Source organism: Hippopotamus amphibius, chromosome 15 (genome assembly GCF_030028045.1).
Source record: "Hippopotamus amphibius kiboko isolate mHipAmp2 chromosome 15, mHipAmp2.hap2, whole genome shotgun sequence".
NCBI lineage: Eukaryota > Metazoa > Chordata > Mammalia > Artiodactyla > Hippopotamidae > Hippopotamus > Hippopotamus amphibius.
The window spans coordinates 67,909,105-68,053,283 of record NC_080200.1 but is presented as its reverse complement, the minus strand read 5'-3'; positions in this window follow the sequence as shown (position 1 = coordinate 68,053,283).

Sequence of the window (144,179 nt, the reverse complement as noted above, 5' to 3'; positions counted from 1 at the left end):
AGCAACCACACTGGTTTTAAAGACTAATAAAATAATGCCGTTTCTTGTTTAATGTCATAAATTATGAATGATTCTATTAAATTCCCATATGGCCTTATTACTGTGTAAAAACAGATCATCAAAGAGACTCACACTTCGGGCAGCAGGAGAGCCTGGTGGCCCATCGTGAGGCCTTCTGGCCGGTCCTTCCAGGGTCCACACGAGAGGACACCCGTGTCTCAGGGCGTGTGCGGGCACCACAATGCAGGGTGAAGGATGGCTCAGGGCCAGGCATGTAGTACGTGTTCAATGAATGCTTCCCTGAATGACTGGGGGTGACTCCACCATGCATTTACTCCCTGTGTGGCCTCTGAATCTCTAAGAGGTCTTTGCTATCAAAAATATATAAGGAAAACCTTCCACTGTGTTCTTCAATCCTGTGAGGATTTTCTTTTTACAAGCCAAGTGTTTGGTCAGTGACCAACCCAACTGAACCACACTGGCACCATTTCCTGTCTTTGGATGCTCTACTGTGACCCGTCCAGTTGCCCACCGGGCAGGTCCCCTCCTCCCTCCCTAGCTCTCTGCTCTCTCTGGGCTCTGCCCCCCTCGCGCGTTCATACGCCTGTCTAAATGGCCATCCGAGATGACCGAGGCAGGATCCACGGTCCGCCAGAGGCTGACTGTGAGTCAGCGTGGGTGGCCAGTAACTCGCTGTCAGATGCCGGAGCAGCTGGGAACCTGGGCCGCCCCCCACCCGTCAACGAGACTGCGAGACGGCTCCAGCCCGCGCCCACCCTGGGTGGAGATGCGTCTGCCCCCGCGGTTGAGAGGCTCTGGGGACGCCTCCCCCCCGCCCGTGTCCATCAGATGTGCTGATGGGCATGAATGGGGTGGGGGGGGCGTCCCTTGCCTGCCTGCACCTGTCAACAGAGCTGATGGGCAGGGAAAGGTGGGGGAGGGCCCCTCCCATGCTGTCAACCAGCTGACAGACAAGTGTAAGGGGGCAAGGCCCTGGCCTCTCCTGGTCAGATGGGGGAGTCGTTGCTTGATGGGGGAGCAGATGGGGGTTCCGCTTGCCTGGCAGACTGAAGGGTCTACATAGACTAGAGTGAAAGGCAGGGCTGGGGTGTGTGTGTGTGTGTGTGTGTGTGTGTGTATGTGCGTGAACCTTTCTTTTTTAATATGAAGACGTGGCCATACACGCACATCACGGGGCATCCACTGAGCCATAACGTCTGTCTTATAGCGACGGGGGCAATGGCCACCTTTCATCCAAAGGATTTTGCTACAAATGGAGCTTTCACATAAATGTGCTTTCAGATACGAAGAAGGGAGACAAGGACAATATTTGTTAAGTTCCAGCTTCAAACTGATCAGATGTAAATTTGGATGTATTCTATATTTTCACGTGTATAACCAAAAATAGTAGCCTTCTTCCTTATCTCTTAGCAGGTAAAGAACGTGGTTGCTAAATCCTGCCCCCAGTGGTTTCAGTTCTTTTCCTTGTTAGGTTGGGATCACTTCACCCAAGAGACATTGAAAGCCAGGATCTGGATGCAGGTCTCAGGAAGGAAAGTTTGTCTTTGATGAGAAATGCTAAGTACTTTTCACTCACGAGGCATTTGTACCATGTTGATAGACTGAAGCCTCCATGTGACCCAAACTTCAGCCACATTCTCATGGGAGCTGAGGTCCTTCTGAAAGTGGGAGAGGACTGGCAGTGAAGCCAATCTCCTCGGAAAGGGCTCAGTGAGAAAACAGCTGGGGTGTTGTATGTCTTAGTATCTGGCTGGAGCTACACAGCCTGCAAACAGACATACAAAGTGTTTTTGTGATTCATTAAGTAGACAAAACACTTTTGTTTAACCAAAACTCAAAAAAATGCAATTCTAAGAAAGGCATTTGGACAATTATTCCAATCCCATTTTGTTTCCGTGAATAAAAAATGAAATGCCTGTTTTCACACATCCGGGGAGTTGGGTGTTCAGGCTGGAGTATTACTTTACGATGGACCCCTATGTGGTTCTAAAGATTAATTTAGATGAAGGATGCATTTTTAAAAGAGATATGATCACTCTCAAAACTTCCTAATTACGTAGTTCAGTACAAATGACCAACAGGATCATACAGTCTCAGAAATTTGTGTGGGTAGGTCTAACAGCGGCTCAACCCTTTGAAGCCAAAATCAACCCATTATTCAACACTATACCTTCTTGCCTCCAACGACGCCGGGAATTCCAGCAGACACAGCAGTTGGTCCCACGTGCCCAAGTCCCGATGCCATGATGTGGACGCCATAATCAACCTGCTGCCTAACCAGGCTTCCAGAAAGGAGCGAATGTGCTGTGTTTCGCAGCTTCTTTGTTTCCATCTTGAGGCATGTAGCGCTTTCTTGGACTCATTAGCAGAGAGTCTGTTTATATGTGCAGATGGGCTGTGATGGCATGGAACTTGGATATTAGTGGTTGAGTTAAAGATGTCTCAATTGGACCGAGAAAGAGAGGCCTTCATTTATCTTTACTTTCTCTTTATTTCTGGAAACCTTAACCCCCGGCCCAGACAGATGTCACAGGCACATAATACAAGCCTGCTGGTGTGTGTGTGTGTATTTGTTGTTTGTTTTTTTGGAGCTGTGGATTTATCCTTACTCCCCAGGTTGGTCTTTGCTTCAAGTATAGAGTCCAAAAAAAAAGTGAATTCCTTGGCTGTTTTCCTTTCATGCTCTATGCTGGTCATTTTACAGCTGGAATAGTATTTCCAGTTTGGGAAGCCGCATTAGGAAACAAAATTGAAAAGGAAAATCCCACGGGGACTGGCAAACGGCAAAGGTCTTTGACAACATCACATGAGTAACAGTTGAAGATACTAGAGCTATTTCAACCAGGAGGTAGAACACCTAGCTGGGGCATTAAAGTATTTGAAAGCTTTTCCTATGAATGAGACGTTAGAGAAAGGTCTTGGTCATTGTAGAGACTGAGCTTGGACCCTCCAATGGGTCAAGTTACAGCGAACAAGGCCCGAGCTAAATTCAACAATGGTTGCTCCGTAGATCTCTTCGCAGCACAACCGTCAGCAAGTGGTTGGAAGAACATCTCTTAGGAATGTTGGAAAGGAGAGTCCTTCCTTTCAGTAGGAGGTTGAAGTCGAAGGGTCTAAATGCGTCCTCTTACGATTCAATCATACAGCTATTTAGAATACTTTGGGTCAGGATGGAGTCAGATTTTCCTGTTCATTATAGATCACTTGGGCTTTTTCCAGATTTAACACGACGAGGGTGAGGGTTCGTTTTTAAACGTAATAGAATAGATTTATCAAGTTTTCTCGTATTAAGGCGCACGTTGATTGCATATTCAGTTTGGGTGGTTATATCTCACCTTGAAGACAACCCGCTCATAGGAAAGAAAAATGGAATGAGCTTTAAAATGGTCAATTTTGACTGCCTGATAAATAAATATACCCTAAAGACTCCATAATTCATCACTTTGAGTTATTTCTCTCTCTCAAAAGATTTCTGAGATCATCCTTTACTGTTTCGCTTGATTAATTCTTTGATCCCCACCGTGACGATCTCTTTACCCACGGACGCGGCACCGGCTGAGTTATTAAACGGACGGCGGGGGATGAGGGGGTTGGTGTTGATCAGTTAAACCTGTAAAGCGGCTGAGTGAGCAGGCTGCGGACCACAGGTTGCACACAGCTGTGACGTGGAGCGCTGAGGATGCTGTCTGCGTGTCCAGCTGTGATGTGTCAGTGACTCGTCCGCGGGCAAACTGGTCACCGGTGCAGTGGTACCTGTTTGCAAGGAGCACATCTGAGTTGCTTGCCTAAAGCCCCTACTTGAAGAGGGCAATCCTTTGCCAGTCTTTTTTTTTTTTTTTTTTATGTCACTCCACTTAAAAATCTATTTATTTTTATTGTAGCAAAATATACATAGCACAAAATCTACCCATTTTAACCATTTTTAAGTGTGTAATTAAGCACTTTCCCATTGCTGTGTAACCATCACCACCATCCATCTCTAGAACTTTTTCATCTTCATAAACTCTGTATCCATGAAACAAAAGCTCCCCATTCCTCCTGCACCTCCAAGCCTTGGCAACCACTATTTAATTTTTGTCTCTATGAATTTGCCTATTTTAGGTACCTCATATAAGTGGAATCATCCAGTATTTGTCCCTTCGTGTCTGCTTATTTCAGTTAATGTGTTACCAAATTTCAGCCATGTTGTAGCATGTGTCAGAATTCCATTCCCTTTTTAAAAAAAGTTTTATTGGTGTATAGTTGATTTACAATATCGTGTTGAGTTGGCAGCCTTTATTGGGAGATAAAAACAGTAGAGATGCTTAAAGTTTCACTTGGGTGCCTAAGTTATACTTTGAGAAGCACATAGACTTCCAAAAGTCACTGTCAAGAAAGCTAATCTTCCACTTCAGAGCAAGAGTTTGTGTATATTTTCAAGGACTCAATTAAATTCTGACTTTCTTTTTTACTGGTATTAACATATCATGGGAAACTTGGACGTGAGTTATTACACCTTGACAACCTTCAGACATTCTCAATCAGGATCCACAATGTCACCCAACATGCAGGTGGTGAAAGGTGACCAGCTTGACAAACGTGGGCTAACGGGATCTACAAAGACCAATCTGAACAAGCAAAGACCTGAATCACAAACCGGCCTCCTCAAAGCTGCCTTTTCTCTTAAATGGACACAGTAAGCTGATAAAACACCTCCAGGTAGAGGAAGTTTCCTTTAAAAGAAAGATCGGAATAGTGCAAGATTGATAATTAAATATATAAGCAAGTGGTTTATATTTGAGACTGCTGGGTGACCTATTTATTTTACATGTGTGGTTGCACACCTGGATCTGGAAGTGGGTGGGGGCCCCCAGGGCAGAGAAGCAGTGAAGGGTTGAAGGGTTCCACACTGGACTAGGAGGAAGGGTTCACACCCCCTTGAAAGATACGCCAAGTCCCTGACATAAGAGGCCAGGGGTGAGCAGCTGGATTTCTCACATCTCTCCCCTCCTCACTCCTTCCCTCCTCCCCCCCTTCCTTCCTCTCCTTTCCGTTTTGAGCCTGTGACAGCTCAACAGTTTTCTTACACTGGTTATAGAGACAACACTCAGCTTTATGTAGAACAGCACTTCCCAGGTTGTAGCAGATGCTTCTCTGGAAGAAGCAAAGGGGGGTTCAAGGGATGGCTCGATTGCTAACTGCTCATCCCAGAGGGTGGACAGCCAGGTGGGTTCCTGGGGTCCCTCCTGGGCCCTTGCTGAGCAGATACGCAGCACTGACCTCCCAGGATGGACGCACACAAGGCTTCCTGAACTTATTTGCCCATGAAATCCTTTTTCATGGAATACCTATTAATATCTCACAACATGGTATGGGAAACTCTAGTTCACTTCATTAATCTGCTTACCACACCCTTTCTCCATGGATAAGGCACCGACAAGCACAACCCTTGGCCAGCGCTGGACTTACAACGTTTTAAACCAGCAAAGTCAGATTGGTGACATTTTACCCTTGTGATGTTTCTCTTCCAAGATGGGAATTAAACAACAACTGCCGTGGTCCCCAAAGCACATCCAAGATTCTCCTGTTTTGTGAGATGCTTTAACAAAAAAGACTTTATTGATTCAGTAACTTCGGGAACTACTTCAAAATCAACTTGCCCTCCCTGACATGCAATTCACGTCTTGGAGATCCAAAAAAAAATAACAATTCTGAAAAAGCATTATGGGGCCGGGGGTGGGGGGGGGGAGAGAGAGAGAGAGGAAAGGAGAGAAGAGGGAGGAGGAAGGAAGGAAGGAAGGAAGAAAGAAAGAATAAAAAAGAAAAATACCTCAGTCCAACAAAAACCCTGCATTCCTGTCTTTAAACTAGAATTCCACAACATAATGGACATTAAATTGGTTTTTGGTTTTTGTTTTGCTTTGTTTTATGTTTTGGAAACTGCGGAATAACCTCCCGCAAGCTAGTATTCTGGAACACCCTTGGGGAAGTGCTGACCTGCCGACGTCAGTTCAAAATGTCTTTGGGAACCTTGGTTGTCTCAGCCTCCTGTCTTTCCAACGCTCAGGAGAGCCCGAAGCAGGATCAAGGGAGGATGTTAATCCCAGATGCCCCTGGAACTCTTTATGAAAGTAAAACAAAGTCCATGATAGGACTTCACTGCCTTCGCTTTAAACCGAGCTGCTGTTAAGCTCTGCTTTGTACCCTTTCTTTCATGCCTGTATCCCTTTCACAAACGCTGGGGAGCCACGGCTCAGACACGCCAGGTTCTAATCAAGCTCATTAACACTCGGGATGTGAGGAGACACTTGATAGGAGTGTGGATACTTCTGGGGTGTGGCTGTTCTCGTTTACAACACAAATAAATCTGATCTTGGCAGATTGACACCGTTGGTAAGTAACAGCATCACCGCAGATACATTTTGAATTTATTCACATATTTAGACCTTACAAATGATTAGTAAAGTAGGAAAATGATTTGTCATTCCATAGCAAGTTAAAATTTCCTAAAAATTGTCTCAAAAACTATTTCACAGATGCCAGTGCACAATGGCTCCTTGCTTTACTATGTGTGTGTTGGGTTTTAGAAAACAAAACAGACAAGTCTTTCTTCAACCTGAGATCTTTAAATCATTGCCTGCAAGGTCCATATCTTCATTTTTTCCCCCCTCAGAGTCAAATTTCTATCATCTCTGCATAGGACGTTGTAATAATTCCAGGTGTCAATATGCTCCATCCATTGTGTAATTAAGTTAACTATATAACAATAGTAGGCTATACGATGTGGTGGCTAGAGTACTTTTATCAAAATTAGTGTTGCTATTATCACCATTACCATCATTCATATTAAAACAAGCTGATACCGCAGCAGCTCAGTAATTTCCAAAGTATTCATGTAGATATTTTATAACTAATAACATGTGAAATAAGCAGATTTCTTTATTCTGAAAACTAAAGCAATATAAAATAATTTATAATTTCCATTCACTTAATTTGTGATCCCAGAAAAAAATTAATTACCAAGAAAACAACTGTTACAAAAAGAACACCAGCGTAAACTGAGCACTTACCATTTATTAGGAATTTTGTAACTGCCATTTCTGACACATACAAGGTCTGAAGGTTTTTACAGATGAGGAAACGGAGGCTTAGAGTGGTGAACAGCCAGTAAGGGTGGAGCCAGGCGGGTGAAGGATCAGGTGTCTCTGGTCCTTTCTGTGAGGTCGGACTGCCCCTCTACGAGTTTCTCAGGGGACCAAGTGTCATATGTGCCTAAAAGAACCACAGTAACCACACCGTAGTCAGAATGGCTAATCTTTTAGAGTTTTTTCTTATTTACATTAAGTATAAAGCTGCAGAGAGAGACCCTAATCTTGCCTCCATTCACCCATCCTCAGAATCCCAGCTGGAGCCAATCTGGAGATGGGCCCTCTGCACCTGGTAGAACATCGATACACACCAACACGTGCACATTTCGGTGGCATTGACCTTAAGTGTCTTCCTTCTGCTTCAACTTAGACACGTCTGTGTTTCCAGAGCACTGGTCTGTCCATATGGTCAAACCTGTCTTTCCGGTCTTCTTCCTGAGGTTTCTAAGGATGACAGGTAAGGGACTGTATCCTTTGTCCTTGAGTCCCCAGCCCTTCAAACCTGATGGGCTTTCTGTATCCTCAGTGCTTTTTCTTGTCAAATCCTATTTACGAGTCTAAAAAAAACAATATATACTTATTATTTGTAGTGGGAAAAAAAGTACAGAGAGCTAATTTTTATAGAATAAGTATCTTTCCTCTTCTACCCACAGATCTGTTTTGGAGGTTAACCTGTTAACACCACTGATAGCTGTCCTTAGCTCGATGTGGTCAAGAGGTTATATAAACTCAGCCGTACACACAGAAAGGCTTCTTGTGCTGCCACTCAGCTTTGCAGAAAAAGATCATGCCAAACTCATTACACTGTAATTGAGTTTTCTCACAATACAGCATCATGGACATTCTCCCAGTCAAGAGCTATACAACTCATTCTTGCTAATAATGCAATAATGTTCTTACTGGTCCTGATTTTTTTTTCTTGCCAATATACACAACACAAAGTTTTTATTCAGGTATTCTTACATACTACAGCTTTTTACATTTCTGTATTTTATGTTACCAAAAAAAAAAAAAAAAAAAAAACAAAGACTGCTAGAAAAAAGAGTATGCACATCTTTATTTAATAAACAACTCTCTAACAGGCTGTAGCAATTCAAATTCCTACCAGTAGTTTATGAAAATGATTATTCTCTAGCACCCCCATCCATGCCACTATGGCACTTTAAAAATTTTGCTATATTGGTGGGGTTTAAAAAAAAAAATCTTTCTCACAGCTGTGTTAATTTGTATTTCTCTGACATGGGGTTCAGCTTATTTTCATGTCTACTGGCCATTTGGTTTACCTTTGCAATGACTCAACTCTCCATAAAATATTTTTGTGTCTTTTTCTTCTCAATTTGTAAAATCCTGGTGATATACACCCTTTGTTATTTACATATGCTGCAAATATTTTTTTCCAGTATATTGTTTCTATTTGTCATCTTTTACCATTTAAAAAAATGTAGTCAGATAGGTCTCTCTTTAATTTATGGCTCTTTCTTTTTCAATAACACAAATATCTCCCAAATGACTGTCAAAATTTTCATGTCTTTTTAAAGATTTTGTTTGAATATGGTATAAATAGACATTTAGTTTTGTTTTCTTCTAAATGGACAGCTAATTCCATCAACACCATTCATTAAGTGTCCTGCATCACCATCCTGAATTGAAATAGCTCTTTTGTCATCTACCATTTCTGTACACACTTACTTTCTACATAGACCTCCCACTATGGACTTCTGTCAGGCCAGTGCAATACTGCTTTTCACATTAATGGCTTTATATACACTTTAAAATAGGTTAAGTCCAGTGCTTTCTCACTATTCTGATACTTAAAATTCTGCGGTCTATTCTAAAATATTTACTTTTCCATATTTTTTCAGTTAGACTCCGCTAGGCAAAGAAGAAACAATTAGCCTTGAAGTTTTGAGGCTTCAAGTTTTGAGACACTCTCAGCACAGGTGTGTCTCTTGCCAACTCCCACATGGGGCATGGGGGTGGACTAGTGCAGCTCCCCTCCAGGTGAGGACCGAGGATGCAGGTGGTCCTTGCAGCACTCGTGGCTCTGCCATTTCACAGTGCATCTTCTGAGTTTGTCTTTGCAAAAGGAAAGTGGAGAGAAAACCACGTTAATTCTCATGTATGGTCCATTGGTCAGGCCAGTCATATGGTCTCAGCTTAAGACTAGAGTGGATTGTGATGTGCATGTAGAGTGTGGAGAGAAGGACTGTCTTTGCCTTATTCCTGGCCTCTCAAGCCATTTTATTCAGTTCAAAACAAGGTTTTCTTCTGATTAAAAGTCCATCATATGTGTACATTATTTGGGAAGAATTAATATTTTTATGATTTTAAGTTTTCCTACCCAAGAAAATATTTGTTGCTAATGCCTTCTTGACCTGTTTCATGTTCTTTAATAGGATTTATAGTACAGATCTTTTTATCTTTCTTATTAAGCATATTCTTAGGTATTTTATAGTCCTTGTTAGCTTGGAAAAGTGGAATAATTGGTTCTTATTTTCATTTCTAACTATAGAAAGTATAGAAGAAAATGATGGTTTTGTATATTTAGCTTGTATCCAGCCACCTTACCAAATTTTATTATAAGTTCTAGTAATTTATTTTAATTTATTTTTTTTCTGGGCCAATTTGTTTTTATTAAGGTATAGTTGATGTATGATATTATATAAGTTATAGGTGTACAAAGTAATGATTCACAATTTTTAGGGGTTATACTCCAGTTATAGTTATTATAAATTTTGGCTATATTCTCTGTGTTGTACACTGTACCCTTGTGGGTTATATATTTTATACATAACAGTTCCTACCTTTTAATCCCTCACCCTTATCTTGTGCCTTCCCCCTTCCTTCTCCCCACTGGTATTAGATAGTTTGTTCTCTAGAATTGTGAGTCTGCTTCATTTTGTTCTAATCACTAGTTTTATTTTTTAGATTCCACATATAAGTGGTATCATAAAGTATTTGTCTTTCTCTGTCTGATTTATTTCACTTAGCATAATACCCTCCAAGTCCATCTCTGTTGTTGCAAATGGCAAAATTTCATTCTTTTTTAAGGCTGAGTAATATTCTACTGTATACATATAATACCACATCTTCTTTATTCATTCATATGTTGGTGGACATTTAGGTTGCTTCCATATCTTGGCAATTATAAATAATGCTGCTAAGAACTTGGTGTGCATGTACATTTTCAAATTAGTGTTTTTTGTTTTTTGTTTTTGTATTGTTTGTTTTGTTTTGTTTGGATATATACCCATGAGTAGAATTTCTGGGTCATATGGTAGCTCTATTTTTAGTTTTTTGAGAAACCTCCATACTGTTTTCCATAGTGACTGCACCAATTTACTGTACTGCCAATGGTGTGCAAGTGTTCCTTTTTCTTCATTCTAGCAATTTTTATTAGTTTTTGTTTTTTGTTTTCCTGTTCTGGATATAAAATGTCATTCACAAATAGAGTTAATGTGTTTCCTGTTTTCTGGTATATAAGCCAATTATGTGAGATTTCTTAGTACATTATCTAGATTCTCTTAAACAATTTTGTGTAATTGTGATGTTCCTTTTTTTTTTTAATGATATCCCCCAGACATCTCTATCTTGCACTCTCCTTGAAAGCCTATATGTGATCCATCACAAACCTTTCAACTCCATCTCCTAAATATTTCCCCAAACCTTGCTGTCTTCTTCTTCATCTTACACCGCCACATCCTCAGGTCATAGTTTCATCATGTTAAGCAGATTATTAGAATACCTTTCTCATTGCCCTCTTTGACTCTGAAAGCTAGTCAGCTTCCAGAGTTGTATTTCTACACCAAAATCTAAGAAGGATCCTCCTTTCATTAACACATTCAATGGCCCCTCATTGCCTGCAGCATAGAGATAAGGCTTTTTAGTGTTTGTTCTTCTCTCATTGCCCTTCACAGCCTGGTACTTGTCTACTTATTGGTCATTATACACCCTGATACATCCCTATGTGCATGGTCTCTGCTAAGCATAGAAGCACCTCCCACCTGCCGACTTTTCCTTTCAAAGTGGCTCTGTTTTAAGCTCTGTGGACAAGTTCTTCTGTGTTAGCACATTGACATCTTCCTTGCAGGCATTGTAACTTCTTAACTGACATCAGACTTTTAGACACTGGTGTGAAATCTTGTCTTCACATTGATCATTGGGATGATGGAGTGCATGGGATGCCAATATGTCTGACCAACCTCTGGATGATGTTTTCATGATGTTTTTAATCCTATGCACTGAATTACTTGATGCAATAGAATGAAGTTTCTACAAGTATGAGGAGATTGAAGTAGCTGACCAACTAAAAAGGGTATATTGCAGCATAAAATGATTGTGAACTTTGTGATAAAGTAGTAAATTAAATTGATCTTTTCAGACATTTTTTTAATTTCTAAAGGGGATAGAAATGGAACAACTCATGGGCCTAAAGTAGTTAAGATCATAGATACGAACACATAGACACAAGCTTAATTTTAGTCATTTAAAGATTATTCACCCAGAAACAGTGGAGCATATTACCAGGAAGAAGTTTCACAAATTCAGATTTCTCGTTCTCACTTATACAGATAAACCTCCGTTTACCAAGCTTCACTTTATTGCACTTGAAGGACATGGCAGTTTTTGTTTGTTTGTTTGTTTGTTTGTTTGTTTGACAAATTGAAGGTTTGTGGCAACCCTGAGTTGAACAAGTCTATCAGTGCCATTTTTCCAACAACATTTGGTCATTTTGTGTCTCTGTATCATATTTTGGTAATTTTTACAATATTTTAAACTTTTTATTTATCACCATTTGTGTTATTGTGATCTGTGATCAGTGATCTTTGATGTTACTACTACAACTCACTAAGGCTCAGATGATGGTTAGTGTTTTTTAGCATTTTTAAATGAAGATACATACTTTTGTTAGACTTTATATTGGTATTGCACTCTTAATAGACTACAGTATAGCATAAAGATAACTTTTACATGCACTGGGAAACAAAAAACATTGTTTGACTCACTTTGTTGTGGTATTTGCTTCCTTGCAGAGGTCTGGAACCAAACCCACTGTGTCTCCAAGGTACTCCTGTATGCTGTTGAAGTTCTCTTCCTGCCCCTGAATATTGCGGCACAAGTCCTCTTCCTCTTCAGCTCTTTCATTATAAGGAGGAGAAGGAAGAAAAGCCTAATCTCAGGCTAGTTTGCAAAACCGCTTCTGTCCATTTTGTGATGTTCAACTCTCCTTACATACCATCTTCCACTTCTTCCACTTTATACTCTGTCAGTTTTCTCCATAATTTCTGAGTAAGTATTTTAATATGGCTTTGACTGTATTTTGAAACAGTTATAAAATCTTGGCTACAGGTCCTTATCATCCAGTTTCTCATACACAAAGCCTCTTACAAGGATTCAAGTTCAGGGATGTCTTCCACGAATGGATTCCACAGGGACATGGAGAGTAAAGATACTACAAACATATGAAGTTATCCTTACTCTTATCTTGAGAAGGAACTACCAAGAATGGGCCTGGTGACCCCTCCTACAGTAAAGAAAACAATGGTGCGGGTTGTCAATTATCACCTACTATGTGTTTATAGAACTTCAAGGTCACAGAAAAGGCACGGATTCCCCAGAGAGCAGTGTTGCTTCTTCTTCAGTAGCTATAAATCTGGATCCTTTAGCAGCCACTGGCTTGAAAACAGTTTTCAAGGCCTTCTCCTGCCTGTTTTTCCTCCCTTTCCCTTCCTCTCCTGTTGTCTTTCTTGATGTTCCTGTATTTGGGTCCCAGAGAAAGCTCAACATCTTGGGCAGACTTGCAAGCACGATGGAGAATGGAAAGAGCTTGCGTCTGGAGGGCAGAAGAACCGACTAGGCCTGTGCACCCGTGTGCAGCCCCCACTCTGCGTGGAAGGCGGGTGTGAAACCTTCTCTGGCGAGACGTGGTCGTCTTGTCCCCGTGCTCACCAGAGGACCCACTATCTTAATATAATACTTTCTCTTTGTATTGCTTTCTGTTACGGCCTCAGTGTTCCCTGCACCTTCCTCTGAAGGGAAAGCCAACCCCAGCAGAGACATCCAACCTGGGCCACAGTGAGCCCCTCACCCCCACTCATCTTGTTTTTATGTAAAGCTGAGATCTGTTGCTTCCCTGGATTTTTTGATAATTTTACTTGTTTAACTGTTGCATGATGATATTATTTTTCGTACTCTGTTTGGTCTCTCTCTCAATTTTGCACCTGCAGTTAATGCCAAACTTATTATACCCAAGTCCCAGCCCGCACCTTAACAGAAAAATCCTAGGAAACATTAAAAATGTCCACCGAGTTGTCTGAGAGTTTCAAACATTTTTAAAGGAAGTTAATTTTTACTTTCTATGTTTTGTGTTTATCCACAAAGATAAAAAAAAATCTTTATTTTACATGAGAGAGGAGAGAAAAAGATTATTACTAGATTATTATTACTATTATTACTGGATTATTCCAAACGCAGGCCAAAACACCAAAATAGTTTTTAAAATGTACAATACATTTCCTGAATAAGTATTTTGTCAGGTGTGGTTGGAAAACAACACCCAAATTGTGACTTTTTAGGGATCTCATCAGACATCTGTCCACTCACAGAGGAGAAGGCACTCAGAAACTAGCTTCAGTGGTTCAGGATGGGGACGCCTCCTTCCGTTCTGGAAGACAAAAGATCCAAAGAGCATGGTTTGGAATCACAGGACCAGAGCACACGTGCACGTCTTTTTGAGCAGGGAAAGTGTTCCTGAAAATATAAATGCAGTTTAAGTTATATTCGACAAACATTATGAAAAAGTACTTTTTAAAGCTTTTTTATAGAAAAAAATGTTCTATCATCTTCTTTCTACTAAAAATATTAAATCATGGATTTTTTTTGTAGGAGTGGGGCCTTAGAAAGCATGTCATACAAATCTGTAATTTTATACAAATCACACAGATGAGGAAACTGAGGCTAAAAAGAAAAGGGTGATTTTCATTGATGGGATCTCCTTAAATCTCACTAAGCAAGCCTAATGTATTCACAGAGAGCTGAATGCCCAGGGTTTTGTTCCTTAAGTAGTGAAATCTACGCTTGGAGCAAACATGTTTCTTTCTCCGAGTACTGATTTGTTCTCTGACTTGAAAGTGCACGATGCTGGTCCTGCTCCATCATGTGTGGAAGGAGCGCCTGCGGAGCTGGTCTTTCACCGGCTCGCGTTGGCCCACGTTCTCCCCAGTCAGTAAATGGCTCCAAAACACTCTGAAAACAAACCACGGGTTCTGTTTGGCCACGTTTCTTTCTTGATTTCTTTAGCCCACCGAAGCACTGGGTAGTGCACTACAGTCATACGTTTATAGGCGAGAAACAAGCAAACGAAGCTCATCATCAGTCATTTCAGTTTGGTTTCTCTTTAGCAATATTATCACAGAGATGAAAAAAATTAATGGAGTAGACATAGAAAAAAAGATTCATAGGCCAGCCACCTTGAAATCCAACGTTCCTGTTACTTAACTTTTCCTTCCCTAATTTCCTTTCTTCTGCCTAGTTCATTGATGGAATTCTTTCAAAATTCTTTTTTTTCCTAAATTTTATTGAAATGTAGTTGATTTACAACGTTGTATTAGTTTCAGGTATACAGTAAAGCGATTCAGTTTTATATATATATGTAAATACATATATTCTTTTTTTACAAGAATTCTCAGAATTCTTATTTTGAATATTTCATAGTTCCTTCCGCACCAGTGTGTGTGTGTGTGTGTGTGTGTGTGTGTGTGTATAAAATATTTAATGCATATTTTGTAGCAGTAACTATTAATGTAAATACTCTTGCTATAAATTTTCTGAGTAAAAGTGTAGGAAATGCTGCTAAAAACATGTGCGGCTCCATCGTGTAGACCAGCATATGGCCACACAGAATGCAGTCCCCAGGAAGGGAGAGTTCACGTCTTTTTCATTTAGCACCTTCTCTACAGCACCTTGGCTGCCACTGGCGCACGGCAAGCGCTCACTAACCATTAAACGGTGAACGGATGGATGTACAAAGGGCTACACGAATGCTGCCAAGGTGTCTTATCTTTGTCTTTTCATGGGAGAGCATCAGTGTTTATAAGCTTACCCACAAGCTCGATGGAGAATACATTGTCATTTTGTGTATTGTCATCCGTGGACTTTAAAAGGCAGACAACGTTTAATTAGCATTGCTAGATTGATGTCAATAAAGAACAATAAAAACATAATTACTGTAAGAATTTTTTTGGAAACAATGGATGCAATCAAACACATTTCCATACACGGATCTTTGTCATTTCTCTGTGCTCTGTAATTGTAAAACTATCTAAATATCAATGCTGTGAATAATTCCCTTTTCACTTATCTTTTAGGATTCTGGAAGAATATTTTAAGGATGCTGGATGCAGAGTACAAACTGGAAAAAAAAATGATGCGAAGTGCTGTTTCCAGTGTCACTGGTCCAACTGGAACACGGCCGGGCCTGGTGGACCCGCCACACATAAGCCAGACTACAGCCAGTCACACCAAGTCCAGGTACCAGCCACCCCGGAGGTCCCTGAGCTCTGCAGACACACATTGTACGCTGCACTCAGATTCAAGGACGGGCCAACATCCTCAGCCATCAGGATAATTCACATTTCAGCACAACATCTCTAAAAATGAAATCACACCAAAAAGTCCATAAAGAATGAAACATCACGGCTTTAAATAAAGACAAGGCCAGCAGAAGCTCATTAGCGCCTCTGCATCTAGCCCGCAGTGAAGAACGATGTGAATTGATGAGAATCACCAGATGATGTGACCACAGTCAGAGTGGAGCGTGGCATGTGTCCCGAGGCAGACCTCTCCTCTGGACTGCACTTCCTAGCATCTCTAAACCTCTCCTGGGAGAAGAGATTCCTCTCTGATCAAAACTTCCCATCCAGTACTTCTCATCTCGGGCACACGTTTATTTAAAAATAACGTACATCACCCCAAAAAGAAACCTTATACCCCTTAGCAGTCACTCCCTATTTTTCCCAAACTCCCATCCCCAGGCAACCACTAATCTACTCTGACGAAAAGGTTCTAAAACTGACTGTGGTGGTGGTTGTGCAACTCTTTTACTATAGTAAAAACCACTGAACTGAACACTTTAAATGGATGAATTGCATGGTATGTGAATTATATGTCAATAATGCTGTTATCTTTAAAATAAAAAAAATAAAAATAAAAATAATGTACATAACATTTGCAAGTTTCATATAATACCATTTGAAACATGTCTACCATCTGTGGGAACAAACGTGATAAGTATTTAAATACTTCGGTTTTTAAAAAAAATGTGGTCTGCCTAATACTTATTTACACTGGAGAATGAAAATATTAATTTTGGTCCTACAGAATAACTCCGTCATTAACCCAACCTGTTATTATGTGACTTCTCATTAGCCAGGAGTCTAATCAGGCAACTTGAAGTATAAGAGCTACATGTAGTAAAATCCACAGAAAACCTAGCCTGTCACTCATCACGTCTTACTCTGAACACGAGTGTTAAAATAGCACACTGTTCCTTCCAATGGACAAGAAGTCCTTGTGACGTCACTTTGCTGCCTTGGAAGGTAATTTACTCTCCGGCCTCGTGAGGACATGAACCAAGTTACCTGGACACCGTGTGATGCGTGTGTGGCGCGGCAGCCCAGGGAACAGAGGACGACGGGGGAGGAGAATTTGTGTGTTTGTTGCTAAGATTCTGTGCACTTGTGTGCTTACGATTCTTGGTTTCTTACAAATATGTCTCATTAAATAAAGCCTCTTTAAAATGCTCATATGCGTGTGCACAGCTCATTTCCAGATTCTTCTGGAACTTTCTGCACAGCCCCTGTGGACCTTTGGCAGCTACCTGGCTGACAGCCAGGGCGGTGCGTCCTGGCTCCCTGATTTCAGGAAGTGGTTCCAGGCGTTTCTGTGTCCTTAGGGCTGCTGTCTGGGGTGGGGGGCCTCCCCTACAGGAGGTCCTGGGTGGGGGGAATCCCATGGCGACCCTGCAAGGTTTGCCCTGCCGCCCCCGGGAGCCAGCTCCTGACTCACGAACTTGGGGGCCGGGCCTGCTAGGCCGTTCCCTGCAGCGGTCTCAGGTCAGGACTAGAAGCATTAAGCAAATTACACCCCTAGGGAAGCTGCAAAGAGAAAGCGGCAGCTTCCATCCTCCCCACGACTTAGGTCTTAAAAAGAAAAAGAAACAAAACAAAACAAAACAAAACACTTGATCCAAACATCCACGTCTACAGAAACCCTTTTTTGTTAAGTCCCCAGCCTGGTCATTGAACTTGCAAATGAATGCAGTTCCAGGCATCACACCAGCCTGCAGCCTGTGAAGGCGGCCCAGCCTCGCAGCGCTGAGGGTCCTCTGAGTGATGGCAGCCGCCGCGCACTGCGCCTGCGCACACTCTCTCCCGGCCCTTGGGGGTCCCACCCCCCGACTCTCCCCAGCAGCGCGGTGCCGCGCGGGCAGCAGAGGCCAGTCCCGCACTCGCGGCCTCGCTTTCCTGCAGAGAGGAAGGCACGGCCCCAGGAGCACCCGGAGCCTGCTTGCGCTGTCCGGCTCTCCTGAGCACCCCCAAACTCCAGGTGAGCCTCCCCGGGTGCCTCTGAGTCCACACGTTCCATTACAAGGATGCGAAGGGAAAAGGGATGCCCCCTGAAGGCCCTGGTAGTCAGCTGCCCTCCTGGTAGCCAACCTGCTTACCGGGCCCAAAGGAGGGACCCTGCTTGCTCACGGGCCGATGGAGGGATGCTGCCTGTTCCTGATGGGCCTTGCTTACCCGAGCTGCCTGGTACCCACACTTCTCTGGGCAGGAGCGCCCTTGGCCTGGCCGGCCTGCGAGTTAGGGGGCCGGTCGGGCCAGTCTTCTGGGGCGGCTGTAGCAAATGACCACAGACTGGGAGGCTTGAAGCCACACTTAGTCTCTTGCAGCCTGGAGACCAGCAGTTGGGCATCAGGTGTAGCCATGGCGTGCTCCCTCCAAAGGCCCCAGGGAGAGGTCCTTTGCCTCCACCTGCTTCGGGTGGGCCTGGGGTTCCTAGTCTTGCCTCGGGGTCACTCAGGTTTCCGCCTACGTCTCCCCCCGGCTGTGCTCCCTCTGTGTCTCGGTGTTTCCACCTTCTTATGGGAACAACAGCCACTGGTTTGGGTCACGCTTTCTCCAGTAAATGACCTCAACTTAGTTTATTACATCTACAAAGACCCTACCTCCAAATAAGGCTAATTTGGAGGTTCCACATGGACATGAATTTTAGGGGATCGCTATTCACCCCATCCACTGCCTTGGAGATGAGGAATAAGTGTGCAGTGTGCTTTAAAACCAGACAGTGGTGAACAAGACAATGGATTATATTTTCACCACTTAGAAACTATGATGACAAAATTTATAGGGGTTGGCCGTTGTCTGGAGCTTTTAAATATTTGCTGGGGTTTTGAATTTTCTTTTCCTTACTGTTTTACTATTTACTCCTGTTACTTTTTTAAAAACAAAACATTCCTTTGAGCTTTGAGGTAAGCAGATTGGGAGAGAAAGAGAAAAGAGATAGGTATTCGGGGACCAACGCTTAAAGAACCTTGTGTTTCCAGCCCGTAAGCTTTCATCAACAATCCATTACTCTCCTCAGAATCTCAAAGACCCAAGTAGAATTCCATTACTTTGAAAAAGCAATGTGGGCTTTCTGGACACTTCTGTTCTCCTGCTCTGACACAAATCAGGAGGAAATCAGATGGAGGATGAGCCCTGATCCCACTTGTCTCCTCTGTCTCAACCCCTCCCTCAACACCCCACCCTGCCCTGAGCTCTGGGCTCCTTTCAAAGGACTTGCAGAATCAGTGCATTTCGTTAAATACTGAGCATTCCTCCACTTAAATTCTATTGCTTACCTACTCTGTGCACAGAACAGGCAGCTCAGGAGTCCCCGTTCCCAGGGAGCACCTCTGGAGCTGGTGTTGGGATGTGGACATATGAAGGGCTGGTCAGCTGAGTCAGCTCCGGGACCCACGGTCAGCCCTCCTCCCCAGAGGCAGGTCCAGGTCTGTGAGGCTTAAACTTCTGGGCAGTTTGGGGACCCCCACCCCTGAGTTATCCTTCCTAGTCCATCTGGACTGAACATTGCCATGGAAACATTCTCCCAAGGGATGCCCGGCAGCCTGACCCTTAAACTGACCCCGGGAGCCTCCAGCTTGCCCACCTCCTCTGTCCCATCCAAGCAGCCCCGCCCTGAAGGCTTTGGAATGAGCAGCCCAGTGGAGAGGCCCTGAAGGGACTCGCAAAGCCTGGTCTGGTTGGTCTCCTTGCCTCCCAGGAAATCAAGGGCACGGATGACAGCCAGTGTCCAGAGGAGGGCTGACAGGTGCAGGGAACCCTCCACAGAGTGACCAAGAGAGTCCGAGGAGGGCTCACGAATCCTGAGCAAAGCGTGGGGGAGGACCCAGGACAGTGGTCCCTGGAGCCACAGGACGTGAGAACCCGCGGGAGGCGTGGGGAGGGGACAGTGAGGGCACCGACCCCTGGCCCAGGGTCAGGGACCAGGTCCTGGAGCTGTTGTGACGGAGGTCAGAGGGCAGGTGAAGAATGCAGGGTCACATCCTGCTGAGGACAGCACGGAGGACAGATGCGGAGCCCCCTGGGGCCCAGGAACACCGCCACTCCGAGGGCACCTGTGGCCACTAGCTCGGTCCTCTGAGAAAAAGACTCGGTTGCACCCACAGACAGCGTGCTCCAGACAGGATAGACCCTCTTCGGGGTCCGCTGTGCACGCCAAGATGTCTCCCGTCCTCTTGCAGGCGCGCGTGTCAGACTCGTTGGATGGCTGAGTGGTTTTTCATTTTCTGACCCAGTCTTCAAGGGTACTCCTTTTGCCAGGGAACTAATCAGTAAGTTCACCTTACCTGGGGCCTGGCCGCCTGCCCTTCTCCTCCTCCCCCCAGGTCCCCCCAGCTCCCCCTCTTCCTTCCTCCCTTCCGTTTGCCTCCTCCCTGGCACCTGCCTATCGCGCATCGTTTGGGACGGGCCTTGTTCTGACAACCTGGGGTTGCCGTCATGTCGGGCACAGCTGCTCTCAATTATTCTGTGTCCCCCATGAAGTGAGCTCCACTGCACGTGATCAGACACCCCTAAACGTCAAGGTGTGTCTGTCGGTGGCTGGACACAGCACCCCCACGGATGTAGCTGTTAGGTTTAGAGCAACCTGCTGGTGTGGTCAGTCGCGTCCGCAGTGCGTTCTACACGCCTGCTGTTCTAGAATATGTGACTGCAGGAGCCGCCGTCTCCTAAAAGCGCTGTATGGACGCGCCCTGGGGTGTCTCTTCCCAGACGCCCGGAACTTCTAGTGACACCATTCGTTCTATGTGTCGAATTGAATGGGCCGGGGGCGCCCAGGTATTTGGTTAAACATTACTATGGGTGTGTCTGCGAGGCTGTTTCTGGATGATGTTAGCATTTGAGTCCACAGACTAAGGAAATCTATCGCCCTCTGCGATGAGGGTGGGCCTCACCCAACCTGCTGGGAGCCGGAGTGGAAGAAAAAGCTGAGCGAGGGAGGCGTCTCTGTCTGCCGGGCTGTCTTCACGCTGGGATGCTGGTCCTCCAATGATGGGCTTGCACTCAGGCTGCGAGTTACACACGGGCTCTCTTCCTTCTCAGGGCCTCGCGGTTGGACTGGAAACGTGCCCCTTGTGTCTGTCTTGCCAATGAAAAATTTGGGAATTTCTCAGGCCCCTCAATCACATAAGCCAAGGCAATTCCTTGTTCTCTCTCTCTCTCTCTTGTTTTTAATTTCATTGAAAATATTTGAGTTCAGAATATTTCAGGTTTTTCCCCAAAAATGATACAAAGAAAAGAGATGAAAGTGAAAGATGTTTCACTTTCATCTCTTGAAACATCATCTTGGCACGATGGACCCTTTTCCTTTTTGTTTGTTTACACTTTAGGTCATTCTGCAAACCATTTACAATCACAAGAATTTTAGCATTGCAAACCCGCATTTTGCTTCCATGTTTTCTAGCTCGAAGGTCTGTATGTGTGAAATGGATAAAGTTCTCTGAATACACTGTCAGCTCATCAAACTTCTTGTATAAACCTGGAACAAACTTTCCTGTAAACACTGATTCCAAATTCTCGTTATTTCTCTGCTGGTTTCTAGATTACCATGACTCCGAGTCCTTTCTATGCTTAGCGCCATCAAAACACAACGCGTAAGGAAGGATCTGAAATTCTGAATGCCTCATAATTTTCTTGAAGAGAGAAGGTAGCCATCTTCTTTACTCCATCATTTTAGTGTTCATTTTTAGTTTTATAATTTTTACTTTTATAATTAATTGAAAGAATAGATTCAAAGACTTTTTTTTCATTTTTACATCATCTATTTTCTTGCATGTTGAATACATACATACAACTACATACACATTTGAAGAACCATATTAAATACATTTTGGTGCAAAAACATCATAACAGTTGGAAGGACCCTGTCACGTGACCATTTAGCCAACAGGAAGCTGCAGGTTCTTGTCCCAGTCACCTGCACGATGAAACCCTTCCTGCTGGATAACTAACTGGGTGACAGTACCACATCTCCCCTTTGTCTGCAGACGTGTTGTTCATTCAGGAATTCTCGAGTTTGAGAAAATGCACCTGGGACATTTGAACTTGCTCGGGGGTTTCAGAGAGCTGACCTCTATGTATGAAGCTTCTGATTTGTCTGATGATGATGAAACTTCTTTCACTTTCATCTCTTTTCTTCCTGTCATTTTGGGCAAAACCTGAAAAATTCTGAACTCAAGTATTTTCAATGAAACTAAAAACGAAGTACAAAGAAAGTGCCAGGTCATTTTTATATCTTCTGGAAAGGTGATGTAATATTTTAGATAACACACACCAAAAAAAAAAAAAAAAAACCACAGGATGATGAAATAACAATTTATTTCATTAATTTTATCCTTCCAGGTGATTCCATCATTATTCTATACTTATTATTACAGCTTATTAAAAGCATAGTTTGAAAGAATATATAAAGATGAAATAATTCCTAGAGTGCTAAAATGGTGAAATGATTTGAGATATAGGAAAAAGAATGATGACTAAGATCCCCACTTCTATGTTAGATTTTATAAAAGGGTCCAAAGGACCCAAACGGTAAAGATAAAGAAAATTCTATTTTACTAAAATAACAGTAAATAATATTATTAGATAACGTCATATTCTAAATACATACATTTTCTCCCTATTCTTTGAAAAAATTTCTAGTAAGAAAAGTTATGAAATATCAATCCACAGAGGTGGTTGGACCTGCTCAAAACTACAGATGTCTCTCCTGCTCCTGAGAGCACACAGGGTTCACAACCGCACTTTCTGAGCTGCTTTCATTAGGACAAGTCGCGATGTTCCCCAGGTGCATTTTAACACGTGGAAATTTGATAATCACTTAAAGCAAGAAGACTGTTAAGAAGGAGATGATGACAGACAGGCACTGCCCTGTACCACAGGGAATCATAGTCGTAACAGGACACGCCTTTACCAGCTGTGCGCTGGGCGAGGGGTACTGTCCCTGCCCTCATCCTTCCCTGGCCAAACGTTGTCACGTGTCCAAGTGGTTTCCCGAGGGTTGTCCTCCGCTGTGTCTGAGCTCCAAGCCATCCTGCCCACCCCTTCCTCCTGGGGAGGCAGCAGCATCCCAGCAGAGAGCTGCACTGGAGACCAGAGATGTCTAAGGCCTTAGGACATATCTGTTTTCGTTTTCCATGTAATTTAAACCAAAACAGATTCTTGGCTCGAATCGCGCAGATTACTTGATTGACTAATTGTTGAATCAAACGTGAGAAATCTGACAAAAACTGAATTCTAAGACAAAAGCAAACAAAAAACCCTCCATTCAATTTCTAAATAAGTAAAGCAAGAAAAACAAAAGACATTTGGCTGATGAAACTCCTGGCTTCTGTGCAGCCCAGAAGGGACATATAAGTGAAGTTGAGCCTGGCAGGCAGGATGCTTGGGACACGGAGCCAGACAGCGCAGCACCTGCCCTTCCAGCCTGGAAGGTCCCCAGGCTGCGAGGAGGGCAAAGCCAAGAGGTGACATTCAGCCTTACGGGGCTGGTACCTACACGCCAGACTGTAGGTGCACGCACTTGCTGTGGTGTGACAAAGGTGTCATGGCTATTTTATACATAAGTGGTTTGGGGCAAGAAAATTTGACCTAGATGGGCCAGTGAGGCATTCTGGATGGTTCTCCATTTTCCTTCCATAGAGCTTTGGATTCTGCCTTGCTTTGTGGACGTGATGCCTCTGGGACAGCTACTCCGAGAGACAGTTAATTTTGCCTGAAATGTTTTTATGAAGCAAAGAGGGAAGACTAAATAAATGAGCTAACATGATGCTTTGTAAAATGAGTTTAAATGAGCTTCTTTCAAAGATTCGTGTTTACCCACATAATATGAGGCATTAAGACCATCTTGCCAAATGTACCACCTTTGGAAATTAGTATTCCTGGAACAGATGACTCTAGTATCAGTACATCAGCTTTTCTGGCAACGTGATGCTATTGAAGGGTAAGTATCATTATTCTTTAGGGCAAGATGCAAAGAAAAATGAGACCCGATCCAGGAGCATCCATGGCTAGGTTTCAAATACACTTGTACTAATCGTCCTTGAAGCAGCCCTCCTGTGCGTTATAGATACCCCAAAGATCCCTGGGTAATATTTACACTAGAATAAATATTGGCTTTATGTAGAATAAAATTGTGCTAACGTTTTTGGGCAATTAAAAGATAAAATATGCATGGCTTATTGAAACAAAGAGAAGGGCTTTTTTTTCTTTAGAATATTGAATACTTTTCTTTTTCTTTAGCGTTCCGAATATGAAAAACAGTCTGTTCAAAACACAGTGCAGCACCTGGTCGGAATGTTGTTGCAAAATGGAGTTATCACATCAGGAAGGGAAGCTCCGCTGGGGGTGCTTGTGTGTCCACACACCTTTCCATAAGCAGAAGCTACCCGCAGAAACGAGTAGATTGGTTCAATGAGCAATGATTTAATTTCAAAATGAAAAACAACGCACACATTCAGTTTTTATGTAACTTATCTCTTCTGATAAGCATAGAACAATTCATGTCACAGTTACATTAAAATAAAAGTGTGGTGTGTGTGGCCCTCCCGTTAATGTGTTTGCTATCAGAAACGTTAAATTAACAGTGGAGACGTTAATCTTCTATTAAAGCAAAGGAAACAGCCATTCATTCTCGGAGTTTTTGTTGTTTACAGTTTTTTTGTGCGCTAGACAGTGACAAACAATGCGTGAAACAGACCTGTATAATTAGGTAATTTATCATAGGTTAGAATAAAAACAGTAAATCCGTATCAAGTAGCTGTACTAATCTTTCATGTTTTCCTAAATGTCATCTTCCTATTTAATTTTAATAAAATAATATATGAAAAGTTGGAGATTCAAAATGGCCCTAGTATGTTTATAAACTTTGTTAATTTTGTGTCTGTCTTTCTCCCCCACATCTGTGTATGTATAATTATAGCCATATCTGTCTCTATATTAGTATCTATGTTTATATCTGCATCTATCTTTACATCTGTATCTGTGTATCAGCTACGTCTTTATCTATGCCTGCACCTACCACTAGACTCGATTTCCATCCCAGTGAGTAGTCTGTTAAAATGTGTGGCAGCTGCCCAGAATGACTGAGTGACCGGAAGCTCCTGTTTTTTTGCCCACAGCCATCATAAATCTCAAAACATATGTTGTGCGTGCCTTTTCCAAGGTTTCAGAAGAGTTTAACTAAGATCATGATGGAAACCACTGTTTGCTGAGATAAAACAAATAACTCTGGGGCCTCTCAGTGCCTGGACAGGGCACGGAGGGGACGTCCGAAGATAAAAGGGAAGTGGGACTGTTGGCCGAGTACCTCAAGCGTGATGCTATGCAAATAAGTTATCAGTTTTCTAACAGGTCTGACCCGAGCCGTGCATTCGGAACCACAGCCGGCCTCATGATTGCGTGCCCGGAGAGCTCTTTCTTTCTAAAGTCCAGCGGGGTTGCCAGACAACGAGCTGTGGTTCTGTAGTAGTTGCTGGGTTTTCAGGCATCATTGTTGAACGTTTATTTACCAAACACACACGCACTCAAAAAGCTCCTTCACTAAGTCAACAAAGCCCGGTTTATGTGCACAGGCTGTGCCTGGGCAGCTCCTCTTGGTCTCCATCCGTATGTGACTTAAAGAGTTGGGTTTCGAATTGTTTAATCTCAAGAGGGCCAGCGGAGTAAATGAGTACTCTTTCCAGGTTCGATTTCCTACCTGGGTCCTTGTCGCAGAGTCTACCAGAAAGGGCTTCCTTTATGCAGGTCATGATAAGGTGACTCAGGATAGGATGACTGCGTCTTCTCAGATGTTCCTGAAGTTTCCTGGAGGAGAGGAGGTGCTGCCTCCAGACAGTGGCATCAGATCCTGCCTGAGTTTCCAGCCTGGGGGCCTGCCCCGGGGATTTCAGGCTCGTGGCCTCACAACTGTGGGTTCTAATCCCTTAAAGAAAATTTATTTTTATTAAAAAAACTAGATAGATATAACATTATTGTATGTCTATATATAGCTATAAATGGAACATATATGTATAATATGTATATTAGATGGATAGATAGATAGATAGATAGATAGATAGATAGATAGGTCTTCTATTAAAACAAGGGGAGTAGCCATTCACTTCTGTTAGTTTTTGCTGTATTGGTATCTCAATCTCTATCTATCTATCTATCTATCTATCATCTATCTATCATCTATCTATCTATCTATCTATCTATGTATCTATCATCTATCTATCATCTATCTATCTATCATCTATCTATCTATCTATCATCTATCTATCTATCTGTCTATCCATCTATCCATCCATCCATCCATCCGTCTTCTATTGGCTCTGTTTCCCTGGAGAACCTTGACTGATACATCATCGGAGGCCAAGACCTCGGATGAGAGGTAAGAGCCCACAGTGAAGAGCTTCCCAGTGTCCTCAGACAGGTCCTCACCTGCTACCTTGGGAGGAACCACTTGAACCCCACCGACTTCATGGTGGGGGGACCAGGACGCAGCCAGATGCCTGGGGAGGAGAAGCTGATGGAAAAGATTGCCCATGCTTCCGGCCCCCAGGGATGCTGACCCTGTGCTTTGTACCAAAGGTCCTCGAGGACGTGAAGAAGTATAGGTGGAGCTCCGAATGGCCCTCCATCCTCACAGCCACGCGGATGCTCCCCAGGAGCTCCCAGAAGCCTCTGGGCATCCTCCCTCTCACCTGGGGTCCACTGGAGGTGCCCTTGCAGGAGGTGCACTAAGGGTTGACCGAAGGACCAGTACCTCCTTCCAGATGCCGTGATCGGGTGTGCTTGCCTGGCCGCTCTGACTCAGGGCTCTGGGCAGTGAGCGCTGTCTGAGCACCACCGGGCCAGCTTCACATCCACGGGGTTCCTCTCAGCCAGGTGAGTCTGCCTTTTCAAGCCTGACCTGCTTTTATCTCATAGAATTGAGAAGAACCATGGAAAGATAGTGGTGAGCCGTTGATTGGGACCAAAAAAAGACGTGGTGACTGTATTTCCTGTGGCTGCTGTCACAAGGTACCACAAACTGGGTGGCTTAAAATAACAGACGTGTATTCTCTCATGGTCCTAGAGCCTGGAAGTCTGAGTGCTGGCTGGGCCACGCTCCCTCTGAAGGCTCTGGAGAGGAATTCCCCCTGGCCTCTTCCGCTCCTGCTGGTTCCCAGAAATTTGTGACGCCCCTTAGCTTGTAGACGCATCCCTCCCATCACCACGCCATCGTCACACGGTCTTCTCTCTGTGTCTCTCTTTTCTGCTCGTGAGAATGCCAGTCACTGGACTAGGGCCCACCCTCATCCAGCATGACCTCCTCTTCCCTAGTTGTGTCAGCAAAGACTAGTTCTTTTTTCTTTTCCTTTTTTAAATTTTATTGGAGTTTAGTTGATTGACATCGTAGTAGTTTCAGGTGTACAGCAAAGTGATTCCATTGCACATATACATATATTCATCCATTTTCAGATTCTTTTCCCATGTAGGTCATCACAGAATAGTGAGTAGAGTTCCCTGTGCTGTGCGGCAGGTCCTTGTTGGTGATCTGTCTTACCTACCGTGGTGTGTGTATGTTCATCCCAATCTCCTAATGGTTCCCCTGGGTAACCATAAGTTTGTTTTCTAAGTCTGCGAGTCTGTCTCTGTTTTGTAAATCAGTTCATTGACATCATTGTTAATTTTGAGTTTTATCATATGGTATTTGCCTTTCTCTGTCTGGCTTACTTTTCTTAGTAGGATCATCTCTAGGTCCCTCCATGAGACTTAGCTGCAAGTGGCATTGTTTTGTTCTCTTTCATGGCTGAGTAGTATTCCACTGTTTACATGTACCACTGCTTCTTGATCAGCCAAGACTCTTTCTGTGTAAGGTCACATCCTGAGGTTCCAGGTAGAGATGAGTTTGGGGGACACTTCACCCCGACACAGTGAGCCTCATGCTGTTTCCTTAATCACTACCATGGATGTGCATGAAGGTAAGGAAACATGGGCCCCTGGGGTTCCCCGCTCCGTCAGGGTCCTTCTCCATGAGGGTGGGTGAGGGATCAGTCACCCTGGGCTGCCTGCAGCGAGGGCCCTAGAACATGGCCTTTTAGTGCTAAAGCTACAATGGTCCTGGGCAGAGGGGCCACCTGCAGGTCCCGCCTACACACAGTGGTCACAGGCGAAGTCTCGGTCCAGCCCAGTCCCGGCCTCTTTCTCTTTGGGACAACATATCCCTCCAGACCTGCTCAGCCTGGGTCTCAGCCTCAGGTCTTCTCCATCCACATCCTGTGTCTCTGCCCAGCTTTGCTTGTTGGTTTCGACATCCAGTTTCCCCACAGAATCATCTGCTACTGCTGGGTCTTCTTTGCCTTCCTGTCATCCTGTCAAGACCTCCTTTTCCTTTATTATCTCCTCATTTCCCCCGGGTGGCTGGACAGAAGGGTCATAAGCAGACAGAGCTAAGGGAGGATAATCTCTCAAAGTTTCCACCTTTTAAGTTTCCTCCTGCCCTTCTTCCATCTTTAGAGATTCTGAGGAAACAGTCCATGTTTTCCCAAAAGGGACATCGCATCTCTGCATCTAAAGCTAGTAACTCTAGTGTAGAGAATGACCAGGACCTCATCCCCCAGCTTCCAGTGCTGGACCACAGCACAGAAAACGTGCTGAGTCTTCGTTGTTTCTTAGAAGGAGCCCTCATTTCTGAGAGTAGACGCTTCTAGTGGAAGTGACTCCATTTGTCCCAGTTTCGGTTCCCTGGGGAGTCACTGCTCTGTTTCCTCGACCCGCCTTCCTGAATCACCAGATTCTGCAACGGCGCCGGGTGCTTTGTGGAGACCTCTTCCAAATTCCAGTGCCGGGACATGTACCTGTGTGTAAATAGAACCACAGCGTTTGGATCCTGAGATAACAAATTCTGAGCAACTTACGTTCCACAGCCTAGTTAGAGGAAGTCCTCGTTGATTCTTTGACGTCACAGGGTCCCTCCCAAGGATGCAGCACTGCCCTTGTGGCTCAGTGGGCGTCTATGTGGACATTCCTGCAGCAGGAGCCGGGGAAGGCTCCCATCAGGTTGAAATCTAGACTAATGTCCCGCGGAGGCGGTGGCGAGGTGAGAACCTTCTTGGAACGGCTATAGCTTGTTCAGATACGTCTTTTCAACTCTGGAGAAATTAAGTCCTTAGTAATCTACCTCATGTAAAGTCCAGGAGCAGGAATGTGGCTCTAGTGGCTTTGCTGGGGTTCCAGTGGGATCCTTAGTCCGAGATGTTCCTCCCAGGCAAGTCACCTGGCTGAGGGTTTCCCACCAGCGACTCCGCCCCAGAGTCCAGAGGGGTCGACTCCTCACTCTGTGGACAGCCTACCAAGATCCTTCCTCTCCTCTGGAGAGTGGTGGACCCCCTCCCGTGGGGCATGGGGGGCAGCTGGTCCAACAACTCCTGCTGGGCTGAGAGGGACTCACGTTCAGAAATGAGTTCCTTCAACTCGACTTCTAAGCCCCCAGCCAGGGCTGCTGAAGTTCAGGGCAAGTTTCCATGAGATCAAGTTCACTGTGTGGGCTGTTGCATCCCCAGCCCCAATATTTTCATTCTATGGCATCTTGGTTACTTACCATTTTCCTTTTGTGTTTTTATTAGTCTTACTAATAAGTAAGGTTTTCAAGAGGACCTAGCATTTGCAAACCCCTCTTACACCTGTTAATGTCCCTGATTCTCCAGACGGTCCAGCGATTAGCGAGTGATTCAGGAGTGAGGTGCACAGCTGTCGACTCAGACTGGTGACGCCGATGCAGGACAGACAGGGCAGAAGCCTCTCCCACGATGGGAAAACGACAGCCGGCCCACGAGAAGGCTCGCTGGCAACCACTGGGCAGGACTGGCTGGACATAGCAGCCACGTTCCCGGGGCTGGTCCCGGAAACACATCACAGCCAGAGAGCCTGGGCACTGCCCGGTCAGGAGAGGCCAGCCGCAGGCCCCTCTGGCCATGCTGGTGTGGACCTTGTCAGCTCTGCGGAGCCCTGGGCTTGGCACAGCTCCTGAGCAAGGCCCGGGGCCCTTCCTGCAGGCAGGCCCGGCCTGGGATGCACGCAGCTCTGTCTCGCTAAAACGCACCTCCCTTCAAACCTTCCCCGCCAGTGCTGACCCAGGCGTGGACGATGACGGGGCAGGGGTGTGGGGCGTGGGGGAGGGAGGCGCGCAAAGGGACTCGGAGCAAATATGCTCAGAAACCCGCATCCAGCCCAGCTTAACTGCGGCCGGGACCGCAGGACCCACCGGGCCTCTCGTCTGTTGGTGAGCACTCCCATTCTCCCAGAGGAAGACGGGCTGCGGGGGGCCTTCTGAACCCCTGCCGTGACACCCCTGTGCACGGAGGGCTCCCCGAGACCAGGGAAACCCGCCCCAGAATGGGCGGCTTGCCCGGCTCACGCGCACTTGGGGAAGCCAGCGTGCGGAGAGGATGCGGTTCTGGAGGGAGCCGGGAAGCCCGCGTGTGCGGAGAGGCTGGCGCGTGGCAGAGGCCGGCTCCGCTGGCCCCCTCTGTCCACACGTTTCCAAGGACTGCAGGGACAAGAGCAGGCGGGGCTGCGGCGCCCGGCAGCCCACTGCTGTCGGGGGGCCGCGCGTCTCCCCGCGTGGCTGCGTCCTCGGGCCTTCAGACCCGCAGCCCGCGTGACCTAGTCCTCCGCGGGGCCTCCCGCTCTGGAACACTGACCGCGCGAGAAGCGACTTCGGCCAGAAGACGTGCGCTTGGGTCCTGCCGTCTGTTGAACTCGTCACCATCTTTTCACACAGATCTCTTCTGGGTGTGAGGGTTTGTTTCCTGTCTGAGTATGTGTGTGTGTGTGTCTGTGTGTGTGTGTGCGCGCGCGCTTATAGAAACTGAAAGTTGACTCCGTACAAGACTGGCCCTTGCACCTGAAAGGAACAGTGATGCGAGGTAGAAAGGACAATGGAACTGTGAAGTCCTTGGTTCCCCCTCCCAAGCGCCCCCGTCCCACTGAAGTACTGCAGGTGGGTGGACAGTGGCCCGGCAGCCCCCTGTCCCAGGGGCGGCCGGCCGGCCCCAGGCACGTGCTCCCTGCAAACTCCCGCCCCCCCATCGGATCCTTCACGACCCCAGTACTGTCGAACGAGTTGACCAAGTATATGTCTTGTACCGACTTTCCTGCATGTAACTGCATTTTCTAAATTTAGAGCAGCCTTCTGAGATGTAAAGACAGCTTTGACGTCTTTATCTTAATTTCATCTCACTGCTCCTACGTTGTTTAATACATCACACTAAGGCACCGAGCGCAGCGGTTGAAGCATCCCGTCCCATGGACAGTCGTATAAATGAGTTTGTCCTTTCGGGGAAAGTCTAATTATCGAGGATTAAATACTCTGCTACTTTCTAAAAATACGAAGCTGGGATTCAGAGGGAAGATTCCCAGAACACCGTGACAGTAGCTGACAGCGAGGCAGAGCTCTCCGCGTTTTCTTCAAGGCGTGTTCTCATTATAATGGAGATCCACGCTGAACCAGGGTGAGAGGCCCGGACCAAGAATAGGTGCAACTCAGCAGATGGTAATGAAAACAGAATATTCGATGGAGTTAAAAATCAATAGATTTTTGCCAGTCTTATGCTAAGGAACTGCTCTGGCTTCTTTATCAGTCTCTTGGGGGTTTGAGCAAATGACACCACGCGCCAGCTCCGGAAGTCAGGTCAGCACTTTCCGGGGATCTTCCTAAGGTCCCTGTGCAAGCCCGCGCGGTGGCTGGACGCAGCTCGGACGCTCGGGCCCCCGGTATCGATTTAGAGACGTATTTGTTCTCATCCGTTCGGAAAGCACCACATCCGAACTGTAGGACGCTCGTAATTGGATTCCGCGTGTTTTGTATTCGCTAATGAGGAGCGTCGCCGTGCTTGCCCGCTTCTTTTTGTCCGCTCAGCTACTTTAATCCCCTTTATTCCCCGAAGCTAGACGGTACGATTCATTGCTTTCTTTTTAAATATTTGACGATGCACTTTCAGCCAGAACGGGGTGACTGGGGACACACTGAAAGAAATACTGATCTCATTTTTCTCGACCCTTTCTAATATTCCTTCTGTAAACTTTCCAGTAATCTTTTCCCCTTCTGCCCTGCCTCCAACACACACACAGACACACATACACACACAGACACACACACAGATACACACAGGCACACACACAGGCACACACACAGACACACACACAGACACACAGCTCCTGCCGACCTCAGGGCACACATTTGCGTTCCTAAAGCCTCTGATCAGGTCTCTAACAGATAATCTTGCACTTAATTAATATTATACCCTGGTGTGCAAAGACGTGACAGTGGGTGGGTGCAACTTGTTTCCCACTACATCCGTCTCGAATGTGCCACAATGACTGAATGGCTTTTTGGACTTAGCATTCCAGAGGCATTTGATCTGAGTGAAGCACACTTTCTGGAGCTGAGAAATCTCGAGGCTGAGCCTGCATTGCCTTTGTGTGGGCTGAGTTACACAGGCCCGGGGCTTCTTTTGAAATCAATGGGAGTCCTGAGCTGGGGCCAGCTCTGCGGAGACGGGCAGGGAGGGGAGAGGCAGACCTTTGTGGGGGCCGCGGACGGGAGAGGGGCTCCTGCAAGGGAGCTGCACAAGCCCAGGAGGCAGCACGGAGCTGAGCGCGTGGAAGAAATGACACTCCTGGGACCGCACAGTGGCCGGGAGAGGGACCACAGAGGGACGCGGCGGCCTCCTGTGCAGGGTGGAGGCAGATGGGGTCGATGGAAACAGGACAGTGGCGTAGGTCAGCTAGCTGTTACCGTCTACTGAATTTTACTGAGCATGTAGGAAAATGTCTTAAAATGCTAAAGTTATAAAAGCATTACTCTGTGTGGATCACATTCCTAGGTACTTTCTTGTAATTATGATATCATGTGTTCATTTAGTCTCATGAAATGCTGAATAAAATAAATATTGAGGTGCCCCAAGTCAGCCAGCGGCCGAGACGCAGCTTCCCCATGGTTCGTGGGCTGTTTTCCCTCCAGCACCGGGGAACTGCTTCTTCTCTGGTGGACTCTGAGTATGTAGAAAGTATGACCATGTGTTTATTTTAAAAGTTCAAAATAATGCACCTTTTAAAATTAAACTACTGTAATGTGTACACATGTGCAGAGCACTGAGGATGTGGGCCTGTGGCCGCCTTCCGTGGAAACTGAAGACCAGAAACAGGTTAAGGTTCAGGTCCGGGCCCTGGTGGGCAGTCACCCAACTGGGCACGTGAGCCACAGGAAGGAAGACGGTGATGTGGTGATGTCATCACGGCCGACAGGGAGAGTCGTCAAAGCCTCCATTGCCGCCAAGGCGTCAACTCACCAGCTTCCCTCCTGGGCTCCTCTGACGTTTGTGCTCGAAAGATCTGACGGCCGCAATAAACCCTCGACAATTCATCTTCTTCTTGTAGGAAGCGATGACGTCCCAGGTCGTCTGAGAAGGCGCCCAGAGGCCGAGAGCACCTGGTGCCCTGGGGCCTCGGCCATGACAAGCGTCTGCGTGTGTGTTGTCCTTCCTGGGCTTTGGCGTGATAGAGGCATTAGGCATTTCTATCACAATTCTGAAAATCCATGACCTGAAAATTCAAGTCACTCGAGTGCTGTTTATTTGCCAAATGCAACTAGAAATCTCATAGGTGAGAAACCTCTCTAGTCTGCTGGCTGGGCTCACCCGTGGGCCCGGGCAGGAGGCGTCTGTAGACGTTTCCTCCTGGCACAAGGTCAGAAATGCATCAGCCCCCATGCCCGGTTGTCAGCCGGCCTCCCCCATGGGATGGTGCTGCTGGAGTCTTGCGAGGAGGTTCTGTGCCACCCCAACCCTGTGGAGACGGCTCTCCTCGCACACCATCTGTGCAGTTCCTACACCCAGCACACGCCTGGCTTGTCTGGGACAGACTGGGGGTCACCCTGTCATGGGTTCTTTTGCCCTGTTTCCCTCTGAGTCTGAGCAAAATGGTGCTTCGTTCTCTAACACGTCCCCGAAGTTTTCGATTGTTTGGAATCCCAGCAGTTGGAGAAGCGATGTCAGCCGGGATGCTGACGGGCAGAAGGATGCCGGGAAGGAAGCGGGCGCAGGTCAGGACCGCCTTGCTTGCCTGCGGGAAGCAGCGCCCTCGTAGGGCCCCTGACCTCCGTGCAGGTGCGCGCGTGCCGTGTGTGCACACGCGCTGCGACAATCAGCGTGAGGCCCTGAAACAGGCCTCAGCTGCTTCCTCCCGAGAGTGCAGCAGGGAGTCAGGCCGCCCTGCCATCCTTCTCCCCGGATGCCCACCGTCAGAGGCGAGGCGCAGAGATTTAAAAAGGCAAATTTGAGAAATCGGCTGTCTGGGCCCCCGTGAGAGAGCAAACCCTGGACAAATTACTGAAACTCTCGGTTCTTCCTCTTTCTCAGTCCCTCAATGGGCATAATCATAGTCTATTTTAACTAGAATTGCTGTAAAGCGTAGGTAATATAATGCATGTGAAGTGAAGGGTTTTGCGAGGGATCCAGCTCAGGGTAGACAGGCGGGGAATCTTCTCTGTTATGATTGTATTGTTAGAAGCAACCCTGCTTACCTCTGTTTCCCTGGGGTTCTGGGGGGAGGGCAGTGGGAAGGAGGTGTTAGATTGGCCTCATGACGTTTTAAAATGATCTGTTTCCTTCTCTTCTCTGGATTTCCCTCTTTTTCCTTCTCTGGCCTTGAGATGCAGTGTAAACTGTACATAAAATGCTCCCAACACGCAGCCTGAAAGAAGAAGGAAATCCTGCCTGTGTGGCGACATGGATGAGCCTCGAGCACGTGACTCTCAGTGGGACCAGCCAGAGCGAGGAAGGCAAGTGCCACCTGGTCTCTCTTTCAGATGGATCCAGAAAGAAAGTAACTCACAGAAGCACAGAGGAGAACGGTGGTTCCCCGGTCAGAGGCTGGAGGAAACGGGGGCAGGTTGGTCAAAGGTCACAAACTCCTGGTTCTAAGGTGAACAGGCGCTGAGGCTCTCCTACAGTGTTCAGTCCGGAGAACTGAATGCCTGAGTAATAAGGCTGTGATGTACACTCGAAATTTGCTAAGAGAGTAAATCCCAAGTGTTCTAACCACACACACACACACACACACTCACACACACACACACACACGGAAACCATGAGAGGTGTTCGGTGTGTTTATTAACTTGACTGTGGACATCATTTACACACATAAATATCTCAAAACATCACATTGTACACCTCAGATATACACACACACTTTTATTAAAAAAATAAAAATAACACAGCTCATTCCCTACCAAAACTCAATGTTTTCACGTATGTAGCAAAGTCATAGCCGGCCAGGTAGGGTGGAAGGTCTGAGCCAGAGGGTGGAGGCCGTTACACCAGAGGTTCCTGCTGGAGCAAGGGCTCTTCGCCGCATCCACTCCTGCACGCACCGTGCACGCAGTCAGCTTCCCCGCGGAGCAGGACCTCTGAGGCTGGGTCCGAAAGGGTTGCCCACCTCCCGTCACTTTCCTCTCCCCCGGAGGTGAATGGCACAGGCAGAACCAACAGCAGAGAGAAACAGGGCAAATGCCAACAGTCCAACAACCCCCTTCCGCACCCTGCGTCCAGGGGAAGGAGTCTGATGAGACCCTGTGTCAGGCAGCGCATGCGGAGACGGGAACCCCTGGCCGTCCCTGCTAAGGGCACACGTGTATCAGACCCTGGAGTCAAGCTGGCAGAGCCCCGTGGAGCAAAGGTGCCTGCGTACCTGCCATAGGCCCATCTTAGATGCTCTAGCACAGGGGTCCACAGGGTCATGCAGTAAGATCCTGCACTAGATGAGGGGTGGTCCAGATCAGGGAAGGGTGTGTGCCAGATGCAGGGGAGGATGCAGGACTCGACGAGCTGCCTCGTATGGGAACAGCTGACAGCTTTCAGCTAAGGGAATGGCATGGCCCCATTTTATTTTAGGAAGATAACATGGGTAATGTTATGCTAAGTTCATCTGTGGTGAGAAACTTCTCCCCAAATCTCAGAGCAGGCAGGATGGCAGGGGTGTCAGAACGTGCAGAAGTTCTCCCAGAGGAGTGTCAGAACACTCTTTCAAAATCACTCTCCAAAAAAAAAAAAAAAAAGAAATCACTCTCCAAATACTGTGCAGCTTTTTCTTCTTCTTTAGTATTTACCCCTCATCCTCCGTCTGCTGGACATCCTGTAATGCCCTGTGGCAGAGCAATTCCTGGGGAATTAACAGAATCCCTGGGCGCGGGGATGGTGAGGAAGGAGAGTTATAAGGTGTCAAGGGCAGGGATGACTTCCACCGTCTTCATCCTCACCAGTGAGATCCAGCTTCCACGCCTGGTCTGGAGAAATGCACCCGCTTATTTTTAACTTATAACCAAAGGACTCATTTCACTGTGCTTTAAACCCAATACGCATTTAATAACGATGTCTTCTAAGAGTTAGTGCCGCCCTGGAGAGAATCTTTCAAAGTCGATTCTGATACGTGTGTGATAGAGACGCCATTGGCGGGACGGCCTCGGCGCTGGTCTCGGAGGCGTGTGCTCCGGTGCTGGGGAGTGACTCCAGTTTACTCATCTGGAGGGCAGGATGCTTTTAAAGTAAATCTGAGGGGGTCTTGCTTGTGTGAGAAGACAAACTAATGTCAGTGTACACTGGAATAACGTCAGACAGAAAAACTACAGTGTTTATGCAAAAACCAAACCAGCCTCTCCAAGGCTCAAGAAAGCGCGTACGTTTTACGGTAGATCAGAGTTTGACTTTTGTACTTGGATGTGGCCGGAGGAGGTGTTTCCAAGAGTCTGCTTTGCTGCCCTGCCCATCTCATTACCTGCCGTCCAGGAACTGATTTCCTCACACACCTGGTTCTTGCTCATTTATTTCAGGCCTCTTTGCGTTTCAAGATATCCTTCAGCATCCTCATGTGTGTCGCCAGCTGCCCCCCGCCCCGTGCTGCTTTGAGACAGGAGGAAAGGGGGCAGGGCACAACCTTTTAACAGAATCATGTAGCCATTGAGGATGAGACATAAACTGGTTAGAACTGGTTCGGACCAGGATGGCAGAGGGTTTGACTCCCAGTTGACTTCTCGAGCATCATTACAGGCTGATTGTAACACACCAGCTAAACGGCCCGCCCAGGGACCATGGCGACTCTGAGGCCAGCCATAAAAGGCCGGGAGGTGGGCAGTGACCCAATTCCTGGACATCGCTGCCCCTTCCCCAAATAGTTGCAGTTCTCCTCCCACTCATTAGCCTATGAAGTTCCCCAGCTCATAAAAACTAAACACCCCGTATTTCGGGCCACTCTCACTTCCCGAGGGAGACTGCGTTCTGTCTGTGGAGAGTGTATCTCCCTGAACAAGCCTGCTTTCTCTTTGCTGCGGCTGCTCTTGAATTCCTTCCTGCACAAAGCCAGGACTCGACACTCGTTGGCCGTCCCAGGCACACGCTCACGACCTGGACACGACCCTCCTTTCCAGCCCCATTTTTCCTGCAATAGTTTCACACAGTGGCTTTTTGGTTTTGGTTTTGGTTTTGTTTTATACAGAGGGAGGAGGTACCCTGGTGTGTCTCAGTGGCGGCTGGGAAGGGCCTCGTCTGGGAGGAGATGGAGCTGAGGATGCTGTCCGGGAGACAGTACCAGGCTCGGTGTTGGACAGGTGTGTCTGCTGGAGTAGAGCCAAGATATTTATGCAAATTATTAAAAGGTATGAGATGCTTATCATTCATAAGCCACCAGATGAATCATTTAAATAAGCTCTTCACCACATTGGAAAAAGAAATGGCTCCAATGACAGCCGAGATTGAATATACTCAACGAATTTCCTCAAAGTCAATCAACCAGAAGGAGAAAAATGCATTTACTCTACAGAGCGTCAGGACCGCGCTCAGGACGGTTACGGCTGCTTCCTGCTCAGAACTGTTCGCGTCACGTTTGCAGAGAGGGCTTGGGGTCCTAAGAGATCATTGCTCCTAAGAAATCGTCATTTCATGCATTTCCTCAAAAGTGATTGTGTCATAACACCAGATACAATGAATCCATGTGGATGAATTTAAAAGGGGCCACAGGTAAACCTATCAACTTCTGTGATTCTAAGCTGAAATGTACTTAAGCTTTATGTATCGATGTAAACCATAAAGCCCCACTATTTTAACCATAGTAAGGCCAGAAAATCTGCATTGTTGTGAAATCTGAATTAGAGGACATTTGGTGAAGTTTCTTGTTTGTTCATGAAAGTGCTGTGTGAGGAATTTGCTTTAATAAATATGTAAGAATGATTAAGAACGTATAAATGAAGGTGGATGAATTACTATCACCAAGTGAAGTTTCTCTAAATTGTTTATTTTACTGAATAATACATAAACTCCCTTTGATCTGACCTGTTTTATTCACTCCTTGAGAACATTCCCTTGTTGTGGCTATTGTTAGGTAATCCTTAAAACTCACCCCCAGGTGAACGCATCCCAGATTGCTCTGTGGGGGCTCCTGCTGAGAGGAGAGGGGCTCTCCTGGTGGGCAGATTCATGCTAGACCACACCATGTTATCGGCGCCTCCCCCCCAACAGCCAGCTTCCCAGTTCTTCTGGCTCCCTTGTGCCCCCGCCCCCAACCCTCCAATCCAGTGCTGGTTTCTGGTGGCAGGAGACGTCCTGGTTCATGGTGGCTTCAGCTCCCATAGCTGCAGCGGTTGCCCTGGGAAATCACTGTTTCCTGTTGACCAAGAAATCAGATGGCTTTCTACCCCAAGTTTCCATTTACCTTCATAAGAGCAATGCATGCCTATTCCAATCAGGGCAAACTCCTTCCATTTAGTTCTGAGTTCCCTTCCTCCTTCTCCCAACGTAGGATCAAAATTCCAAGGCCTTCGCACATTGCATCATCACAGACTTCTGGTCCACGGGGGAGCAAACTGGCTCACCCACCACGGTTTCCCCAGGTCTGCGGGTTAGGGCAGAGGTGACCCCACCCCACCCCTAGTTATGGAGGATTTCGGCTGATAAGCTCTCACAGCTCAAGCAGCCCAGAAAGCTTTGTTTCTCACAACTATTATCCCTGCCCTGAATCTCAAAAGCTGACTTGGAAGCTCAGGAGCCCTGAGTGGGGGCCTTTTGTGTTTCTGCGTTATCCCTCCTCTGAAGGCCTCCAGGGCTATTTCCACTGGAGGGCCGGCGGCGGGGGGGGGGGGGGAAGGTAAAAGAAATTAGAGGGTGTGAAACAGCTTTGTTAATACACTTACCTCACACTTAATTTGCTGACTTTATTCCTGAGAACTCTGCCCTTAAGTGAAGAGCCAAGAAGTGAAAAAGAAAAGTTTCCATTGATTTCAGTGAGATAATGGATGATGTGTTCCAGCTATACCCAGACACTCAAACAATTTTCCAAAAGGAAAAAGAAATCAGTTGCACAAGAGCAAGTTCATGTAAATAACAAGCCACAACTCCAAAGTGGGTGGGTACAAAGTTTGCACATAAAACGTAACGTAATAAAAAACAATTCTATGTATTCTTTTGGGGCTCAGGGTGATCTTGCATTCAAACTGTGGTGAAAGCAAAGTTATAACACAAGAAAACCACGTTTAGGGCAAAATAAAGCCTCAACCTAAGCGTCCTCAGACACCTGTGGAAGTAGGAGGGTGAGCCACGAGCCCAAAGGCCTTCGGGGGTGTCATTTTCATCCCCCCACCCGTCTGCAGAGCAGGAATCCCAGGCAAGAGGGGGGTACCCCATTTTGTAGCTATATTGGAAAGGATGTGGAGAAAAGGGAGCCCTCCTACCCTGTTGGTGGGAATGTAAATTGGCACAGCCACCATGAAGAACAGTATTGAAGTTCCTTAAAAAACTAAAAGTAGAGTTACCATATGATCCAGCAATTCCAATCCTGGGTACATATCTGGAAAAAACAAAAACACTAATTCGAAAAGATCCATGTGCCCCGATGTGCGTAGCAGCTCTGTTTACAACAGCTGAGACGTGGAAACAAACCAAGGTCCCATCAACAGAGAAATGGCTCAAGCAGATGTGGCACATGTATTCAGTGGGGGACCACTCCGCTATAGAAAGTAATGCAACACTGCCACTTGCAGCGACATGCATGGACCTGTGCTTAGTGAAATATGTTGGACAGAGGGAGACAAATACTATGTGATATCACTTACACGTGGAATCTGAAAATTAATACAAATGAATCCATATACAAACGAGAGACAGACTCACAGACATAGAAAACAAACTAGTGGTCATCATAAGGGAAAGGCAGGGTGCAAATTAGGGGCATGGGATTAACGGATTAAAAAGTAAATAAAAACCCAGACGCAGCTTCCGGTTGTACTGCGGGTAGGGTTACCTCACCAGAACCCTAATCCACGTCCTCCAAATAGGCTCTGCATTGCCCGACCCCCTCCTAAAGCATCTTCCCAACGCCGGGAGCTCAGCCACAACGGCGCAGCCATCAGCCTCCTCGTCCGGATGCGGACAGCGGCATCACTCTCCAACACAAACCTACACAGAGGCAGAGGCAGCAAGCCACACACTGCGAGAAGCCTCACGTTAGAAACTCTCCTTTCTAACATAAGAAGGGTTATAATATCCCCTCTTCACACACGAAGGGGCTGACACCTAACAAGCAACTTACCTCGAGAGTCAGAGCCCCGAGCCCTCTGGTCTCCGTCTCAGAAGGAGAACAGAGCATCTCAGCCCCGTGACGGTGTACCACCTACGCAGCGGCAATGAAGGGGATAAATGCACTTGCGGTTGAACTAGATAATCTCAGAATAAAGACCTGCCAACATAATGAAGAACTTGGGCATTTCCAAGAAATTGGATTAACTCATTATAATACAGAGCTCAGCGTTTAGGAGTGACTGTTCCAAAAACTTGAAAATGACCCAGACACAGACATGCTCATTCAGCACCGAGGGGAGGAGGCTGGCGTTGTCACCTTGTTTTACACGGGGGGAGGTTTTGCTTCCGGGGCAAAACTTCACTGGAAGCCTGACCACTGACTGAGTGAAAATGGGCTGGATACATACCCTTTCACCTCTTTGCATATCTGATCACATTATTGCAAGGGAACTCATAAACGGCAAACGCATCTTTTAAAAACCTAATTTTACATTACTCTGGAAATGTAATGGGGAACAATCCACTCGGTTTCAGAAGACACACTTGGTTGAGTGTGGCAAGCAGCAGGACCCTATGGGATTGCAAGTTTTGATCACCTTGATTCCAGCGGCCTCAAAGGATGAGATCTGAAAATAGATGATTGGTTTATAAATGCTGCCCATGAAAAGGTTCTGGAGGCTTGGAGCAAGCTGGGGTGTTGAGATCTATTCCAGGGAACAGGAGAAGTCGAGGAGAGGGAGACAACAGAATAAAATACTGTTTGCTTGTGATTCGTGGACGTGGAAATTTTAATGACACAAAATGACCTTCCAGACATTTCTCTTCAGAGACTTTGCATTTATGTTTCTGGATAGTAATAGAGCAATGGGCCCACAAACCTGGCTGCAGACAGGAAAATGACGGACAGGCTTTTGAGTAAGCTCATGTTGATCTTTCTACCCTCTGGGAGGTTCTGGGTAATGAACAGAACAGTTTCAGGGAGACAGAGAGACAGAGACAGAGATAGAGATAGAGACAGAGAGACCAGAGAGAGAACAGTGACTCCTCTGGGGCCGAGTCCTTCCTCCTTCATGAACAGACACAAAATTCTCCCTTCTCCCTGGCTTCTCTCTGGACCGAGCATGTACAGGGAGCCTGATTTCTGGGCACAGCTCACCGATGGCTTAGCTTTCATGTACATTCTTCCTAGGATATTTTGTGTATTGAGTTTCCTCGCTCTGTGCTAAGAACACAGGGACCAGACATAAGTCACTTCGCTCTTCGTTCTAGGAAATGCTTGCTCCCGGAAGATAGGACCATTATCCAATCAAAAGAGCCTGTTTATCCAGGCTTCCCAAGACCCTTGCTCGTCAAGGCCCTCCCTTCGCTGTCCCCATGAGTCCCAAAGCAGGATGTGACACCCTGTGCACACCTTCAGCACAGGACTTGCATCAAAGTCCCCCGGCTCAGCTGCCTCAATCCCGTCCCCCCGGGGACGAAGGCTAAGAAACACAGCTGTGCTTGGACGACGGTTCTCTGAGTGTCTTCAGGGAGGTCGAGTGCAGACACCTCACCTCACACCCACTTCCCAGGGCTGGACACGGAGGCAGAGAGAAGGCAGTTCTCACGAAGGCCGTGCCTGTGTCCCCCGGAACCTCAAACCTTGGATCTGTATCTGGGCTCTCAGCACCTTGAGTCCCCTAGGAGGCGAGTCTCAGCTTGGACCCCTGTGTCTAGGTCTCAGCCTCAGACTTCACCTGTCCTCCCCAGGCCTTGAGTCCATCTCCGAAGCCCAGCTAGACTTGGCCATGGCCTGCACCCACCCCCTGCCACCCGCCGCCGCGGAGCCTTCCTCCCCGTGATGGCCGGGCTCCCCGCCACGCCCGCTGGGACAGCCTTGTTCCTGCTGTTGGCCTGGGGGGGCTCAAGGTCACCGCCCTTCCCAGCCTGACCCAGTCCTGCCACAGCCCGAGCCTGGGTCCTGACAACATTCATCTTTAGTGCTTGATATTTAGACGCTTGAAAGTATTTACTTTCTGGATTTCTCACCCCTCGTCATCAATAATAATCAAGTTACTGTTTTCTCATATTCAAATTATTTCATGACAGTCCCTGGACTTAGGGAAGGGTTTTACTTTTCTGTTGCTGCCACACGAATCACCACACACTTAGGGGCTTTAGATAACGTGTTCCCTCGCTCAGTGTCTGGGACCCGGAGGCCGGCTGAGTGGGTGCTCTGCTCAGGGCCCCCCCATCAAGGTGTCCTGCGGGACCGGCTCTCATCAGGGCCTTGCCTGGGGAAAGGGCTGCTAACACACTCCCTCAGCTCGCTGGACGGCTCAGTTCTTTGGAATTGTCCTGGGTTTTCTTAAGGTTTTCTATCTGTCTGTTGGACATCCATTCATCACAGAGACAAAGTAACTGTATTTTCTGAGTTATTGTTGCCCTTGCATTTGGGAGCCTTCAGGCCAGGAGAGAGACGGCCCCTCCCAGGGCTGATTCTTAATAATATCAGCAACTAGCCCAGGGCAGGCCTTTCACCTGCAAACCGACCAGCCGCAAACCCGCAGCCGCGGCCAACTCCTTTATCCGACTCCCACACAAGCCAATGTATCATCTGCCCTAAATCAACCCAGGGCCAGGTACTGGGCACCTAGGACAGTGCCTGTCATAGCCTATGGCCCACCAGCATTAGCCAAACTAACCAACCCTACGCTGTTGAGACTGCCCTACCCTGCCGTTCCCTGGAAACCCCCCAAAGGGCTCCAGTCCCGGCCTATCCACGCCCCTGCTTCTTGACCACCTGACCTCCCTGTGTGCCGTGCAGGGCGGAGAAGGCCGGGCCTCCCTCTCTCGGAAAATGTGAGAAGCTACCCCTTCTTTCAACGGCACCAGCCTCTCCATGTCGCCAGCTGGACATGACCTCGTAAATCCTATCCCAACTACAATGAGAACAAGGATTCACGGGCAGCCTGCTTCTTCAAACCAGCATCAGGGAGAGACGGCCTATGGAGGGAGTCTGCCAGCAACGTGACGTCTCCGGAACCGTCACGCGGTCGGGGATGCCCCCCTCGCCTTCTCTGTGCTCTGTTGGTTAGGAGCGGTCCCAGGCCCCCCAGGTGACGGGAGGGGGTCTCCACCAGGACAAGGATCCTGGGACAGCCTTCAAGTCTGTCCACACCAGGAAGCGTTTTGTGAAAGGTCTGTGCACTGAGTGAAAGACACACGCGTCTTACTAGCTAGCTCGGTCACTCCGCGTGCCTGTGCCTGGGTGAAGGTGAGCGGGAACACACACTGGGGCGTCCCCGATTTGTTAGAAATTCGTATCAGCTGCGTGAACGCAGGCGGAGGCAGCGGTGTGTCCAGCTAGACCAGGGGCCCGGCTCAGCGGGAGCTCACGTTGATTTAGTAGATTAAGTGTCTGATTCAGCAGAAAATTCCCGTTGTGTCAACAGGTAATGCGCACGTCTGATTTCATCCTTGAACTATATGGCTCAACCGGTGATCTATTTCTTTTTAGTCGGTGTTTATTTTTCCTATGAATGATTTATCGGTTTCAGAATGAACTGTGTCAACTGCTGCACATGGTATATTAATTTCAGGGTGTTATGCAAACATTTCCTCCCTAATACACCTTATTCCATCTTTGTTTGCTCTCACTGGCAACATAATATCCTTTTTTTATTTGAATTAAATAGCTTTTTTCTCAGTAGGCTCTTCTCCTTGGGGATGGGGACACAGGGCGCGTGCAGGGCGCGTGGAAGAGGAGTTCCATTTAAAACCATTTTTATCAACTCTCACATGAGAGTGGTAACACGTTGAGTATTCTGTTCCAAATCTTCCAAAACATACTGTCATTTAATTACATAAAGGGGGGGTTACCTTTATCTGTAGTTACCGTCAGATTTGCATCCCTGGAACATTAAAGAAGCTTTATTTAAAAAATAACCTCACAACATAGCACATGGCTTCATGAGTCAAGGGAGGGCGGGTGAGACTCTTCACACGTCACGTAGGCAGTGAACACGGGGGGCTTGTGGGAGCTCAGGGCCGAGGGACAGTCACAGGCAGGCGGGCTCATCTGAGCACTGGTGCTCCCCCACTGCGGGGAAGCTCTCAGGCCTGCTTCCCAAGACCAGCCCATGTTTTCCCGATGCCTGTGCCAAACCCCAAATCACACTAGTGCTCCATCCAGAACCATCACTGTCCACCAGGCAGTGTCTGGTCTGGAACCATCACTATATACCAGGCAGTGCCTTGTTTGGAACCATCACTGTCCACCAGGCAGTGTCTGGTCTGGAACCATCACTGTCCTCCAGGCAGTGTCTGGTCTGGAACCATCACTATATACCAGGCAGTGCCTTGTTTGGAACCATCACTGTCCACCAGGCAGTGTCTGGTCTGGAAGCATCACTGTAAACAGGCTAGTGCCTGATCTGGTTGCATTTATGAAACATTCAAGAAGTTCTAAACTGTTTGAAAATAGCCTTGAGTGTAGACACTTCACTTCACCACTGACAGGCTGATATATGTAACGTAATATAACATAACACACATGACATGAAATAACAGTAAAACAGTGCCAGACCCAGAACCGCCACTCTGTGTGTGTGTGTGTGTGTGTGTGTGTGTGTGCGCATAATTTGGTAGTATAATGTGCATGCCGTGGAATGCTCAACTTTACATGTACCATTTAATCACTTTTTGTACATTTATTTAAAAACAGACTATATCCATCACCCCAGAAAGTATCTTCATGCCCCATTCCAGTCAACCTCCTTCACCCAGAAATAATCACCGATCTGCCTTCTGCCACCATTTGTTAATTTTGCTTATTCTAGAGAACTTCGTCTAGGTGGAGTCATGCAGTACGGACTTTCCTGGGTTCAGGGTCTTCCACCGGCCGCAGCAGCTGTGGCGCTCGTCTGTGCTCTCCCGTGTACCAATGTCACATCCTTTTGACTCTGAACCGTCTGCCTTTGCGGGAACATGGCGCAGGTAATGCATCCGTCCTCTGGTGGGAGTTCTCTCCAGCTTTGGCTGTTGGGAATATAGCAGCCGTGACCGTGCTTGTACAGGAGTTTTGTAAGTATAATTTCATTCATCTTGGAAAAGTACTTACAAGTGGAACGGTTCCTCCTAGGACAGATACATGCCTAAAATTTTAAGAAGCTGCCATAAAGTTTCCAAAAGTTGTTTCAGCATTCATACGCCTCCCACCTGCAAGAGTTCTGGCTGCTCTGCACACTCTTCAACACTTGGCACTGCCGAACGCTTAACATTTTAGCCTTTCTAGGGTGTGTAAAGTCGTATTTCATGATGGTTTCAGTTTGCATTTGCCTGAGAACCAATGACGTTAAGCCCGTCTTCATTTGTGATTTCTACATCTTCTTTGTGCCTTTGCCATTCTAGTCTCCTCTTTCATTGGGTTGTCTGTCTTTTCTTTTTATTGAGTTGCAGGAATTCTTTATATATTCTAGATACGAGTCTTTGTCAGTTGTCTCAGCGCTTATGCTTTCTCCCAGTTTGTGAGATGGTGTTGTGTTTTTTCTTTTCAGCAGACATTTTTAATTATGATCAATTTTAATTTATCAATATTTTAAGTCTCAAGCTTGTTTGATATTTCAAGGAAATCTTTGCTTCCTTCATGATTTAGAAGAAATTCTGTTTTTGTCTAAACAGAGGCTTTTTGTTGCACCTTATATTTAGGTCTATGAACTGTCTTAAATTGGTTTGCATACAGTGTAGCCTATCAGCAAAGGCTTTTTTGCTTATTTGAGTGTTGGCTCGACATGCGAGAATTTAGTTGATCCAGTACTATTTATTGAAGAAACTTTTCTACTTTTATTGTTTCTTTGGCATTTTTGTTGAAAACCATTTGCTCTTATAAATGTGGATCTGTTTCTGGGCTTCTTATATTGTTCCACTGATACCTTTTTAAATAACTTTAATATTACATGACTTTACTTACTGAACTTTCATAGTAAGTCTGGAATTTATGTAGATTACATCCTTTTTTTTTTTCTTCTTTTGAAGTGTGTATGTGTATGTGTGCACTATTTTTGGTCCTTTGTCTTTTTAAAAAAAATTAAATCATCTTGTCAATTTCTAGAAAAAAATCTATTGAAATGTTTACTGAAATTGCTTTAATATAGAAAAATTTAGGGAAAACTGACATCCTAACAATATGGAGAACTTCAACACATGAGCATGGTATATCTCTCCTTGATTTAAATATTCTTTATCTTATCAGTAATTTATAATTTCCAATGTAGAGTCTTCCACACCTTTTATTGCTACTATGGAGTTGATATATTTGATGCTATTGTAAATGGTTTTGGGTTTTCAGCCTAATTTTCTAAGTGTCCTTTTCAAGCATATACAAATATACTCCCTTCATGTAGAATACTGCAGTGCTGTTAAAGTCACCTATCCCAGTAATCATCTTAGAGAGTCTTTAGGCTTTTCTGTCTACACAAGCATGAGGTCTGTGATCCACTTTTACCTCTTCCAGTCTGAGTCCTTTGATTGTTTTACTGTATGAATTGGAGTCTCCATATTAATGTTGACGAGAAGTGATACGAGTACACCTCCTTGTCTTGTTTCTGATCTTAGGTGGAAAGCATGCAGTATTTCACCATGAAGTGTGGTATGAGCTGTAGTTCTTTCAGTAGACCCTTTATCATCTGGTAAAGTTTCCTTTTTTCCCTCTTGTGTAGATTTTGATATAAATGCTTTGTATTTTGGCACATACTTTCCTACATTTGCTGCCAGGATTATACAACCTTTTTCCTCCCTCAGTCTGCTAATGTGGTAGATTGTATAGGTTCAGGTTTGGATGAAGAACCAATCTTGCATCTTGAAGATAAACCCAGTCTGATCCTAATACATTGCTCTTTATGTATATTGCTGCATTCAATTTCTAATATTTTTTGAGAATTTTGTGTGTGTTTATGAGGGACATTGGAGTTCAATTTTTTGTCTTTGTTTTTCAGGGTACTAATGGTCTTGTAAAATGATTTAGAAAGTGTTTCCTCCTCCTTCTTGTTTTTATTTATTTATTTATTATTTTTGGGGGGTACACCAAGTTCAATCATCTGATTTTATACACATATCCCCGTATTCCCTCCCTCTCTCGACTCCCCCCCACCCTCCCTCGAGTCCCCCCCGCCCTCCCTGTCCCAGTCCTCTAAGGCATCTTCCATCCTCGAGTTGAACTCTCCTCCTTGTTTTGAAACAGTTTGTTTAGAATTGGAATTATTTCTCCCTGAAATGTTTCATAGAATTACAAGGGCTTGAAGTTTTCTGTGGTAAGATTTTTAATTAGGAATTTAGTTTATTAAATGGAATAAGCTATTTAGATTTTCAATTCCTTGTTGAGTCAGTTTTTTTGTTTTGTTTTCCTTTGTGTTGTTTTGTTTTGTTTTAAAATTAGGTCATTTGTCTTTTTATTATTCAGTTGTAAGATTTCTTTTTACACAAGTGCTTTATGAGATATATAATTTGCAAAAATTTTCTCCCATTTTGCAGGTTGTCATTCCGTTTTCTTGATATAATTTTTTAATATTTTAGTGTATTAGTTTTGAATATATATTTTTAATAATTTTTGTTGAAGTGTAGTTGATTTACAATGTTGTATTAGTTTCTGCTGTACAGCAAAGTGAATCAGTTTTACCTATATATACATCCACTCTTTTTCAGATTCTATTCCCATGTAGGTCATTAGAGATTTCCCTGTGCTGTTCAGGAGGTCCTTATTAGTTATCTCTTTTATATAAAGTAGTGTGTGTCAATCCCAATCTCCCAACTTATCCCTCCCATCCCCGAGTCCCCTTTGAAAACCATAAGTTTGTTTTCTACATTTGTGACTCTATTTCTGTTTTGTAAATAAGAGTTAATGTCTTTAAAAAAATCAATTTCATCAAAATTCTTTATTTGCACATTTCTGATAGATAAATTGGGGTGGCACAGAGGAGAAGGGACTAGAGGAAATGGTGACTCCATCGTGCCTCTTACTTTGGGCAGATTTGGGCCATTGAGGCGGCCTTATTTCTTGCTTGGTGCCTGTCTGCTCACCCCAGCATGTCAGCTTCTTGAGGGCAGCGATTGTTGTCTGATTTGGTCACTGTGGTACCCCTGGAACCCCGAAGAGTCCCCAACCCAGACAGGATCCTCAGTAAGTATGCGGTCAATAAACAAATGATGCGTGGTGACCTTCGAGAAACCCGGGATAGAATCTGGCACCACGTCCATCTGGGAGCAAAGTGATAACCACTTCCTCAGTGTACGGGCGTCCTGGGGCTGCCACACGCGTTCCCACAAGCTGGGTGGCTTAAAACAACAGAAATGTACCCTCTTTCAGGTCTGCAGCTCGGCAGTCCGTCGTCAAGGTATCGGCAGGTGTACGCCTCTGGGTGGGGGGTGGCTGTTCCTGCCTCCTCCAGCCTCCGCAGGCCGCAGGCGTCCTCGGTCCTCGGCTTGTGGCCTCATCCCTCCGGTCTCTGCTGCATCTTCACCTGGACTTCTCCCCTGCACGTGTCTGTCTCAGCTGCCTCTGCTTCTCTCGACACCTGTGGTGGCGTTTAGGGCCCACCTAGGATGCCCCCCTCGTCTCAAAATCCTTCACTTAATCACATCTTTTGCCCTAGATGGGAGCTTGCACATTTTGCAAGGATTTAGACCTGGAATCTTTGGGACCCTCATTCAGCTCCCTCTCCCCACTTCTATAGCAACATGGGCACGTGTATCTCAGTCTTTGCTTCTGATAAGAATCGACGTTGACATAAGACGTAGTCGGCTGGAAGGAAGTCTCCTTTGATGCTGCTTGTGGCTCTTCCGGGTGAGCAGACATTAAAGAAAGAGCATGCTTCTCAGTCATCCGCTCCAAAGTGTTTTACATTCTTTAGATGGCATATTCTATGCAGCAACATGGAAGTTCCTACCGAATACGTAACCATAATAAAGCTACTTCTGAATCATTTACATCCCTGGTATAAAATCCAGAGAAACGGATAGATCCTTGAAAACTGGAGGATACGAAGGCTGTGCCAGCCGTCTCCAAACTGTTATGTTTCAGTAGGTTCCTGTTGTCTCTATACCACTTGGGGTTTTAAGTGTTGCTGCAGGTTTTAAGGTAAACAGAGCCCAAATTCCAAACTGCGTCTGTACTCAGGATGACCTGACTTTATTAGTAATGAGATCTGATGACATCATCTTCTGACAGTCATGATCTTTAACCTGGTTTGATCGAAACCAGACTCCTCGGGAATGATATCATTAAGGTAAATCCCTGAAAAGAGACCCAGCCACCTCAGTGTAAGCCGTTTAGGGGTATTGGGTTACTGGGGATGACTTCACCCAACACTCCTTTCTTCCTTGGGCGATACGGACCGTATCAAAACTGCCGAGAAGGGCAGTGGATTATTGGAGATGTTTTTACTAATAACACTCAAATCATAGCGGAATTCTAATTATGCACACGGGCAGACGTATGTAAACGTGGCTTCTATCCTTCTCCTTTAGATGGATTTTAACTCTGGGAGTCTGCACGTCTCTCCATGCTTGAAAAGAATGTCTGGCATTTAGGCAAAGGTAACTTTAAATACACATCGTGTCTCCTGTACAGGATAAGATAGAGGCACCTAGCTTTAGTAATATGTTGTGAAAATAATCTAAAGATAGCATTTCTATGAGCCAAGAGCCGTGCGCGTGAATGAGACGTGGGTCCCCATCTCTTCCTGTCTCCGCCACCATCGCCCCATGTCCTAGCCCTGCCATCCATCTCCTCTTGTGATGGGCTTCCCCCTGGCTTTCTGGTTCCTGCTTGCACCCTCCTAAAAGCACTTCTCTGTGGGACCACAAAGAACTGACCTGAATGTATTTAGGCTGAAACGGATCTATGTCCACGCCCAAGTATGCCAGCCAGCCTTGCATGTTATCAATACCTACATAAACATTTATGTAACCACATGCTTATCAACGGCATTCATAACGACCTTGATAATCTAGTTCTAGAAAGAACTAACATGATTTTCTTATTCTGACCCAAGCAGCAGACTTTCTTTTCTTCCTGCTTTAAATCTCTCCCTAGTTCATACATGAGATTCTCCAAAAAAGTATCAGTAAACTCTTCAGAAGAGAAACACAATAGATCTAGATCACAAATCACTAGAAAAAGTACTTTGTACTCAAGGTATGTGTGGACTGACTCATACTATGAGAATAACTTTGAGCTCAGGCTGGATTCTCCGGTCTACCTTTGCGAAGCTACCGGGTGACTCCCATGCTAATGGGGAAAGATGACACCCTGGACCTTTTGACACGAAGGTATGCGCTCACGGGCGGGCCTGGCTTCCCGCACCCCCGGCTGTCCTCCCAGTAGCGTCCTCCCAGCAGCATCCTCCAGACGCGTTGTTCAGCTTTGCTCTCCCCTGTGTTCCCTGGTCTCTCCCGTCCTGGGCCCTGAGCGTCAGGAGCTAGGTGTCAGCACCGCCAATCCCTGGTTCAACGTCGGGGGCGTACAGCAGGAGGACCTCGCCCGCCCCCACCAGGAGCGTGGACGTACTGTCCTTCCTCACAATGGTTCCGATTTGGTCCCGACCCATTTCCAAGTAATAAGTCAACGCAGCTGGGAATGCCACGTGCCCCTTGCCTCCCGCCCCATGGACCAGGAGTGGGCGGGCCGGGTCCCCAGGGCAGGGGGTGCAGTCTGGTGTGCCCCGCCCCGACCCTGAGCTGGTGAGAGGAGTGGGCAGTGGTGACACACTGGCCGGCACCAGGGGCAGAAGGTTGGGGTCCAAGGCGCTGGGTCCCGGTTCCTGGTCAGGTGCGAAGGTGGCAAGAACCCAGCTCCCCATGGCTGGGTTTCCTCACCTGTGAGGTGGGAGCGAGGCCAGCACGCCTCCCCAGGAGCCACGCCCGTGGGTGACGGTCGTGGACGGTACGTTAACCCCCTGCGGCCCCCTGTGATGAGCAAGGCCAGTGGGGAGCCCAGGGAGGTGACCCGCGTCTCGCCTGAGCGCAGCGCCTCCTTTAAAGCCAGGGGTTTCTGACACTTTCACACAGTGTAACTTAATCGCGTGTGATTTATGGAGTCGACAGGAGGAATACCCACATCTCCATCCTGGAAACAAATCAAAGTTCAGACATGGGTGCAAACACTAATTACTTTTAACAAGTGCAGGAGAGAGGGGAGGGGAAGCCAGGGCTGCGTTTGGCCCTGCCAGACAGCCGGGCGATAACCCGAGTGTTTTCGACACCAGCCCAGGAGAGCCGCCTGGCTGGGGAAGTTTCAGGAAGCGCCCCGTCAGCCGCGATCAGCTCTTTGAAGTGTCCAAAGTGCGAAGCCGGCCACATCCATCTTTAAAGGCGCCGAGGCCGCGGGCTGCTTTGGGTTAGTGGAGGAATGTGCACTTATTTGAAACCTGACCCCAGGGCCCCTCAAACGTTGGGCTTAGGCGGGGCAAGGAGTGACCTTGGAAATTTAGACAGCTGCTAGGCCACTGCTAGCAGCAAATTATTACAGCAGCGGTGATTTTCCCGATGAGAAAAAAGCAGAGGGCACCTCTCTAAGCCCTGTCGGGTCAGCTTTCACCTTAAAGACCGGTGTGAGAACTGAAGCCTCAGGAGACTCGGGGCCAACCTGCGGGCGAGGCTGAGATCCCAGGCAGGGCTGCAGGGCAGGGGAAGGGATGTTGGAAACAGATACACCCAAACGGCCCCCTGCACACGCGTGGTCCCTGTCCTTCTAGAAGGCAGCTCCCAGAAAACCACGCTCCTAGTGTGTACCTCACCAAACAGTTAATTACGTGTGCTTCTTCACCAGATGACCAGGCTGTGCCCTTTAAAATGTTGCCTCCCAGGCCCCGCAGTACGTCAGCCGTTCTGCCGATGGGGCTCCGGGCTGCACAGATGCCGTCCCTAGGTGAGCAGCCTCCGTGGTTGTGAATACCAGGCTTGCCTTGATCTGGGGCTTGAGGATGAAGAACAAGGAGGATTTACAGAGATGCCTTCCAGATTTAACAGTTTAGAAACGGAGAAAAGCAGGTTTCCCAGGCGAGCCCCAAAGGAAGCAAACACACGCACGGAGGACCTGGACTTTACCACGGCGCGCGGGGACCGATGGAAGCCCTGCTGGGCCGCCCCAGCTCCTGGTCCAGGGTGACACGCCCTGCAGGAGGTCCTTACCGGGTGGCCCCATCTGCCCCGTCCCTCTCCCACCCAGGATGTCCTTTGTGCGTCTCGGGGCGGGAGCAGTAAGGGACTTGTCCTGTCAGGTTGGCACCACCAGAGGCCTCGGCATCTACCCCCCGCAGGCTTTAGTTTGAGTCCTGTGGTAGCAAGAAGCCCTTGAATAGTGTAGAAAAGTAGGCAAGAAGAAGAAACACAGGAACACAGAGCCGTACAGTCGTCCGACTGCTCCTCTGAGTCTCGTCTCCCAGCCTCGAGGGGACCCCGTGGCGTGACGGTGGGCCACGCCGGGTGGCACCCGCTCTGGGGGAGCTGGCTTTCACCAGAGCCTGCCATTCGCTATATCCACTGCCCGGATGGCTTGGAAACCCCTGGAGTGGAAACGTGGGGTTCAGAGAAGGCCAAGGAGGGGAAGCCAGCACAGGGTGAGGGACCCCTGCAGCCTCAACGGGCTTCACTGGCTTTAGAACAGGCTGTGTGCCAGGCTTCCCTAGAGAAACAGAGCCTGAAGATATAGATATACACCTAGATATAGATGTAGACATACAGAAACAGATTAGATATAGATATAGATTAGATACAAGTATTAATATAGATTAGATTTAGAAATAGATTAGAATAGAAATAGATTAGATTTAGAAATAGATTATAGATATACACTAGATATAGGTATAGATATAGATATCAATTAGATAAAGGTATATAGATATAGACAGATTAGATATACAGATATAGATTAGACATAGCTGTAGATACAGATACAGATACAGATGTAGATTAGATATGGGTATAGATATAGACATATAGAAATAGATTAGATATAGATATAGATACAGATAAAGGTACAGACATAGATGATATAGACAAAGACAGATATAGATTAGATATAGGTATAGGTATAGATTCACATATAGGTACAGACATAGATGATATAGACATAGACATGGATACAAATATAGATTAGCTATAGGTATAGGTATAGATTCACATATAGGTGCAGACATAGATGATATAGACATAGACACAGATATAGATTAGATATAGGTATAGGTATAGATATAGATTCATATATAGGTGCAGACATACATGATATACATATAGACACAGATATAGATTAGCTATAGGTATAGGTATAGATATAGATTCACATAGAGGTACAGACATAGATGATATAGACATAGACACAGATACAGATTAGATATAGGTATAAGTATAGAAATAGATTCACATACAGGAGCAGACATACATGATATAGACATAGACACAGATATAGATTAGATATAGGTATAGGTATAGATATAGATTCATATATAGGTGCAGACATACATGATATAGATATAGACACAGATACAGATTAGATATAGGTATAGGTATAGATATAGATTCACATAGAGGTACAGACATAGATGATATAGACATAGACACAGATACAGATTAGATATAGATATAGGTATAGATATAGATTCATATATAGGTGCAGACATACATGATATAGATATAGACACAGATACAGATTAGATATAGGTATAGGTATAGATTCACATATAGGTACAGACATAGATGATATAGACATAGATACAAATATAGATTAGCTATAGGTATAGGTATAGATTCACATATAGGTGCAGACATAGATGATATAGACATAGACACAGATACAGATTAGATATAGGTATAGGTATAGATATAGATTCACATAGAGGTACAGACATAGATGATATAGACATAGACACAGATACAGATTAGATATAGGTATAGGTATAGATATAGATTCACATAGAGGTACAGACATAGATGATATAGACATAGACACAGATACAGATTAGATATAGGTATAGGTATAGATATAGATTCATATATAGGTGCAGACATACATGATATAGATATAGACACAGATACAGATTAGATATAGGTATAGGTATAGATTCACATATAGGTACAGACATAGATGATATAGACATAGACATGGATACAAATATAGATTAGCTATAGGTATAGGTATAGATTCACATATAGGTGCAGACATAGATGATATAGACATAGACACAGATACAGATTAGATATAGGTATAGGTATAGATATAGATTCACATACAGGGGCAGACATACATGATATAGATATAGACATAGACACAAATACAGATATAGATTAGATATAGGTATAGGTATAGATAATAGATTCATATATAGATACAGACATAGAAAATATAAACATAGAAACTTACCATAAGGGATTGGATCATGATATATGGAGGCTAAAAAGTCCCACAGTCTGCCGTCTAAGGGCTGGAGGCCCAGGAGAGCAGGTGACATAGTTCGGTCCTAGATAAGAAGCCAGGAGTCCCAGCTGGGAGTCAGCCAGAGAGTGAATTCAGCCTTCCTCAACCTTCTCTTCTACTTGGTCCCCTCGGGATGGGAGGAGCCCACCCGTGCTGGGGAGGGTGGTCTGCCGCACTCAGCGCCCATTCAAACCCTCGTCGCATCCAGAACCTCCCAGTGCTAGCACTTCACCCAGCATCTCAGCACCGGGTCCGCGCAGTCACAGCTTCAAAAGATCTTTTCTCCAAGTCACATGCCCTTCCCCAGGAGGCAACACAGGGACTTTTTCTTCAAGAAAACTGATGGATATCGGGGTCTTTTTCCAGGGATTTTGCAGCTGTGTTTTGGTGTCAGACCTTCCTTCTGTAATTTCTGTTGTTTTGTGACAGAAGCTTCCCAGGGAAGATGTGAAAATGCCTGAAAACAGCGTGCTCATTGGTCCACAGGTGGGTCCCAGCGAGTGACCACAGCGCCCCACGCCGCGTGGCTGGAGGGCGGCGTCCCCGGGTTTCCAGCGACTGACGTCATCAGAGCGGCCAGCCCCGTGGGTGTCCCCTGCTGGCTTCACGACCTGCCCCATAGGACCCCATCTGGGAAGGGAGTGCAGACACTTTCTCGGCTCAGGGGCCGCATCCGCAGACAGAGCGAAGCTTCCAGCAACGGGAGATGTGGGAGGAACAGAGGTGCGGGAAGGAGCTGCCTGTGGAGAGAGGATGGGCACCATGGCCACGTCCACGTGGCGGGTGCACGGAGCGGTCGCTGGCGGGGGGCCCGGGAGGCCCGAGAACGACCGCGGGCTGAGCTGTTCTGGCTGGAACTCTGTGGGAATCCGCGTGAAACGATGGCCCTGTGATCCTGCCTACAGGCAGGAAATGCCACCAAAACTCACGGGCTCAGGACGCCGTGCTGCCTGCAGTGTCATTTGTGTCTTCCTTGAATCATTTCGGGTTGTTGCATCTTCCATGAAAAATAGAAATCTGGGGCGAAACAGGTTTACAAACTCCCTCTTCACCCAGGACTCGCGAGGGTCCACAGCACGGCTGGGCGTCACGAGCTTCTAAGACGGCGAGCAGAACGCCACGTTTCCCAGCTTCACGGGTCAGTGAACTATGTTCGTGGAGCACCTGGTGTCCGTGGGACCGGAGCTCTGGGAACAGACCTCGAGGAGTGCTGGCCCAGATGTGCTTCAAGGGATCTGAGTGTGAAGGAACCGCTTCCCTTTCTCCTTAAGAAAAACCCTCTTCGGAACTATATAGTTTCCGTCGTGAGATGCCAGACTCGTGTGTCTCAGTCTGCTGGTTGACTCTGCAGGAGATGCATTTACTCCTTCTTGAGGGAAACTCTAAAACACGTGGCAGATTTCTTCTGGGAGGTATGAGAGAGGCGTGACCCGTGAAGGGTCCCGTGAAGAAGGACAGCATCCATCCATGTCCCCTGCCCCCAAATCACTCAGCTCCTCCTATGGGGTCTCCTCCTGGCCAGAGCAGAGCACTCTGAGGACATGACCAGCATCATAGACAACAAAGACCTCACGTAATTGGCTGTGACATGGGTGTCAGTGAGCAGGGAACATTCCGAAAAGCACTTCTTTAACCCCAAAGGGGCTTGAGTTCAACAGCCCCTGATCCGTGCAAAGCTTAGAGCTGTTGCTCCAAAACCAGGGAGCCGTCAGGTGAAAAGTTCCGATGGTAACTGAACACAGCCCCCAATCCAGCCCCACCTACCCCTCCGCAGTCCTGGCCGCACAGTCGGGGAGCTGCTCTTAAAGGTCTGCAGTCTGGTGTCCGTGGACATCTCCGGGGTCGCGGTGACGCCCAGCCTGTTCCCTGCACCCGGAGTGGAGGAGAACCGCCAGAACGGCGTGTGTGCTGGAAGGAGGTGGCCACGGCCCGGGTTCCGCCAGCGGGTGGACCTGGGCCCCCGCCCCGCCCCCACAGCCCTACGCCTCCCTCAGGGATGTGTCACTGTGCGTGCGGGGGGGGGTGCTGAGTGGCGGGCCTTCCTCACCTCCTGCCCACCTGGCCCCTCACGGGGGGCCTGCACACTCTTCCCACAGTGGAGACGAGCGCTGGCCCTGGAGGACTGTCCCTGAAGTGGCAGTCAGGGAAGACATCAGACGCGAGTCCTTATCTGCCAGGGCTGGTGGGAGGCAGGGAATTGGAAAACAGTCTCCCAATGTCACCCACACCTCTTCCTGTGTAGCGCCAAGCACACGCGTGCTGGAGGGGACGCGGCACCCAGGCCAGGACGTGCGCCCTCCCGCGGGCACCCTGGAGGACGGCACCAGGGTTTCATTTCCGTGACCACTGAGCGTGTGCAGTTCTGGGGAAAGGAAGAGGATTGTGTGCTCCTCTGGTAGATGCACTTGTGTGCCCCTGTGCCAGAAGAGAGACGATGCGGTCCCGCTGACCGTGTCCCTGTGCCGCAAATGCACCAAGCGGAGTGTTTCTGGTGAGGCAGCGCCTTGCTAAGTCATCTCCAAGCAGCACGCATGGCAACCCCATCACGCCTGTTGGGTTCTGTGCAGTGCCGAGAAGAGGAGTTGCCTGTCCTTCATCCCGCCGGAACCTCATGACTCCTCCGTGCCCCACCGCTTTATGGTCCTAGTGCGTGTCTGGGAGAGGAGAGGCGGAGGGCACCTTGCAGGGGGAGGGCCCGAATCCCAGAGGAGGCAGCGGGTTCATGGGGCTCTGGCTATGGGCAGACCCAAGCCCGATGGCCGGCGTTCAGCTCCTAGCCCCTCCCTCACCTGGACACGTTCTCTTGGCCTCTCTCTGCCTGAGTTTCCTCACCTGTAAAATGGGACAAGAGTCGTAACTGCCCGGTCAGATTGCTGCAGTGACCATTAACAACAGTGCTGGTTACAGTCGGATACAGAGACAGAGAGATGGACAGACCAGGAAGAGACGGACAGCAAAGAGCTGTGTGGAGACGTAAAGGGGCTGTGATGGTCACGGGGAGGTTGGCTGCACCTGGGGATGGAGGGGGTTCTTTCTGGGAAGGTGACATTTGTGCCATGTGATCAGGGAACAACGTGTGATTACAGAGAAGGACTGTACTCAGGGCCTTGGATTCTGCTCCACATCCTGGGGTTTAATTTCTGGTGTGAGTTTTCAGAATTCATCACCTTCTATTTTCTGCTTCTCGTGACAAATAATAGCTGCCTCACCGAGATAAGGAAATGATAAAGTGCACAAGAAATCAAATGGAGAACTTCAAAACATCATATAAATTTCTGCTGTAAATGCCATCAATTTATAACCATAAATCACAATTGTAAACCAAAACGTGCGATCGTCCACGAGGTTAAGCCCGGGAGCCTGCCCACTCCTTCCCCGGCCCTGAGGCCTTCCGGGCAGTGAGGCGGGATCTGCCTTCTGCTGGTGGGGAATCTGCCTCGCTCGGCCCCCTCCTCTGGGCTCCCCACTCCCAACCCCCCCTCTCGGGGGTCGTGATGGGATTCGCTCTGCCTTGTTCCTAGAGCTCATGGATGTGGGACCGCATGGGCAGGGAGAGGACGTCCTCACCATCCGAGGACCCCTTGGGAAGCTCCTCCCCACCCTCAGGACCAAGGGTGCAGGCAGCTCTTTCTCTGGGGGGCGTTGGGCGTGTGAGTGATGTGGGGGGGAATGGGAGAGTCTCTGTGTAAGGTGGGATGGGGTTTCCAGGCACTGAAGCTCGGGAAGCCCAGAGGCCCAGGACCTGTGGCAGCTTCTCCAACTGAGGACCGCTCACCCACCGACAGTTGTGCCAGGATTCACATGGCGGGCAGCCAGGAGAGGAGGCGCGAGGCTGGCCTGGGTGGAGTTCGAGGAAGAGAACTCTGCAGGTGTCTCCTTTATGGAGCGGACAGAGGAGCAGAGGAGAGGTGGAAGGGAACCCAGGCGACAAGACTTCAGGAAGGATGCTGCTGGTTCCGTGAGCAAGTGCTTTCTGCCACACCCCTGCCTGCTGGTGGGAGCGCAGCATGGGGCAGCCACTTAGGAAGATGGTTTGATGTTTCTTACAAAACTGGACACGCTCTTGCCACCTGACGCAGCCGCCACACTCCTTGTGATTTACCCAGATGAGTTGAAAACTTGCATCCACACAAAAATCCGCACGTGGATGTTGACACTCACCTTTGCCAAGGCTTGGAAGCAACTTCCTCCAGTGAGTGGATACACTGTGGTCCCTCCTCGCAATGGAGCATTACTCAGCACTGAAAAGGAATGAGCTCGCAAGCCACGAGATGACATGGAGGACACGTAAACACACCTCACTTAGTGCAGGGCACCACTCTGAGAAGGCAACACGTGTGTGATGCCAACTCTCCTGGCTAATGTTACCTGTCAACTCCAGTGGGCCACGAGGTGCCCAGACTTTTGCCCGAACAGGATTCTGGGTGTGTCTGGGAGGGTGTTTCTGGATGGAGTTAGTATGGGAGCGGTGGACCGCGTTCTCCTGGGTCTACAACCCAGGTTGGGTGGGCCTCATGCCATCAGCTGAAGGCCTGGACAGAACAAAGGCTGGGGGGCAGCTCCTCCTGCCTGACTGCCTCAGGGAAGACACTCGTCTCTTCCCATCATCAGACCCAGACTGAAACATCTGCTCTACCCGGGTCTGGAGCCCGCTGTCTTTTGGGCAGGAGCTAACCATTGGCTCTCCTGGGTCTACAGCCAGCTGAGGATGACCTGGGGACTTTCAGCTTCCCTGATCACACGATCCCATTCCCTATACTAAATCTCTTGCGCTCTTTCTCTCTGTCTCTCGCGCACGCGCACGCATCCTACCGGTTCTGCTTCTCTGGAGACCCCTCACTCACCGGCTCCGTGACATTCCAGACACGGCAAAGTTGTGGGGTCAGTAAAAAGATCAGTGATCTCCAGGAGCCTGGTGGGAGGGAGGGAGGAATAAATGGGTGGGTCGCAGAGGATTTTCGGGGCAGTGAAATGACTCCGTGCGACGCTCTTGCACTGAATCGTATCATCACACACCTGTCCGAACCCACAGAAGGCACAACCCCAAGAGCGAGCCCCGATGTGCGTGATCCCGGCGCATCGCTGTGGCTTCCTGGATTTTAACAAAGATCCCCCCCGATGGGGGACACCGATCGTGGGGAGGCTGTAACCACTAAATTTTACTGTGAACCTAAAACTGCTCTAAAACAGTCTTTTTTCTTTTAAATGCTGCTGCCTCTAGGCTTTTTATCCGGGAGTTTCTGTGGATCCTGTGACGGGGATGGAAGGGTGGGGGAGGGGGCGTCCCTGATGTAGGTGACACGCCAGCCAAGGTTTCAAGGCTAACATCTCTGATGGTTTTGAGATAAACGTGGAGACTGTAGAACATCATACATTTTCTTGAGAAAAACTGGAAAACCTCAGACCTTCACTAGATCTTTGAAATTTGGAGGAAACCTGAAATTCACTTCTACGTCAGTCTGCGTGCTGTGAGTCCTGTCACCCTGGGAGTACATCCCTAGTTTTGGTTGAAATCTAAGTGTTGCTTATATGTCTGAGTCGTCATAGAGAAAGCGAAGCCAATACCTTGGAAACAAACAACTCTCTTAAGATGGATTTGGCTTATTTTCTTTGCAGAAAGTTGGGGCCTCAAGTTTTGCATTTGAATTTGCCTTGGCTTCCAAATGCCTATCGTCCCCTGTCCGTTTGGAGGAGCATCACTGTGCTGTGCGGTGTGACGGTGGCATTTGCACCCTTTCGGGCACGCAGTGGCGATCGCCACTGTCGCGGGGGGTGCTGCCAGCGGCATTTGCTATAATTTATGTGTAAACAACGGCGCTCTGGCTGAACCCGGCATGCGCCACATAGAGCGTCTCCTGGCCTCCACTCTCTCTGTCGGGCGCAAACAATGCTGGGAAAGCGTTTGTTTTGAGCTTCTCGGGCCGGGCACATTGAAAATGCACCTTGATCCATGAATGCTTCTCCTAAGAAGAGGGGAAATGGCTGGGTGTTGAGGCGGGACGCAGAAGGATGGGCTGGTGCGCCCCGCACCTGTCGGCCTGCCAGTTGCTGCTGTTCTCATCCCTGCTTTCAACAGCTTGGCTCAATCCGTGCATTGTGTGTTGAAGTAAAATTTTTTCACTGCCGTTTTCCAATGGATTTTGCATAGTAAATTCTAACAAAAGACATCGCAGCCCAGTCTTCACTCGGATGAGGCTGCAGTTTCGTGTTATGTCAGGAGATGGTTGAGGGCGTGTAACTGCTGTCGCCGGGGCTGGGGCTCGTGAGGGACAAAGGCTCCGGCTCGTCACGACACGCCCAGGCCTCGGCCGCTGGCCCCGAGCCTCTTCCGGCGTCCGAGGGGCTGGCTCAAAGCTGGCCCGATTGCAGAGCTGTGTGTGGGACCCGTTCGTCCACCGTCACGAAGTTCTGGCGTGGTGTTAAATACCTCTGCGGTTTAGAACACACGGGTGGTTGCCAAGACGGGGTGTTGCGGGAGGGGTGGAGGGAGAGGTCGGGGTCAGCAGATGTAAGCTTGGATATGTAGGATGGGTGAACATCAAGGTCCTACGGTAGAGCACAGGGAACTGTGTTCAATATCCTGGGATAAACCATGATGGAAAAGAACATGATAAAGGATGTACATGTATGTATAACTGAGTCACTTTGCCGTACAGCAGAGACTAACACAAAATTGCAAATCAACTATACGTCAATAAAAAATTGTTAAAAAAAAATCTTACAACTCAAAATAAAGATAATAAAAGGCAAAGAAACCAATTAAAACGTGGACAACAGGCACCTCTGTGGCTGACCGGTGGGCTGCCTGGGGTGATTAACCCCGCACATTGGAAGAAAGAACTCACCGAGCCCCCATTTCATGATGCAGGGAAACTTTAGCGATGGATGAAAATTCACCTCTCAAAGCCCGCACTCCGACAGGCTCCCAAGCCTCTCCCTCTGGCCAGGGCCTGGGGAGCTGGTGCCCAGGTGGGCGGGGAGGCCGCGGGCGGCAGGGACCTCCCCAGCTGCCCGCCCCCCCGCCCCCCGCTGGCCCTCTCTGAAGGCAGCACTCACCACCATGTACACACCCCGTCGGCCACAAGACAGAGGTTCATCATGGTGTCTGTGTGTCCTCTTGATCACAAACCACGTGCATTTACTAAAGGGAACAAAATCACTTTAGAGCAACATGCCTGCGTGTGTTCAGGCCCAGGCATTGGTGCTGACCACACAGCACCGCACTTCACAGTGTGTGCGTGCTTCCAGGGTCCAACGAGAGGGCGTTTCTGTCCCCTTTGAACACCAGGACAAAATTCTGAGACGGCTGTGCTGGGGCTGGGCTCACAGCACAGACAGGAAGGTGGGCTCAGAGTCCAAGTCCGTGGAGAGCGACCAGCTGGGCGGGGAGGCGATGGACAGGCCTGAGGCCGGGAACCAGGCAGCGCTTTAAAGTACTGACGTCACACGATGACAGATACAGGGACCCCCCTCAAGGCCGAGGGTCCTCTGTGTCCACTGCCTCTTCCTGTCTCTGCCTGTGGGGTTGCAGAGTGAGTGCCTGACTAGCAGCCTGTTAGAGAGCCACAGCCCTGCTCAGGGCTAAACCTGCCCAGCCGCATTCCAAGCTGGGATGCTTTCTGCACCTGGAATGTCGGTTTCAGGTCTCAACCGCACAGGGATCATGTGTATAAAAGTTCTGGATCATTTGATGTTTTTTAAATCAAATCATTTCAAAATGACTATGAAAAGGGCTCCCAATATCATTTCAGTGCTTAGGTCCCCTGAAGATCCTGGTGGGGGTGCTAAAGCCTTGCTGGGCCTGGGACCCACGCCTGTGCAGGTGGGGCCCTCCGTGCATGGGGTCAGGTCCTGTGCAGGTGGGGGTGGGGGCTGCCTCAAGTTTGAGACCCAGGACCTCCGTTCGCCTGATTCCAGCACTTATTGCCCGACTGCACGAGCCTGGCTGAGTTACTCCTCATGACCCTGTTTCCTTGTCCTGGCAATGAGGTGATGCTCTCCACCCTGGTGACCATAGTGTGAAGGTGATGTGGTGACCGAGTGGCCACACTTTGTTCCTCAGTGACTCACAGTCTGAGGCATTCAGGTGAGGGTTGGGGTGAGCACCGTCCTCTGTCCTCTGAATGTTTAAAATTTGGGTAGAGAATGGGCTTCCCTGGTGGCGCCGTGGTTAAGACGCCGCCTGCCCATGCAGGGGACACCGGTTCCATCCCTGGTCTGGGGAGATCCCACATGCCACGGAGCAGCGAAGCCCGTGCGCCACAACGACTGAAGCCCGCGCCCCTGGAGCCCGTGCTCCACGACAAGAGAAGCCACTGCAATAAGAAGCCCGCGCACCGCAACGGAGCGTAGCTCCCGCTCGTTGCAACTAGAGAAAGTCCACGTCTAGCAACGGAGACCCAACGCAGCAAAAATAAAATAAACAAATAATAAAATAAATCTTAAAAAAAAATTGTGTGCAGAAAATTTGACGATCCGAAAGGTGGATGGGTTCTTAAAGCCCAAGGATGCCTATGCAACCATCACCCCAGCCACCTGTGTGCCCCCGAGTCCCCTGTGTCCCTTTCAGCGGCGCACTTGTGTGGCCTGGTCCTTGTGCTGACATAAGGAGTGTATGAGGCTGGCAGTAGGTCCCCCCAGCCCCCCACAGCACAGACCCTTCCCGGTGGTTTGTTGCTGGACATCACATCTTTTCGGCGGCCGTGTTGCTGCCCTTGGGGGGACGTTTGGGGTCCTGCTGTGTAATTCTCGACTCTCTCCCTCCATCTTCCTGTTTGTCCCCATTGTCATCTGCTGTCCTCACCTTCTTCCCCACCCCTCCCCGCCCTGCATCCCATCTGCCCCGCCCTCCAGGGGATGCTCAGCCAGCTCTACCTGCAGCCGAAGAGTGAGGCCGCATCACGGAAGGAGTGCAACCCATCCAGTGCCCGGAGGCGCAGGTGAGCCGAAGGAGCCACCGCGTGGAGCCCCTCCTGTGCCCTCGGGGTGCGTCCTTCTCCAGCTCCTTCTGCCCCCACTGCTGCCCTGGGGGGGACGGAGGTGGGAGTACAGTGGCCATCCCACAAGTCACAGGTGGGACCTTCTAAAAAAGGGGAAGACGTGCCTGGGGTCCTTCGGCTCAGCGACCACTGCGATGGTCAGTCTGTGTGTCACCTGGGCCAGGCTTCTCCAGCCAGACACCACTCCCAGTGTGTAGCTGTGTTGGCACCTGCAGTCATGGGCTTGAGTGAGGGAGGAGCCGGGCCACGGTGCAGTGGGCTTCATCCAGTCAGCTGAAGGCCCTGAGACTCAAACTGAGGTTCCGCTGAGAAAGAGATTCCACCTCAAGACGGCAGCACCGGCTCCTGCCCGAGAGGTCCCAGCCTGCCCTTCCTGCTGGCCTGCCCCTCGGATTTCAGACTTGGCAGCCCCAAGAACTGCAGAAGCAACTCCTTGAAATAAATCTCTAAAAAATATTTCTGTGTGTGTGCATGTGTGGATATAGATATGTGTAGATAGATAGATAGATAGATAGATAGATAGATAGATAGATGATAGATACTAAGTAGATAGCTGATAGATAATAAATGGATAGATGATAGATAGGTTATCTATCCACCTACTCACCTACCTACCTATCTAAAGTTATCAACAGTCTCTCCCTATCAGCAAATGGATAATAAAGAGAGTTGCAGGAAAATCACCCCATGTGGGAGCACTTATTTTTGCTTCAGTGACTTCTTTGCAGCTGGAAAGCTACACAAGAGCTTAAAATATTTTCCTTGATCTCTTTATTAGAGCTGAGAAGTGTACAACCAGGGACTCCAGAATCTCCAGGCTGAAGCCCTGCTGTGGCCCAAATAACCACAAAACACAGGTGTATGAACCTGTGGGAGACACGTGGACTTACCTGGTGTCCATGGCTTACACTTTGTTCCTTCGTGTGGCTGGAGCAGAGCTTGGGTCAACCACGCCAGCCCTTTGCTGCTGTTTCCCTCATGGTGGGTGAAGCCAACACCTACCTGCCTGCCTCCCTGCCTCCCTGTGTGTGCATCTGTATCCCACTGGCCCTGGTTCCCTGGATGAGACAGGACTGACCAGCGCCGTCTCCCACCTGCACTGGCGGCCGTGCCCTTCCCATCGCAGGTCCACGAGCATCGTGTACACACCTGTACGCACCCCTCGCTCACTCCACTGCAGCAGGTCATAGCACATGTTATCTCAACATTTCTCTGTCCAGGAAGAGGTCCTGTCTCCCATTCCACTGGAGGAGAGTGAGGACACCGCCCTCAGCGGACCAGCACCTTTATTCACAGGGGTCCTGGGCTGTGAACGTATTTTCTGACAGCAGGACGGGCTGTGTCTCTGGCTTCATGGCTTTTCCTTGACAGGTTGGTGTTGATGTAAAAGTATGTGGCCATCCGTGGCATTTGAGACCTTTGTGTGTCCTGCAAAGATGTTTTGGGAGCTCTCTGTTTTGCTAACAGAGGACCATAAAATAAAATAAAAACTTTGGGAAATAAGGAAAGCTTCAGCAGAGTGCAGACAGTGCTATTAATTACTATGCATGTTGTTTGTGCAGTGGCCACTGGGAAGCTTGTTTGAACTGTTCTGATACCTTTTCCTGATGTGGGGAAATCTGTCTGAAGGATGTATTTTGAAATACAGAATAAAATATGATGAGGGTGCTGGTGGGGCACGTGGGTGGCCATTTTCTGACTGTTGTGTTATCCATCCTTTCATCCATGCTGTGGATCATTTCTGAATTTGTTGCACACATGTGTGTGAGCCCTTGGTTCTCAGCAGAAACAACAAAATTTAACGATAGGAGATGGGGAGGCCACTTCGGAGGTTCTAGGTCAAGGTCTATGTGGACACCAGTGGGCCTGTCTTAGAGTGAGGAAGTAAAGGCTAAAAATGCAGTTAAGAGTTACCGGAAGGGTTTCTCTGAGAAAAACCGTATTTGGCCAAGAGTTGGGCAGGTTTTCAGGGTCAGCTCTCAGGGCCACTGAGAGTATTCCTCACAATCTGGAGAAACACCAACTGTTACCGAGTCCAAGCTTGTTCTGCTCACTGTGTGACCAGCCAATATACTGGAGATGAGGTGTTGAGGCAAGGGAGGATGAATATCAGAAAGCTGGCAGACCAAGAAGATGTCAGACTAATATCTCAAACTAACCATCTTGTCGGGGTCTGGATGCCAGTTTCTTTTATAGCATGGAGAGGGGGAGGAGATGAGGAAGTAAAGTAAAATGGACACAAGATTAGCTAGTGTGCCCTGGAATGGCCAGCCTCAGGGAGGGGATGTATTCATGTCTTTTTTCTTGCCGCCATCCACAGGTGCACAGGGTCCAGAAGCTTCCCTGAACAAAGGCACATTCGTTTAACATTCAGGCAGAGAGGCAGGGTTCCCCGAGACAGGTCACTGTGTACAGACAGTATCCTTTCAGTGAACAAAAGCAACAGAAGCAAAGGTTAAAGTAAAAGAAACAGATCCCACATGCATGCAGTCAGATTGGTCTCCTCCCTGTTACACTACAAGTGCAGAGAAGTGCAATGTCTATGTTTTGACTTGTTGATTTAAAAAGATGAAAGTACATTGTACATAAATCAATAATTTGGGGAAAGCTAACAAAGAGTTACTGCTTCTGTTTTCTAATTTAGTTGTGTCAGTGGTGCCCATTTTTATTTCTTGTTCCTGCGTTGAGTTTGGGGGTACACATCTCTCACTTGTCCTCCAAGGTTCCTTTACTTGGATACCCACCAAGTGACTCTGATTTGAGGAACGCCCAGTTTGGGGCTCCCAGAAGCTGGAGCAAATTCCAAGGGGAGATTTGCCAATTCCAAGGATGCTGGAACTCAGGGCTGGTTTGCTTTTGCTTGCCTGGGAGGGACCACCCTTCCAAAGCTGCTGGGAAATAAGGCTATTAGGAAAAAGGGCCAAAATCCATCCACAGTTTTCCTGTTATATTTCAGTAATCTCACCTGTTTAGCAGAATCTTGTTGAGCAAAGATGGACACACAGGGCCAGGACAGATAAGAAAAGAGCAAGCTTCCAGGTAAGAATGCCCTAGGTGCTGTGGGGTGTGGAGGAAGGGACCTCGCTCCTTGGAAAAGTCCAGGAGTCGTAATCTGAGGCCACAGCCGGAGGACAAAGAGGCAGGTGGGGAACTCACTGGGCCAAGGGAAGGTAGTGTGTTAATTTGGTAGGTAACTCACTGAAGAACAACCTGAGTAACATTATTATTTACGTCCAAAAATGTATAGATAAGAGATACTGCAGAGCTGAAGTGGGGTTCTTGGGATGAAATGGGAAATAGGTGCTGGGAAGGTACGTTCCTTAGAGGACGATGTCTGTGGCCGGGTGCCACATGGATTGGGTTTGGAGAGATGGGGACAGTCCCCAGCATTCTTCACTGAGCAGCCACGTGGCTGGTGCTCAGGGGGCAAGATGCCATCGGGAGGTGCATTGGGTGCTGCAGATTTGGGGGTCACTGGTGCTCTGAGTTTATAGGGTGCTAGAGAGAGCCCAAGACTGTTCTGAGGGACATCAGGATGGGAGGGAAGCCATGCAGAAGATGTGTCACACCACACACCTTAAAGACCTTAAAAGTTTGGTTTATTCTTGAGAACAGGGAGTCCTAATAAGACATCTTAAGCTTAATATCGATGGTGTTTCATCCTTAAATAAAAGTCAAGCACTTCTCAGGACCTGCAGACTCTCACCATGGTACTGTCTCCAGGAAGAGCCCATTCATGGTGTGAGAAGCCCCTCTCCGAGGGGTTTGTATAAATGTGCTAGGATGACCCTGGCGCTTGCAGCATTTATTTTGGAAAAAGCACAGAAGATGTCTGCCCTGAGATTGACCCCTGGAACTTGGCAGAGGCGCTGATGCTGATGAGGTGAGACTCTGTGTTGTAGATTCAGTGACAGCCCTCCATGGGCCACGGGGCAGATTAGGAAGCGTCAGCCTGTGGCACCTCAGCAGACCCAGCATGCTGGATGGAGAGGGGACAGCTGGTCCCAGGAGAGAGGGCTGCATAAGCCCTGGGCAAGCCCTACCACCTGCTGAGTCCAGGACAGCCAGGGACTTCGGTTCTATGACTGCACATCTGCACTGGAGAGAGTCTTTCTCCAGGATGAGCAGTCTTTGTCTAATTTAATGCCTGCACTGGAGCTGTTCTTGTGTATTTCTGTTCATTGTTGAACATGCATTAAGTTGTTATTAACTGTATAAATCTAAAGGTTTTCTGTGGCCCTCAAATAAGTTTTCTGTTGGTTTTCAGGGCTTATGGGCTGAATGTTTGTGTTCCCCCCCACCCCCTGACCCCCCACCATTCCTATGTTGAAGCCCTAACCTCCAATGTGATGGTATTTGGAGGTGGGACTTTTGGAAAGTAATTAGGTTTAGATAAGTTCTTGAGGGTGGGGCCCCATGATGGGATTAGTGCCATTATAGGAAGAGCTCTGTCTCTCTCCTCCTTGTGAGGACACAACAAGAAGTTGGCTGTTATCAAACCAGGAAGAGTGTCCTCATCAGGAACCCAATATCAGCATCTTGACCTTGGACTTCCCAGCCTGTAAAACTGTAAGAGGTAAATGTTTGCTGTTCAAACCACTGAGTCTATGACACTTTGTATGGCAGCCTGAGCTGACTAAGACACCAGGTTTAAATAAAGCTGCTGCTGGAACTCAGGGACCAGGTGGCCTCAAATAGTGTTTGCAATTGAGATTCTAGGGATCAGAGTGGTCCTGGAGTGTGTGAGCATGTTTGTTTGCTCAGACACGTGTACACACCTATGTGTCTACAACCCCATTATTCAACCCTTGTGCAACCAAAGAAAGCATACACTACATCTGACGATTGTTGTTTTTTCATCCCCCTGACATAGGGACACGATAAAAAGTTATCTGTTTCCACATAGTAGGGCTAAACCTTTATCAACCTCAAAGTTCACCAAGGTGCTCACTGCTTCTTAGATGAACGCTGTCCAGGAGGAGCCCCCAAACAGTTCATGCTGAAGAGCATTTAGATGCCGGCAGTGGTCCTTCCCCACCTCTTACCTAGACCTGCCCACCTAGGCTCCACCTGGGTGCCAGTTGTTCTGCCTGGATATCCTGTTACTCAGTCTTCATCTGCAAACTGAGCAAGGCTGAGAGGGACTGGGCAATGCAGCTTCTCTTTGTGCTGGTCTCAAACCTGGGTACTTTCTGTCCTTTTAGAAACTTGGATAAGAAATCAAAACTATCCTGTTACAATGTAAAAAATAATGGTCTGAAATAATAGCATGAAGAAGAACATGGAAGATACGTGGATTTGAAAATACAATCACAGTGTACAAGTCAACATTTGCAAGCTATAAGTCCACAAGCAACACAAAGGAGATGTGGATTTAATATGAGATGTGATGTTTCATTAAAAGCTTACACCATTGAAGGAAAGTTTAAAAGGGCATTTCATGGTCAACCATACACTTGTCCCCCGTTAGTCATCAGTTTGGCCACATGTGATCCTAAATACTAATATTAATGGGGAGTGTATACTCAACATGAATTCCCATGTTCAAAGAGATTCTAATTCATTAGGTAAGCAGGGTAGGATGTAGCAAGAGCAATGAGGCTTTACAAAACAGTCATGAAAACAGAGCTGCCACATGATCCAGCGATCCCACTCCTGGGCATGTATCCAGAGAAAACCGTGGTTTAAAAGGATACATGCACCCCAATGTTCATTGCAGCACTGCTTACAATAGCCAGGACATGGAAGGAACCTGAATGTCCTTCAACAGAGGAGTGGATAAAGAAGATGTGGTACATACATACAATGGAATATTACTCAGCCATAAAAAGGAAGGAAATAATAACATTTGCAGCAACAGTGATGGACACAGAGACGATCACACTAAGTGGAGTAAGTCAGACAGAGAAAGACAAATATCACGTGATATCACTTATATGTGGAATCTAAAGAATGATACAAACGAACTTATTTACAAAAGAGAAACAGACTTACAGAGGTAGAAAACAAACTAATGGTTACCCAAGGGGAAAGGTGGGGGTGGGGAGGCATAAATTAGGAATTTGGAATGAACATACACACACTACTATATATAAAATAGATAATCAACAAGGACCTACTGTGTAGCACAGGGAACTCTACTCAATACTCTGTAATAATCTATATGGGAAGAGCGTTTGAAAAAGGATGGATACATGTGTACGTATAACCGAATCACTTTGCTGTACACCTGAAACTAACACAGCACTGTTAATCAGCTCTACTCCAACATGAAATAAAATGTTTAAAAAAGAAAAAGGAGGAGGCAGGATAGTCAGAGTCAGAGAAACACCCATGGTGGCGGAAGCATAGGACAGAGTGATGTGGGGCCAGGAACCAAGGAATGTGGACACCTGTGGAAGCTGGAAGAGGCAAAGAAACAGAATCTCCCCTGGAGCCTCCAAAGGAACAGGATCCTGTTGACCTACTTGAGATGTCTAACCCCCAAGACTGTAAGAGAATAAATTTAGATGTTTAAGCCACTAAAAAACAAATCATGAAAATGTTAAGAGTAGGGGGTTACTCAAAGGCTGTGTTGGTTGATTGGCAATAAATGGGCCACGGCTCCAAAGACATGGAACAGTGATGGGGACCGCTGGTCGTTTAAGCAAAGTGTGTGTGTGTGTGTGTGTGTGTGTGTGTGTGAGCTTGCGTGCACAGAGTGATGGTGATGGTCGTCTGGCTGGGTGGCAAGATGCTCCTGGAGCCTGGAGCCCAGGAGGGGCAGGAAAGGATGCCACAGGAAGGGAGAGAGGGACAGGGAGCCCCTGGGAGGGTAGGGAGAAACGCTGGGTCTGACCGGAGCCCACTGTGGCCCACAAGGGAGCTTGAACAAAGGAGACCCTCAGCCAATCCTCCTCTCCCCCTAAAGAGCCTTCCTGGGAGGAGAGCAGGTCCCACTGCAGTGTGAGTTTCCTCAGCTCCTCCAGAGAGGAAGACTCAGTGGATGGTGGAGAGAGAGTCGTGGGTGTAGACGCCCAAACGTGGAAGAGCTTGTTCACTGGGGCCAGAGGCTGGGGGTCAGGTTTCTTTTCATTTTCTTTTCTTTTCCTTCTTCCTCCCCATCTTACTCTTTTTTTCTTTCTCATTTGTGTTATCGAAATTTCCCACCACAGATCTGTAGTGCTTTTCTAATAAACATAATGTCATGTAATTGCTCACAATTTTGAAAAGAGTATTTATACTCTGATGAGCTCTTCATAAGGATTGGAACTTGAACAGATTTGGAAAGAAGTTTTCTTCTTCAGAGGCTGAGCTCACCAGGAAGGATGACCAGCTGGTAAGGTGACAGGACTTTGTAAGTTCTTAGGATGAATTTTGGGGTCCACTAATGGTTCTGCTCATGGCTCTGGGCACAGACACTGCCCTGTCCATTGTGTGACTTCTTTGGGCAGCAATGGTTCATCACTTCTCCAGGATAAGAAGCTCAGAGTGACCAGAGCCCAAGTCACAGAGCAGATTGGGGCTAAGAATCAGACACAGCATTTTTTGTGCCTGAGAAAAATCCGATTTAGGATTATAAAAGGAAAAAAAAGACAGGAAGAAAATGAATGATGCTACATCCTAAGGTTAGTTTAGTTTTCTTTTTCTTTATAAATTTATTTCTTTATTGACTGCTTGTGGTGGCTTCTTTTGTTTCAGAGCGTGGGCTCTAGGCACATGGGCTTCAGTAGTTGTGGCTCACGGGCTCAAAAGCGCAGGCTCAGTGGTTGTGGTGCACGGGCTTAGAGGCTCTGTGTCATGTGGGATCTTCCCAGACCAGGGATGGAACCCGCATCCCCTGCATTGGCAGGCGGGTGCTTTGCCACTGCGCCACCAGGGAAGCCCCAGGTTTAGTTTTCTTTTGATGACCCATTGCTTGAGTGTCTGTTTCACGCAGTGTCATATCAGTGACGGATATATCTTAGCATCTTATGAAAAGCTGAGACAGCAAGGCTCTCCAGGCCGGGTTGGCAGGAATATCGCCTCTGCCCGTGGCTCACATGTGTCCGGTACTGTTAATTAAAGATGGAGCCATTTGGAAGAAGTCACTGAAGCAAAAATATGTGTTCCCACGTGGGGTAATTTCCCCATAACTCTCTTTATTATTTATCTGCTGATAGGGAGAGACGGTTGATGAATGCTTATGGGGCACTTCAGGCCTGAGTGGGGTTAATCTCTTTAGTTCAGGTGAGTTCATTTTAGCCGTGATTCCCTTCATTGGCTCTCTGTAATGATTCTTAACAAGCTTAAAGACCTCTGGGAGATGGTGGATAAAACTGCAGCGCCAGGGAAGCAGGCTATCATCATGCTAATAGGGTTAGAATAATAATTACCAGGCGTGCGCCGTTTCCACAGGAATCCTGGGAACTGGATGGGTCACCAGGTTAGCCGAGCTCTCCCCAGCTGTCCATCCCGGTGGGTGCACACACACGCACTCACGCACATCTACTCTTCTGCGGAGGGTATTGAGTGTGTATCATACACGTTGCTTTGCCGTTGCACTTAAGTGAACTCGGAGTGAGATGATGGGGGTGTAAAGAAACGGCGTTTCTGTTTTCAGGCGTCGGTGACACATTTTAACGGCCTTAAGTGAGGATTCTGTTAAAATATTTTGAAACATCTCCTTCACGTCTATGGAATGGATTCCAGTTGCTTATTTCACAGGAGTATTTTAACAGCATCCTTATAACAACAGGAATGGAATGTACTTGCCACCTTTGTTTTCCCCCGGGGTGATCCTCATTCGTGTTTCTTTCCTCTGTCCTGTCTCTCTCTTCCACAGTACAGACGCCACTGTGCTTCCCTCGACATCACGCCCTTAACTCGGGGCACGTCTCAGTCTGCTGGTCGTTTTCCTGTTTGCCGTCCCTCTCTGCACTTAGCCCTGGGGTCCCAGGGGCAGAAATCATGTCTTGTTCATCATGGGGTCTTCTTCCCCTTGCACGATGCCTGCACACAGGCAGTTAATATAAAGACACATTTTTAAATGCGTGAATCAGTGGTCACATACGTTCAGTGAGTTAATGTGTAAGTTTCCCACACCAAATCCTTAGTCCTTTTCGGAGTGCAGAGATCCCTGTGCAGACCCCGGGGCGGACAGTGGAATCCTTGCAAACGTTGTCTCAGCTAGCCTGGCATCTGTCCTCAGCGTGGAGAGGCGTCCCCTGTCCTGCAGGGCAGCTGAGGTGGGCAAAGTGAGGCTCTTGTGAGCTCGAGGGGAGATGTGCCAGGTGCTGGGGAAGGAGGGCCGTGCACAGTCTTCTCTTGCACGCCCCTGGGGTGGGGTGTGGGGGGATGCTGCTCCCTTTCAGGAAGGAGGCGGCAGGCACCTCTAACCCCGACGGCCCCTTGGGTGGATGAGCAGATTGCTCAGCAGAAAAAAGGCGATGTAGAGGATTGTCCCCACCTGGGAGGGGTTCCCTGAGCAGCCAGTGCAGGGGGAGGGGGGTGTGGCACAGGGAACCAGTGTCCCTGGAGGTGGGGTCTCAGCTCTGGGACTTCACCAGTCGGTTCACAGCTGCCTCCCCAAGGCCCATGGAATGCAACCCTCGCAGAGTATCAGCGGCTATGTGTTCGATCACGATACAACGCTCCCACACACCACTCGCTCCCCGGATCAGTGAGTCACGGAGCCCCGTTCACAGCAACCTTTCGAGCCTCATTGATGCAAGTGTTTAAACGTGAAGTCTTGACTCACAGCTGCTACTTACAAAGGGGATTTGTTCCATATTCGCAGTGCTGAGATTTTCTTTTAATCAATCTAAGGATAGGGAAGTGGAAGTAGCTCCTTGCCTAGTTCTGATGTAGACAGTCCAGATGAGCTCAGTGAGTTCCTCTTCTGATTCCAAGCTGGAGGACGTACTGATTGCTGACTTGGGAGTCCCAGGCCGCTGTTGGATGGGAACAAGGTGGCCGCCAGGCTGGGTCGGGTGGGACATCCCTGGAAAGCGTGGTCCGGAGTGTCTGCCCAGCATGTGTGCGTCTGCGCCAGTCGCCTGGGCTCTGTTTTTAGCATGTCCTAAAGTGCAGCATTTTCACTATACCCAAAGCATGGGCATCAATCCCACAGGAACACTTGGCCGGACCGGGAAATGCGCGCATCAGGACTGTGCATCGTGCCAGAAAAACACACACAACTGGCGAATCGCTGGTGTTTTTTCAGGGTGACAGGGACGTGTAAACGAGAATTTGTCATTGCAGCAGGCTCATCAAATTCCATTGTTTTGGACCCATAGTTTGCCCCACAAAAGTGAATTTTAAATGTTTTGCTTGTTTTTGTTGGAGTAAATTCTTGATGAGAGGTGTTTCAGTACATACGTAGAAGTTTGATGTAAAAGCTCTCACTGAAAAGGTAATATATTTGATCTAAAGGTCATGAAGTTTCTTTTTAAGTAGGTTTATGTATTACCAGTGAGGGCAAGTATAAACATGTACTGTTTTAATTCCGTCTCCATTGTAGACATGCACCTGTACCTTCATCTCTATCCATAAAAATCCCAGTGGGGGCAGAAGTTTTAAAAATCTGTCATTTTAAATGTATTCTTCTCATCGTCATGTGCATCTCAGAAACTCCATCTAGACTCAGGCTGCAGATGAAGAGAAGAAAGGTCTGTGTATGGGGCCGGGAGGGGCAAAGCTGAAAAAATGTGGGGAAAGATTTTCAAAACCCTTTTCTCCCCTTTCTCCATATCTGAGTAATAAACAGATCAATCGTGAATATTTTCCATAAATGTGTTCCTTATGTGTTTTATTCTTCCCTGGTATAAATGAGTCCTTTTGACTGAGTGACACTAGTCTTAAATTGCTCTCCTGCCGCCTCTGACATCTCCCAAGTTTCCCTCCTTCCTTTAAAAGCTTTTCCCCCAAATCACAGCTATGATAAATTTCTCCTCTAATATAGAGTTGCAGGGAAAAGTTGAACAAGATGAAGATGATTTTAAGTGTATATTCCTAGTATTTGAATGGTTCTCCGTCTCCCCATCTGGCAACCATCTTTCAGGAAGATCAAAAGGCTTTTAAACCCAGGCTCTGCCTCCTCGCGGTTCATTCCTGTGAGATGGGCGAGCTGGAGCCGCATTGCTGCAGTAACAGGAGCGCCTGGTGAGGACCTGCCACGTCCTCTCTCTGTCCATCCGTCCCTTGCCCACCACCCTGGGGGAGACCGGGAACAGGGTCCTGCCCACCGCAGCCCTACAGCTTCTTCCATCGTGCTTTCTGAGCCAGGTGAAGTTGTGCGACAGGACTGCACCTCACGGGGACACTGGGGACCTCTGTCACCCCCCCCCCACGGCGGGTGTGAAATGGAATAATCACAGGTCCACGAGCCATGAGAACCCATCCCAGGCTGGTTTCACACGGAACATTTTCACAATGTTATGCTCAAAACAAAAATTGTATGAGTGGCTTTGGTTGTCTGGAACAATGTCCACTTGCAGGAAGTGCTGTCCTGTTTTCCGAGTGCTTTCACCTGTATCAGGTGATTTCACTTTAAGAGATATGCCTGTATGATGTCTGAAGCATCAGACGCACACTTAGCCCCGCGTGCCGGTTTTGAATGCGCGACAGGCTGGTGTGAAGTGTGTTTAAAGAAGCTACCTCCTCCCACATCCCTGCAGCGGGGCTGGAAACCCATCAGGGTGAGGCCCTGGGAGGCTGAGCTCAATGAGACCAGGCCTCCTCCAGGGTCCCGAGGTTTGGAGGCAAAGGTGTCCATCCCCAGAGCCTTCGGCCCCACCCACACCCCCCCAGAAGGCAGGACCGAGCATACCCACATCGGTGTGACCAGCACCGGTGACCAACTGTGACAAAAGCACAGAGAAGATGGAGTAAGAGCCCTGGGTGTGTGACTTCTGCGAGGTGGGCTACTGTATGTACGTGATATATACACACGTCAGGAGCGTCTGCTTGTAAATGTCCCCTTTGCCTGTTGCTAGTCTGCATGTTTGTTTTACTTCCTCCATTCGCAAATCATTCACGAGGAAATATTGTGCGATTATTGATGAATGATCATTTTTTATTGATGAGTAGGTACCCAGCGTTCATATCATGAATGCAGAGAGCTTCTTTGTCAATTAATTCAATTTAAAAATGAAATACAAAATTAGATTTTATTCTGTGTCTGGCCACGTTTACGAGCGAGGGCTCTTCATCCGTTGTAGGAGATACTTGGATGGCTGGGGGAATCGGTGGGTCTTAGTGATCAATTACGGGCAACCCCGCAGCACGTGTTCCCAGGGTGACCTCGCTCTGTCCACGACTGCATTCACAATACCTGTCCCAGAGGCTCCAACCACACAACAAATTTGTGAACCGCAGCTGGGAAGCTTGCAAGTCCTCGATGCCAGGATAAAAGCCCCCAAATTATGAAACCACATTCAATTATTCCAGGGCTTTTCTCAGCAGATGGTGTGCGTGTGTCAGACGTAGAAAGTGGGCTTTGCTCTGGCCATGCGGCTGGATGAAGGGCTTGTGTGGGGCTCACGCCCCGAGGGGGGATGGGGACACAGGCGCTGGGCCTGTCCACAGGCCACCTCACTGCCACCCAACAAGCGTGGGCTTCTGTGTGGCCCCGGGGTGACGGCTGTGAGCCCAGGGTCCCAGCGCTCCAGGTGGGGGCCGGGGCTGGGGTGCTGGCGGCGCGCCCTGGAGGACACGCGCGTTCGCCCCGGGACTCAGCTTTTGCTGGGCAGGAGGGACGTTCTTTTCCAAACCCCTGCAGGACCCTCCTGGCCTCCCCCCCTCCCCTCACGTATCTTCCGGGAACGCAGTTACCAGGAGCTCCCCGGAGCCCCTTCCTGAGCGGCCAACACAGCGACCCTACAGGCAGCCTCCTTGGCTCATGATGCTCAGCTGTTCCAACGGCCTGCCCTTTGTCCCAAGGTCACCATCGCTGGGCACCAAGTGTGTAGGGGCACCGTCCGTAGTGCCGCTGGGACTCAGGAAGCGGGTCAGGACAGGGCCAGGCCGAGGCAGCCCAGGGGAGACTCAGAGCTACATCAGGGCCTCTGGTCCATGAGGCCCGGGTGCCAGCATGGCCCTCAGACCCTGCGGCCTCACCGGTCAGTGGGAACAGCAGTGGCCAGTGCATCACAAAGCCAATGGCCGATGCAGGCGGAGTCCTGCGTGCACAGGACACTCCCAACCCGGCAGATGCTCTGCAGAGGCACCCTCATCCGGGGTCCCCGCCACTCTCCGCATATAGGTGAGGACAACCCCCTCCTTGGTCTCTAGGGTCACCTCTGGTTAGAACACTAGACTCTTATCAAGCAGCCAAATTAACAATATCATTAATGATAACCATAAAATAAAAGATTCTCTTTATAAAAAGAGGGAAGAAGGGACATTGTGAGAATAGGGAAAAACCTTGCCTTTTACAGGCTTTTTGTAAAAGCGGAGTGAAATGGATGGGACTTGATGAAGAGCCTTGGGAGTATAAAAATGGAAATAAACTGAGACGTTTTCAAACCCACAATTGCTGACAGTTTCTAGAAGACAGATGGTGCTCATGGGATTGAAAAAGAAAATAATAAGACAATGGGTTTATAGTTATTTAAAGCCTTGATTTCAGATACATTGTAAAGGTGGTGATTTGGGGGTGGGTGTCTCCAGGGTAACCCCTGGCCACTGCTGTGCTAACGGTGTCCCGACGTGCTGTCTATGCAACACACCCTGGGAGAAAGCCAGCCCACGTGCCCAGGTACAGGTGCTGGCCATCCACCCAGGGCAACGACCCGGCCGGACCTGTGTCTCCCCGAGGCCTGGCCCACCGAGCTCGCTGAGGCTCCCCAGAGAGCCAGGGAGATGGAGGCAAAGGGCAAAGGGCAGTGAGACCTGCTCAGCACCCCGTCCTCACACCAGCGGTCCCTCAGGAGTAAGGCCCCAATGTTCCTCATCGCACGTCTCCCAAATCACTTTCTCACAACCGCGGGTTCCCTCATGTCTTTCTGGTGACATTTAAAAATTTTCATCCAATGCAAGTAGCTGCAAAATATGTATTTTTTGTGTTAACATCTTTAAATTGTCACATCACTCTTTGGACTGATTGGATATCCATCAGCATCTATCTAAAAACCAAGAAGCATCTTGAGATTTAAAAGTGATACAGAATCAACGTTCATCCTCATCTATTGAATAATACGTGGTCTCTTTTTTAACGTTTGGAAAACTTTATCTTCTTTTTCTTTAAGCTCTATTTCCATTATATTTAAAATCCTAATTTTACTTAGTATTATGTTATTGTATCTAAACCTTAATTTTATCTATCATTGCTCTTAAGTCTTGTATTGATAACTCATTCTTCTTTGCAACAAAAATATGTGTATGTATATAATTGAAATCCTATTTTCTTACAGAAGTTTTGTGTAAGCTTTTATTTTGGATTGAGTTATTATTAGAAATACTATTTGTAAAAAATGGAGCAAAACAAGAAGAATATATTATGCATTTAAAAGTTATTAAAAAATACAATGTTATTAGAAAGGAATCTGTAAAAAGTTGATGAGGTTGATTACCACTAGAATTACATAGGATTCAGATTTACTCATGTCACTTTGTTGTGCACTGAAAGTACATAAACAGATGAGAATAGAAGAAACTTGGGTGTAAAAATAGCACTTGGTTCTCTAAAACCCTGAGTTATAGACCAAACATCACGTAACAATCTATCACCGCACACGGCTCTGCGTGACCATCTGACAAGACTCTTCCTTCTTCCTTTACAGGGATGTTGATAAACAGGTGGGTGCCGCCAGACTAGCACCGTTCACCCGCTCAACCTCGAGCTCCTGTTTGGTCCCCTGGCATCTCCTGGGGATGGGGGCACTGCCAAGGTGCCACAGTCAGGTTCCGAATGCTAGGACAGCACCTTCCTAGTGAGGAGTGAGGAAAGTGTGATCAGAAAGAGGGGGAAAGGCCAGCAGCGGGCAGGTCACAGCCAGAGCAGTTTTAAGAAAGAAGCGCATGGAGACTGAAAGGTTGCAAACTGACTTCTTTCCACCCACCTGAGCTGGGATCCCCTGGAAGCCCTCTTCCCTCGGTGGGCATAGTCTGGGCTGGACACTGGCTCTTAATTACCTGCCATGACTTCAAGACTATTCACGTCTCCGTGTTAATTTTGGGGAGGGACAGAGGTAAGCTCCAAGGAGGGTCTGGCCATGTTAGCATGTTGGGATAGAAACTCTCAACACCCCGCCAGCTTCTGGACAGCCCTGGGGAACGTCAGTGACCACACACAGCGGGGCCACTTCCCCGACCGGCAGCATCCCTGTGTAACTGCAGTGATGATTAGGGTGAAGCCGCCGGGTTTGCGACCATGAAGGAAACAGCATCAAAGGGCTGACGTGCTTGACCCAAGCCCTCCCCGTCCACACAAAGAAACAAAGTGTAAGCCATTTACACCAGGCAACTCCACATGTTTCCCACAGGTTCATACACACGTGTTTTGTGCTTATTTGGGCCACAGCAGGGCTTCTGCCTAGAGATTCTGTAGTCCCTGGTTATATACTGCTTAGACATAATAAAGAAATTAAAGAAGATATGTTAAGCTTTTGCGTAACTTTCCAACAAGGAAAGTAGACGCAATAAGGTTTTCTGCTGCCTGTCTTGTTTTCACGGCAGCTTCTGCACTTTCCAATGTGGGCTTACATCCCCCCAGGTTATTATCAGCAGCAAATGACCTGGAATCCAGAATATTCTCCAGAAGGGAAAGGAACCACGGAAACGTGAAAACATTTCAGTGAGCTGAAACGTCACGTATTTCAGTCCGGGAGGACGTCTGCATTCCGGGGGCCGGGTGGTCACACCGTCACGACCGTGTCCGCGGCGGGCAGAGGGACAAGGAGGCGCCCTCCGTGCACTTCGGCTGCGGTGACTCGGTGTTTCACAAGACTTGTTTGCATCCGAGATTGTAAACGTTTTTTTTTTTTTTTTTTTGGAGGGGGGTCATTTTAGAATTTACAAAAAATTTGCGAAGATAATTCAGAGAGTTCCCATATAATCTTTACCCGGCTTCCCCTGAAGTCAGCATCTTCAACAACTAGGGTGCTTTTTCCAAAACTAAGTAATTCATGCCGGGATAACCCTGTCAGCTAAACCCAGACTTTATTGGATTCTGCCCGCTTTTCCACCAATGTCCTTTTTCTGATCTAGGATCCAGGCCAGGAGCCCCCGTTGCATTGAGTTGGAGGTCCCCGTGGGCTCCTCCAGTGTGGGACAGTTTCTCAGACTGTTTTTCATGACTGTGACAGTTTGCAGGGTGTTGCGCAGCTATTTTGTAGAACGTTGAGCTGTTTGAGGTTGTGTCATGATTAGCCCGGGGTTGTAGGTTCTGGGGACGAAGAGCCTGCCCGTCACACATCGGGGACTGTGGCATGCATGTGGCACCAGAGGTGCCGCCAGCCTGGACCACGGGGCTCAGGGGGTGATGCCAGGTGTCTCCTGCATAGAGGTGCTGGGTTTTCCCTTCCAGGCTCCACTGTCTGGAAAGGAGTCATGAAGTCCTGCGCAGTCTCCTGGGGGAACCCTGGGGAGGGAAGAATTAGGTCCACTTCCTGGAGGGGGGACAGTTACCTACATTATTTGGAGTCCCTCTGCCTCTCCTTTTTCTTTAATTATAAAATGTATTCTAGCTAAGACGCTCTCTCTCTATTTGATAGGTCAGTAAAATAAACCTCTTTTACGTATGCTCATAGGAAAAGTTAGAAAAACCTAGCGCATTAGTGGAAAGGAGCAGCACCTTTGCACACAGGTGGGCTCCCGTCCGCGTATCCCCTCCTCTGTGCTCCCTGCCGAGCACACAAACATGCCGAGCCTTCAGATGCCGCGTTTCTGACAAAAGGCATGGCTCACCGTAGGTGTGACTGATGGTGGTATTTTCAGTAGGGAACTTGTTTTAAGCACGAGAAAGCCCTTTGGTCCTGAAATGCTTGCTTTCGTTTGCCATCCCCGCCCTGAAAGGCAGCAACCTGCTCTTGCTCCTGGCTCACCTTGACCAGAGTCGTCCTGCTGCCGGAATGTCGACTTGAAATGAAAGTCGTGTCACTGGGATTTTATTTCACAGCTCGAGGCTTTTGCCGAATGTTCCCATCGGCCGCTCATGTTTGTTCGGAGGTCAGCACAGCTGCACAGCCTCCTGGCCGAGCGGTGTATTCTGGGGTGTTCTCTGGGAGGCGTAAATGAAGCATAAGTGTTAGAAGCGTGGATCCTGGTACGGGTGATACTTTAAACAATTACAGATGGTGCGGGGCTGGCTGTGGTTGACAGCAGCATCAGCCCAGAAAGGGCCTTGACAGGCTCCGTCCTACGATGATTAATTACGGCGCGCTGTCTCTGGGCACTCCAATTTCCTCCCGCACAGCTCGCGGCTCCAGCGAAACCTGTAGCTCGTATTACACCACACAGCACAGGAAATGTCTTTTCATTGCCTCATCCAAGGACCACTCACGGCTGGGGAAGTTGCTAGGCAAGCCTCCCTCCGACGGCTTGGATCTGGAGAAGATCCGGCACGGGGAACCCTGAAGGAACAAACAATAGGGACAGCCCCTCTTTTACTGACTTCTCCTAAGTCGACAATGACTAACAAACTGGGGCAGGCCGATGGCCGTCAAACAGACTCGCTCTGCCGCTCAGGAGAAGAGATGCCTGAAACGGCGATGGCCTCGAGGAGGAAAATATGGGCATCCTGCCTCTCCCTCCCTGCTTTCGTCTCGCGAGGCTGGGTGATGGCTCTCACTGCGACGCGCGTGAGGCCGTGGAGACGCTGCCTTCCTCACACTCACCATTTCCTCCCTCGGCCACGGGGAGCTCAGCGCCTCCCCCAGCCTGTCTCCATGGGGGACCTTCAACCAAGGGCTCCAGGGGCTTCTCCGGGAGTCTGGTTGGTGGTCTGCTGCAGTGGTGAGTGGTGGCTGGCAGGCTTCTCTGTGAAAATGAGTATGGTGACTTCGGACCTTGGCCTTCGGGTACCACTTCGTGAACATTTTAATAAGTGCAGCTCCTAAGGCAAGTTGCCTTATTATTATTTTCTACAGCTTTACAAACAGTTATAAAGTATCCAGATCCCCAATACCTGAACTCTGAAAGGGATGTCCCCCTGTTCCCATGAGGACTGCTGGTGCCATCACAGAGCAGACAAAGCCAGATGCTACCAGAGAGATGGTGAAGACCAAGGGGGAGAAGGTGAGGACCACAGGGTGAGATGGTCAAGACCACGAGGGAGATGTGAGGACCATGGGGCAGATGTGAGGACCATGGGGGAGATGTGAGGACCATGGGGAGATGTGAGGACCATGCGAGAGATGTGAGGACCATGGGGAGATGTGAGGACCATGGGGGAGATGTGAGGACCACGGGGGAGATGTGAGGACCATGGGGGAGCTGTGAGGACCATGGGGGAGATGTGAGGACCATGGGGGAGATGTGAGGACTGTGGAGAGATGTGAGGACCGTGGGGAGATGTGAGGACCATGGGAAGATGTGAGGACCATGGGGAGATGTGAGGACCATGGGGGAGATGTGAGGACCATGGGGAGATGTGAGGACCATGCGAGAGATGTGAGGACCATGGGGGAGATGTGAGGACCGTGGGGAGATGTGAGGACCGTGGAGAGATGTGAGGACCACCTGGGAGCCAGCCAAGATATCAGCTGGGGGAGCACAGAGAAGTGCAGGAAATGCAGCCCTTGAAGTGCATTGTTCACCTAAAGAACATTAGAACCAGGAAAAGCTAACAAACCGACTTAGCTGTAGATGTTAAAAACAGATGACCACTTGGAGGAGCAGCGTTGCCTCCAGGGTCAATGGAAGCAAAGCAGGAAGGAGGCCCAGCTCCCCTCTCAGCCCCACTCAGGATGCAGGCGTTGGCCCTTGGGGTGGTCCTTCTGCCCCTTCCCTTCTGCCAGGCAGCATCCCAGGCTCCTCTCGCCCACACGTACCTGCAGTGCTCCCTGTGTTGTTTTGGTCTGCTTTGGGGCTGCCCAGGTGAGCAGGGATGGGAGATCCTCAGGTGCGTGGTCCCTAAGCAGATAATGGCTCTGCTTCACTTGCTCCTTTTGGGTGATGGAGCCCATGTGACTGCAAGATTCTGGGTGGTCAGGCACCAGTGTGACCACAGCCTGGGGCAGCTATCTGGTCCCTGCAGCCCTGTCTATACCCAGACCCTCCTGGTGCAGCTGGCATGTCCCCAAAGTGCAGCCACACATACCACGGTGAAGACTCGACGGGAAGGGCCACAGATCCAAGACCATCTTCGGAGGGATGGTGGGTAGGAAAGCTGATCAGATGTCAGCAGGGCAAGGCAGCACGCCCAGACTCGAGGCAGAAGGACACACAATCCCATCAGATCAATGCCCTTACGTATCAGTAAGAACAACCAACCAGAGAAAAGCAGCGAAGGGTAGAATCAAATAGCCAAAATACGATAATAAAAGATATTTGACCTCACATCCCAGGGAGATGCAAATTACAGTCTCGCAGATTTACAAATATTTGAACGCCCTGACCCAGCTGCATGCTGGGGAAATGTGTGAGAAGGATGCTGGGTCAAGGCCAGCTGTTCAAGGGTGGGGGATCCTCCTGGGGGAGGAGAGGGAGGAGTTCGGATGCCCCAGGAGGCTGCAGGCCCAGGGCCCCCTCACTTGGGCTCCGTCTCTGGCCTGGACCTGGGCTCCTCGACATGGTTTGGAGAGTAAAGCAAAGTGACACGTGCACCCAGGGCCACGTTGATACCTCCGTCTAGACAGCTTGAGACGCTGGGGAGTCTACACTTTTATTATTTTGAGGAAACGCATTCTTTGAGAGGAAAGTCGTTTTTGATCAAATTCTAACGTCAAATTCTCCATGGCTCTTTGGTTTTGAACAGCAAGAGTCCTGTTTCCTTTCTCTGACAATTAGCATGCAGACTTTCACATCAGAGTCCCCTGCGTCCCCTGGGCAGCTCAGGAAACGTGCAGCTGCCGGCTTGTCTGAGCCGGGGCCCAGCCCTGAAGCCACGAGGGCCCCGCGCCTCCTCCTGGGCATCCCCCGCATCAGAGACCCACCTCTGTCCCGAGAATCTCTCTGGGATGCAGGTCGTCTCAGGCCAGGCTGGGCCACCTCGTCAGGAAGCTGCCGGGAAGGCCGGCCCCCTGGGTCTCCGGTGAGAAGCATTCCAGGGCATCACAAAGAAAACAGGCATTTTCCTGGCCTCCCTCCTGCTGCTGTGCGGGAGGACCGGATTTGACCGAACGGTGTGATTCTTCATCTGGTTTCCGCAGCTTAGTTTTATTGTCCTGAGCAAGGTGGGGAAAGGAATGCATGTCATAGGTTGCAGACCACAGACCCCAGTCCTTCCAGGAGCCCCACACGCCGGAGGTGAGTGTTCCGGCCACGCTGGGCAGGGGGGCTGAGTTACACGTCGGGGGATGCCGTTTGCACCCCTAATCATGAGAGGTGAGAGTTCTGAGCCAGCTCGGATACTTGGGTCTTCAGCCTCCAGACTGTGGCTCTTCTACCACAAGCCCCTGGCTGTACCGGCCCCAGACCTTATGATTCCTCCACAGTGTTGGGGCAACTGCTCAGCTGAACAAATATTTTCAGTATGTGTTACTGGAACTAAAGACAACTGATACTTCTATGAGTCAGAAACCTTCAGCTGAGTCAGCTCATCTGATAACCCAGGAAAAAAATCAATTTGCAAATGATAGGGCATTCGAAGAGTAATGTGAGGGTCCTCACCATCTCCCCTGAGGGTCCTCACCATCTCCCAGGTGGTCCTCACCCTCTGCCAGGTGGTCCTCACCATCTCTCCCGTGACCCTCACTCCCCCACCCATGGTCCAATATGTAAAAGACTCAAGAATAAATAGTGAAAGCAAACAGCCTAATAGGAAAACAGACCAAGGACACATGCAGACAGTCTACAAAGAAATATGAAATTCAGTGAAATGTAAAGAAATTGCTATGTGCTAGTGACCAAATTTAAAGTTTTGTACATTTAAACAGAGACAAGCATTTTTCACCCATCAGTTTAGCAAAGGCTTAGAAATGATCTTATCTATTTCAGTGAAAGGGATGGGAAATAAATCATTTTCATACACTTGGTGAGAACACAAATTTGTACAAGCTTTTGGAGAGGAGTTTCGCAATCGTTCTTTCCAAAGTCTTAAAGATTTGCATACCCGGCAATAACCGCATTTCTAGGAATTCACCCAAAAGAGACAATCATCGGACAAATGTGCAAAAGTTTTTACTTAAGGATGCTTATTTTAGCAACGTTAGTAATAGTGAGAAATTAGCTTTGACACCCAAAAATCAGGGTTTGGTTAAAGAAGGTATTGTGTAGCATTATAATGGAATTCAGTATAGTCTTCAAAATGAAAGATGAGGGTCTCTGTTTATTGACAGGGAGATAGGTTCATAATATACTATTATATTAAAAGCTACAAAATAGTATGATCTCATCTAAACAACATGGATAAGGATAAACAGAAACAAAACAAAAAGTCTGAAGGAAACATGACGTAATTTAGGGCTTTGCAGAGATGATCTGTGGGTTATTGAATTGGGGATGTTTCTTTTTTTATGTTTCTGTGTTTGCTAACTTTGTTTACAGTGGACATTAATTACTTTCAGAATCAGGAAAAACAGTTATTTCAATCTTCCAAAATGTGGGCTGCCCATTTTTAGCTCATGAGAACTTGACAATGCCCAGGAGTTATGTCTCTTGGCCAACGTGGCAGCTCCTTTCTGCTTTTCTGGAGAGCTGTTTGCAATAAAGTGCTGGCACCTCCTCTTCTGTTTTTCAAGCACTCTTGAATTCAGCCCACTTTCGTTCCCATCACCTTACGTAACATCTAACTTTGGGTCGCTCTTTATGGATACAAACTATTTTTCTCTGGTTCACTTCATTTTCCTCTCTTCTTCTACAGGGTGGAATGTGGAATGCATTTTATCTTTCTTTTAACTAGCAGTAATATATTCTATCTTAGGGTAGTAAATCCCTTTTAAGTGATCCATTCTTAAAAAGCCACCAAATGTTTCTATAAGTATCTGCAATATTTTATTTCCCTTCTGAAAACTTTTCTCCGTAAATGTTTTTAATCACCAGTCCTTTTAAGCTTTGTAAGATTGGCATGCACAAAATCCTATCTGACTCTGATACATTAGGCTCTGTCTTCTTTGTAAGTTTTTTTTTTTTTTTTTTTAAGGGACATGCAATGGACAATGTCAGAGTGTTCTTGACTTCAGCGACGGAGAATGTGCATTTCACCAGCACTTCAACCCGTGTCCTCTCTCTGTTCCAGGACTCAGTCCCGGAAGCCCGGCTGCACTCAGCTCTCACGCCCTGTCGTGGGGTGGATTGCGTCCCCGAAGCCCCACACCCTATGTTGACGTTGCCCAGTGAGTGCTAATCTGCCGTGGTGACCTGAGCAGACTAACACACCTGCCTTCCGTGTTCCTGATGTACCCCGAGGGTCCTGGTCCATTATTTGTAGAATGCCCCTCAACTGGGGTTTATCCAACATTTTCTCATGGTTATAAAGATGCCGTGAATTTGGGGCAAGAACACCGCAGAAACGAGCTTGGGCTTCTCAGCAGGGCATCCCGAGCGTCTCCTGGTGGTGATATACCCACCACTGTGACGTCTGCGAGGTCACCACTGTACCTTAGAGAACGGCATGGCACTGTCACAACCCTGGCTGTGATGACCGTGGCTGTGTAAGAGGCTCACCTCCAGAGAAGCCGGGTGAGAGGTACACAGCATTCTGCACTATTTTTGTAACTTCTCTGGACGTCCAATATTAGTTCAAAGCAGCAAGTGAAAAAACAGATGTCTCTTTGTCATAAAACTTTTGGAAAGAATCCATGCTTCTCTCAAAAACAGGTCTTCAAATGCGGGAACTAAGGTGGATGGATGGGCGAGGCTGAGAAAGGCACCTGGGGACGTGGTGCAGCACGCAGGGCGTTTGAAGGAGGTGATGCGTGTACGGAGGGGCCAGGAGACACCTGGAAGGATTGGTCTCTTCTGAGAGGAGGAACCTGAGCCCGAAAGGCGATGAATGGAATGAAGTTGCCGCTGTAGATTTTTTTTAGATTTTATTGAAGTATAGTTGATTTACAGTGTTGTGTTCATTTCTGCTGTACAGCAAAGTGACTCAGTTATACATGTGTATATCCTTTTTCATATTTTTTTCCACTACGGTTTATCACAGGACATTGAATATAGTTCCCTGTGCTACACAGTAGGATCTTGTTGTTTACCCATCCCGCGTATACTGGTTTGTGGTGCTGCAGAATTAGAAACACGTAGTCCTTTTCTTAGTTGTATCTATCTGGGTGTCAGGGCCAGGGTGGCGGAGCTGCAGAGGAAGGTACTCGGGAGCGTCCTGGTTACCTTTGTGTACAGCTGCCCTGTCAACCCAGTGAGGGAGGGTGTGAGCTGGATTTTTATTTTCCTTTTGCTATTTGTTTAACTATCACAAACCGGTTAAAGACAGAGGGCATGGTGCTCCTGGTGCTGTGTGGCATGATTTTGTGACTTTTATGAGAAGATCATTGTATTATAAAAGTGATTTTATCATTTATCATTGGCTCCTGAAATTAAATAGTATGTGTGGGTATGTGTGTGTGTGTGTGAGAGAGAGAGAGAGAGAGAGAGAGAGAGCTCAGAGACTCTGACTGTTGGATGGATATTTGGACCTGACCTTGTTAAACAGGACCAGAGTCAAACCGTAGTGAAAGCCATAAAACTGGACTTTCTTCAGGAATTGCTGCGATGGGGAAAGGGGCCTCAGGGCAGAGCTGGGCTCCACTCTGAACGCAGGAAGGCCAGGTGGGGATCAGACAGGAGCAGGTGGGGAGACCCCTGCGAGGAAACATCAAGGGCGAGGAATGGTCCTGAGGGCAGTCAGGTTGTCAAGTATCCAAGGTGGGGGTTCTGGCTCACCTGACTTAGCAGGATGCCTGCTGGACGGGGCTGTGCAGGCCTGAGATGGGGCCCCAGGAGCTGATGCAGGAGGGGATCTCTACGCCATCAGATGGGGCTGAACTCAGAGGAGGAACATGGGGGTTCTCAGGGCTCCGAAATCGCCCTCCCTCAGCGGTGGCTGCCACGCCCGGGGTGAGGCCGGGGAGGGGAGCGCCGCTGCCTGAGGGGGGAAGACTCCCCGAATGACCGGAGGGGCAGAGCTGGCCCTGCAGGCGCCACGGCCTCAACCCTGCTGTGCGGCGGGGCTGACCCCCTGGTCCTCATCCCCGCCTGCCCCCTGCCTTCCGCATTTGCCGAGAAGTCTGCCCCGGGGAGCCAGGGAGGCTCCGGCTGGAAAGGGCGTCCCACTATGTCTGCATCTGTGTCTAGGGATTGAGCTTTTAAAAAAAATAGGGGAGCAAATTATTCCTGCAAGTTTAATTTTTGTTTAACTACTTTGGTATCCAATTTTTTTTTCTTTTCTAATGAAGAAGTAGAGAAGCTCATACTGCTCTAGTGATTTTGGCCCCAGACGGGCATTAAATACATATGAAATATCATGGACTCGGAAAAGCTACGCAGAGACAGCAACCATCCAGGTCTGTGGAGGGCGCGCCGGCGGCCTCTGTGGGACCAGGAGGAGGGCGAGCCTGCAGCCTGCTCTCGCCCTCTCTGAGCTCTCCACAAGCTCGCTCTCCTCATAAGTTCTTACACCTAATTATCCGTAATAACACCCACGACTCATCCCCTGCCAATGTCATTCCTCTATACGTCAGGGACTCGAGAATGTACATCAGGCTGATGTCACAAGCCTTGTCCATTTCGAAAAGGGTTCTATTCAGCTCTGGATGAAATGCCCTTGACTTTCCCCACCCTGGGAACCGCTTTCTTTGATCCCAAAAGATGAGTCTTGATGGGACAATGTTTATACTCATGCCGCAGTTAAGGATGAGACCGGTCCTATCTTTCTCATTTATAAGAAACAGGATGATAAAATTGCTAAAAACTAAATTGAAAATATCCGGTAATAACAATTCTGGAGCGGAGCATGTTATGGAAAGGTATTATTTGATTCTAAGTTTGGGAACAGCACTCAGTCCACAGCATTTCTGGCTGTTAACTGCTCCGCTGGGTAAATTTGATTTCCTGGATGTGCACAGAGTGAGACCACGTTCTGAACATTTACCCCCCAAATGACGTCATATGTTGTCTTAAATGTTCAACTCTCTTTCAAGTTACTTTTTAAAATGTTACAATGTAATATCCATTTAACTGCCACAAATTCCAACCCTAGTAATGACAGGAAAACAGACAATACGGTTGCTATTTAGAATTATTAATAACATGTAGAAACCAAAGGAACAGGAAAAGCACAATGAAATGGGAATCTTCTACATGAAACAGTGACCGAACGGGAAGCTAATGTTTTGAGCACTCCCTGTGTGCCGGCAACTTTGCTAGGGGAGTTTTATATACTAGGTCATCTCTTTAAATCTTTACAATGACACTGAACTTATCATTTCCATCTGCCAAGTTCATCCTTCAAAAGGCAGATAAAGTGAGAACTCCGTCTCCCTGTAATTGTTCCCAAAGGAGTGAGCCCCCTGGTCCTCCTTGCAGCTCTGCATGTCTCATCCTCAAGGCAAGAATTAACCAACTGATGCATTCGGGAGGAGAGACGGTCAGGTCCTGCTAAGCTCCTTCCTTCCCCTTCCTCTCCAAGCTGCAGTGCGCTTGGTTGTTTTCTCTCTTTACCACGTGGTCTTGAGTCCACACCCACATGTGACACGTGGCCAGTCTGGCTGTTTTTAGGGAGAAGCCTTGGAAACCCTTTGGTGCTGATCCAGTTCCCCTTGTCTAATCACCGTCATCAGAAATAGACATTTAGCTTCCATACGTCATCTTATCTACCGATTGGTGTTGAGATCGGGAGAGAAAGGGATGGACAGTCCTGCACTGGCCCTTTCAAACTCAACAGCTGCCCTACCATCAGATGCGGGTGTTTGGCTGGATGGCCTGGTGCGGGGAGCAGCTGGTAAGGGAAGTACTCTCAGCTGCCAACCAGATCAGAGTGTTGAGGATTCTAAGGTGAAGGCTCCACTGATGGTTCCTCGATGACAACCCTCAAGAAGCCTCGTAGAACCCAGCTCATGGTCCCAACTTCCTTAATGATTTATGCATATCTCATTCTTCTCCGTAAACGCAAAGGTCCTGGGAAGGATAGGACCGCCCAGCAGATCGTTTTCCTTCAGTCAAGACTGCTATTAAATCAGCCCGGCAGACACGGCTGTGTAGCCCTCAGACGAAGCGGTGCCTTAGTTTTCCCGGGTAACTGATTGCCCGGACTCACCCTGAGAGTTCACAGGATGAACAGGAAACTACCTCTCCTGCAGTTTACCCAGGTGTCACTTGGTTGATTAGGGGGAAGACAGATGGGGTTACCAGGCCAGCCAGGAGCAGAATTCCGAGGAAGGCCTCTTACGGATGCCGAGCTTGAGGAGTGCAAGTTCTCTGTTCCAAGTGCTACACGTCACAGATGTGGAGACAGAAGCCAGTGGGGCTAAGGGCATTTCCCAGACCTCGAGATGAGCTTGCCGTGGCTGGGAGCCTAGAACCCACCCGCTGCTCATCGACGGCCCCTGCGCTGTTCATTAAAGCACATCTCTCATCCTGCAACCTTCTTTGCTTGCCTGAGTCATCAGTTCGTTGCCCTGCCCGGTTAGCCAATCCTGAGAAACACCTGACCCTGGGGGGAGGGAGGGAGAGCAGCCCGACAGGTGGGCGGACAATTTGCCTTAATCGTGTGAAGCCCACACTGTAGGCATGGAGTGATTTCACATTCACCCGTCCTTGTTTTAACAGAGGCTCACCAATCTTGGCATTGTATCTGCAACAACACCCTAAAAATTAGGTTATTCCGAGAAAACAGTAGTTTTTTCAAGACTTAGCATTTTCAGTGTTCCTCCACATTGTTTTTGAGGTGGAGTGCTCAGTCCTACCAGAATCCTCTGCTCAGCCTCCCCTGCAGGTAAACACCAGCATCTCCTCCTGGTTCTCTCCGGGCCGCTCCTCGCCCATGCGGTGGTTAATCTCTGCCAGGGAAGGAGGTCTTTGTCAGGCATGCTGGCCCTGCAGCCCCATCCACACCTGCCTGCAGCCCCCAAAAGACCTGTCCCCCTGACCTGCATTTCTCTATTTTGTTTGCTTTGCATGAAGCACACTCATTACATAAGCACATGTTTTTAAAGCCTGGGTTAGTGTTGGGGCTTTTTTGTATTTTTAAATCCTTTACCCCATCACCCTAGGAGACTGCCCTCCTTCAAGGCTTGCCCCCTCAAGTCTACATCTTTTTGTTTTTTTAAGGATCTTTATTGGAATATAATTGCTTTACCCTGTTGTGCCAGTTTTTGAGGTACACCAAAGTGAATCAGCTGTATTTATACATACATCCCCATGTCCCCTCCCTCCCGCGACTCCCTCCCACCCTCCCTATCCTGGTCCTCTAAGGCATCAACCATCATCGAGTTTATCTCCCTATGTAATGCAACAACTTCCCACTAGCTATCTATTTTATAGTTGGCAGTGTGTATATGTCAATGCTACTCTCTCACTTCATCCCAGCTTCCCTCCCCCCCCACCCCGTGTCCTCAAGTCGATTCTCTACATCTGAGTCTTTATTCTTGCCCTGTCACTGGGTTCATCAGTTCCATTTTTTTAGATTCCATATATATGAGTTAGTATACAGTATTTGTTTTTCTCTTTCTGGCTTACTTCACTCTGTATGACAGACTCTAAGTCCACCCACCTCATTGCAAATAACTCAATTTCATTCTTTTTTATGGCTGAGTAATATTCCATTGTATATATGTACCACATCTTTATCCATTCATATGTTGATGGGCATTTAAGTCCACATCTTGATAGTAGAGCTTCACTATTTTCCAGTTTCCAATCTGTGTTCAGTGCTCTTGCCAAGGAGAGGCATCTGGTCTACCACACATTTCCTGGTGGTGTAGCCAAATTTCCATCATAGTCACTGAACATCTAAAGTACTTAATACATAGACTGTACATGATATCGTTTTCTATGAAGACAGTTTTTCTCATCCAATCCTTGCCATTAAAACATTTTCATAGTTCTCTGTTAATGAAACTTTTCCGGGGAATGTTGGTCATTTTCTATTTCTTGTCACCCACCAATCAAACCTCTTTCCCCTTGGTGTGGAATTCCCCTTTGGGTGTAGTGTTGAGGGCACAAAAGCCCACACCTCCTATAATGGAGACACACTGGGGACATCTTTCTTCCCTGCTCCCTGGAAGCCAGAGGCTCGGCATGTGACCCTCCCACCAGGGACCTTGCATTTTAAGGAGGGTCTTAATACCTGCTGACCCTTTGGGGTTTGCCTACAGAGACCGAGGAAAGGCCTACAGCAGGGGTCCCGAGTGCATCCTCATGCCCTTGCCCTGCTCAGGTTCCTCACTGGTCCCCCAGTTCAACCACCAAGTCTCCAAGCTACGTTCCTCATTCGCCAAGCTAGCAAGAGTTGATTCCCACCAGTGAGACCACAAACCCAGGGAGTCACACCAATAGGCTGAAGAAAGTGGAGTCTCAGTCCAGCTCTCTATTTCCCAATGATCCTAAACCTCACTACCCAGTATGAGAAAGTGCATTACTCAAAATAGACCATAACTCTGCATATCTTACAGCAGATCATACAGAAAAATCAACACGGTGGACTTCGTAGAAGCTGCGAGTCACATTTCTCATGTTTTATATCACTTATTAAAGTGTATGTTAGCAAATGGAAAGTTCTGTTGGAAATCATCACAGCACGTTTCACAAATGTCTGATTGAGTATTGTGTCTTGTATCATAATGTAGGGCAGACGCTTTCATTTTTAAACTCAAAGGCGTCTTGTTGAACTGCACTGTCATTGTTTTCCGACGACAATTTATTTAGAAGCTTTTTTGCCTTCCTCTCTGCCCTTAAGATCAGCATATTTGCTCCATGCACCTAAATGTTTTGACTTGGAAAACTTAGAATTTTTCACCTATGTTTGCATATAAATGTATAAAGACAAAAACTGTCTTTTTGCCTTAACATTTTCTTAAAACCTGCCTAATTCACAGTGAATACTGGACACTGGCCAATGTTACTTGGTGAGCTTTTAACCACCTGCCATTTCACTTACATCTCCAATAAGACACTGACATCCAATGCCTGCTGCCTGGAGGCGGATAACTTCCTCTCTCTGCAGGTCGGGACCAGTAGCAACTTGTCTGCAGGAGACAAGCCTTTCAAATCCTGGGGTCTGAGCCTGACTTTGGAAAAAGGATGACTACTGAATTCCTCAGAGCCTGACCGCAGGCCTGCTGGGGAGCTTCAGCTGCCACGACGGGGCTCAATTTCAACAGTCTGCCCACAGGAACATGGAATAGGTTTCCCCATTGTGTCTTTCTGCAGAGGGCCCTATCGGAGTGTGCTGTAAAGGATTCCATCAAGCTAACAGGTACTGGGATTTTAAAATCGAAGGCTCCCCAATTGCAAGGTAAATATGTATGGTTGACCCCAAGCACGTCTCCTGTTGAGTCAATGCTCCCGATGAAGGCAAGACACAGCCAAGGGTGTCTCTGGTACACAGCAGATTTCATTTCATGACGACGTGTCACATTCACAGAAGGCTGGTTTGATTTTTAACTCAAAGAAATGTGCACGCTCATAGGGCTTGTAGTTTTAACTTCCTGGGCAGAACATTAAGAGGTTCACAGTATGGCCGGAATTTAAGTTGATTTATATTCTCTCGTAGGAATGATATTGTTGAAAGTGTACACTTTTTCCCCATTCTTTGTTGACCAGGAAAGGCTTACCAACGTGATGAAGGCTTCTGAGATTGTGTTGTGAATTAACTAGCATCTGTGTCCATCCCCACATCCACATGTTGAAACCCTAACCCCCAGTGTGGGTAAATTTAGGGTAAGGAAGTGATTAGGGTTAAGTGAGGTCATAGGGTGGGGTACTTATCCCATAGGTTGGTGTCCTCATAAGAAGAGACACCAGAGCTCTCTCTGTCCCTGTGTCTGTCGATCTGTCTATCGATCTGTCTCCCTGTCTTTATCTCTCCTCTCTCACCAGACACGGACCTTTCAGATCCTGATCTTGGATGGCCAGCCTCCAGAGCCATGAGAAAATACATTTCTATTAATTCAGCCACCCAACCTGTGGTATTTCCTCCCTGCAGCTTGAGCCGACCATCACGGCTGGAGGTTGGTCTGTCCACACATGTCCTCAGCTTCCTGGATTTGCACACAGAATGAGAGGTTTCTCCCATGTTATCTGTAAAGAAAGACAGTGTGCTTTGTTTATGCTTGCTATTGTGTTCAATATTTCTATCAATCAGCATGAAACCGTAAGTAAACTGGCACTTTGAATAAACATCCTTATGGCAGTAAGAATAGGACGGACCCAGGAAGCCCTGGTGTGGGGTCCCCTGTGCCCCCAGTCCCTTATGGGGGCAGATTCCCCGCTGCTCCTTGTCACTGAGAGTGACTTGCTCAGGACGGTAGTACATTCTGCAAATGATGTCACTTCAAGACTGAAAGTTTTGTTCCAGAAGTTTCCCTGAACTCCCTAGAGTACACGTCCCAGGGCCCAAGGCCATGCCCCTGGATTGTAAGCAAATGGAGTTTCAGGTGTTGGGTGTCGTTCCATCGCTAGCTATTTCTTCACATTCAAATTCCTATGTTTTGTGTTTTTATTTTTCTGTTTATCAAGGAAAAAATTAAAACCTCGTTGGTGGCAAAGGTATACTTGAAAGTAGTTGTCAAATCCTGTGGTTGCTGCAGGACCACGGGTCTCTCGTGACCCTTTGGGTCCTGTTTGAGTTCCTTGAGCACATGGCTGTGATCTCTGTCAGGGTCTCTTCCCATCAGGCACCCTACACATCCAGTGTAATGAATGTGCAATAATTACAGCAAACAGAACGATAGCCACTTCGCCCGTAGTTGACGTGTTTAACACCATTTTGTGGGGTCAGTGCTATTCCCCACATTTCACAGCTGAGGACACAGAGTCACAGAGAGGTCGTTGCTCACCCACAGCCAGGAGTGGGACATGGGAACCGCAGGATTAGCTCCTGAAAGAGGCTTTAAAGCCCAGATGCTATCACACCAATTTAAAATGGTAATGCTTTTAAGCTTTATTTATTCTACTTACCCTGGTTATAACTGAAATCACCTAGGAGGGAGAAAATATCTTTCCTGTGTATACTATCTCTCTAACAAGAACTTATCTATTTGTGTGGAAAAATAAAATAATTGTTTTATTTCCTTAGAAATGAAATCTTTGGTGGTGAGAAGAATATAGGAGACAATTTCTTCATCTGTCTGTCCTTGAGTCCTAGGTCAGAGGTTACAGCACAGCCTCTCACCTTTGTCCCACCAGGAGGGTGCCCCAGCCAAGAATCCCAAGGAGGGAAAACACTTGCAGTGTCAAGAACTCCAAATCCCAAGATGCTGACAACTGCCCATGCACACCCTCCCAATTGGGAATCTCTGAATTATAATTACCTTCCCTTTATTTCAGGTCTTCTGACTTCTCAGAGTCATCACCTCAAACCCCAAAATGTCTGTCCCAGACCCCAAATATACTCATGCCTGAACAGTTCACAAAGGCCAATGGAGCTAGGTCATTTACTATTTATTACCCCCACTTTCAGGAAGCGCTATTCTAGGCTTACGAAAGTAAGAGTTTGCTCTCACCAGTGGATTGCTGACCAGACGACACAGATGAACCTGCTCCAGCCACAAGGACCTCCTCTGTCTCCTGCAGCTTGAACACCCTCCAAGCACCTGCAATGGTCCAGAAAGGTGCCTATCCAAGCGGGCACAAGAAAATGGAATTCTGAAATTGTGTGGAAACTTACAGACCCTTCACACTAATGGTCTACATCAAATTCCTTTGGAAAGATCAGGTGAAAACCTGCTTTTAAACAGACCTGCACTGAGCTAATATAATACAAGAAGGATGAGGACAAACTTGGGGACCCAGTTTTGCGTAAGAGCCACACGAGCTGACCATGAGGTCTCCAACCCCTGCTGATTCGGAGACAATGACTCCCTTCTTCAAGTTCAGAAATAAATGTCCCCTACCTGACCTTTGTGTCTGGGTCCTGTTTATACACCCTCATGTAACAAGATCAGTAAAAGATTTCGCCAAATTAAGCATTCTGTAAGGGGCGTTGGCCTCCAGAAACCTCTGCAGCCCTTTCTTCACGAGGGCCACCGGCTTGTGACCTTGGACCCTGGGGTGAACCCTGCTGGCTCATTCTCATCAGCTGGACCCTCAGGGTCTTCTCTTCCTTTTGTTCTTTTTTGTCAATAAAGCACAACATCGACTGCTCCCAAATTGGGACACGTTATTTTAACAGAAACGACTGACGCACATCACGGTAATTCATCTTAAGTGTGTCTAAAGTGGCACTGAAAACTTGAGGTCTTTGGGAAATGTTTCCAAAATAAGCAGGAAGCTTTGAGTCACGAGTTGTACTACTCTTTAAAAACAGTTCAAGAGATCTTTTAATCACCACATAAGACTTTACGGTTATTAAGCTTTCTGGGGTCTCTGACTCTGGGATAAAACCCTTTGGAAGCTAAATGTCGTGAGCTGATAGACCACCCTCCATGCCCCTCCCACTGCTGCCGCCCCCATGGAACTTGGCAGGTGATGCCTCCTCCAGTGTCAAGGTGGGAAGGTACTGAGTCTACAGTTTCCAGAGGTTAAGCAAGGGCATGTTGTATCACCCACAACACTCCCCACGGATGCATGTGTGTACGTCATTTCATGACGGCAAAGCGAAAGCACTGCAAAGTCAAAAAATGCAAATCACAGCAAAGAGGTAAGCTTTCCTGCATGACACAGAACCCAGTTGGAAAATGATGAAGAGCTGTCTGAATGTCTTTCACCCTCTGTCCCTCAATTATGACACACAGGGCCCGTGACAACCAAACCTTTGGATGCTTCACCCTGATGGTTCAAATCCAGCTGCTTGAGGCAACAAGGGCCTCTGTATCTGGTGAGAAACTGCACACCCCCCAAACCCCAGGGCAGTAAGTAAGGGCTGCCAGTGCACAGGCATCCTCAGAGAATCCATGCCCTCCACCAGGAAATCACTCTAGACCCTAGATTGGGAAGAGGCTGAAGGCCCCCCAACAGCAGTGCGTGCTGGGTACCACAGTCTTCGCAGATGCGGACAAGCAACAAAGTCTCCACCTGGAGACCTTAAATGGGGCTTTGACCTTTGCCCAACTCCTTATTGGGCAGAACTTTGGTTATTAAGAGGATGGGCTCTGGAAACAACCATTTGCTTTTTTGTAATTTTTATTGGAGTATAGTTGATTTACAATATTGAGTTAGTTACTGCTGTACAGCAAAGTGAATTAGCTATACATCCACATACATCCACTCTTTTTTAGATTATTTTCACACATAGGTCATTACAGAGTATTGAGTAAAGTCCCCTGTGCTCTACAGTAGGTCTTTACTAGTTATCTATTTTATATACAGCAGTGTGTATATGTCAATCCCAATATTCCATTCATCCCATCCCCCACTCAACCACTTACATTCTGAGCCTCAATTTTTTCATCTGAGACATGAAGACAGTAATGATTCCTATTTGTAAAGACAGAATTGTTAATATTTATAAACTCCAGTGTTTGGTTCACAGCGATCTCTATAAAGATGTCTATTATTTTTTTTATTCTTAATTTCAGCATGTTTTTCCTTCCGACTTTCTGTTTTTCCTCCATAGAAGTGATATCTTCTCAGATGTTACTAAAGGCATGCATTGACTTTTCTGACTTTTGCTTCTAGTTTCTGTAATAAATTATTTTCAGAGATTTATTGCATTCATTTTCATAAACTCCTTTTAAAAGGTTGATTAAGGCTTGAGTGATAAGAGCTCACTGTCAGCAGAAAGGTGTCTACATGGCCCTTGGTCTATTTTCCATCCACGTGGAGGCTGATAAAATCACCTACTGATTGAGAAAGTGAAGCTTTTACATTGGGATCGAAACTTGGGCACCACTTTTTAAAATATTAATTAATTAATTTATTGGCTGTGTTGGGTCTTCATTGCTGTACCTAGGCTTTCTCTAGTTGTGGAGCGCAGGGGCTACTCCCTGTTGTGGTGCGTGGGCTTCTCATTGCGGTGGCTTCTTTTGTTGTGGAGCAGGGGCTCTAGGAGCACGGGCTTCAGTAGTTGTGGCACTCGGCTCAGTAGTTGTGGCTCGAGGGCTCTAGAGCGCAGGCTCAGTCGTTGTGGTGCATGGGCTTAGTTTCTCTGTGGCATGTGGGATCTTCCTGGACCAGGGATCGAACCCGTGTCCCCTGCATTGGCAGGCCGATTCTCAACCACTGCACCACCAGGGAAGTCCAGGCACCACTTTAAATCAGAAGTTTTCCTCTGTTATAAACATTTATCTTCACACATTACGAGACGCAATCTGAATAAAAGCAGAGGAGAATTACAGACTCCCTAGCTAGTAACCATGAGATTTAAGATCACCCAATACCCCGTATCTAGCACAGACTACCAGTAGCCTTGACCCCTGTCATCCATCTCTAGGTGGTTTGACCCCACCCCACCCCCAGTGAATGGCAACCAAACTGTCCTGGGAAGACCACACCCCCTCGCGAGCAGTTAGGTTAACTGAAAAATCTCCATCTCCTCAAACTGCACCCCCTTGAGCCCCACGACACCTCCAAGAGGGGTCGCACACATGCTGTGCTCTGTTACTCTCTGTCACTACGTGCAATGCCGTGAATTCTGCCTCTGCCAGCTCCCTGGCCTGCTGTCCTCTGCCTCCCACCAGCCCCCTGCTTGTCAGGCAGGCAGACCTCTTTCTTTCTCCTGCATCCTCGTGGATAAGAATTGGAGAGCATCCAGTAGTCACCTCCTCAGAGGGGGTTCCTTCCGCAGAGGGGCTGGAGGGGTGTGAGGGCTGAATGAGAAAATGCAGGTAGTGAGCTTAGCCGGGCCCATCTCAGTGTACTCGAGATAGAGTCATTAACGCCTTCTTGCAAAATGCGACGTGAAACTGAAGACTTCCAAGTGTCCAGAAGTGTCCACCTGGAGTTTCCATGTTTCCTCTATTTTAGTCATTTATTAAAAGAATGTAAGATATATATTAAAGCATTATTCAGTTTTCCATTGCAAACCTTTGCTTTTTCATTACAGCTTGAAAAAGGGACCTTGGGGACCCAGGAGAGAACTTGAAATCATCACCTCAGGATATGAGTCGCACCCCAGCGTGCATGTCCCTGCGTTTGGTCCATCACACTGCAATGATGAGACGTAGTTCTGCTCTCAAACGCGGCTCCAAAAACAAAGGCAGGAGGTTAGCAAACGTTCACGGTGATTTTGAAGGTTACTCTTGACCCTTCCAAGGGCCCCGAGACTCTGGCGTGGGTCTAGTGGGCCCAGGAACAAACTGGAGGCTTTAAGCAGGCGATGTATCCCATAGGTATCATATCAGGTATATGTGCTTTGACACATAGATCCTGCACTTTGTAATAACAGCTGAGGGCCTCTATCCCAAGCTCCTCATCTTTAGACACCTCATCTGGTCTCCCCTCAACACTCCTCTGATGGGTGCCCGTATCCCAATTTTAGACATGGTGTGATTCAGGCTAAGACATGTAGCAGAGATAATAAGTGATACCACCGGAATACACAGAGTTCTGCGCAATCACTGAGTTCAGGCAGCAAGTACAGCAAATACCGAGTGCCGGCAATGCACCTGCCAGGCCCCACAACAGACAGCGGGTGTGGAGGAGGTGGTACAACTGCCAAGATCACCGCCTTTCAAGCTTGTTTTCTGACATCAAAGCCTCCCCCCCTCCACTCCACTCTCACCCCAGACCCTGAGCCTAAATTTTCCCCCTAAAGTTTCCAGGTCACCTAAATTTACACGAAGTGAATCTGGACGCCTTTCCCCTGTGAATCTATCTTGGTGGGTGTGGCTTCCAGGCCCAGCAGGGAACCCTAAGAGGCCGGAGGAAAACATTCCTCCCAGTCAGGTGTCCTAACAGCAACTTGCCACGACTTGGGGCAACCGTGTCCGTCTCTGATGCAATTTCTTACAAAAAAAACTTCACACATAAAAGTTTTGTTAATTAACAGCATTTTATCCCCCACAGTCTATTGTGATAGTTGGGCAAAAAGCCACCTTCCCAGAAGTCCATACGCGGAAGCACGTGCTTGCTCCAAACGTCTCACCAAGGCTGCCCCTTGGCCCCCGCGGGGCCCCCACGCCTACTCCCCTCTGCTTGGGCTCCTCCTGGGAGCGGCATTTGAGGGGTGGGGTGGAGGGTGAGGAGAGGAGGAACACAGAGGGGCCGGGCGCAGGGGCCAGGTGGCCCCGTGGAGGAGAGCGGGGCCCCGAGGCAGGGTGGGGACGGAGGCCAAGTGCAGGGAAAAGCGTGGCAGAAACAAACCCGGGTCTCCACCGGCAGCCCCTGCTCCCAGGTGACTCTCACTCTTCTCCAGGAAGCCTGGAAACCATGGTGGTTTTTAAATTCTCATTAAAAAAAAAAATAGTAGCAAGTCGATTTTCAAAAACACTGCGCAGGCTCCCTGGCTCACCCCTCAAAGCCTCAGTCAGATTCAGCCCCACGCTGCCAGCCTGAGACTGGTGCTTTCAATCGTGTACGTGAGCTGGGGTCCCCTAAGGTGGGCCATCCTTTTGAGGACTTTGAGGTCCTACACTGGAAATCCTGGGAGAGTCACACACTCTTAAAAGGGAGTTCCTCACCAAATGCTGGAGAGGGTGTGGAGAAAAGGGAGCTCTCCTGCACTGTTGGTGGGAATGTAAGCTGGTACAGCCACTATGGAGAACAGTTTGGAGGCTCCTTAAAAATCTAAAAATAGAACTACCATATGACCCAGCAATCCCACTCCTGGGCATATACCCAGAGAAAAGCATAATCCAAAAAGAAACATGTACCGTAATGTTCATTGCAGCACTATTTACAATAGCCAGGACATGGAAGCAACCTAAACGCCCATCAACAGATGAAGGGATAAAGAAGATGTGGCACATATATGCAATGGAATATTACTCAGCCATAAAAAGGAATGAAATGGAGCTATATGTAATGAGGTGGGTGGACCTAGAGTCTGTCATACAGAGTGAAGTAAGCCAGAAAGAGAAAAACAAATACCGTATGCTAACTCATATATATGGAATCTAAAAAAAAAAAAAAATGGTACTGATGAATCCAGTGACAAGGCAAGAATAAGGATGCAGATGCAGAGAATGGACTGGAGGACATGAGGTTGGGGGGGCAGGGGGCGAATGGGAAGCTGGGATGAAGTGAGAGAGTAGCATAGACATATATACACTACCAACTGTAAAATAGATAGCTAGTGGGAAGTTGCTGTATAACAAAGGGAGATCAACTCAATGATGGGAGATGCCTTAGAGATCCAGGACAGGGAGAGCGGGAGGGAGTCGCGGGAGGGAGGGGATATGGGGATATGTGTATAAATACAGCTGACTCACTTTGGTGTACCTCAAAAGCTGGTACAAGAGTGTAAAGCAATTATATTCCAATAAAGAGCTTAAAAAAAAAGGGAATTCCTCCCAGTGTTTGAGGGGAGCTGAGGAGCTGAGGTCCCCTGGCCTCCTTGTTTGCAGATTAAGGAGAGGCTGCACCTGTCCACAGTCTGGTGACCGTCCCTGGCCAGGGTCCGTCCTCGGAACCCCAGAATCCTTTGTCAAACTTCTTTGTCAAACTTGAGCTGCAGTGGAGATCGGAGGCCAGTCCTGCCAGAAAGGACAGAGAAGAAGTCTGTGCTTTGGGATGAGGGGGTTTGAAGAAACTTGGTGAGAAAGGTTTAATGAGAAAAATGCACGTTGTCTTACGAGTGTGGAGTCTCTTGGATAACTGTGTTTTCAGAGGACTCTTGTCTGAAGGCCTCGTCCTTCAGGAAAACTTGTCCTGCTTCTCGTCTCTCCCTACTTCCCTACCAACGTCCCCCTGCCCTTGGGAAGCCTGGCCCTTCCTTACAGCCAAGGATTGTCCTGAAGCAGAGGCCCTAGCAGAGAAATGCAACCAAGGGAAAACTAGGTGGGGCCCTTTCTTCCACAAAAGACACAGTTACTCTGTCACTTAATTCACACCCCCGGCCTCCTGCTCACAACAGTTATGGAAAAGCTGTGAACGTTCCAGAGCACACGGTGGGGACAGAGGGGATCTGGTGGAGCCGGCACATGTGCTCAGCTTGGACAGGAGGCACGAGGCTGCAGGACACGGATCCGGACGAAGGCCCCAACCTGTGTCCCGGGGGCGCCTGGGCCCGCCGTGCCGGAGCTGCATGGAGATGGGGGTCTGACCCCGAGTCACTTTGTTCGCTGACCCGCCTCCCACTTGCAGTTCAGGGACCATATGCTCAGCGTCCCTTCGGCTACAGGTCAGCACCGACTTGAGGACACGTTCATGAAAATACGTGGCTGCCACCAGAAAGTTTTAAAAGCATAATTTCAGCTTGGTCGTGGGCTGTGTGAGGTCCTGCGATGGGCCTCGGGGAGCATTGTGGGCTCGTGCTTGTCTGAGTGTCCACAGCAGCTGTTTTCTCTGCCCAGACGCCCAGGCAGGCGGCTGCTGAGGCTACGCTGTAGGCGGGCAGTGTGGGAAGTGTGGGCAGAGGGCGATGCACAGGAAGGAAGCAGAGAGGTCGGGAAGGAGGGATGCTGGCTCCATGTAGCGCGTCTGAGCTGGTACCAGCGTCACGAGAAAAAGCCCATTGCTCCGTCCTGAGGAGCATCACTGGGCAGGTGGGTTGAAATCACCTCACCTGTGCCCAGGAGGGAGCAGAGGAACCCACCCGCCAGCATCCCTGACTCTGGTTCCCATTGGGTGGTGCTTGCGGGCCTCCATCCTCTCCACGTGCCAGCACGTCACCTGCCCCTTGGGTGGCTGGCCCAGGACCCCTGAGCCAGGGAGAGGCAGGGCCAGCTCTCCTCTGCTTCACAGGGCGTCGATGAGCTGTCTCCACCCATAACCATCTATCCAGCATCTATCTATCAACTATCTATCTATCTCTCTATCTATCTATCATCTATTATCTATCTATCATCTATCTATCTATATCTATCTATCTATTTATCATCTATCTATCTCTCTGTTATCTCTCTATCATCTATTATCTATCTGTCTATTTATCTATCATCTATTATCTATAATCTATTATCTATCTGTCTGTCTGTCTATCAGCTCTCTATTATCTCTCTAGGTATCATCTATTCATCTCTCTCTCTCTCTGTCATCTATCTAGCTATCTGTCTATCTACCTGCTTAATTAACCATGTTTTGCATGTAAGGAAACTGCTGCTTTGGAAGGTTAGTGGAGCTTGGCAGGGGCAGAGCTGGGCTTGCAGGAACTGTGCCTGTTTCCAGTGAGCCCTGTTTACTTCACCCCCTGCAGCTACATCAAGGAGGGGACTTGCCTAAATTTCTCATGAAACAGAGAGTTTAGGTGAAACAGATCAACGGCTTTTGCCACCTGGTCCTTCAGTGGTTCTTCTGAGGCTCCGAGATAGGCACACTGGGGGAGGAAGTAACTTCCAGATGTCAGCATCCCCCCCTCAAAGAGCAGGGGCTTCTTCTCAGGCCAGGGGTTTGGCAGGTGTCTGACCTTTCCTCAGGCCCTGAAACGATGGGTGTGCACCTCTGGGGCCCCCGTCATGAATCATCCCTTTCCACGTCTGCAACAGTGGGGAGGATGGTTTACTACACAGAATGAAATAATAACTCAGTTCCATATTGACAAGCCGGGCAGTATATACTTCCTGCCTGTGAAGGGGTGTGAGCATTGCTCTGCAGTATTTAAATAAGCGGGATCTCAATAGACATACAAATCTAGGTGCACTTAATCCATGTCTATGTGACTGACAAGCACGCGACCCAGGCTGTGTGGCCTCATCTGACCATAGAACAATTGATTCAGTGTTTTTGACCGTGGATCAATGACCCCCATGGATGGAGTCAGCTGAGCAGCGGTTGACGCTGTCACCGGAGCCTGGGCCAGCGTAGCTCGGTGTAAAACGACCTAAGTGTCCACCTCATGTCCACTCCGTGAAGCCCACCCTGAAAAATACACCCTAAACCCTGAAGCCCTGTCTGCCCTCCACTTTTAGTGATAATACAAAACAGTGCAATTGTACCAGCAATGAATCAATCGGATGTGAAATTCTGGAAATGTTAGGAAAAGAGGAGCACATGATGAGCATTTGGAAAGAGGAGAAACGTAAGGACCTGTGAGATGGAACAGTGGAGGCCGTCAGTGTTCCTTGGTTTTGTATTTTGAGTTTCACCTCAGGAATCATGCAGCAAATTTTTCACAGAACATAATTCTGAGGGAAGGACCAGCTGAAGGGCCTTTCATCTGAGAAAGCAGATCTCAGGGGAGTTTTACGCGGGCGTTGCCAGCTTGTTGGCCAATACATAAGGCTCTTCTGTTGAGCACCACTCCAGTCACTCCCTCCAACCTCACAGACAGCCTAAGGGGGCAGCCCGGAGCCTCAGGAGCCCAGGACAGGACGCCCGTGGGCTGCAGCTTGATGAAGCCTCTTCCTAGAACAGCTGTGTCCAGAGTTAGGGCTCTGCTTCCAAACTCCAGAGGTGACAAAGGGGCTGGAGTAGCACAGACCCAAAATGTTAAGGATTCAATTATTTTTTTTTTTATTTTACTTATGTATTTATTTTATAAATTTATCTGTTTATTTATTTATTTATTGGCTGTGTTGTGTCTTCGTTGCTGCACACGGGCTTTCTTTAGTTGCGGGGAGCGGGGCCTCCTCTTCATTGTGGTGCGCAGGCTCCTCACTGTAGTGGCTTCTCTTCATTGCGGAGCACGGGCTCTAGGTGCGCAGGCTTCAGTAGTTGTGGCATGTGGGCTCTAGAGCGCAGGCTCCGTAGCTGTGGCGCACGGGGTTAGCTGCTCCGGGGCATGTGGGATCTTCCCGGCCCAGGGCTCGAACCCGTGTCCCCGGCATAGGCAGCAGATTCTTAACCACTCTGCCACCTAGGAAGTCCAAGGAGTAAGTTATTTTTAACTTAATGAACATGTATATAATTTGCAAAAGCAAGAATACACAAATGTCATCATGACTTAATGTTGATTTTTGTTCCTTTTCTTCTGTGTCTGTCACTGCTACACGCCCTGTGCCCTCCTCCTCTTCCTGCGAAATCTGCCCAAGCTGTGCATCACAGGGAGTCCACTGTAACCACCTAGTATTCAGCCACACACACACACACACACACACACACACATATGCACGCACCCCTGGGATCACATATTACAGACATTTGCCTCCATTCTGCTTTCCTGCTTCATCATATCTGCTATTTGTCACAGTCTCTCCCCTCTGCCAGGGAGACACCAACACTGCAGACAGTGATGCCTCCGGGAGCCTCAGTGCCTGGGTGGCACTTACGTGGAAGAGAGGGCCATCCACCCCACCACCACCAATGACCTGAGATGGCATGTCGCTTTAGTGCATCATCCTAGTTCTGACAGATGCAGAAATTGTCGTGTAGAACTGAACTGCTAGAGAGGAAGGAAGGAAGAAGGGAGGCAGGAAGGAGGGATGGGAAGGAAGGGAAGGAAGGGAAGGGTGGGAGGAAGGAGGGAAGGGAGGAGACAGGAGACAGAAAGGAGACGGGTACAGACACAGACACCGCATTGACTTGGCTGATTAGCGTCTCATGACAATGCAGCTCTTAATCAGCGTCTGGAAAGAGGGTGATCATCTTATGGTGGCAAAACGTTTGGAAACTGCCGCCTGTGGGCACTTGTGAGATGCTCACTATTGGGTAGCTTCAAGGGGAACAAGACCGAAAAGTGGAGTATTTTCATGTACGCTGGTTGCCTTCATCTGCACTTGGAGGTTATTGAAAGAGAGATATGATCAGAGAAGAACGGGTCCATTTGCAGGCAGGGATGAAAGGAAACATTCACAAAGATTAGAGCAGAGATAAACAAATAGACTAGAAAAACAGTAGATAAAAAATCACCAAAAGCAAGAGTCAATGCTTCCAAAAACTCACAAAACTGGCCAACTCTAGCTAGACTGACTAAGGAAAAAACAGAGAAGATTCAAATAACTGAAATCAGGAACTAAAGAGCGGACATGACAACTGATGTTACAGAAACAAAAAAGATTATAAAATAATACTATGGACAACTGTACCCAGACAAATTAGATAACCGAGATGAAATGGGTCAATTTCAGAAACACACAACCAATGTGAATCAAGCAACCAAAATGGAATTATGAAGAAACAAAATCTGAACAGACCTATCATTCACAAGGAGATGAAACGAATGTAAAACCTCTCCAAAGAACAGCCCAGGACCACTGGCTTCACTGTGAATTCTACATTTAAAGAACTAAGACCAATTCTCCACAAAGTCTTCCCAAAAACTGAAGAGGAAACACTTACAAGTGCATAGTGTGAGGCCAGCATTTCATCAATAACAGAACCAGACACAGACACTTCAAGAAAAGAGAACAGTAGAACAGTATCCCAATACATGTCGATGCAAAAACCCCCAGTAATATCCTAGGAAACAATTCAACAGCACATTAAGGAGATTATAAAATATACAGATGTAATTAAGAAAGTCTTGGAGATACAATCAAGAAATTTCCTTAAAAAACTAAAAATAGAGCTACCATATGATCCTGCAATCCCACTCCTGGGCACATATCCAGGGAAACACATAATTCAAAAAGATGCATGCACCCCAGTGGTTACTGAAGCACTATTTACAATAGCCAAGACGTGGAAGCAACCTAAATGCCCATCAACACATGAATGCATAAAGAAGATGTGGGCAAGATGTGTGTGTGTGTGTGTGTGTGTGTGTGTGTGTGTGTGTGTGTGTGTAATGGAATATTACTCAGCAATAAAAAAGAATGAAATCATGCCATTTGCAGCAACATGGATGGACATAGAGATGATCACCCTAAGTGAAGTAAATCAGACAAATGTGACATGATATCACTTATATGTGGAATCTAAAAAAAGGATACAAATGAACTTATTTACAAAACAGAAATAGACTTACAAACTTTGTGTTACCAAAGGAGAAAGTGGGGAGGGATAGATTAGGAGTCTGGGATTAACAGATACACGCCCTGCCATATTGTTTGGCCGATGCGGTTTGAGTGGGCGTGAACGCCGTCACTCTGGCACAGCCTTTAAGAAGCCTTAAAGAAAGAATAATGGTTTTCCTGCTTACTCTCCTTGCCAGACGATGTCCTAGGTGGTTACACCGCCTGCAACTTCAGAAGGGCTGGTACCACGAGTGAGAAATCCGTCTTTGTTTCTTAGAGCCCCTGAGATGTGGGCGGTGTAGGTTACCACAGCAACGTCTGACTCACCCTGACCCAAACCACCACTGAGCGTGTTTAGGGTGACATTTGCTTTACAAAAGCTCTTAATTACTTTCTTGCAGGTAATTGTGCCTTTCTTTTCATTTGTCACTTCTGGGTCTCCAGGCTTATCTGGGAAGATCTCCCACGTGCCAAATTAGAGATGTTTACAGCCTTCGCCCAGATCTAACCCAGATTCGCCTCCTATGCCAGTGTTCTGGGACCTCTCCATGCCATGTGTCTATTCTACCCCACCCCCACTCCCCCAACGCTGTCCTGCGCAGGAAATCAATTAGATTGGTCTTTTTTAGTGGAAGACAGAGCCGATTATACGTAGCGAGCTTTTTGCTTAGTAAAAAGGTCTAAAAAATGTGTCCAGGGAGGAGGCTCTGTCCCCAGTGACCACCGTGACCACCCACCTCATTTCTGTTTCCCTCACTCAGAAAGCTCTATGTCTATAAATTGGATTTTCTTTTCTTCACCTCCCGAAACTCACCGTTTACTGTTTATTCCTCAGAAAGAGCTTTCTCACCACACGGCTTTATTCGCAAAGGTCATTCTTAGCAGGAAGGAACCACTTTAGGAAATATTAGTTACACTCTCTGCTGTCAGGGGTGATGATATGACATCAGGCTGCTCACGTCTGCCCTCCCCCCTCCCGACTCAATCAGAAAAGACTGAGGACATGTTTTTAAAAATTATTACAATTATGTAGCTCATCTCTCAACACCATAAAAATAGCTGTAAGTCAGGAGGTTAACTCTTCCAATTTACTCTGTTATAAATGGATGTGAGAGCTCGATCTCAAAGTTACGGAGGATGAAAGGAAAAAAAAAAAAAACATGACATAGGCTGAGAGAGTGAAAAGGAATAGTCTATTTTGTGTGTGTGAGTCAAAAACAACATTCCGTTCATAGAACGTGCGGGGGTAAAGATGTGCTGAAGTGAGCTCGAAGGCGACCGAAGTGGCTGCTCCTGTGAGAACTGTCACCGCTCTTATTCACACCCCAGTTTATAAAGGAGACTCTTGAGCGGGATGAAAGCTCAGCCTGCCTGGATTCTGTTTGGAAGTTTGGAAAGAAAGAAACTGGGTGAAGGGGGTTCCTTGATGGCTTTTAGAAACACCATTGGATAATAAAGGGAAATTTGCATTTAATTCTCACCAAAATGCTTCCGATACTTCGTTCTCTCGCCAGAAACAAGGACACACAGTGGAACCTCCACTGAGAAGGTGACCCTTGAGTGACGTTGGCTTATTGAGTCTGTAAGGCTATGGAGGCCCTTGTGAAAATCGCTTAGTTCTGCTCTACAGACAAGAGCTGCAGCCCCCAGCTTCCGGTCCTCAGAATCTGCAGATGCTCTGAGGCAGGAAACGCCTCTCAAAAGGCAGCAGCCGTCAGATGCGCTGCGGTGACTTTGGTCTCTGGGAAGCCACCCAGGGCCTTGCTAGCAGGTCAGTGTGGACGTGAGGTGACAACCTCAAAGCAAACCCACCCTGTCCTGGTTCCCCCCTCAGGGCAGAGCAGAGCTGACGGCTGACTTCCCAAACCAAACACCAACCAGGTTCCCAGGCTTGCCTGGTGGGGCTCAACCTCTGGAGTCCTTGGCTTTCTGGCTACAAGCAAAACCTCTTTCTCCCTGGACATCTTGAGCTGAGAAGGACACCTGGAGCCTGTGGCCTCAGCTTCCCAACAGGCCTTGACGGGGTAGGTGGCGGGAGAGGTCACCCACCCTCGTGCTGGCTTTTGCCTGAAGTGATGCTCTGGGTGGGGCTGGGAGTCCGTCCTATTTTCGGAAGGCCTGGCTTCCTCGGCTGTCAGTGCCCCCTCGTCACACTCCCGTTATCTCAGCGCAGCCGGCCCGGGCAACGTGTGAAGTGAGGAAGCGCTGTTCCCGCCTAGACAGGGGCGGGTGGCCGTGAGTCCCCTCCGGGCTGGGCTTCCTGTCGGAGCTGGAAGGGGGCTGTGTGCACCGGGGGTGAGGGGCAAGGCTTCCATCCGCACAGCGGGCGGCCACGCAGATCCTGGAATTCACAGCACCTTCCGGGGCCGCCTTGCCCCCAGGGATGATGTGTTTGGGAGACGTTGGAGTCTCAAAAATTGAATAACTCCATTGCCATAAAATACTCTCTTTCCAAATATGTACTGTGAAGGAGAACTTTTGTCCCAATTTGTAAAATTATAGTTTATTGCTAAAACAGCCTGAGGGTACGAGTACAAATGAAATGACATTAATTAAAATACATGAAAACAGCAGAAGGGATCATTTTATCATGCAAGTTCAAAAGAACAGGAGAGAAAAATGGAAAGCTCTGTCCTTCCACCACTGGGGAGAACGGGTTTGAAAAGGTGAGAGCCCTGCCCCCAGCTCGGGAGACCGAACCCAGCCGTGTCCTCCCATGGAAAACACCCTGCCTGGCTTTTCCAAAATGTTAGTCTGGAACTGTAAGCGGGCTTTGCTCACGGGTCTCAAAGGAAGCAGAGGAAAGCAGTCTCCCTGTTGCTTTTGTGGCATCTTTTGCAGGGAGGTTTGTGTCCCTTCAACCAGCTCCTGGAGTGTTAGAGACATGCCAGCTGTGTAGACGCGTGGATGGGCGGGCCTTGGAGATGCGGGCTGCCTCCCGCCCGAGGGGAGGATGCCAGCGAGGGGTCCCCACCCCTGGTTCCAGCGCATTTCCTGACTGGGGGAGGTGCAGCAGGTGACCGACCGGCCATGAAGACGCTCCCCAGAAGCACCCCTGGCCCTTCACACTCGGGGGGCCTCACGGGGAGGCCCGCAGGGAGGAGGAAGGTGTCCACAGCCTGCCCTGGGAGAGCGTCTATCAAGATTACATCCGTCATCTATAAATCAGCTATATCCACACTTATCTTTATAGCTATAGCTATATCATCTACACCTGTATCCGTATCTCTATATTTCTACACCTATACTCACATACACACCTATCTCTCTTTCTATCATTTTAAATGTAATTTGGAAAAAATGGAGAAGTGTAAGGTAAAAACACCTTCTATTCTCACACGCAGAGATCAGCATTAATAGTTTAATTATTTCCTTTTATATTTGTCCCATATTTTACCCAATTGGAATAATATTGCATTTTTGTTTGCAAACGGTTTTTGCATGTAGGTTTATGTCATATAAGCATTTTATAAGATCATTTCACATCCTTATTGCTTGAAAAATGTTCACCATATAACTTTACCAAAGTGTATAAAAGCCTTCCCTGGTGGTTAGACATTTAGAGCTTGGCAATATGTGTAGAACTTCAGTCATCTTTGCGCTTGAAGCTGCTCGGGGTGTAGAGTTACGGTCTAGTGTTTAAACCTCACACTTGAGGGTGAGGCTGAGATGTAAATATGCCCTGGGTGCCCTGAAACCTCGCCCTGAATTGCTTCCAGAAAGTTCCACCTGTTTGCATCCCCAGGCCTTCCTGGCTTCGTGCCCTGGGATGAGAAGGGCGCCCCGCGTCAGTGCCGGTGCTCAGAGGCGCCCGGACCCCGTTCTCAGACCTCAGCCCGCCTGGAGCAGGCAGGATGCTGTCCCCACGCTGGACGTGCTGGATTATTTCATTCAAACTTGATGCCCCCGGGGAATTCACACAAGTCATAAACATTTTCACAGAAACTGCTGACTTCAGGTGTGTCCAACATCCCGTGAACAACAGAGAATCCTGGCCATAATGTCCCTGGATACCGGCTTCTCTCAGGCTCAACTGGGAGCTATTGCATTTCTCCAAAGCGGTTGATACTTTAATTTAAACAATTTTGCTGCTGCATAAAATTACCCTTGGATTATCTGGAAATGCACAATCCCCCGTTATCAGCCACTTTTCTTCTGTGAAACCCTTAAGTGGAGGCATCCACATTTTGAGAGCTGCTGGGTACATGAACGTGGCAGAGCCCAGGTGTGAAGAGCCCCGGGTTAGAGACGCAGCATCCAGCTGGAAGCCACCGACGGGCGGCTCCGAGGCCGCCGGACCCTGCACAGACGTACAGGTGAGTCCTGCCCCTCGGGGCCCTGGCCGACTCAGGACCACGACGGAGCCCAGGCCGCTCACACTTGCATTGAGGGCAGTGACGATACGGCATCCTTCCAGCGGAATCGGGTTGGGTGACGGTCTGCGGGGGAGGCTGCCCTTGGGTGGGGTCAGTCCCGCTGGTGCCCGCTTCTGCCACCATGGGAGGCTCTAGAAGGGATGGGCTGACCTGACGCAGGGGAGAGGGGCTCAGTGGCCCTGAGCGAGGTCACGGTGGGGGTCTTCTCGGGGAGCTCCACCCGCCCCAGCTCCCACCTGACAGCATGTCCACCAGGGGACGGGCCTCTCTGCAAGTTCTCTGTCACAGTCAGCTCTTGACGACACCACTTCTCCCTTGGCCCTAACAGGTTGTGTTTGTATAGTCACATTGCATTTTTTTCACCCTGGACTAACACTCAAGTATCTTCATTAGGGGACTGCATAAAAATAAAGCATCATGTTTCTGAAAGCTCAAAACGAAGACACACTTAGCAGCTGACACAAGGAAAACGTCTGTCAGGAGCCTGAGAGAGCTGAGTGCTGTGTCCGCTGGCAGGGAGCTGGCTCAGTTTTATTGGTTTTGCTTGTGGTAACAGACGCAGGGACCACTGTGCTTGTGTCTCGGTGCGCTCAGTGGGCTTCATAGGTGCAAGGACAGCCTCTCTCAACACCTTTGTGTGTACCGGGAGCCATTCCGTCCCATCTCCTGGGGCCAGCATGGCTCTTCCACTGCTGGGGCCGCCTTCCAGATGCCCCTCTGATGCTCCGTGCCTGTGGCCTGCACGATTTCACTTCTGCCCTGCTTCCACCCTCTCCTTGGTCCTAGGCTGACCACCTTCACTGGGGTTCCTGTCTTCTGCCTGTGTCTGCCCACTGCCCAGACGGGCAGCCTACAAAGTCATGGGCCGTGGTGCCATGGCAACCCTGGACCACAGACCCCGCCTCCCCTGGCCCAAGACAAATGTGATGAACTGTGAGAACAACGTAACCTGCGTCTGTCGAATCAGACCCTTATCCTCAGCCATCTTAATTTGTTTTCTCTGGAATGACTCAGTTTATTACTTTTGGTATTTATGTGTGTTTCCTTCAGATATATTCACCTGTCCTGATGCAACTTGCCTAGAATTTCTTTCAAATTAATAGAAATATATCTGAAGCATCAAAACTAACATATCACACACTGTCAAGGTGTATATTCCTGCTACATGTCACAGGTGATAGTCTCCAGGGCTGTTTTATTTTTTTGGTGAAGCCAACTAAGGAGATTTGCTGGGCGAAGCTCCTGTTCTGCGGGTCTCATGTAGAACTCACGTTCTTCTGACAAGTCAGCCATGATAGCAGGTTAAGAGGCGTGTGTTCACATATTTGTTTCTAAAAGTTCAGAATAAACATATTCCGTAAACTAAAAAACATCCGAAAATGCACACAAGCAAATGCTGGTTAATGGCTACGTGCATAGATTGTCATTAATCTTTAACTCATGTCAACCATTAATCAAAAGCCCTGTAGGACACTGTCATCTATCTCACGGTAAATCCAACAGAAACGATTAGCTAAAGCACACAGAGTTGAGACGCACCCTTTCCGTCCTGACCCATCCTGGTTAGAAGCGCACGTGCGGAATCCTCAGGTGTCAGCTGGTGCCCCGCTGCAGCTGGGTACAGACGGCGAGGCCCGCTTTGGGTTTGGGTTTCAAAGGTGCAATGTCTTCCCTGATGGAGCTTGAGGGCAGCTCTGTCTCTAGCGCTGTCATCGCGAAGGCCTAATTCCAGGTTCCTGTTGTTTGATGGCCGCTCAGCAAACAGCTGCTTGTTTGGAGGGTCTAGCGGTGCGTGCCAGGCCTGGAGAAGGCACTCATGGGTGGCACCTCCACGGACGGGGCCCAGCGGCCCCCCTGACTGTGAGCACCTCTGTGGGAGGTTGGGGGTGAGGTGTCATGACGATTCCACTGCGGGCCACCCAAAAGGAGGAATCAAAAATAGGTTTAAAGCGGAGCTTTGAAATGTGAAACGGGTAATTTTCTGGTGCTGAAGATGACGTCTGTGTGAGAAAGGGGGTCTGGGTGACGCGGAGTGACGGGGGAGGAGCAGGCAGTCACCCTGGTGCCTCTCCCTCCCGTCCTCCTTCCTTCCCGCCTCCTTTCTCTCTCCATGTCTCTCTGGGTGGACAGACAGACAGGCGGCTGCCTGGCCGGTTGCCATGGAGAGCGGGTGCCCTGTCTGGGCTTTGAGGATGGGCACTGGCCCTACCTTGCCTGCATCCAATTGTGGCTTCAGAATTCTGGAACACAAAAGGATAACATGCTACAAAATGCATCACACCTGTAATAATCTGAGGCTAATTCATAACAAAGTGTCTGAATTCAAGCTGGCTGATTTCCTTTCTGTTTTCTGTGACTTTCCTGCAGGGTCCTCGTGGCCTGGGACGCTGGACCCCCTTGGTGTGGATGCTCTGATGTCACTGCACCGGCCCACGTGGCCCGCCACGGACTGTCCTCTTTGTGGGTGTGGCCTGTTGCAGAGGGTGTGGCGTGGCCTCTGCCCAGCAGCTGGCAAGTGGGGACCGGTGGATGCTGGATGCCAGCCGGCCGTCCCCTCGTGGAGCATCGAGACACACGTGGTCACCAAAGGAGCCTCCACAGATCCTGAAACGCCTTCCGTTCAGCCCCTCTTACTCACCGTCCACACTCCTGGAAGTTACTCTGAGCTCTGGGCTCATATCCAGAAGGGAAAAGTCCTGAATTCACCCATGAACAACCCGGCAGGCTCCACCCTGGGCGGGGCGAGTGCAGCTGTGCACACTCGTGCACGTGCACACAGACACACACACACTCAGGTCCCCGCACTCAGGGAGGGCACAGAACCCCAAAAAGGAAGCTTTTCCAACCCAGGAACAAGATGCTAAAATGGGGGTTCCACGGTCTACATTGAGGCTTAATGCGGTTGAATTTCCTCTAAATCATTTGAGAACAAATTCTGAAAAGCATGGCCCTGAGAGCAGGTAGTCCTGAGTGAGAACATTCAGAAGGACACGGGAAGGTGACAGAGGGAAGCCATGAGGAGCACGCGTGACAGGTGGGGTGCAGCACCCGTGCAGGGGCCCCACCGGCTCTGTCTTCCCCACTCGGACCCCAGTCAGGACCCAGTGGTGTCATCTTGCACCTCCCTTTGGACTGTTTTTTGGGGGGAACATCACCAACGTTTATGAACGTCTGACCTCGAGACAGAATACAAGCCATGAAGCAGTGTGGACAGCTGGGGGCCAGAGCTTCTAGAAGCCAAGTGTCCGCACAGCAAGGGCACCGCCCTTGAGTCCCCCAGCTCTGCAGGCCTCCCTCCGTGGCACTCGATAACACGTGTCGGATGGGGGATGTGTGGCCATCGCCAGGCCCCCCACCCTGGACCTCTGCTTCTGCGCGGTCACCCGACATCACCCAGGGATCGTTTCTCCACATGGAGCTAATAAGCCCACAAGCACCCCCATTTTTTCACAGCTCAGAGGGAGACACCCCAGCAGTACCTTGGGACAAGGATTGTTTTGTCCCAGTTATCCTTATTAAGATTATATTGAAAGACTATACTAGCCTCAAAAAATGAGCTGGGCAGCTTTGGCTTTTGTCCTATTTTCTGGAACAATTTGTATATGTGGGAATTATCAGTTCCTTGAAAGTTTGATAAACTACATCTGCCAAACAAAACAAAAAAGATTGTTAATTGTTGCGACTGTGGACGTGGCCTTTAAATGTCCCAAAAGAGGATTCTGAGCGCACGCGGCCTGGATGCAGAGATGCCGGCCTTTCCCCTCTTCTCTGAGTCCTTCCCCAGACGCGAGCTGACAGCAGGTCCTGTGCTGACCCCTTTCCCTCCGGGAAGGACCCCGGTCTCCCCACCACCTGAGCAGTCCACCCTGGCCTTGTTGCCAGGTCAACAAACACTTTCCTATTCTCCTGAAGATTCAGGAGGTCAGCCCGGGGCTCGCAGGGACACTCCAGGGTCTCCTTGAAACGCTGGCCGCGGAGCCTGGGGAATCCAGACGGGGCTGAGGAACTCTGGGCCCAGGGCCCAGCCGTGTGGGGCTGTTTCCGACTGAAGCAGGTCTGGGTGTGAGGGGATGAGACGTGATTCTGTGAAGGGCACCTGGACTCTGTGACCGCGTCACCTGTAATCTGGGGCCTAAACGGATGTATCTGGTCACAGAGCACCATGTAGAAGGCCTCTCCATACATGAATGAGCTTCTCGTCCTAAGCATCGAATTTTGAAACGGCACGTTTTCTGTTTGCAGAAAGGAAAGTTTTGCACTCACTTGCTGGACGAGGCTCTGGACACCAGCTCTGCACGGAAGGTAGAGTTTGGGAAAGATGCGGCAAGCTGTGTGGTGAGAACACGGGCAGCGCCCCCAGGGCCGCAGGACGCGTCCACACTGTGCAGGACCTGCCAGCTTCCCCTTCCTAGGATGGCCTGAGCCTTTCCAGGTGAGGCCGTGGGGGCACGGGGACCCAGGATTGGGAACAGGCCTTCCGGGGTTCCCAGGATCCCCCATGGCTTTGATTTACACTGTCTGCTCCTTTTCCCTGAGAAAGCATTTCATGTCCATCACCCCCACTGTCCCCACTGTCCTCAGGGCCAACCCCCCACACCTCCCAGACCCCAGATGCCAGGCCTCTGCAGGGAACCAAGAGAAAGGGAACCCAGTGATGCACAGCAGGTCGTCTTCATTGTTTAATGTCGGCCCACAGCTAGAAAATACTCAGAAGGAGAGGAAAAGTCTTGTGCAGCATCTAGGTGGCCGACGTGGCTCTGGCCACGGACCAAAATCCACCAGGCTTAGCGGCATCCGTGAAAATCCCTGATGCCTGCCCGGCCCGGCCATGTCCTCCCGCCTCTGTAACCACAGCTGAGCCCCTGCTCCATCCGAAACAGCCTGCAGCCTCAACCCCAAACCCAGGGCCAGAACCTCCCTGAAGCCCACTCCCCCCGCCCCCCCACCCCTTCCCCTCCCCCCACTCCGCTGGGGGTGTCTTTGTGCTGAAGTCTGTGCTGCTTTCCTGGCCATACTGGCCTCCTCCTGGGCCTCCTGGGGGATGGATGCATTTCTCCCTTCCCCCTCCACCGGCTCCAGGAACGAGAGGGATCTGGACGTTTAGGATGATGGGAAAGATATACCTGGACCTGGAGCTACTGGAATAGGGATACGGGCGGGCAGGGAGGAGATACATCTGGGGAAACCGCACGTCCTGATCAAATGCTGGGAGTAACAGGACTGCAAGGTGCCGTCACTGCACTTACAGTATTTGTGGTAAAATTATTTGCTTTAAAACCCGAGGATGTGGGGGTGGAGATTGGAGGCTGCCTTGCAGCAGAGACCGGGTGGAGGCGGGACAGGTGTGGGGCCAGGGCGTGGAGCAGGGACTGTCCTGCAGCACGTCCCCAGCCGGACCGTCCCCAGTGCACACCTCGAGGGCCTGGCTGACACCATCCCCTCAGGGGCCGCGCGCTCTGGTCCCCTGCTCACCGCAGCCTGGGTTAGAATCGGAGGCCGCTCTGGCCCCATCCCCTGACCCGGCTGCACCCGAAACACAACGCTTGGAGCCGCCGGGGCGAGCTGGGGCCCCCACCACCAACCGCCAAGGCTCCTGGAGGAGAAAGGAAAGTGAGTCCCACAGGAAGACACAAAGTCAGGAAGGAGGAGAAAGAGACCAGGTGGAGGGCTAGGGCTGCTGCCTGCGCGCTCTCTGAGTTTTCCTGGAAGGAACTAGAAGCCCGCTCAGAACGCAGGCGGGGATGGGGGGGGAGGAGGGGGTGGTCTGAGGCCAGGGCTGGCCGGCGTCCTGCTCCCTTCCGAGTCTGCATTCCTACTCGGAGCAGGCCCTTTTGCCTTTGCGGTAGAGCCGGATAAACAGGGGGAAAGGCAGTTCATACAGAATTCGGGGCCGACTGGGAAATGTGTGTCCTCTCTCTGCCCCCATCCTCGGGGGGTCGTGACAAGCGACAGGCGCCTGCCCTAAAACCGTAATGAGGGGCGGCGGCCGGCGGGGAGCGGGCTCGCTCCGGGTCCCCCGGCGGCCGCGCCCCGGCGGGCTGTGCAGCGAGCAGACGGGGTCCCCGCGACATCGCGGCCACGCTCCCCCCGACGCCTCGGCATCGGTGCTGAGGGAGCGGCGAGGCCCGACCTGGACGTGCGCGGCCGGGTGCCGCCTTCCCGCGGGTCCCCGCGGATGCAGTGAGATGCCGGCTTTCCGCAAGGCCCCTCTGATGGCCGGGCGGGGGCTGCGGGTGGGAGAGGCGCGGATAAACCCAGGCCTCCCGCAGCGCCCTCAGCTCGCTCCGGTCCCCTCCGCCCAGGAGGACGACTTGATGCTGCGCAGGCCCGTCAAGCCGCTGAGTGTCCTGGCACTTGGATGCGGAGGCCTGACCTTCCCGGGCCGCCAGCCCCCTCCTCGCCGTCTCCTTTGCAGGCTGGCCACAGTCAACTGTGCAAACAGGCAAAGGCCGAAAAAGGGAGGCAGAGGGCCGTCGGAGATCGTTAGCCTAATTTGAGCTGAAGGGCCTTTGTTGGACGTTGCGGAGGGGAGGGACCTGGGGACCTTTCCGTGTTTTGCCGGCGAGCTTGTTGAGATATGGTTGCCTTTGTTGTGATAATCTGAAATTAATTTGCACTTGAACCCATCTTTCTTCTGGGCTCCCTTTAAACACTGTTATAATTATGCGCCCGGCGTGAAACGGAGCCTGGCCCCGGTATGGCAAAGCTGGATGTTGGAATTCCCCAGGTACGGAAGGCTTTTTTCCCCACTTATCTCACAAGGTAATAAAACAAAATGTTCCGGCGCCCACGCTTCAGAGCCAGGTATTTGCCGGAGGGGAACAGGGCTAATCAGTGCATCGCAGCACATTGTACTGTGTACTTTCTCAGTGGGTCAATCACTGCCTTTTAACGTGATGCTACGCTTCTGCTCGTATGAGTTGATTTGTACCCGGAACGCTATGCAGACGTGGAAATGCTGTGTTTTGTTCTGTTTCAGCCACTTCTCGTCTCAGAGGCTTTGTCCCCAACTCCCTTTTCTCAGGTTTTTTTCAAGCGGGATGAAAGACCCCCTCCTAACAGGCGCAGCGGGTCCGGGCCAGCACCCTCCTTGTTCACCCTGGGAGCGGCCCCATCCTTAACGGCATTCTTTTAGTTTTAACCCAGATTAGTGTTTTGGGTGAGAAATCTCATTAACTCTGGCCAGCCCGTCCCTTTTTGTGATGGCCTTTGGAATTGCAATGGCCTCAAAGGCCAGGGGGGCCCTTCCCCGAGGCTCGATTCTTCTGTAAATTGCCAGCATCTTAGAATAACGACCGTCCCTCCCAGAGAGACCTGCTGGCGGTTTGGGAGGAAACCGAGGTTTCGCCTCCCTGGACGTGGTGACCGAGACTGCCGCCTGGGAACGGGGAGGGTGGGAGGCAGCCCTCGCGGCGGCACCCTGGCCCCTGGACTCCCTCCCCCTCCCCCGTCACCCCCACCCCAGCCCCTGCCCTCCTGCTCCCCCCACTCCTGCCCCAGAGGCGTCAGGGGACCCCTCTCCAAAACAGAGCCTATGAATTGTCACCTCATCCTAGTGCTTAGGAAAAACTGCAATCTCACCGTCACACGAAGCAAAAAAGAGCCCATGTGCCCAACAGAAGCTCCAGGCGAGGAGGGCCGTGCTGCAGGGAAATGGACTCACTTCATTTATATGTTTATATAAGTTTAATCACTTTTATAAGTGATTAAACACACAGACTCAACTTATTTGAGGAATGAAATCTTTTTTTTTAAGAATCTTATGGAGATGTAATTGACATACAATACACTGCATATATTTAAAGCGTACAACTTGATATTTTTTCCTTACTAGTAATGTATATATGGCAATCCCAATCTCCCAGTTGAGGAATGAAATCTTCAGGGGTCAAAAATCATTGTGATTTACAAAATAAAATATCACCCCCTGCATGTCAGTGTATTTATATGGCACGTAGGGTTGAACGTCAATAGCAAATTTGTAGGACTGCTCTCATTTGTTAAAAAATTCAATTTCGAATAATACAGATGAGTCATCGGGTACAATATTATTTTTTCACCAAAAAAAAAAAAAAGTATGTACTTGTGGAGCGGCTTGATCCTCTCTGATTAGTCGTTCTGTGTGATCTCTGTGGCTACTTCAGGGAAAGTGAAAGACGGATTTTGAGGTTGACTATGGTAGTAACGGGACTATTTTATTTACTGCTCCCCAAAGCTGACTAAAATAAACACACGAATAGCATCTCTGTTTTCTAATCACTTTACTTACAACATTATTTTAATTTTTAATTTAATTAAAAAAATTGTATTGAAGTAGAGTTGATTCACAATGTACAACATCCTTTGAGACAAAGGAACGAGGCAATGCTTCCGTCGTGCCTGGCCTCCGTGGAAAGGCCGTGCCGTGTGCTTGCACTCGAATAGAGGCAGCAGGGGGCCTGTGATCACACAGAAGAGGGGTGGGTGCCCAGTCCCAGGGGGAGGCGTGCTGTGTCCACTCGCACATGGACGGGGTGGAGCACCCCTTTCCCTACAGAGTCCATCACTGTGCAGGAGAGGTGTGCCCCTTGCTTGTGCGTGAAAGCGGAGAAGGTAGCCAGCATCCCGGAGCCCAGGTGCGCGTGCTGAGGTCCCTCAGGGGGGCAGCGGCGCCCCTGCGTCACACAGACAGCGGGCATGGGGGGGACCTGCTACCCTGTGGGGGTGGGGGCGAACCCAGTGCTGTACGGAGAAGAGACAGTGTCTGGTATCCCCTGCGCGCGTCGTGGGCAGGCCCCATACCACACCTCAGAGGGACGGGTCCCTAAGGTGCCCCAGAAGAGGCGTGGGCACACTCGTTATCACATGAAAGACTGGTCCCCTGGAGGAGGCTGGGGGTCCCCATTGCCCCGTGGAAGACGTGGGCGTGCACGGCATCCTGTACAGCAGGCGTGTGTGGATGCTGTCTGTAGAGGACCTGTGAGTGTCCTCATCACACAAGAGGTGCCGTGTGGATGCAGCCCACATCTGGGGGTGGGGGTGGGGCGGGGGGCTACGCTGTGCCGTCGTCCCTCGGGGACGGTGTGAGCCCGTTCCCCTCGGGAGCCCCACACAGCCCCAGAGCTCCGCCCCCATGGCACCCCAACTTGCCACCGTGTCCAGAGCTCCCCAGGAAGTGTCCCTAAGAAGTCCACCCCTCAGAGGGGTGCCCAGTGCCCTGCGAGGACCAGGACGGGGGGGCCTCGTGGCTGAGCTGCCCTGCTTCTCGCGCTTTATCTCCAAGCCCTCGGGGTCCCACCCCCACACGACGGTCTCAGCTGACAAGCAGCCTTCCACACACTAGGCAGGCAGCCCTGTTTCTCTTACGATAACATCTCCTGATCTCATTATTGATTATCTGCTTTCTCGGGTCCTGTTTCCTGAAAGTTTGATACGGGGCAACAGAGGTGACAAAAGATTGGCACTGGCCTCTGGGAATGAAGCAGCCCGTCATTAGATTAGCATCCACTCTGGAGGGGGCGGGAGGGGTGTTTGGCAAAAGCATGAGGTGCCTTCTTGACTTAATCTCTCTCTCCTTTATCTCCAATCTGTTTTGAACCCTCCCAGGCAATTTACCAGCCTTGTCATTGATTCCTGTCTCCTAAACGCGCCCCCACGAAGAGCTACGTTTGGATGATGAATCAGCTCTTCACTTAAACAACTGTGGGCTTCACCTTAATGCGAAAATAGCTCTCGAAACCACCACGACAAAAATACCGTAAACGCCGTAAGCATTGTAACTATTTACAGCTGTCTTTGGCCAGGACTCTTATGGTCCTGAAAAGGCCCCCGGGTTCTCGTGGTTGGTGGTTTGTTAAAACCAAGTGCATCCCGCAGTTGAACTCACCGCGTGGAACATGTGTGCACTGCAGGGAACACGCGTGCACGGCTCACAACCGTACAGATGGCAGATGGGCCTACGACACACTGCCCGGAACACTTGCAAAACTGATTCACGTGTGGCCTCTCCTGTCGTGAGACTGTGTGCGTGTGCAGGGCCTTTGGTATTTAAGACCAGCTCAGTTTTCAGGGTGGAGTTATTGGACTGAGGTCTCCTGGCCGCAAGTGACCAATGACAGGCATGGCATTTGAAGTGCAGTTTGTTGTTGCTGTTTTTTAATTTCCAGCTGCCTCCATCCCCTCCCCACTCTCTACCTCTGAACCAATATCAGGTCCCCTTTTCTTGAATTCGGCTGGGGCCAGGGGAGCTGACCACCTAGGCAGGTTGAAGACAGCGTCCATGGGCCCTGCGGGCAGCAGAAAACGTGCAGCCTTGGGTGGTGAACCTTCTCCGCCTTCGCAGGTTTGGTTTCCATGTGATCGGCATTGGGGACGCTCCTCTGAGGCGATTCACACCACAGTGGAGCAGCACTTGGGCCCTTTCCCAGATTCCTGCCACCAGAACCATCTCGTCACTGCATCCTCAGGGGAGGTGAACCTGGGAGTCTGGACGGGGCACTGACATTGAGTGTCCCACAGGTGCTGGTGGTGTGTGATGTTCCTCAAGGTTCCTCTAGGCTGAGCAAAGCCCTGGGCATTTTCCTCCCCTCTTTATGCTGCAGGAAATTTAAGGACGCGATATTCATGCAGTGGGGCGAGCGACTTTGAGATCAGGTCCGACAGACGTACAAGACCCCAGGGCCTTGATCTTTGGAAAAGGTGCAAAGGGATGACTCCCATCCATGCTCACCTTCCCGTTGTCGATACAGATGCTCTGAAATGTGGCTGCAGACTGGAGATGCCCCCCGTCCTCCCTGAGGCCAGGGGTGCCCGGGGATGCCACACACTCCAGGAGTGCAGGGAGAGAGCAGGGAGCCAGCTTTGTGGTCCTGCTTGGTGAGCATTTTCACTCTGCAGAAGCCGCCTGTCTCACTCTGGCCTCTGAGCAGACATGCACTGTCTTACCTTCAAATCAAAACTGAGGCAGTCTCAGAGCCTCAGCTCCACCCTGTCTGCTAATCATCATGATGACCGAGTTATAGAATGCATCCCCGGTGGAGTCTCTAAAAGATGCACACGGTCACATCCCAAGGAGTCCATTTAGGCCCCAGATTTAAAAGCCAACCTCAACTCCTCGCTTGCTGTCACTGTCTGCCACCCCAATCCAGTCCACTTCAGGGAGTCCTGTTGGACCCACTTCTAAGAGGTCTCCAAAACTGGAGTCACCCCATAAGCTCTGCTGGCTCTTCTCCCTCCAATTCCTGCCTGGCTCTCTGCTCCACCCCCATCACGCTTTCCGCAGGGGAGGCAGGGGGATCTTCTGGAAATATGCACCCTGCTCCTGGGGGTCTCAGCAGCCCCCACAGCGCTTGGGACCCAGATTCCCACTGTGCCCTGTGGGGTCTTGGCATTGGCGCCGTCTCCCACATCGCCCTCTGCTCCAGCCGCGCTGGCCTCACAGCTGGGCTGTAGGGGTCTACACGCCACTTATTTCCGCCCCAGGACCTTTGTGCTGGTTGCAAATCTCTTCTCCCAAACTCAGACATCACCTCCATTACTTCCTTACAGAGAGGTGCCCTCCCTGACCCTCCTCAGCCACACTTTATCTGGTCAGGGTACTTAATTAAATAAAATTAAATAGAATAAAGTCCTCCTTTAGTGTAAACTGTTGGACAAAGGGTTCTGAGGGATTCCCGGTCACGCCCAGGAGGAGGGCGCGGAGATTCTCCTCGTCAGTATCTACCTCACCCAAGTACTGCCTTTCCTTTCCGCGTTTATTTCGTGGGCTTATGTGTAGTGAGCTATGAGACAGGTGCTCATGGGCAAGGTGAAGTCCACGGCTGGGAAGGGCAGGGGATTCATAGCAGGCTGAGTCAGAGCTCCTAGGACAGAGCCTGCAGTCGGGAAAGGATGAGAACCGCACACCTGAGACCTGCATGTCAAATCCGTTCAGGGAGGCAGTCGGTCCCAGCACAGAGAGGTCAGGTCTGGGCAGAGCTGGGCATCAGCCAAACGCAGACAACACCCTTAAGACGTTCCTAATTCAGGCAGAGTTATCAGAATACCTGGATAAAATGGTTTGGAGTCTAACAGAGTTTCATTTTTTATAGTTGGAAGAGCTTTCAAATCACAGAGTGCACAGGTCCAAGGACCGTCAGGCTTGCCTCTGGCCTGACCGTGTTAGAGGAGACCACGGACCACAGAAGCCCAGGACTGTTTTCCAGATGGGCTGGCAGCGCTGAAATGCAGCCCACCAGGGACCCTGTTCTCCCCCGGCGGGGCCAGGGAGACCTTTTCCTTTCTGTGGCTCCCGGGGGATGCAGTCACGGGCAGTCCACCCCACCACGCTTCTGTGGAACTTTCCACGTGTTTCTCGAAGCGCTTCAATGAGCTTGATCAGACAGGAACCTCCAGCGAAAGCAGAGCCTAACTTTTCAAGGATGGGCACTGACAGATTGTAGACAAAACTGCCCCGTGCCGCCCAGGGTCAGAACCCTGTTTTAAACCTTCAAGGGATCCTGCTAGGAGGGGCCTCGGGGGCAGTTTCCACTCCTGCGACGGCCACCCCAGATGACACACAGCACCTGCACCCTCCTCCCCCACTCCCCCACGCCCAGGCCACACCCTCAACATCTGTCCCCCCATCGCCACTTCAATCCCTACTTTCCAGGTGAGTTTTAAACAGTGAAATGCATATAAAGCGTAGAGCACGCTTCTGGGGCAGAGCAGGTATTCAGTGGAAGGTGGTAGGTATCATTAACTTTATCATCAGTATTATAACTCTTGGTCTGGATGCAGCTGTTTCTGAAGATAAAGGATCACAGGGCCTCAGGGTGCCCGCTGCCCAGGGATGCTCCCACACCAGGCAGCGCTGAGTCCTGGCTTCAGGAAGCGTGTGCAGCCCCCAAACTGGAACGATTTACTATCTGACCTTTTCAAGACAAAGCTTGCCAACCTGCTTGAGGCCCATGCACGACGCCTTAGAACCATCGCAGACACTTGGACATCGTTAGTATGGAGGTGAGGACGGGTGCCGAGTGACCCCGTGAGGACCACAGCCCGAGAGTCCCTGTAGCCACGAGTCCCCTAAAACAACCACACAAGACATGTACCCTTTGGGGCAAAGCGTGGTCACCCATGGACTGCAGTGTCTGCTCCTGACTTCCTAGGTCTGCCGTCCACTCTCTCAGGTGGGGCTGCAGGGGTCTTTTTTTTTTTTTTTTTACACTCTTTATTGGAATATAATTGCTTTACACTCTTGTACCAGTTTTTGAGGTACACCAAAGTGAGTCAGCTGTATTTATACACATATCCCCATATCCCCTCCCTCCCACGACTCCCTCCCACCCTCCCTGTCCTGGCCCTCTAAGGCATCACCCATCATCGAGTTGATCTCCCCTTGTTATACAGCAACTTCCCGCTAGCTATTTTACATTTGGTGCTGTATCTATGTCTATGCTACTCTCTCATTTTGTCCCAGCTTCCCCTTCGCCCCCACCCCAGTCCCGTGTCCTCAAGTCCATTCTCTACATATGCATCTCCACTCTTGCCCTGTCACTGGGTTCATAAGTACCATTTCTTCAGATTCCATATATATGAGTTAGCATACGGTATTTGTTTTTCTCCTTCTGACTTACTTGGCTCTGTATGACAGAATTTAGGTCTATCCACCTCATGACATATAGTTCAATTTCATTCCTTTTTATGGCTAAGTAATATTCCATTGTATATATGTGCCACATCTTCTTTATCCATTCATCTGTCGATGGGCATCTAGGTTGCTTCCATGTCCTGGCTGTTGTAAATAGTACTGCAATGAACATTATGGTACATGTTTCTTTTTGGATTGTGGTTTTCTCTGGGTATATGCCCAGGAGTGGGATTACTGTATCATATGATAGTTCTTTTTTTAGTTTTTTAAGGAACCTCCAAACTGTTTTCCATAGTGGCTGTACCAACTTGCATTCCCACCAACAGTGCAGGAGAGTTCCCTTTTCTCCACACCCTCTCCAACATTTATTGTTTCCAGATTTTGTGATGATGGCCATTCTGACCAGTGTGAGGTGATACCTCATTGTGGCTTTGACTTGCATTTCTCTGATGATTAGTGATGTTGAGCATCTTTTCATGTGTTTATTGGCCATCTGCTTGTCTTCTTTGGAGAAATGTCTATTTAGGTTTTCCGCCCATTTGTGGATGGGGTTATTTGCTTTTTTGGTATTAAGCTGCATGAGTGTAGCCGTTTTGTAAAGAAACCTTTGAGAAGCCCAACTTCGAGGGAAAGGCTGGCATTATATTAGAACACTGATACTGCAGCCAGTTTTTGTTCCAAACCCAGGAGTCTCTCCCAATCCCAATCTTATTCATCCAAGATGGGAGTTTCACCTTTTCAAAGAAATTTTACTCATGGCGTTTGGGAAGACTCTAGATCGTTTAAATGAAAATATGCCCATTTTGAATGTTAAACCTGATTCTCATAACAGAGACAGTGCTTCCTGTCCTGCGGGTACCGGCTTGGATGTCTTTGAGCGTTTTTACTCTGACCTTTCGTCCCGAGAAAGGACCGAAACCGTCCATTTCACTTAACGTGTTTAAGGGGCCACATCCTATGTGGACAGGACTCAGAGTGGGGCTCAGCAGGCGGTTTGTGTGTAAGGACCAGAGGAGAAGGAGACACAGGGAGGAAGACGCCCATGGACACCCAGTCAGTCGGCTGAACTGCAGGTTCACGCCCTGAACTGATGGCCAGAGGCGGGTTAAAGTGGAAACACACATCTGTGGAACACTGTCACCGGAGATGGTGACAGGACTTTCAGGTGGATTCTTAAGATTCTGTCACTAGGATCCTGAGGGAACACACACAGTTCAGACCTGCTACCACCTGCCGTGGACCTCGGGCACTCATCTCAGGTGCCTACCCTCCTTCACCCCCTGGTTTGGGGAAATAAGTGCTCTGGAACGGTTCATTTATTTAAAAATCAATTTGACTTTACATCTTGAGTATTCTAATTTGATGGTCACTGTGATAATGTGCAGAACAGAGACATGTTTTTTAATGAGAAATGGCCAGTCCTGGGTATGGCCTGGGTTCACTTAAAACTAGACTCTCTTAACAAGTCGAGCAGGATGATATCTTGGCTCAAACTTGTTTTCATTTTTAAGTAGGATAACGTAGACTCTCCCGTAGGAGGCTGGTCAGTCCTAAGCTAGTCTCCCTGGAAAGTGAGCCCTAGCTCCGTGGCAGCCGTTCTGTGTCTGCGTCATAACCCCATTGTCTAGGTCTCCTCTTTTATTCTGAGGATGCTGACACGGCCCTAGCAGTGGAGTCCTAAGTATTTCTAAAGGCAGCGCTCTCACTTGCCCCTACCATTTGTGGTAGTTGGACACGTGTGTCCTGTGGAGCACTCCCCTCCCTCTGGGGAGGCGGGCCCAGTCCTTGGAGGACAGGCAGGAGCCCTGGTGGGAAGGGGACCCTTAGGCTCCCAGAACGTCTGAGCCAGGTGTGGGGTCAGGCTTGCAATGTTTCCTCGCGTCCGTGGTCAGGAGAACTCCCAGTTCCTTTCTCCTAAATAAATGCCTCAGACATGAACATGGCGTGGGCAGGGAAGGCAGAGGTCAAAGGGCTTGTTTGAGGTCAAGAAAGAGCCCCGCTGGACTCAAGACCATCTCGGCTCTTGTGAGTTGAGACACAGGGCAGGGTTTGTCCCCCACAGTCCCTCCTCCCTGGCTCTTCCGTTCCAGGGAATAGTGGATTTTCAGAACATGCCTGTGGCCGGTGGACACTTTACCTCCAACACGGTTACTAACTTGTTCCTACGTTTCAACAAACATCAACAAAATCCAACCAGGAGGGACTTCCCTGGCAGTCAAGTGGCTAAGTCTCTGCACTCCCCGCGCAGGGGCCCGGGTTTGATCCCTGGTCGGGGAACTAGGTCCCGCATGTCGCAATTAAGAAATCCGCATGCCACAGCTAAAAAGATCCCTCATGTTGCAACTAAGACCCAGGGCAACCAAAAAAAAAAAAAAAAAAATCCAACCAGCACAAAGCGGGGAAACACGGGACTGCCTTTACCACGTGCTGGCCGAGGACTAGTCCTCACTCCTGTCCGCCCGTCCCCTCCCCACCCAAGGGGCCTGGCTGCTCCCCAAGGAACACAGGTAAAGACCTGGGTCTGAAATTGCCGAGGGTCACAGCAGCCTACCTGCCGTGGCTCCGCTTCGCTTTGTGCTGAAGAAGCTGAGCGCGTCCCGTGCGCACCTGAGCTCCACCCCGAATCTCTGATATTTCTCCTGGCTTAAAGCCGCAGAAGGAAAGTGATGTTTGTGAGATGCCCTTGAGGGACAGGGAAACCATGCATGGCTTATGGTGTGTTTCTATGGGTAGAAATACTTTTATAGCTTACCTATAATTATAATTTTTATATATTTTTATATATTTACAATTTATTCATGCTTTTAACTATTGGAGAACGTATTTCATTCCATTTTACCATTTTTTATAAATCTTTGCACCTGTGCATATATGGTTTGAGTGTAGGTATTGTGTAAACTTTAAGGTAATAAGTGAGCATATAACAGCAGATTGCAAACCATAGGTAATAGTTTACATTTAAAAAATGGAAAATAATTAGAACATTCTTTACTGTAACTTACTTACTTTTTCAAAAAGTACTTATTTTTTATGAAGTTTGGTCTAATTTTACTTTTTTTTCCTTGCAATGGTGGGATTTTAAACTCTTTTTCTGGAATTATATTTCCAAACATTAGGAATTCATTAAATTTTTAAATTTAAAAACAACAAAAGTAGATCATTGCTTTGGGTGGCACCAACCTGCTGCTGGGAAAAGGAGCAAGTAAAGGACACGGTGTTTCGTAGCTGGAAGAGCTCCGTGGAGGTGTTGTCCACATTCTAGTTGACAGGTGGACATGTGAGGCCATCAGGTTCCAGGGCGGGTCCAGGTCCTGCTGCCAGTTCCCCTCGGGGTCGAGACTCAGATGTCCAGATGTTAGATCGTAACTGATGGTACGATTGTATATCAATATACAACATTCACCCAGGAGAACATAAACTTTTTTCCAATACTGTAGGAAAGTGGAACATTACCAGTTCCTTTCTCCGGTGTGACTTTAAACTTGAACTTTCCACACCATGAGATATCCACGCACAGACGTCATCCATCCCGTCCCACATTGAACAGGTCTTCTGTGAACAAAACAGTGAGGGGGGACGTTTCCCCAATCCCAGTAAGCGCCCAAGATACACAGATGCCAACTCAAGCCCGAGCTTGCACGTGGTCTTCGTGGTGCAAGTTTCCCAATTGAGACACCTTTTTCCTGATGAAGACTCACATCCTCCTCCACCTTCATGCTGCTTGGGACCATGTGTTAGTATCTCCTGAAATAAAATCCTGCCCCGGACCTTCACATGCCTCTAGAGTCAGACCTGTTTCCTAGGGACAGGTAACTGCAGCTAGTTCTTCGTATTCTTAACCAGGCACTGGCAGTTCATTAGTATTTAAATATATGCTAATTTCATCAAGGTGTGAAAAGATCTTCTTCTTGCATATACATGAAATAACTATATTACTATTCAACTAGATTTTTTTTCTTTTTTTAACCCAAAAAATTCTCATTGTGATTTCACAAAAGGAAAGGAAGAAATGATTTAAAAAAAACACAATCTAGAAAAAGGTAGAAGAGAAATTTGTTTATTTCACATTGTAAACGTGTGTGTAACACACAGGGACTGGTCCCTGCACCTGTGCGTGTCACAGCCAGGTGCCTGCACTCTTAGGAGTTCAAAATAACATCCCAGATGTCACGGATGTTATGATGGCTGCCTTTTTAGGGTTTAGGTTTTTCCAGATGACACGATAGGATGCTATGTAGTACCCAAAGGCTTTTCCCAACCCTGGTGTCTTACTGTTTGTCTACTCCAGATAAAAAAAAAATCTACAGATTTGGTCGACATGTAGGTACGGCACAATGCCATCAGATGAACTTGCAACACGTGTGTGCTGACTGCGGGGCGTCTGAAAGCCATCGCCCTGGAGAATCCCCGGCCAGGTGGATGCGGGGTGGCTGCCCAGTCTTCCCGGCCGGGCAAGCTGCCACAGTCTCTCCCGAGGCCCCTCAAGCAGCTCCACAAGACCCACACGCTCCTCATGGTGCAGCTCAGTGGTGTCTGCGGCGGCCTGGTGTGCGGTGTCGCCATGGCAGATTGGGGCCCTTATGGGTTTACTCTCGTTCTGGGGTCGCCTCCCACGTGATGGAGGGGGTGAGCGCAGTGGGCCCGGAGGCTTGGGGGGTTAAGTGTCCGGCCTCTCGCTGGCTGGCATCCCAGCGGGCAGGCGGGGCCGGGGGTGGTGATGACATGACGGATCACCCGTGTCAGTCGCGGTGCCGTCAGCGTCACTCTGCCACCGATAAGACGGCCGCTTTCCTCCCCGCCGAGAAGGCAGCTATTTTTCTCCCTGATTTTCGGGTGAGAGCTCTTATAGGTGTGTTTGCAGCTGAGTTTGAGAAGGCATCTTACTTGGGCAGACCCATCGGATCCCTCACAACGAACTCACTGTAGCCTTGTGGGTTGGAGATATACTCTCTGCCCATTTTAATGAGACGTGCCAACATTTCTGAAAAGCCACTTCAAATTTTGCAGCCTGAAAGGAAAACTAGAGGGTAACCTTTGCAAGACTCTTGTGAATTCTTAAAATAGGCTCCCAAACATCCAGTGTGGACCGTCTCCTGCCTTTGCCTCATGCGTTTTGTCTCGGGGTTAAAGCTGTCACATACTCTTTTTGAATGAGCTGAAAAAAATAAATTTATCTCAGGGAGCTCCCCGGTCGCCTAAGGGTTAGGATTCCAGGATTTCACCGCCCTGGCGTAGCCCCAGTTCAAACCCTGGTCCGGGAACTGAGATCCCACAAGCTGTGCAAAGCAGCCAAAAAGTAAAATTAAATTTAAAAAAAAGTTATCTCAGCAGAAGCTACTCTTTTATCTTGCAGAATTTCATGTGCAAACTGCTTGTTTCATGTATGAAACTTTCTGCTGGAAAGGAACAGTCATGTTTTCCTCCAAACGGGAAGGGTGATCGTGAGAAGACTGCAGACGGTCACGGGGCTGATTCCTTGCAGGAGACGGCATTTCTTTTGCTACCCTGCAGTAACAGGACAGGCATTGATCAAGCATGATGGCCCAGGTGAGGGTATGGGCGCTGGGCTCAAAGGGCCATGGAGAGTGTTCCCTCCAGCCAAAGTGGCCGATATTAACACAAGATATTAACACAAGATATTAACACAAGAAAACACAAGATGTTAACACGAGAAATTTTATTCTCATGCTCTGTCAATGCTATTTAAACAAAGACATGAATTTATCTTCTAGACCTTGCTGTGTCTACATAAGACTGTTCTGCAAATGTTTATCAACACTTCCTTTAATATTTTCACTGGTTTTGAAGATCAGCTGGGACTTGAGTCCCCGCTGCTGGAAGCCTCTGAGAGGTGAGCCCATCAAGCTCCCCAGAGTGTAACCATCACCCCCATCATGTAAAGACAACAACAGAAATTGTTCTACTGATGTTTCCAACCAGCTTTGTTTTGAAGTTTTAATCAGGCCTAAATGGAAAATTATTGAGGAGAATGGTGTGGTCTGCATTCTAATCCCTGGACCCCCCTTTCCCCCCCTACCTGCCCCCCCACCCCCCAGTCTCCAGCTTTGTTGTGAGTGGTATGGCCTTGGATTGCAGTGTTTCTAACATACATAATGAGCTCAGTGTCAAACCGCCGGGGCTTTTGTCTTTAACAATAAGCATTTAGCTCCACTAAATGAATAGAAATTGCTTTAGTGAATTACAAAAGCCAAGGTCTTTTCAATGCATGAACGCTGACATTAATTATTTTCAACACTGTCTTGTTTTTGCAAACATAGTAACTTAAAATTACACTTAAAAATGTAGTAAATTAATGTACTGTTTAAACTAAAAAAAATCATCAGTAAACCCTCTTTTGATTTAAAAAAAGTGCACAATCTTACGAAGGGCATCATTGCATTCCCTTGATTATGAGTCTAAAGCAGTTTCACAATATCTGCCGCCCTCCATCAGCTGGCTGACGTGAAAGGAGCCCACCGCCTCCTTGACTGGGACAAGTTCTCCGAATCAGCAAACAAGGGCCGACATCCTGCCCGGACACTCGGTCCTATGGTGAGCGCCCTCCGCCCTCATCCTGCAGTTGCCGCGAGAGATCTGAACGCTTTTCCCTAACTCTCTGTAATCCAATAAGCTTTTGTCTTCAGCAGCTTGTTTTGAAACTCACACGCACCCCAGCCTGCGCCGTGCCTCCGTGCACCCGCTTGCAGGCAGGCGAGGGCCCCAGGGCCAATCATGACTCAAGGCGGGAGGCCTGCTCGGCCCCCACCAGAATGTAATTTGTAATTAACTGTCATTTACTTCTGTCTGCATTGACTTGTTCAAAAGACGACGTAGCAGGGCTGGTCACTCCTCTGTCTCTGTTGTGGATACAGCGTTGCCGGCTCGGGCTGTTCTCACAGCGTTTGGAAGCCCAGGGCTTACCCTTCCTGAAAGCAGGAGAGGAGGGATTCACTGAAATAAATCCAACACAAATAATTTGCTATGCCGAGGCACATCAAACATTCTGTTTGATGAAATGGGATAAGCCATCTTACAGGAGAACCACAGACAGTCTGAGCCAGATAATTTAAATGACCCGCGTGAGCGTTCTCCCAAGCACATCTTCTAAAATGCTGTCTTCAAAAGGCGATCCGTTCTGGAGCTGTGGACTCTAATTTATGCCTGCCTTTCAGTTTAATTATTTGCTTGTCACACTTTTCATTAGGAGAAAAATAAACAGAATGTGCACAGAAGCCTTGGATCAGGGGTCTGTGTTCCCAAGATTGGCAAGTCATTCCAAGTTTGACTACTTGGAAATTAACAAGGCTTAGAGTCCGTTCCGACGGAAGAGACTGTGAATGAATTAAGAGGTCTTGAAAGGAAAACATCAGTCCTCTCCTGCAATTAGATTCCTAACGAGGGCACCACTCACTCCTTCACATGTTGGGGGCTCACAGTGGTCTTGAGGGAGAGTAAATAAATCATCTTAAATGTTTAAAATCGTCACTGGGAAATCTCCACTCTCGCTGCAAACAGGAATGCCTCAGGTTTTACCTGCTCCAGGACTTTTTTAAATTTTTTTTTCCCCACTCTGAGGGTGCTGTACGGCATCTACCATCAGGCTGGTCATGATGAAGGATGTCATTGTGTGTTTGTGAATAGAACCCTCGCCCTGAGTCCTTGTCCCCTGAAAGCCAGGCTCTTGACCTACGCCAGTTCTCTGTCATCACAAAGTCCAAAGGCTTAAAATTGCCTGCTTATCTTGGAAAGCCTGGAGCCGTCTCCGTGCAGGGTGAGGGTCCTCACTACATGATTTTCAAATGCATCAAGGACATGAAGTTCGGGCACAAAGATGAGGTCAGGCTGTGGTGATGGGCAGGGCGTTCCATGAACTTCAGCCTTGAGCCATGAAAGGTGGGCGGGTCACCACTCGACTTATTGTTTCCTGGTCACTTAGAACCCTTGAGAGCTCCAAGCCCAGCTCTTACGTCTATAGATACAGAGCATCCCCACATGGACAGAGATCTCTCAGAGTATGTTCTGTGTGTCTGGGTCTGGACCAGGAGAGCCGGCAGAGGAGGGAAAGAGAGGTTTTGTCCAGACCAAGAGTAATGCAGCATCAGCCCCAAGGAGCCGCCCGGGAAGGTGCTTCGTGCCGGCCCAGGGGCCACCCACTCCAGAGGCACCGTCAGTGAGGTGGCCCAACCTGGCCACTCCAGAGGGTCAGAATGCAGTTCCTGCTTGGCTTCCTCAAAACGGCAGAGCCCAGATTTACACGTTGTTATTACTACTATTATTTTGGTCATGCTAAGCAGTGCGTGGGATCTTAGTTCCCTGACTAGGGATCTAAACTCGCCCCCTGCCGTGGAACTACGGAGTCTTAACCTCTGGACCGCCAGGGAAATCCCAGATTCACACCTTATTTGATGCGCTTTTCCCTGCTGATAAGCGGTTAAAGGGAGCCCTGATCCTTCCCATCGGGACTGCCAGCCTCTAAATGCCCAGGCCTGCTAACCTGTCCCTTGGGACGGCCCGGCAGTGGCCCTCCACAACCAAAGCTCTCTCCTTCTCTCGCCACGCCCCTTAGCTTTCTTGCCTTTGGTTTACATCCAAGTTGCCCAGAAATAAGAGATGACAGTTCTTATAGATATGCCGCTTTAATGACTTGTCAGCTTACGGCTGGTATCTCGGGCAGCTGACGCAGAAGCTTAACTTTCTTCTAGTAGCTTAAAAGCTGACCAGCTGCTACAGCTTTCGTATTTAGCCCTACAACTCCGGATACATTTAAGATAAAAAAGAAAATAGACGCGCAGTCTTTCTGCTGTGCTGGCAAAAGCCATCAGCCTCCGGTACCCCTGATTCCATGCAGATGTCAAGTGATGGGAGATTTCGGGGCCCCGCTGACATTTAGGGGAGCAGCGATGCGTTTTAATTCCATTTTATAATTTCCCTGAGACCCCACTAACACGCCCTTGTGCTGGTACCGTGCAAGTGAGAGAGCACACATCCTATCCGCTGTACGTGGAGTTAAAGTCAGGAGGACGTAAACAACACAAAGGGGTCTCTCCGGCCCTAACCCCGACCCGTCCCTGGTCTGAAGAAGAACCTGACCATATATCACCTCATATGTGGCAACTGATTTTTAAAAATGATACAGATGAACTTATTTACAGAACAGAAACAGACTCACAGATTTTGAAAATAAACATGGTTACCACAGGGGAAACATGGGTGGGGGATAAATTAGGGGACTGGGATGAACATGCACACCCTCCTATGTGTAAAATAGATAATCCACAAGGACCTGCTGTACAGCACAGGGAGCTCTACTAGGTATTCTGCAATAACCCATGTGAGTAAAGAGTCTGACAAAGAATGAATATATGTGCATGTATAACTGAATCCCTGTGCTGGGCACCTGAAACTAACACAGCATGGTAACTCAACTACACTCCCATTAAAAAAAAACTCAGTAACATGAAGCTTGACGGGAAATAAAAGAAGAATCTGGATGTACTTGTAATTTAAATACGGCTGTCTGCCTGGATACTCCGCTGATTCCTTGTTCATAACTTCAGCGCTTCTGTCGTGTTGGGCTTATTACGCAGCACCTCTGCTGTGGACCTGCTCACCAGGCCTGCTTCCCTCGTTCCTGGCCTCTGTGTGTGGCTGGGCCCTCGACGTCCCCAGAGGATGGCTAGAGCGCAGGTCTGGTGCTAAGTGCGCGTTGGTGTGGAGCTCAGGCAGCCCCCTGCCCCTCCCCAGCCCGCTGTCCTCCAGTAGGTTTCAGGGTTGTTGGGTTTTTCAGCCCAGTCTCTGTTATCCACCAACACAAGGAGTTTCTACGAGCAGAAGTGGATTGTTGGGTACTGTCATTTCCCTGCCGCTCCCTCCAGAGCTGCAGAAGCTGAGCACAGTGGGCGGTTGGGTGCGGTGAGGGCGCAGGAGGCTAAGGAACCCTCTCCCCGGTCTTCACTCTGATACATTCTTGGTTTGTTAGATGCACAGCGGAGGGCTGGGTCCCCTTTTGCGCTTCATCTCTGGGTCTCCAGTTTACTCAGAAATTAAGTGAAGGCCTCTCGGACACGCCATCCTCTGTAGAGCTGCTTCGGCTGAAGCCAAAGGCTGCTGGTCAAGGACCAGGAGGTCCAGGCCAGGGCAGCTCTGCCCTTCGTTTGCCCGGGTCCCAGGCCTGAGGGCGCTCGTTGCCATCGAGCACAAAAAACCATGTACTGTCTCCTCCTGATGCTCTGCAAAGACATCCTCCAGGCTCTTCTCCCCTGGTAAAACTGCCCCACCCAGGACTTTGAAGGGAAGATGGGACATTTACATCAGGAGAGCTGGGAAGGTCACCTTCCACGAGAGAACATGGAGAAGAGCCTTCTGAGCACGTTGGCACCAGAACTGTATGCCGGGAGGCGGGCGCACAAGTGTGGAGAGGCCCGGGTGATGCGTGGGGATTAGCACGGAGTCGTTGTGTGCTGGAGGCCAAGTTCACACTCAACAGAGGATGACTGGAGAAAAGTTAATGTGATGTGAGAGCCAAAAATGTCACATGTTCAGTTCTTTGCACGGTTTCCTCTTAACCAGCGGCCCCTGCCGCAGGGCTGGGTGTCTCCTTGGCAGTGGTCCCGGCCGTGGGAGGCAGAACTGGACCAGGGCTGCAGCCTGCGTGTTCCACAGGGACCCCCAAGAGTCAGCACCGCAGGACCATGCGGTTCGGGGTGCGCGAGAGTCCCCTCGCCTGCCCTCCTCTGGCTTGGAATGCTCCTCCGGCATCTTGTGTTCACAAACAAAATAAAAATAACACAAAGAGAAACCAACCAAAATAAATCAAGAGGGAAAACTCAGGAGAGGTGATGTGATACCCTCCCGGTAAAAGTGCAACCTTGCTCTCCACTGTGATTTGACATTGCTGAAGGTTCATCTTGATTACTTTCAATAAAATTCAAAGTAAGGATGACTGTCCTGGCTCACTAAGCAACAAGGTTTTATCACTAATTACAATCCTTTATTACCAGTAGTTTAATAGGTTTATGATAGGTCATAAAACAATTCAGCACGGGAGTACAGAAAGGGGATGGCTTATACAGCTGTGACACCTTAATATCTTTTCATTGTAATCATTTTATGATCTTTAATGGTAGTTTTTTTTATTAAAATATGTACATATGCCTTTACATGGGCTGTGTGGCCACCAGCACTGGGAGGCAGAGTGAAAAAAATCACACAACTATATACTAAAATACTTAATGAGGCATCTTGAAAACTTCTATTGTAGAAAGCATGTCGACCACATCACATGTGCGGAGCCTCATTACGGCTAATTATAATAAAGTTATAAGTGCCATAATAATTCTAACCTTGAAGGCACGGTAAAGGGTGGTTATATCTGCTTTCCTAGCCCACACATCTGAGGCGTTTTCTTCATTAACTGTATTTCACAGAAGAAGAATTATGTTGCGTAAGACTGAGGTGCCAAGGTATCTGCCAGATGCTGTCCGCTGCAGACTTCCTCCAGCGAGCTTTCCCCGGGCTTAAGCGCGTTACCACCTGACCTCGCATTCCAGGAGGGAGAGAGGCAATATGTAATTCACGTGGCTGGAAGGAGACTGTTTCTTGTTGGTCTTAATTTTATTTTGTAACCCAATTAGCAAACTAAATACATCGGGAAAAGACAGGCTTCTGCCGAGGTTGCCGCGGGGCTGTGTCTCCCCCGCAGAGCCAAACCATCCTACGGCTTTCTCACCTAGGCCCCCCTTAGGCCCTCGCCCCAGCCTGAAGAACTTAGGGTCTGGTACAGCCAGGCTGGGGGCGGGGCGCCTGGCGACGTAGGGCAGGCCCACCTTCCTGCGGTCCTGTCGCTATTCCAAAAATCTATTTGCTTGTGCAGGTATGACCTACATATCCGATTTCATTTATTTCTGGCCCAGGGACCACCCTAACCCTGGATCTGAGGGAAAATCCTGGATTCGAATATGGATTGTGACTTCAGATGGCAAATGACTGGGGAATTTAAAACTTGCACCAGGATGACAAGTTTATTACTTGTACAAAATACGTATCAATACTCATCAAGCTCGTCAGGTCTCTTTTGTTGAGAGATGGGTGATGCCGGGTGATCACCCTTTTCTGAGTGTGCACACACCATCTTAGCTGCAAAAAATGCCCCTAAAACCTAGTTCCAGTTGCAGCATGGTGACTGGATTTCTGGACGCTGAACCACCTCCTTCCCTCCCTTTGCTCGGTCAGGCTGGTTCCACCACCTCTGCCGAGAATTTTCTCTTAGGGAGAAGCACTTTCTGGGCATCTTAGAATCACATTAGAATGCAAGAGAAAAAAGTGACAGAAACTGCAGTGACATTTTACTAATTTAAATTAATTAAACAAAGCCCATTTAAATTATAAAGCATGTTGGGACACAGATTTTGTAGCTTTCAAGTGTAATAGTAACTTAACCCAGGCCAAAAAAAAAAAAAAAAAAAAAATAGAGAAAGAAAGAAAAAGAAAAAGCCCAGCTGAGGTTCTCAAGGGAATTACTTTAGTGAATAGACCGGAATGATTTGTAATTAGCATATAAATTGTATGCATGTAAATGATGCTTCTAAAAGGTATTTGAAAAGTTTATTTTCTTAAGTATTTCAAATCAGACCCCCTGCAACCTTGTTTACAGTACTGATTTGCACTTTCATGAGAAAGATTTGCAGTGGAAAAAAAAAGAAAAAACCTTCAGTCCCTGTTCCCCCTTCTCCCCCCCACCCCCCGCTTGCGCTTTATCACAAATTACAAATTAGTGGCATAGAAATTAATGAGGTTTTTACAGTATTCGGTCAAATCATGCAATAAAAAGCTTTAATTCAAACACTGGAACTTGATTATTATAATTTATTTAAATGCAATGCACTGTTTGCTAAATTTCGAAGGACTGGAATCCATGTGTAATTTAAAGTTAATTTTAATACCGAGGAACAGAAGCACGGGCTCTCCAGCTGGGTGGCTGTCTGCTCCACTTTTCCGGAGGAAACAGCAATTTTGTGCTTCATAGAAACACAGCCTTTAAAGTGATGGGGACCAGCCAGCTCCGCGTACAGGAAACACAGATGTAGGGTCAGATTTGCAGGACCCTGAGGTGTGGACTAGACCATGTGGGAGCTTTGCAAAGGCACCTATTTAGGTAAACATCATCAAACACCAGTGTCTTCACCAGGCCTGTCTCCTGTGCTTACAGGGCGTGAGCAGTGACCAAGCCTTCCTGTAATAACCTAATGCATCCCGCCTGTGGGTGACGCATGGGACACCCCGAGGTCTTTCTAGTCCTCGGGCCTTTGCTGCGTGGGAGAGTGACACGTCTCTCTTATGCAAGAGGTGCAGCCCTCGGTGTGAGACCCTTTCCCGGGTAGGGAGAAGGCCACATTTTTCTTTGCTGCTGGGACCTGCCACGACACGCCAGCCTGCCCATCCTGATCTGAGGGAGCAGGACACGGGCTTTGCAGGTGCCATTGGTGTTCCGTGTGGAACCACGTTGGAAACACCGGTGTAAGGCTGTCTTCACCCATCCAATAGCCGTCAGTCCCCTTCGCTATTGACTTGGTTTGATTTGCCTTCTTTAACTCATTTTTAAAGTAATGGAAATAAATCTACAGGATCAAAGGGAAATCATTCAGGAAGTCTCCCCTCGCTCCAGGGAATAATCACTCTTGAGCAGTTTCTCTCCAGAGAAGTGGTGCATCCGCGCCCGGCACCTCACTCTTCTGTCACCTAAGTGGAGGTACGTGTGTGGAGCCCTCCTGCTTAGTAACATTTTAGGTACCCTCGGGGGACCTGCCCTCCCCGATGGCTCCCACACTCCTGGGTCCTTGTCTCCCTAGCAGTTCCCTGGGGTCCTACCTGCACCTGAGTTTACTCCACCACTCCCGTGATGATAGGCATTTTCAGTTGTTTCCAGTTTTGTTTTGCTTTTGAAAACCGTTGTGAATCTCCTTATACTTAATGTTTTTTGTATGACTTCAGGGCAAAATTCTAATAGTGGAATTCTACCACCAGCAAGTTGATGGAATTAAAATGTGCCAGCTATGACCACGTTCTCCCCAGGACACGCTGTAGCGAATGTATATGCGCAACCACAGAGCGGAGAGAAGATCTCCTTTATATCCTGGGTGATGATGGAGTTTGAAAACTTTTCATTACCTGTTTTCTTTCAAATGGAAAATGGTAACTAAATATGGTTTTGATTTGCATTTTTAAAGTATGAGTAAAATTGAGCTTTTTGTTTAGATATTTATTGGCTTTTTTGTATTTTTTTTCCTGTGACAAGTTCACACCATCTGCTCCTTTTTTTTTTTTTCTGGTAAATTGTGTGTGTTTTTCCTAGTGATTTCCAAAAGTTCTTTATCATACCAGAAACAAAGCCCCTTGTCCATGGTACTGGTACACTGGTGAAATGAGGAATAATAACATGGCTTTTCGGAGGGGATTAGACGAACGAAGTGGTAGCACATGGCCTGGGATGGAGCCGGCTCAGCAGGGCCGGACATAGTGATTGTCCTGATTCGATGGTTTCTTTTTAACTGTCTTTCCCCAACGGCACCTGGGTTGGGTGTCCTTTGAACACGTTACCCTCTGTGAGGCAGCACATAAATAAATTCGGTTACGTCCACTTAGAATTCAAGTGGAGATTCTTATGGAATAGATTATTCTTCTCAGATCCATGGTTGCCTTGAAATGTGCCTCATATTTTGTGACAATAGGTATAAAAATTGGGTGAGTTTAGTATTTCTTGGTAGGAAGAGTATGAGAAAGCCAAAATTAGACCCATGCTTATCTTTCACCTGAAGGGAACAAGCCTATGGTTATATTTTCCTTTCAATACAGAAATCAGAAGTTGTGAATCAGCTGTATTTATACATATATCCCCATACCCCTCCCTATGCCATCCCTCTAGGTCATCACCCATCATCAAGTTGATCTCCCTGTGTTAGGCAACTTCCCACTAGCCATCTATTTTACATTTTGTAGTGTATATATGTCAATGTTACTCTCTCACTTCATCCCAGCTTCTCCTTCCCTCTCTCCCCATGTCCTCCAGTCCATTCTCTGCATCTGCATCCTTTTTCTTGCCCTGCCACTGGGTTCATCACTACCATTTTTCTAGATTCCGTATATATGCGTTAGCATACGGTATTTGTTTCTCTCTTTCTGGCTCACTTCACTCTGTGTGACAGACTCTAGGTCCATCCACCTCACTACAAATAACTCAATATCACTCCTTTTAATCGCTGAGTAATATTCCATTGTCTATATGTGCCACATGGGAACTGGCACAACAGTGTAAAGTTATTATACTCCAATAAAGATGGCGAAAAAAAAGAAAGATACCAAAGAAAAAGAAAAAGAAATCAGAAATTGTGCAGTGTTCCTGCTGCTTTTTGCTTGGGGCTGCTGATAGGCCACATGGGGTTGTTTCTAAGGTGCTCCAGGAAGGGAAACCCTCCAGCCTCTTACCAAATGGTCCGTGGGTGATGAAGACAAAGCGGTAGTTCCCATATCTTGGGGGATCTGTGGCCCCACCTTGGGGCTCCCTGGGCACCCACGGGAAAGTTGGCAATGTCTGCAGACCTTTGTGGCCACGACACCTGGGGAGGGGGCTGCTCCTGGCATCCAGAGGGCGGGGGCCAGGGCCACTGCTCAACAGCCTTCGAAGCACAGAACGGGCCCCACCAGGAAGAGATGTTCTTCCCGGGACGTCCCCCGTGCAGAGGTTGGGAGAGGCCGTCCCGGCTGAAGACCTGAGTGAGGACAAGAGGAGGTGCCACCCCAACCCCGGGTCCCCCCGAGCTCAGGTGGCCTTGGCAGACAGCGGCTTAGAGCAGGATTCGGTTCCCGGCCAGAGACTGAAGTCAGGCCTTGGCAGTGAGAGAGCTGAATCCCAGCCGCTAGGCCCTGGCCCTTGGGCTTTGTAGAAATGAATTCCCACAAAGACATGGGAGGTAGTACAGCAAGAAAAGTGTTCATTAGGAGGAGAAAGAGTCCGTGTGGATAGACACACAGGTGGGCTGAGAGAGAGCTGCACCCTCGTGGTGGTTTGAATCCCCTTTAAGGGGCATTTCTCCCGGGTCTCCTGTGGCCATCCTCTTGCTTTGCTTGGTTCTAGGTCCGTATGTGGCATCTCAGGGTCTCCCCTGTGCGTGTGTGAGCATCTCTCAGCCATGATGGATCCCAGCGGAGGAGGCCAGTGGGTAGGTTGACATCCCACCATTCTGTCCCCTGGGGAGCCCTGCTGCACATGTGTGGTCAGGAAGGTCTCCTTGACCTCGAGAAGGAGGGCTATGTTGTCTTTTATCTCTCATCCTGGCAGGGCCCAGCTCCTCTCACTCCTGCTGTTGTAGAGACTCTGTCCATGGGGGTGGGACTCCAGCTGCTCGGCCGGGGCCCGTCTATCTCCTGCTCACACCTTGCTCCCACCAGCTGCCTGCAGGATTCAGGCCCCTGACCTGGGGCCTCACACCTGACAGAACAGGAGGCCCTGCGGCCACAGCTCTCCCTCCCTCCGCGAGGGCCTCCTGTCCCACCATCCCCACTTCCAGGGTCAAGCGTGTGCACCAAGCTCTCTCCCACACTTTACAGCATCACCCCGTCGGGTGCCCCCAGGAACCAAATGAGGCCTCTCAAGATTGCTCTCAATATTAGTGAATTATACCCCGAACCATTCTCTTAAAGGCTTGAAGGACTCAGATGGGCATTCTTGTTGGTCTCCCTTTAGTATTAAAATGGATTTAAAATTTTTAATTACATTTTAAATATTAATATTTTAAATATATGTGTAAATACACGTTAAGACTCTCAAACAGAAAACTTTTGGAAGCACACAAGCTCTGGCTGACGTCCTGACTCATCATATGACATTTTATTTCTTTTCTGAAATTTCAAGGTATCATCATTGGCAAAAGGTCTCCTCTTAGGAGTCTCAGATGCCACCTGGCTTCTGAGCCCCGAGGAAAATAGCTGTCAGAGCCAGTGACGTTTCTGGTGGTGAGAAGGTCCGACATTTTTAGTAAAACCACTATTTTGACATCAAGACTAGTGATTTGGCAACCGCACGTTCTTGTTTCTCTGGAGACTCTTGATTCTCTGCCTGTAAAGTGGGCAATAGACTAAAAATAGAAGAGGAAGAGGTCCCAAGAAGAGGACGCGTGATGCAGAGAGAGGACACGAGATGTTGAAAAATGCACAAAGGACATCAGTTAAGAAAAACCCACTCGATGTCCACACACGCAGGCTTTCCTATGCAGGCAAAGTGCAGGGACAGGGCTCCTGTCACTGGCAACCTGAGTCCCTGCAAAGATGACCAATAGCCCTTAGTTGACTCCACAGACACACATGGGATGTGTGTCAACGCTCTTGGAAATAGTTTCAGCCACACAGTTAAACGGCAGGAAACGTTTCCGAAAAGAATAAACGGCCGCGCTCTAGACTATTCTCCCACTGAGGGAACTGTGTGTATCAGCCAGCATGAACAAATGAGGAGACGCATCTGGAGGTGGAAGGAAACCATCTGAATTCAGCGCAGGCAGCACTGGCCGGAGTCACCCATCGCTGGATGCCACCGGCTGCAGGAGAGCAAATCACTTCCAGGAGCCCACGTGTACCTGGGCTGAGGGCGGCCTCCCTCCTCTGAGCCTTGTCTGGAGGTGGAGACAGAAAGCCACCAAGCAGAGCTCAGCTGCGGAGAGAGAATTCCGGTTCAGAGGAAGGCCACCGTGTTCCTTGGGACACCCCCTGAGTGTCCAAAAAGACGGAGGGAGTATCTTTGTGCATCTCCCTTCATAGAATATTCAAACAGGCTTCTTATTCCATATGCAAGCGTCTGTGCTACACTGAGTTATTGATCTTGGAGGAATAAAGACGTGAGAACATCACGTGGCAGAACATGCTTTGGGGGACGGAGAAGGCAGGAGTGAAGGGTTGAGGATGGATTTTGGTTACATTCTAGTCACGTGGCTAAACATTTCTAGCAGGTGCATATTTAGCTGTTCTTGTTTAGGCTTTTAAGGTTCTTTAGACCATGGTCTTGTACGTTAGGAAATAAAGATAAATCAGCCAACAATTCAGCTTCACGAAACACTTTGGTCATGACATGTAGTTTTTGAAGGAACAAAAACTTACTTGAAAATTATATTTACTTAAAATAAGTTATAAATCAGGGGATTAGCTCTTCAATTAGAACTCCATACATTCTTTTCTATCTTTTCTCTCTCAGTCTTTAGGGTGCAATGTATACAGATGTAAATAGAATGCAAATATATACATACATTAATGATGTGTACATTTATATACAAATACAGACATACAAATAGTACATGAATTGTAAACATTTATATATGAATTAAGATTCTGATAATATTTCCTTCTAGAAATAAGTTTTAGAATAGCGGTGTTCTCTGTCATACAAAGTATGGGAAATTGCTGACTGAGCTGGTTCTTGTGGATAATGTAATAAGACACAGAGGCAACAAATAGAATAATTACGGGCGTTTTTATCTGGGGGGGACCCCAGGTGAAGCCTCCTTGTGTGTGTGCCTATAGATATGAAGCGTTGATGGACATAATCTCTTCTAAGTTTATGTTGGTTGTGTCAGTAATATATATTTTATAGACTGACGATGTATGCTGTTTTAGGTACAATCTTCCAGGGTCGCCCACTACACAGCTCTGTCTAGGATATCCCCAGAGGTGGATAAGGATGTGACACTGCACATTTGTGGGGTGAGTTAAACTTTCTGCAAGAGTACGAATCCTTCCGTATGGATTACATATTGGAATCCACACCATGGCGTTTGTTTTCCTGAGCCACTGGTGGAGACAAGTCTAAGGAGGTGCCTTCACTTATGGGCAAAGAGCAGCCCTGCCCGCCGATGGCTGCAGGGGGTCTGCGGCCCCCGCGCGCACCCCTGCCGTCGACCCTGCAGCCTCGTTCCCATAGAACGTAACCGCTTTCAGCTTCCGTTTGTCCGTCTCTAACTGGCGAGGCCGTTGTGCACCGTGTCTTTGCTTTAGAGACTGGAGGGATGGGGCCGAGGGAGACATTTGCTGGGGACCGTCGTGACGTATAGGATCCCAGAGGCATGGAAGTTCCAAACGGGCTTGGAAACCGATAAACCAGGTTTATATGTTAAACGAAGAAGCAAAGCTACGTTGGAGAAATTATTTCTGCATTTTTTAAATACTAGTAAATTCTTAGAGTTAATTCAGTACCTAAAGTTATGTTCCTCTCGATAATTAATGTAACTAACAATTCCTCTGTGCCAGAAAATGTAACACAGATACAAA